The sequence below is a fragment of the Rhopalosiphum maidis genome, chromosome 3, assembly GCF_003676215.2.
Source record: "Rhopalosiphum maidis isolate BTI-1 chromosome 3, ASM367621v3, whole genome shotgun sequence".
Classification (NCBI taxonomy): domain Eukaryota; kingdom Metazoa; phylum Arthropoda; class Insecta; order Hemiptera; family Aphididae; genus Rhopalosiphum; species Rhopalosiphum maidis.
Genome location: NC_040879.1, coordinates 56,520,241 through 56,629,334, shown reverse-complemented (window position 1 = coordinate 56,629,334; position 109,094 = coordinate 56,520,241). Strand labels below are relative to the sequence as shown.

At 27.7% G+C, this 109,094-nt stretch overlaps 2 protein-coding genes across 3 annotated transcripts; both read left to right on the top strand.

Moving 5' to 3' along the window:
- Positions 1-32,695: 32,695 nt before the first annotated feature.
- On the top strand, positions 32,696-70,340 carry LOC113556710 (proton-coupled amino acid transporter-like protein pathetic). Of its 2 annotated transcripts, none has more exons than XM_026961822.2 (11): positions 32,696-33,213; positions 52,209-52,416; positions 52,523-52,854; positions 55,409-55,624; positions 56,117-56,267; positions 58,021-58,142; positions 64,674-64,758; positions 65,480-65,806; positions 66,285-66,466; positions 67,122-67,459; positions 68,968-70,340. In XM_026961822.2, exons 3-11 carry the CDS (start codon positions 52,559-52,561, stop codon positions 69,483-69,485), a joined length of 2,235 nt encoding a protein of 744 aa, XP_026817623.1. In that variant the 5' UTR covers positions 32,696-33,213; positions 52,209-52,416; positions 52,523-52,558; the 3' UTR covers positions 69,486-70,340. The 2 variants fall into 2 exon arrangements, with proteins under 2 accessions (XP_026817623.1, XP_026817622.1); XM_026961821.2 differs by having other exon boundaries at positions 52,517-52,854.
- A 13,121-nt stretch (positions 70,341-83,461) lies between these two features.
- LOC113556712 (proton-coupled amino acid transporter-like protein CG1139) lies at positions 83,462-97,921 on the top strand. The gene is made up of 8 exons (XM_026961824.1): positions 83,462-84,277; positions 84,796-84,946; positions 87,689-87,918; positions 88,763-88,847; positions 89,816-90,145; positions 93,206-93,387; positions 96,134-96,348; positions 97,144-97,921. Exons 1-8 carry the CDS (start codon positions 84,075-84,077, stop codon positions 97,473-97,475), a joined length of 1,728 nt encoding a protein of 575 aa, XP_026817625.1. The 5' UTR covers positions 83,462-84,074; the 3' UTR covers positions 97,476-97,921.
- The last annotated feature ends 11,173 nt before the right edge of the window (positions 97,922-109,094 follow it).

The window sequence follows — 109,094 nt, the reverse complement described above, 5'->3', positions numbered from 1 at the left end:
TTTTTTACTAAATCTATTTATTTTTCTAGTAAATTTTTTGCTCAATATTTATTATTAATAATAAAATATCGTTTAAAATTAAAATAGTAGCTAGCAAGTACTTATAAAGTATAATTATTTAAATGTATACTACACTGCTTTCACTATATTATGTGTTTCAAATTCATAAAGTAGGTATAAATACTATTAAAATGTATTCTCAAACATTAACTACCTAAATATTACATGTTATTTGTTTATTAAAATTTAGTTAGTAGGAAAGTCATAACTTTGTACACCATTGTACACTGTATTTATTTCACTGCTGTTAATTATAATTTATAAATAGGTTTCCTCTAAATACATTAATTAATTAAGCTATTGGCTACTGATTTTATAGGTAGATATCATTGTAACAAAAAATAGAATCAATTAAGTTGCAGTATTAATCCACTGACTTATAAAAATTATCCACTTCATTAACAATTAATAATTAACACATAACTCAATTTATTTTGAATATTACTGTTTTCGATAATTTATCGAATCCCTTTTTCCAATTCCAACCATTTTTAAGGAGTTACTATAGGCAATTCTCTAGTTAATGTGTAGAAATGTGTGCGTGGTAACTAGTAACCAATGCGTGATCATTCGAACCTTTTTAATGTTTATAAATAGCTTCAAAAAAGTTAAAATATATAAAAAAATCATGTAGATATAGAAAATATAAACATTAACATTTGATAACAATTTCCACGGGTTTTTGTTTATATTTGAATTACAACCAAATAACACAAGTCATTCGAGGAGAAATATAGTTGTAACTTATAATAATATTTATACAATACTATAATAGTATATATTTATATATAGTTATACGGGTTGAGACATTAGAATATCCAATTCAGTAGAGAGTGCGACCAAATGTATAAATATTGGCGTCAAATTTGTATGGTGCGTCGATAAATATGGTTTTTTTCTTTTCGTAAAGACAGTGGGGCCTTTTATTTTTCTGAATTGCTACAACAAAGTAATACATTTGAAAACATATAATAGTTGGAATATTTATATTACCGGAACATGAAGATGACATTGAGAAACTTACCGATCATTCTCGCAGGCCACAAAAAATATTATAAGTATCTTGCGCATACGATGAGGTAATAAATTATTATACAGTTGTTTCCTAGAACCGAAAACCACTCAAAATTCAACAACATTGTCGTCTTTTGAAGCACCTGTGTATGCTAAGTGATCATGGGTAATTCCTAAGCTGGAAACAATAAATTATAATATAATACTCGTATTATACTCTAAAACGGAACTGTAAATAAAGTCTAACTACGCAAATTGAATGTATGATCTTGAGTCATGACTCAAGATTGTACGGGATAATATATTGGGTAATCGGAAAAAAAAGTCCCGAAAAAAAAATATTATTTTTGTCGGTACTTGTACAGTTCAATAGTAAGTTGTGCTTTGTATTTTAGTATGTAAGTGTAATGAATAAAATGCTTGTACATATATTTGTCATCTGCCATAATAAGTTATAAATAATAGAAAAAAAAGTTTACTGGAAAATTTACCGAAATATTTATTCTTACACTGCAGTTATACAGTTGTACTTTGTACTTATTTTTGTGTGTAATGTATGGGTAGGTATAAAATATATTTGTTATCTACCATAATAACTATCATAAGCCATATATTTTATTAACGGATGTTTTTATCATTTGTGTCAATTGACATATATAAAAATTCAGAAACTTGGTTTGTCTGGGATTTATAAAGAAGATAATAATTTTCAAAAATATTGCGGTATGATTGATGGATTAGCTTTCCTACCACAGGATAAAGTACTGGACGGAATGACATGTCTAAAAGAAATAATGCCTCCAGGTGCAGAAAACCTTTTAACTTATTTTGATTTTTATTATGTAAATGGTACCTATAGGCGTGTAGGTTCAGCTTCTACCTTGCATTTTAGAAAAATTCCATCGATATTTTCACCTTCCTCGTGGGATATACATAATGCCACTTTAGTAGGGGGGCATCGAACAAACAATATGACTGAAGGATGGAATAACCGATTTTCAAAGCTATGTGGACATAAACATCCAACTATTTGCAAATTAATTAGGAAAATAAAACTATAACATATATAACTATATAATATTTTTAAAATATTTAGATTAATTTTAATATATTATACACAATATATCTTTCACGCCTATCTACTGCACTACTGCACAGTGTACATAGCCTCATAGGTATTGACTTTTAATTTAATAATAGCTAGTAATATTTTATATGCAATAATATTATAATAATATCTACAATCTATATATTATATAACATACTACAGTGGTTCCAAACCCATGGGGAGCGGACATACTATGTAAAATGCGAGTTGGTTTTAGAAAAAACGAAACCTCTTTCCCTATATTACTAATTGTAAAGTAAACTACCAATACAATTATAAATATTTAATAAATTATTCTTATAAATATAGGTAGACATTCAAATACAATAACACAACCATTATATGAAGTGATTTATACTCAATAACGAGGTACACTCGACACCAACAATAGTTACAACTATACCTACAGCAGAGTGTGTTCCCTGTTTTATTTTTAAAGCCAAAATAATAATTTTTAAATTTAATCAAATACATAACTAATAAGCCCCCCACTACTTACTTATCTGTTTTGATGGATTACCTCAAACTATACAGAGTTCAATCCGGAATAGATTGCTTTAAAATTTAGATTTTATTTTACTAATATTATATTTATAACAAACGCGTTAGAAAAACATTACCATATATCTATACTATTCTAATAGGTACTTTCGTGTACATAGTACGTCCATAATAATAGTAAGTGTATATAAATGATTGTTTAAGTATATTATTAATTATTTGTATTGATTATTTGAATATGCATAATATGAATTTATTATATATTATTATTTAGGAACAAAATTATTATGTAAATAAATATATAAAGACTTCATGAACACGTCATATGTGAAGTGTTAACTCTCGTACAAGTAATGCCTTCTATTTTGTTTATTGAACATTTATCATTTTATGTATATAGTTAAAATATAAATATAGGTACATATATTTTCGATTTATATGCTAATTTTAGCATATGTCTTGGTAGATATTATTTTTTACTTTCTTACGACTAATAAATACTGTATTATAATAATATAATACTAAATAAGTGACTTCGACAAGTTTGTATAAATGTACATTTTATTATTAATTGCAGCACAGTATATGCAATGTAAGTAGGTACGGTACATCACCTATTTACATATGCGTCTAAATGTATAGATACAAGTTTTCATTTCCATAAAATAACAAACACTTATTACTTATGCAGTAATGCATAATATCAATTATTCATGTGTACCCATTATTAATAACATTTAACTTATTGTAATAATAAATATTAAATAATTAATGATAGGTAATCTACGAACGACGGTCAACGATATAGCCTCGCTGCTGTCCGACTGTCATTGCATCTGCAGTTTTTTCGTCATTGTCTTCCCACCTTTGATTGATGATTGGTGGGGACAATATTGCATTATAATTTACCTAATAATATATTATATATGTGCAGGGGTAATGATTTCAACGCATCTATGATGTCGGGTAGAACTGCAAGAGTGACGAAGTGCAAGACGTACCACGTACGCCGTTTAAAATAAAAGGATTGCAAATTGCTCATATAATATCTAGTGCGTTATTTTATATCAGCAGTTGTAGCTGTTTGTCGTTTTAAAATAAAATAATAACAAATAAAAAAATCATATAATTATATTCATTTTATGATAGTGAAATCAATTGATCAGTGACGTTTCAACGATTCATAATATATAGAACGTAGAAACAATTATAGCTATGTTATAATATAGGTATAAAACTTGTAAAGAAGTCTCCGGTTTTCGGTGACTCGCGTAATCACGTAACCAAGATACTTTGAGCATGTTTTCAACCAGGTTTTTGGAACGCATAATAAATTATACTAAAATTTAGTTATTCGTATAAATAATAATATAGAGTAAATATTAATAATACATTATATTACACACTTTTTGCAGATTTTGGAATCAATTTTTTTTCATTGATATTAATATTATACGTTTATCTATTCAAAAATAACTTGGTACCATATAAGACAACACACTGAGTTATAAAAAAAAAGGATAACAAAGTAATAATTAAATAATATGTTTGGCAGTAAACGACGAAGCTTCCTGAGCTCAAATAATTCAAGTTGATGTTAAAATTTGTAAATATATAATAATTCTATACAATAAAGCATTATGAATTTTGTTGCATTTATATAGAAGTATCCTACTGTAGTCAATTTGCACCAAAATTTATCCTAAACATTCACAACATGTGTAATTTGCACCAAGCCACTAAAATCAAAATCGATTATTATAAGATAGGTATACCATCGAGGTTTCGATATTTGAGCATGATATATTAAATAATAAATTCTGAGTAGTTATTTTCTGGCTTATTAAGTATTTACACCGTTCTACGTCGGTGAACGTCACAGTGTTGACGTACAATCTATACCAAGACACTAAATTATTTCACATATTAGCATATTGGTAAGAAAATATAATTATATTTTTATCAGAATTATGTTTTGATAAAATAAATGGTTAACCTTTATGTATTTTAATATCTATAGCCAACAAAAATGTATGAACTTCATTCAGTGATATTGGATATTTTGGCAATATTTTTTTCTTACTATTATATATATTACGACGATTACGTTTTATATCAGAAATGTTTTTGATGGTGCAAACATTAGAAACTGTTAAGTTTTGTATTGCATTTCTTATAATTTTAGCTGGTTTTTTATATGGTGTTTCTTTGGCTTTTATTTTACATAATTGGTTCAATTTATAAATATATAAGTTTCTCTCATCGTGATTAATGTGTGAACTTTCATCACGGGTTTGTCGAGTTAAATTACTATTCAATATAGTATGGAGTATTCGATAGTATCCATTATTATACTAATAGATATTCATTTTGGTGCAAATTACAAAAACTATTTTCGGCTACCTGCTGTGGTGCAAATTACATATCTTTATTTTGTTGCAAATTATGAAATACGAACTTTCCCTGTACACTAAATCTACTATGAATACTGCCTCTGGTACAGTGATACATAACACACACACACACACACACACACACACACACACACACACACACACACACACACACACACACGGTTATTTAGTCACAGAACTAAAACTAGATCAGATGAGATTATAATATAATAAAATAATATACATTATACATATTATAATTTGTAATAAAGTTTTATTTTATTTTTAAATAATTAAATTAAATTTCTAGACGTAAAAATAAATTTTCTAATTTGTATCATTGTATCATAAAGCATGAAATTATAATATTATTTACATAATATCCTAATAGATTATAATGTTGTTAATAGAGTAATTTTTTTTTATATTCAGCTATCTTTGAAACATTAGAAAAATAAATTTAAATGTTAAAATAATAAAATTTTACTATATAACTAATCTATTTTGAAATTCTAACGGGTAGAAAAAGTGCGATGTCATGTTTTCGGTTTTCCATAAATAATCTATCAGTTAATAATACATCTAAAAAGGACAAAAAGTGTGATTATTTGGGTTTTTTATATATATTTTTAATAATAATAATAGATATACAGACCTACCTGTTTGTTATTTTATAATAAATAATTATATTTTTGAACATCACTCAATGCAGACTCGCAGTAACGCGACTGAAAATCACCAGCTTTACCAATACGATAGGTATATAATATATTATAGTAACAAATATCATTAAAACGGCGATAGTCGATACATCGATATTATAATATATCGTATTATCAATATTATTATATACACGACAGTTACGTGACGATATATTATGTATACGGCGATGTAATATTGTTATTTTTTATTTTTATAATAAATATACAATCTATACTACTTAGTATAATAAGTATTTGTAAACAGAGAAGAATAAGAAAAAAACAGAACACATGGTATGCGTGATTAAGAAGTCACCCACTAGTGACTCTTTACTTGAGGGGTGATTGTGGAAAGATGTAATAAGATATTAGGAGAGAGGAGAAACAAGGAGAGAGACGAGTTTGAGTGAATTTAATGCAACTGATCTCTGCGCCATCTCTTTTTCAGTCGACGGCAATGATTATTGGGGAGCGTTTAGGTATTTAAGTTATACTGATTACTGATTAGTGGGTTATTATTGTTTGCCAAGCGAGAGAAGAATCGATTATAAAATATTATAGATTCTTCTTCGATCGTTTTAACATGTAATTCATTGTGGTGTTAGATTATAAATGTATGGCGGAGCATTAGTAAGCTGACGTAGATTGATATTTTTGTTAAGATTCGATTTTTTTTACCGCACCCTACAATTGAATACCGGAAGTCCAGATGGGTTTTAAGAACGTTTTGTAGTTCAGTGGTTTATTTTTCAAACTTGTGCATTTGTTTTTTACTAACATAGTCTTTTGGATCGGATGTGTGGATCCAGGTTAATATTTTGTCTAGGGTGAGGCCCAAGTATATCTGTATCGGAAAAAGGTATAGCAATGTTATCCACTGAAACTGGTGGGCAGAGTCCGTGTTTTAAAGTAAAGGTGGTATGAATTGACACAATATTATAATATCATTGTAGACATTGTATAATAATGGCTATAGTACATAACGTAAACGGACAACGAGTGCAAAACTGCGAATATTGCATCGGCGGACTGCGGATGAGCGAGTTGCAGTTTTCCGCGAGCGCTGCATTAGACGCGCACCTATAATAATTATTATACATCATAACATCGCGTAATACCAAAATATACACAGGTAATAGGTTTATACTTTGTACAATTATTACTATCGCGATGTGCAATACAATATAATATAATATGCACAGACGACGATGTTTATAACGTGTAGTTTATTATTATTTTATGCTCAATGACACTATACGGCTACGAGTACAATAATTATTATATTGTATTATAGGCGATGCACCGGGGCGGCGGCCGACGTGCAATGATGCGAAATAATGTTATACTCGCAAACAATGACTCGCAGTATATAGTAATAATAACAACGGAGCCGTCCGCGTCGCGAGGCTGATATTTTGCAACTTTACGGCGCGTTGCGAGGCGTACATAATACGATAATATTATTATTATGTACATATAATAATATGTAAATGTGCGCGTAAGATATGTAACATAATATAATACCATTGGGTTTTTAGTGACGACGCGTTGACGCTGTAATTATAATAATTGTGTTGGCGGCGGAGGTCGGATGTTCCTGGCGCGCGCGCGCGCGACATAAACGCACCGCCCGCCGAAGACGCCCATAACGTGTCATACGATATATTATGAGCCGTGTTATATCGCGATGTCGTTAATCGTTTGCACTGGGACGTCTGTGTTATGATACACGCGGACGCCTCGTAGTTGTTATTGTTGTGCGTGTGTGTGTGTGACATAATATTAATTGATTACAATTTGCAACTAATCGGTGACGACGGCTGGTAGAGGAAGTGGTATACCTACAAAATAATACTTAAATATTTATATTACACTGGTTGCCAGTGTCGAGCAGTGATAACGTAACGAAAGTAACGTTATCACTATGTAACGTCTACGTTACTTTTTTTATTATTATTTTTAACGCAGCACTAGATATCGTCACTTTCGTTGGGATTGTTTTTCCAACGTGTACCTACATAATATAATATACGAAAATGTAATATACATTTTTATTTTGATTAATAATATAATAATACAGTAAATTTCATCGATACCGACTATAGGTACCTTATGGATAATTAATGTATATTTATATTTAATTTTAATTCGTCGCTATTCAGTTTCAACGTTTTGAATCACGCTAATTACAAAAAAAATATTTAAGTAAATTATATTTTTAATTTATTTTTTTCAAATACATATAACATTTTCTATATAAACATGTCGGGTTAACTGGTGTTATTATGTTAAAGTATATTTAACACAAACATACAAAAATGGTTAAAAATTAATAAATTTTAAATGTTTATAAATGTCTGAAAACATTATTTAATTATTGTAGATGTTTCTAATTACGTTACATAACAATTGTTAAAAGAAAATTGGAAAAATACATGTATACTGTTTTATTTCGTAACGTGGAAGTAACGTAATTACTTTTTAGGTTAAATTGAAAGTTAAGTAATTTCATTATAATATTTTAGTTAAGTAACGAGTTAATTAACTTCATTACTTTAACTTCAATGTAACTAGTAATAATGTATTATGTATTATAATTTAGAATAATATATTATCGTAACTTAATTACTTTTTAAAAGTAACTTACCCAGCACTGAATTGAATGATGATTCGATGGTCGGATGATGATCGGCTTATGATTGCCGTGCGTGTGTTATAGCAGAATTAACTAAAGTAATGTAAAACAGGTGGGGGAGGGGGTTATGAAGGGTGATTTATCCTCACGTGATCTTTTTTCAACATTTGTAATAATATTATATATTGTTGATAAGTTTATAAAAACAATAAACAAATAATGTGAATCGTAATAAAAAATTGTTTTTATTCTATAATCTGATAAAATGTGAATATCTTCTTGCAATTGTTGATATCAAAATTGTTTTTCCCAACAATGAAAACAATAAATATTAGTAGAACCAATGTTAAGCCTTTGTTAAGGTAAATACTATACTTATGTGCTTTAGGCTTAAAATAAATATTTGTATAAATTCAATAAATATTATTAGATTAACAGTTTAAACATAAAACATTTATATTATTAAGTATAAATTACAATATTTTTAGGTTTTTCTCATTTGTTTTAGTTCGATTAAAAATATATTTAAAATGTCAACCCTTTGATATTTTATAAGCTTTGTAATTATAATTTTACTCTAGATTTGGCTAGAAAAGCTGTTATCGTAGGATTATAAATGTTAACACTGCAAGTGAAATATTAGATAAACAGGTAAAAGTTGATTAAGTAATTAAAATACAATATTTTTAACTATTGATTAATATTTTAATTAATAATTGATCAACATTAATTATAAAGTTTTTAATAATTATTAAAGGTTATGTTAAAATATTAGTCACCTCATCCTTCCATATGATCCTCCATCACTGGATATACTTAGACTATTACACCTTCATGGCTATTGATAATATTATATTAAAATTTTTATTACGGTCACTATCTATGCGTTACAGTAACCACTGTGACTACGTCTATGAAACTTACTAGATACATTATTTTATTAAAACCAATTGTCTATAACATATAAATTAATAATAATATTATACATATCTGCATGAGTTTCTAAATTATATAACAATACTATCATTAAATAATAACAATATCATAATATTTAATAGGTTTAAAGCATACAGTACTCTATGGTTTAAAGCGTTTATGCCTATAGTTAATGTATAAGTTATTAATATTATACATGTTTTTAAATGGTTATAGCTCATTATTCGTGGATTTATATGTGCTAAAAGTCTTAAATATGCATAAAATAATATATGCAATAAAATTTTAAAAATATTAAAATATGCATAAAAATATTAGCAAAAATAAAATTTATTTTTTGAACGTTTAATAATTAACACCATGTATTTTAAAAAAAGGTGGGCAAGTGAGTATCGCTCTGCTGTATAGTAGAGATGGATAGTAGGTCATTATAATTATGGATGCGTTAAATTTGAATGCAATGACAGGTAATCATTGTATACGAAAAACGATTCTTAACAGCCGAGAGTTTGTCAGTCTAGGATAATTTGTAGGATATATTATACTATTACCTAATACCTATATTTAAATTGTAACATATAGTTATTTTACGCAATTTCGTAAAAAATTAAATTTCATACGCTAATAATTTTTTTTTATATTGATGCTAGAATTTTTTTTGTACAGTTATTTGAAGAAAAAGTTATGGAGATAACTGTATTGGGTTTTTTAACCTTACATATAAATCACAAAAATGTTATGAATTTTCAACTTTAAAGTTCCTTACAAATTTTCGGGATTTGAAGATTTGATTTTTTTTTACTACGATAAGTATAACTTATAATAGACCTTGTATTGTATTAAATTTTAAAGATCTTTTGGTGCTCCAAATTTTTTTATAGGTATTTCATAAAAAAAAACTTAAAAAAATCGAAAATTTCTATTGTTTATAAATAGTTTAAAAATATTTAAAAAAATTTAATCGTAAATAGATAACACAAATGTAAACATTTGGTAAACATTTCAAGTATTTAAATTTTACAATGATTCATTTTTTAGTTATAGAAAAATAAAAAAATCGATTTTGTCAAACACTGGTTATGCGTAAAAATGCTCGTTTCCGTTACTTTTTTAAGAGTTTTTCCTAACGCTTTTAAAAACTACTGACATTTTTTTACTTTTGACCCCTCAAAATACCAACTAGATGTCAAAAATTAAAGCACTATTACTACTCCAAAACGCGATGACAGACACAATAAAAAAACACATTATTGAAAAATCAATACATTTATCACTCCGTACAGAATCTAAAATTACGGAACCTTACTATAAATACTTATTTACTTTTCTTCATTTTCATCATCTGGTATACGTGTTTTATTTCCTTGATTATTTGGGAAAACCGTTTATACCTACAAGTATACCTATTAATTTATTTTGATATGAATCGAATCTATAAAAATATAATATCTTTTTCTTATATTATAATAGACAATATTATATATTTCAAAATTATCTAAAAAATAAAAAAAACATCGAAATATACTCTAAAAGATGAAATATGCAATTAAAATTGTAAAATAAGCCTTTAAAATAAAAAATGCTAAAAAATGTAATAAAAAAATTTCAATTTTTAAATCGTTATAGGTATCATGAAACAAATTTTTTGTTCACTAAGCATATCATATGATCAACTAGAATAAATATGCAAGTGCAACGAATCCACGCTCTATTCATTAAGTAACATAAGGAATTTATGCAACATAATTAAACTTTAATAATATGTAATAAAATTCGAAATTTTTCTTTTGTGAATATTTATTTTTATTAACTTGTTGCACGTTGATGGCTATTATAATTATATTTGTCATAGACACGCATACATAATATATATTACATTATTACATTTACATTTTTTTTATGATTAATGATATATTATACATTGTTGTAAAAATAATTTATACCTATAAATATTATGTGTCTTACACCAGAATGTAAAAATATGGCTTAAAACAATGTTTAAAAATCTATAGGTTAATTATATATTGTTATATGTTAGATATATTAAATGAAAATATTTTGATAATAAATATCTACAAAAACAGATTTTGATTAAAAAGTTTTAAATTTATTGTAGTTCTCTTTGAAACGTAAATAAATAGTTATAATTGTTATTGAACAAATTATGACTTATAAAGGCCATACAAAGATGTTAGTTAGATTGGTAAACGGATAAAAGTTATAATGACTTACAATTTTGTATAGTATATATTTTATTTATTTATTCGTATATCGTATGGCAATATTTTAAACTATATAATCTGTATTTTATACTTGTAAGTAACTTCAGCTGGCTTCAGTTTAGAGTATAGTTGTATGTATAGAATTATTATATTACATATAAATATATAATTATTTAAACAAAAACAAATTATTCAACGTTTACATTTGAATAATTAGCCAATATAAAGATAAAGTAAATACTTATAAAATATAGTAAGTACCTAAATATTTTAGTAATTGATTATTTTTTTTTTTTGAATTACATAGACATTTTAGATTCTTTACTTCAACTATTACCTCTCTATACTTCTTCGTTTGTTGCTATCTCTTTGACTCTTTATTACTAAGTATATACGTTCTACATAAGGTCTTTTGGACTCTATCCAATCATGCCTGTCTTAAGCGACTTATCGATTTTTGTCTGCCAGTATTTATTTGGTCTTGGTGACCTCTTCGATTATCTGTTCCCGGCCCCGAAATACATCTCTTACTCAGTTTATCCTTCTGCTTTTCATTGTTGACATTATATCTGAGTCGTTTAACATGCTTATTACTTCTTCAGTTCTTCATTATTTCTTTGTTCGTTATCTCTCGTGTTCTGATTTCTTTTGTAGTAAAAAATTAATCGTAACACTTTTCTTTCAAACTTTGCTAAGCTTTGATCATCAGTTTTTGTCGTAGCCTATGTTTCACATACATAACAGCGTTATTGAGCTTATCATTACTTTATATAAGGTTTATTTGGACATTAACATTAGTATGGATTTTAAAATTTTTTCAATGTATAAAAACACATTTAATCAATTTGTTTGCATAAAATTAAAAATAAATATTCATATTTTAGTAGTTAAATTAATTATTTATTAGAGTTTAAATAGTATTAGTAATATAAATTATTTTACCTAATATAGGTACCTAAATTTAGATTCAAATATGTATTTAAAAGTCAGTTAGGTATAAATGTTTAATATTCAAATTTATGAGTGATTGAAATTCAGATTTATACAACATTGCATATTCATCAGTAAAATAAATATTACTCATAAGATTTTTTTTATATTTTGTGATTCAAAAACAAATAACCAAAAATACTTGATATTTTCACAAAATGTGTATATATGATATATGTAATATGATTTATATTTACAAAATCTTTCAATTATTTTTAGTAATTTTTAACTATGAAAATGTTTTGCATTTTTTCTATGTAATTCGTTAATAAGACATTTTTTGATCAGTTAAAAAGCATGAAAGTTTAATACAAAATAACACATAAGTTGTTCTTATAACTATATAAAAATCTTTTAAATACGTACAATTCAATGTTAGCATTTAAATTCATAAATTAATAACATTTGTTGAAATTATGAAAATTTGAAAATTGATTTTGTAGTTGAAAGTTTATAAAATGTGCAGTATTTTAGCTAAGGCTTGAAAGTTTAATCCAAAGTTCCTCATAAGTATTTCACACTGAAACCAAAAAATCTAAATATATATATAAGTATTTGTTGAATTAAATAATAAATAATCGTATAGAGACTTGACATTTTCACCAAATAGTCATTGCTATTTATTATACTTGGTATAGTTGTCATGAGTTCATATTTAAACTTACATTGTTACAAATAAGGTTAAAAAAAATTGATAGAAGATTCTCGTTTGTTACGATGATTGTTTATGAAGGATTAAAGTTGAAATATTGAAGACCTTCAATTTTATATTTTTATGAATGTTTAGTGTAGTTATTTGTTTATGTAATTTGAGGAAATTTTAAATAACATTTTTTGATTATTATATTCCTTCTATAATGTAGTTATATTACAGTTTAATATACATAGTATAATAAACAATCTCTGAACAATAAGTCTAGGTAGGTCCAAATCCAGATAATCAAATAAACACCATAACATTTTTCAAAGCAACACAAATGCTGCAATTGTTATAAGATAACACCAACAACTATATGTATTTAATTAACAAATTATTTATTTATATTTGTTTTCTATAACGCTAATAGACTTAGTTGTCGAAGCAGAAATTTATAATAATTTTAAGACCAATAGAAAAATAAATAATTTAATATTTCAATAAGTACACAAATAAAAAATGGAATAAAATATATAATTAAATTATTATTATACTATCTAACCAAAAAGTAAAAATGTGTAATCGTATTATGGTAATTGAATAAATCACTGCATCTAATGTATGAGTCAAGCTTGTATTTAATAAAAATTATTGCATAATATGAATTACATTTCTGAGCCAGTTTGTTGATTAGTCCATATTACTAGGTATAATATTATAAAATTAATATTTAATTATTGTAATATTGTATAATATTTATTATATATATTTCATTTCATTATTATTGTAATTAACTTTTGGTAAATATGTACATCGACTTACCATAAAACAGTATGAATTATGAATATGCATGGTATAAATATAGCCTACAATTATTCTAAATGTTTTTAGAAATGTCATTTATCAATGTATATATATAAAATATAATATCAGTTAAAGTGTGAAACCCTTACGAAAAATATGTTTGATATTAAACGATACAATAACTACAATTGTTCTTCTCCGTTGAAATATCTAATTTCGTTCGTCCAAATTTTAACTTAAACTTAAAATGTTTATAAAAAAAAGCTGTCTATATATTTTTTAGAATTTTGATTACACTATGAACTACTTATGAGGAACCTTGTAATCAATTTTAAAAGCTTAACTATGAAAATTGAGCATTTTATAAATTTTTTACTACAAAATTCTTTTAAAATATTCGTGAATTTCAAGGATTTTGTCAAGATATAATTTTCAAATATGCCAAAATAAAAAATTGTGCGTATGTATTTCTAATATTTGTATATAAATATAATTCATACAACTATATTATAAGAAAAATATATGTGGGATTTTATATTACAATTTCAAGAATTTTTAGCCATGAATAATATTTTATATAAAAAAAAGTGGACAGGTACGTCTAGCTGTACATTAGAAGTCAAATGAGTCACCGTGGTGGATGTGAATCATGAATTCAATGATTTATCATTGGATCTAAAGAACGATTCTGAGTGGACATTGTCTATTAGTCCTTAATATTGATAAGTTCATTTTATGCTATATTTTAGATTCTGAAAGTAGCGATAAATATATTGATTTTACAATGATGTATGATTTTTATAGATGAATACATAATACGTTGTCTTTAAATTGCTTCGATTTTCAAAAACGATGGTGATTTTGGATTTGAAAGTGGATCTAGTCCTAGATTCTACTATGTAGAAGTAAAACTTAAAATTTCTTAATACTTATTTTCATAGTCGGGAAAATAAACAAAAAATTAAGGAAAAACCAGAATTTTTACACAAAACCAATTTTTGACAAATTCGATTTGGTTTTTTTGATGTAACTCAAAAACAAATGAGTGTACTTGACATCATTTTAACTTTAAATATTTACGACATTCGATATTCATCCATAAAATAATTATTTCACTTCAAACATTTATTTTATTATACTTAAAAAAATATATTATAATTTATATTAGATATTTAAAATTTTCACTAAATGTTAATATTATCTTTTCATTAATTCATTGTACAATAAAATTTCCAAAACTATGTAACTCATTTTGAGTTATTTTTAGGAATAAGAAGTTTTCAATTATTTTTTTTGTATTTTTCTATAAAAAACGATAAAAATCATTTTTTTGATCAAAGTTCTTAAAAATTTAGTACAAGATTCTATGAAATTTATCTGTTAAAAAATGTTAAAAATATTTAGTACAAGCACATTTTTTTATACGGATTTAAAGTTAGAATTTTTAGGAAATTCGTTAAAACCACAAAAAATTGCAAACTATTTCGTAGTTAAAAATTATAAAAAGTTTTTTTTTTGTAATTAATAATTTTGAAAATTGAATACAAAATTCTTCATAAGTAATTCATACCAAAATTGCAAAATCTAAAAAAGATTTAAAGACAATTTTTTTTTATAGATATTATAAAGTTCCAATTAGGACGAAATCACTTATTAAAACGATGAATAACGGTATTTTAATTATTTTCTTAGAATTTGAAAAAATATAGGTATTCATGAGAATTTAAGCTGTTATATATCTTGACGACTGTCTAAAATAGAATATATATATTGAAAAGCTAATAAGTAACTTAAGAAAATTTTTCTATGTCTATGTTTTATAGTTATTTCAAAAAAATATTAACACTTGGTGATGTAGGCCGATAGACCATTTCTGCTCAAAGTCGTTTTTCATATACAATGATATAAAATTGAATTCAAATTTAACAGACCATTAATAGTGATCCACTCGACACCAAACATACAGCTGCAGAGTGGTACCCGCACTTCTACCTTTTTTGATATTACTTCTATAAAGTAATTTATTTCATTATTCATAAAACAGTACTTATTAAATTAATTTTTTGTCAAAAATATTAAATTTGTAAATATTGTTCTGAATCTAAAATATAAAGATAGATGCAGTATGTAACATAACATGTAAAAGTTCTATGACTTTGTAACATTACTCATCTTTTTAAAGTATAACAAAATATAATGAATATTGTTATTTAGAATTTAAAATGTTTAAACATGCAATTTCGTCCAAATTTGAACATAAAATGTTTATGAAAAAAATAACTGACCCGAACTGGAGAACAACTTGAAAATGATTGATTTTTTTAAAAGCTACAGACCTGTATAATTAAATTTAAATTATGAAACATATAATTAGATAGCTCTTAAATATTTAGAATTATTAAAAAATTAATAATACTATTTCTTACTTTAATGTATTAGTAATATTGATTAAGTATAAGTATACTTTAATAATTATGGTGATTATAAACTATAATAAAATTTGTTTGTTGATTTAAAAAAAAAATATATATACATAATATATATACTTATTTATAAGTATTATGAAATTACCGTTAAAAATATAATTATATGATTGTCTTCGGTATCATCATGGCGCTATCTTTACGTGTGTTTATTTAATTGATTACTAGAAAAAAACGCTTGCCAAGTCAGAGATCGGCATGTAAACTTTCTTGATTTTCAATTTTTAGAAATTTATTAATCGTATAAACTACGTATGTATAATGTATTTTATTTTAATTTTAATTTAATAGATCCCTGAAGCTGGAGAGCAGATTTTGTTGTTTGGGGTCTTGTTAGATTCACATTGGCTAGAAGAAGTGCAGTGAAGATTTTCAGAACTTTTCTTTTATAGTTAATTTACTACAGAGCTTCAAAAAAAATTAAAACACATGTTATTGGGCGTTTTTTATGTTTTTCATCTTTATAGCTTTGTAATGAGTAAACGATTGAAGTTAAAGTTCTGAAAATTTTTACGGCATTTCTCCTAGCCAATGTGAATCTAATAAGACCCCAAGTAACAAAATCCATTCTCTAGTTTCGGTAATCTACCACGCTAAATGAAAATCTAACAAAAAATAACTATTTTTTTAACTGTGAAAAATTAAATAATTTTAAATCTCGCATTATTTATCTACTTGATAATCCCATTTTAATGAGCTATCAACCAACTTTTTAGCTATAATGGTTTTGGAGAAAAGTTAAAAAAATAGAAATTTTGGGACTGTTCACGCCAACGTTTTTGTAGATTCAAATTGTTATACCGCTTGGGTGTGATATCGGATCTATCTCATTAATATTTTATGTTAAGACTAGCTTAAATATCCACCTACTCATTACAATTGAGTTACATTTTTATCATTTTCCTATTTAACAAAAATTCTTGAAGTTTTAAAAATGCAGACTTTTTTCATTTCAATTACTATACTTACTTGATTAAAAATCAAGAAAGTAAAAAACGTTTTTTTGAATGAACAAAATAAAAAAATTATGTAATTTTATGGTACAGTCTTATATTATTTTCCTCTAATTTTTACTAATGTAGATAACGTTGACTTTTGTATGATAAATATAAATATATTAGTAATTTTTACATGGTTTTGAAAACTAATTCATTCGAGATGGGCAATCTACCTAGCCGTAGTGGATTTTATATAGCATTCGGTATATTTTTGAATGCGAATTAAACTATCTTGTAAATTTTTTTAGCATATTATCCAAGAACAATTTCTGAAAATTTCGTAAGCTTTGATAGAGTAAAAAACACTAGAAAAAGTCCACAAGACACAACATGATTATATTATATATTTTGTTATACATTTAAATAACAATCAAAGAATTAAAAATTATTTTATTTAATTAAAAAAAAAAAAAACCTAACAATCGGCTAGTTTATACAAATTTTTTTAAATTTTATTTCTGTAACCAATGGCAATTTTGTATGCACCTAAACTAAAAGTTATTTGATTTTTGTGAACCAAAATGAAAATCATGTATCAACACATAATCTTTTGAGCCTCAATCAATCTATTGATATGAGTTTTGTATAGAAATCTGGTCAATAAGTTTCTGAGATTGGTAATTTGTAAAATAATACATAATACATTCTATATTCATACATTATATATATTATATAATGTATGAATATTTCAAAAATATTTTTTTTATTTATATTCAAATAATTGAATAGCAAATTTTCATTATTGCGATTTCCTGAACCTACTTTACTAATAGCATTGTCTTAGGTTTCATAAATTGTACTTATTTAGAATATTTACGTCAAATATTGAAACATTATTTTATCGTGTTAATAAATTGTAAATATAATTTTTGAAGTTGGTGAAAAATTGAAAATATATACGTATTATATACGTGAAAATCCATAAATGGTGATTTGAAATAATTGTTTCAAATAAATATCAAACAAATCATATAATGTGTATTAACTATTAGTGCATTTTGTATAATTCGTGAAAATAGTGTTTTATGATAGCGTACCAGTAGTATTAAAACATATTGAGCTGGTTAGTGCGACAAGTGGACAGTGAGTGTATTTTAGAGATTAAGATCTCAATTATTGTGTAATCAGTCATCGGAATTTACGCAGTCTCGCATACCCCCCCTGGACACGTCATGGACCTTGTATACACCAGGTATATTGGAAAAATAAAGCTTAGTATGTGAGTTCTCACATCGGTGGCGGTCAAGGTAATCTTAAGGCCGTAGTGGCAAGGACTTAAGACCCATAAAATTTCGGACACGTGTACTAGATATTATATATACATATTAAATAAATTTAAACAACAATAATTTACAATCTGTGACTAGTTTTTTAAAATTTTGAAAACAGAAATTTCTTCTAATATTCAGTTGAACTAAATTGGCATTAACAAGTTTTTATACTTTGTTAATAAGAAGTAAAAAAAAGGGGAAGTCACTCTACTGTATATAAGGTTACCAATAGGTGTCGTGTGTTTATCTCGTCATTGTGTAGGTCACATGAAACATGATAAATTATTACATGCAAAAACAACCGTAGTGGAGCGGTCTGTGAACCTATATTATTAATCGAATATTTTATCATATATATAAATATTGCATAAGTATGCATAAGTATTATATTTTACTAATAGTAATATAGTAGGTGTTAAATTAATTTTCGCAAAAATCTACGAATTTACTATATTATTAAATATTTTAACATCATATCATATAATATTATTTGAATTAATTTATGATAGCTATATAAATCAATATCTACGTACTGTAGAATAAGTGAATAAGCTCGTGGTATAAATACCTTAAAATTAATCCTAATATTTTATATACCTATTTCACAGTGTACAATGTATGTTAAATAATAATATATATACTGACAAAATGTTTAAAGTTTTAACTGTTAATATTTTTTTTACTACATTGAAACACGAAAAAATTATTTAAATTCAATTAAATTTCATTTAATTTTAACTTTAAAAAGTGTTCATAAAAAATTAATTTTAATTGACCCTAGAATTTTTTTTAAACTAAATAAGACAATGTATGAAGAGTGCGCAGAAAACTTAGATACATATATTGAATAAAACATTAAACTTTTTACCGAGTATATATCTAACATTTTTTATTAACATTATAAATAAATAAATAAGTAGATAATTAAAAATGTTTATAAATAGTTCGAAAAGAGTAAAATATTTTAAAAACTATACCATGTCTAGAAACTTCTAATATTAAATAATATGTTATAAATATTTCAAGTACCAATACTTACGGTTATTTATGTTTTAAGTTTGAACTAAAGAAAATAACTAAAACTGTTAGAGGTACTATAACAACTATATATATAACTATATATTATTTAAAATCTATTAATGTAAATATTTTATTTTCCATAAACTATTTTGATGTACAAAATAACTATTTAAGAAATATATAGTTAGGTACAATATATAAATATTGTGCTATCTAATAATTTATAATTTTGTAGACACTGAAATATTTAACACATATTACATAGGTACTTTCAGTTGTAAACGAATAAGGCAATAAATATGTTAATATGTTACGTATTTATGATATTATATTATTTCAATATATTCATTCACAAGAAATTTTATAAATTAAATTAAAAATGCATTTCATGAATAATATTATGAAATATGGATACTTTATTAGTTTATTATAATGTGATATGTATATAAAATAAATATAAATAATTACAGTATATGTACATGTATACATATTACATACTCGTTTTCCCTTTTATACTTGTATTGTAGATTACAATGCTGAAGAAATTAATTATTGACACACAAATGCAGACGAACGTCGTATTAAATAATCTGAATGTATTATTGGATGAAGAATATCCGGAAAAAAATCGAAAATAAAATACAATACAAAATAATTAAATAAATATTATGTTATTTTTACCTAATATAGGTACATTTATATAATATGAATTATTAGAATAAAAAATATACGATGGAATATCTAAGTTGGTTTTTAGCTGAAACTTATACAAATAGGTTTCAATGAAATAATTACTAATAAATTTGTTCACACTGTATACAAATTAAAAGTTTATTTGAGTTCTACAATAAATAAGTTCTGACCATTGCGCAGTTACAATAATCAGTAGGTAATATCACAAAAACAATTTAAACCAAAAATAAAAATATAATGCGATTATATAACTAATAGGTATAATATAGATAGATAGAACAACATAAATTCATTCACATTTTTTACCGGAGCTATAAACTAAATTTAAGGTATAATATTAAAATAGTTTTTTTTATAGGTAAATACAATTTTAAATGTTGAGCTATATAAAGAATGTATTGATTTAATATTTGTTATTTTTGTGTGTGTCTATGTCTATATTACATGATAAATAGAAAAAAAATCCGATCTTTTACTATTAGTGCCTAATTTTGAAAGGTTAAAATTTCACTAAAGGTTTGTTAGCATTTTAAGCATGGTGCAATTTTCATAATATTTTAACGTTTTTGGAGTTATTACGGATATAAAATTGTCATCTCAATTTTTTTAAATTTTTTTCTGTTTATTTTTATGAAATTTGAATTTAAACTTCTTTATAAATGTTTATTATAATTACTTAAAAATATAATACGCCGGTAACCGATTTAGTTTTATAAGTACCTATTTGATAGTCAAATGTTGTCAAAATTAGTTAAAATCACGAACATTGTAAATTTGTAACATTTGTAAATTATTTTGTAGTTAAAATTTATAATGTGTTAAATTTTATAATTAAGACTTAAAAATTTAATGCGATTCCTCATAATTTACATATCTATTTATGAGTCATAAAGTAATGGAACCAAAAAAATTAATAAATTAAAAAACTTGATTTTTTTATAAAACTTTTGAATTTGTTTATAGATAATTCGATATTTAAACAATCAATAATGATTTTATTTATTTTATTGTAATTTAAAAATAATATTGGTGGGGATTTAAAACCTTTGCTTATTGTTTATTTATAGTTTATCCAATATTACTAAGCAAATAGTAAAATAAATTACTATGTTAACTTATAGCAATATGTCAATACATTTTTATGATAATAATAAATTAAACTCTAAATATAACTTACTGTACAACAAAATGGTTATCGACTTTTCTCTTTTTAATTTTTATACTCGTGCCTTATAAACAATTTAATAATTATTCCTAAAATACAATTTACTTGAAACTTTTTTTATTATAATTAGGTATTTAGAATTGTTTGATGCATAAATTATTCATGATACTTAAAAACATTATGCACGACCCGTTTTATTTTCCGTTATACTTGTAGAGTCATAAACTCATAACATTCCTAACTACTTGTATTTATATATTTGGGTAAGTTTTGATATTTTGATCAATTTCAACGACTTGCATGGTTTGTCGGTACATTTTTTAAAAATTGTTTAAAAATAATAGACTATGTGGGTGTAGTATTTATCCATTAGTTTGTGATTTATGGGTAATTGATTATTAATAACTCACATATTGATGTTTTAAGAAATACAATATACTAAATTAATAGCTTATAATCTTGCATGGGACATTAGGTATGCGCATTCACTCGTGCGAACTTAATTTCAAACGTAGGGCGGAAGGCTAAACGAATTATGTATGACAGGGATGGGTAACTCAATGCTAATAAAGGGTTAAGTTTTTTGAAAGTTAAAATCTAGCGGGCTAGTGAACATAGAAAGCAAAAAATAAAGGTCAATACATTTTACAATTGACATTTATATACATTTTTTTATAAATAATAGTTTATAAATTGTTCAAATGTATTTATTATTGTTCAATTGGGATCTAAGCCCGTTAATACATAAATTAAATAACAATAAAATAAAATACTGAAAAATCCTAAGATTTTATATTTTTATTTTTTATAAAATAATTATAATTATAATTATTATTATTATTAATTTAAAATGTAGCAAGGACTAGTTAAAAATGATACGCGGGCTGCCAGTTACCCATCCCTGGTGGATGGGATTCTTATGCTTTAGAATTAAATCAAGCGCATTACGGTTTAACTAAAAAAAATGGAAATGAACTATTAAGTATTATCCATATTTCAGACGCTGTTCTCCATACTAAATCAATATTCGTCCTTCATCTTAAAAAATTGGAATACAATAGTTAAGTAAATGTTTATTCTTTTGGTTCACGTGTAATAACACAATATCTATTATCTTATATAACCCGACTGGGACTTTGGTACATACATGGTAAATACCAAAATACATAGATAAATTATACATATAGTTGAAAAAAATTTTAGAATGTTTCAGCTAACTAAAATTATAAAATATTACGTAGAATTTTGTAACAGTATACAAAAAGAATACGGTAGTAGATGCCAAACTTCTAATCGCTCATATTTTTGATTTTCCTAAAAAAATATTATCAAATTAATAGACTTATAATATTTATAATTTATTTTGTCTTGCCATTATAAGAATAGTTATTTTCTCACACGCACATTTAGGGTACGGTTATATGGAGGTCGGAGGCAACATTCGACAAAAAGTAGTAAGTACACTCGTCAATTTATTAATACAAGTGTCAGCCAATATCAAATATTTCACAACTAAATTCAATTTTTAAAAATGTACCTACATAAATATACAAGGACAATGACGTCAGTGCATCACATCATAACTATATTTTTGTCCCTGGACAACGAAATTTTCTGGCGACGACCAACAATGCTGACGTAACGGAAATGCTAGTCGTAATTTATAAAACGTTTTCTATGAAAAGCCTTATCGTCATAAACTCATAACAGATCAGCTTTTCAATAATAAAAACTATATAATATCAAAATCAACGATTCCACTGCAACCTTATGAACTGTTCATTAGCTATCATAATTTACATAAAAAAACGTATGACAGTCAACATTAGTTAAACTGTTGATAAGACAAGTTACGACTTGCGAGTAACGGAGTATATTATATTGCATAACTTATACCTACATGGGATTATATCTTTGCCTTGGGTATTTATAATTAGATATATTTTGTTAAATATGGAGAAGACATTGTAGTTGAGATTTTTGCAGTTATTTATTGAACGTTTTGTAGGTAAATAATCGCTAAATACTGGATAGGTACAACAAAAAGCAGGAAACTAAATTTTCAAATAAATGAAATTTTGACGCTTTTTCGACAATAGTTTATCGTGATATTTCATTTGCTTAAAAAAAAAATACTGAAATAAACAAAACGCAGAAAGTTCATTCTTACAATAGTCATGTGTGCCATATAAAATTGAATTTTCTGACAGTGTTGACACTTAGTTTACCGTTCTGAAAATTGTAAAGTTGGTATTTAATATCTCTACACCACTGCATATTACCAGATACTAAATATCATCAGTTTGTATCGATTTATTTGATACCTATAAATAATCGTAAAGATTTAAATCCGAAACAAAGACTTCCAAAAAAATACTAAATTCGCGTGTTTATCATCGATAGAGAAATATTGAAATATTTATACTAAACTCTTTATTCATTTATTATTAAATAAAAATACGACGTTTAATAAGTGTACATATAATTATTTATTTATATTTTTATTTTTATTTTAATCAATTTATTTAAAATTTAAGTTTTGATCGATAATGATGTTATTAAATATCATTATTTATTATCAACCCTCGGTAAAAACTTCTCCCTTATTAACGCTCTTTCAGCTAATAATGTAAGTATCTATTATAATATTATACAAAAGAAATTTAGCAAATTATGTAATTCTAAGTTCCTTGAAAAGTTTTAATTTATACGACCTATTTTTTTTTATCTACATAAGTACCTACCTATTAATTGATAGTCATTAATTTTTAGTTATAATATGTTTGCTTTTATTTTTTTTTTTAGTTGAAACATATTAAGTTCGTATCGGGTACAATAAAAATATATAAATTACCTTTAAAAAAAATTAAAAATTATTACATTATTTTTCATTATTACATTTATTTAACTTATAATTTATTTTAATAGTAATGGGAGTACAATTTATTTATTTTATACTAATTAATATAAGCTTATATTAGTTCATAATTTATAAAATTATTACTCTGAAACTGTGAAAGTAAAGTATCTATTGGCTATTTTATAGATTTTGAATGGCGCCATGCTATACAATGATTTATGTTACTTTTATTAATTGTTTAAAACATTTTTGAGCAGTAAAAATTTAAAATACTTTAATAGTTCTGTAAGTCAATAGCTTGAATAATTTTTTTTTTTTTTGGACAATTTGTTTAAACATTTTTTATAATAAGCACAATAGATGGTTGAATATTTAGTATAACGTTTCTCATAATTTGTACCTAAATCAATTTAATAATATCAATAATATACTTATTATGGTCATAATTTTTTCAATAAGTACCATTTATCATAACTTTTAATATTATAAATTGTTGCTACTACTTGTATTATATTTGTTCTATCTTAGCTATAACTTATTACAGAGCTTGCGCTAAAGAAATATTAGAGCTACACAACCTGTTTGTTTTTCAGAAGTAAAAAAATTGATACACGCTTCACTCACGTATAATACATAACACATACTGACATACTATCATTAATATTATATAATATATTTTACATCATAATGTATAAATATTGTCAGTTTAAATAACAAAATTCCTTAAATTATATATTTTGATTAACAACAATTAATATTAATCTAATTTTAAAATGTTTTTTCTTTTTTATGACAACCTATTCATCAATAACACTATTTTCTATTTGGTGATGGTTATTAATTTGACCATAATCACAATATTTGGTGGAATAACGCAATGTTCATAACCACGATTTATCTTAAAGATCGTAGATTTAATCTCTTGATATTCATTGATAAATTATCAATGTTTCAATTATAATTTCTAATAAATTCGGAAAACAAAATAATGTCAAGTTATATCTATGTTATAAGCTCATAGACATATAGAATTAATTATTAAAAATTAAAAACATATTATTTTTAAATTTTAAATTGCAGCACAAAATTTAAATTAGAACTGAACATTTCAATTTAGAACTATGTACATTTTTCGCACAACTGCACGTTAGCGCAAGCTCTGACTTATTATTATTGAATTATTATCATATTTAAACTTATATAAGTTATTTAAATTTTAAATTGTTGTATAGGCCTTTACCCGTTTGTCCATTAATATAAATATATAAGTGTTTGAAGCTAGAATTAGACATAATTTAAAAACATTTTTTTTTTTTAATATAATATATAATAATTATTCATTTATATTGCCTACTTACTACAATTTCTATACCACAATAACATATTTAAAATATAAATTTTCTATATTATACTATCTATACGCTATTATCAAAGGAGCCGCTTCCGTAGTATAAACTAAAAATAAAATTGTAAACATTTTTTTTTATTATTATCATTATTCGTATGGGAGCCGTTTATTTGATTCCAAAATTAAAAGGAGCCGTGGACCCAAAAAGGTTGAAAACCACTGATCTATAGTTTAAACTATTTAAATCACAATCCTATTCCGTTAAAACTGTCTAAACCGTTCATACAAATTAATATACATTTACGACAATAACATATTATGACAATAATTGATAATCTAACTTTATTAATACTATGTTTTGGTAAAAAATATTCTTCACTCAGAATAATTGTTTCCCGGTAATTTGTAAGTCATAATAAATGTTCAAATGGCATTCATTTAGTATTTATGGAGTACACCTAATATTTATTGAATAAAAATATTTTTTCCTGTACAGTAAAACTCCCGTGAATTATTCATGATCATGAACGATAATAAATTCGTACGATGATGCGTCGGTATTTTGTGTGACAATCATATGTATAGTGACTGTTTTATGTAAGTAAGAGAACCTATATAGTATTTCAAAACATTATATTATATTATTGTGTATACCGTACATAAAAATCACAAAATCATACAATGTCGTGAAATCCAGGATAAAACAGTAGTCGTATCTATAACTACGTCTTGCGCCAGACTGAAATATCCGTACGATTGTATACAAGCGTAGTACTGCGTATACAATAATATAATAATTTATAATTGATAACTAACAACTAAGTAATACCTACGGACAGATTATTATTATTAATATTTACTTTTTTTTCCATTATCCATATACTTAACTGTCTCAATATAATCACATCGCAATTATTGTTAATTGCCCTAGTCGATTTGTACGCTCATTATAAGTATGTAGGTCACGTGACCGTCGTTTACCCCCTTGATCACCATCCACACTACACCGTTTACGCGGCGATGCCTGTGACGGGGGCGGCGGAGGCAATTTTAAAAATAATAATATTATATTGTATTATATAATAAATAATAATTGTCGATGACGACCGATTATTATTATATTGTACAGCTATATTATTTACTCAGCGTCGGCGGCGGTTTAATTGAATGCATTACACATATTATATAACAATATTATAATAATTATTAAAAAATAATCTGTATAGTGCTGCAATAATAATAATATATGTACCTAATGCATTATTATTGTAACGACGAAGATATGAACGGCACGGATTATGCGAGACGATAATTCAAACACTATATTAAACTATCTGCAAAAAACGTGGAATTTAATAAATCATCATAAAATATATATTATTTTTGCGTGACATTCACGAGTACTGCAGTCGTGCAGCAGCAGCGTCCTTGTCAAGGTGACTGGCGGCACATGCTAAACCCCTCGTACGAGTGAATAAACGAGAATATTATTATTGTTTATTTTACTGTACAATGTACGCCCGATTAATAAAATAATAAGAATATTATAATAACAGCCGATGAGCATTGTTTCTGGTAAATATATTATTTGTATAAAAATAATATCGCGTATTCCTGATACGGCCATTGGTTGTTAATTGTTGTATATAGGGCAGTATTTAGGAGAGGGCTGAATGAGCAGCCGCCGAAGGCTTCATAGTTTTGAATATATTTAATAATAGATAAGCATGAAAAAGTAATCAATTTAAATTGACAAAAATTAAAAAAATATATATAATATGGATTTCAAATTACTGAAATTAAGTTTTCGTAGAAAAAAAATAAGATTTATTTTTATATTTTACATATTATTATTGTATTAATGCATATAATATACTTATACGTATTCAAATGGTTTTAGAACAGTTTGTACAATCGTGTAAAAATGAACATTTCAGAATGTGGACACTGTACACTATTATATACTTATATATATATATAAATGTGTCTTATATAGTATACTTATTACATACCTATAAAGTAATACTAATACAAGCCATGATAAATTATATTAAAAATGTTATTAAGTACTATGAGATTTAAACATTGTTTGATATCTAATAATACACGCAGTTATGACAAATAATATTAAAAATATACAATTAAAAATGTTCAAAACATAAACATGATAAATAGTACAATGTGATCGATATATAATATAGTCAAAACTATTGTAGACAATACTACAATAGACATGTTTTAGTTTCGATTTAGTTGAAATCATAGAAACATTTTAGTATAATTTAAAGTTTATCATGACTCCAGATGTGTTTATATAATATAATATTCTTTTTACTATATTTTTTAATAGTACAAAGTGTCTGCATTTTGATATGTATATTTTTATCTAACCGTAAAAAGGATCAGTATGGGCCGTACATAAAGTGATCACTAATTATACCATTCAAACAAATGAGCAGCGATGTCTATAGTATCCAGATGAGAAAGGTTTTTTGTTTTTTTGTCTTAATTGAGTTGCGAAAATTGAATCAAAAAAACTTCCAGGCATTTCATTTTAATCATTACCTACCTAACTACTTAAAACTATTATTTCTATTATTTATTTAAGTCACAATATATTGTTTAGGAAATTTCTATTTTTTTAACGCAACTTTGTATCATTATGATATTACTTACCCGATTTGACGGTTCTTTCGATGAATTATCGTGAAAATTCAATAATAAGTTTACCATTGTAAAACGTTGAAAAAGTAGTGGAAAATATTAAGCATTATTTAATAGGTAATCAAAAAATGCATTGTCCTGTAGATATTTTATTTGGGGGCCCCATCAATATATTATTCCGCTCAAAGGCCATTATCACATATACCGAAATCCGGCCCTGGTCGTATTGAACCACACGCGTCTCCGCGATACAATAAATAACATAATCATATTATTATGCGAACGCAAAAACTGCAAAAATAACAACGGAGGCAGCGGCGGTGGCGACCGTGAAGTCGACGTGTTTCCGCCGCACAGGGTACGACGACCACGGCGCGACGGGGTCAATGCTAAACGTCGCCGCCGCGTCGTTTACCGCGAAAAAAAACGACCGGTGTGTGTGTGTGTGTGTGTGTGTAATTACAGCCACCGCCGCGGTAATTGGCGAATGTTGCGCGCGCGATTTTTTTTCTCTATTTATTATTACTATACACCGGTGCTCGTTATACTTGCACTGGGCGGGCGGGCGGGCGGACGAGCGAACGGACGGGCGGAAATAAATAACGAATTTTTTTTTATTACTATTATTATATGACGGAGATAAAAACGTCCCGCGACCGGCCGAAATGCGATCGGATCGCGGACAGCGTGCAAAAATACGACTCGCGGGGCCGCCCGCCGCACCCACATGTAGTCACCGCGATTTTTTAACGATATCGCACGTACACGTTATATGTATAGCTATTATTATTATATATATATATAACACGTTCATAATTTACTCTCCGCGGAGTGACCGCGCGTAGATCAGGGACGCTTCGTCGGCGTGCGGTGGCGAAAGTACCCGCGGCCGGCGAACGATCGTTGCACTGTTTTGACGGTCATCGCGAGCGGCCACTGTGATGGCCAGGCACTGCGTGTCCGGTAGACTTTCGGCCGCCCGCCGGCCTGCGGTCACCACACCCGCGATGTCTACAACCTGCAGCCGGCGCGCGAACGAATTTTACACGCCACCGCAAGTGTTGTGTGACTGTAATGCTATGCGGATTTGCTGCAAGAGACGTATTAATATTATGTGACTCACAAATCGCAATAATTCTATACAGTATATTGTATTAGATAAGGTGATATGCCAAACACATGCTCACTCCTTTTATATTTCTTCTTATTCGATTTAATGCAGTTGTTCAAAATCTGTTTTTGGAATTTTTAAATAATATACAAATATACTTAAAGACCATATTTTAAAACTCTTGAGATATATTTTTATTTCATAAGGAGTGATTATTAGTAATAACAGTAAAATAGTCAACCTAATATTATATACATTATTTGACTTTGTCATTGTAATACGAAACAAATTTGTTTCTACAACCGGCCTTTTTTTACGATTGTCCAAAACAAGTATACAACTACTATAGAAGTCCTCTGTCTTATAGGGTTATCGGAATATAGTCTAATGGATCCAGAATCACTGTAGTCATGATAAAATGATTTCTGCTATAAATTATAGATACCTTACATAATATATAATAAACTTTACGAGATTTACCTGCTTATATACAATTTGGTGTTCAAAGTTGTTCCGGAGCTTAATATATCGATATAACGCATATTGCATAAGGCATGATATTATATGTAATAAAATAACAATAATAATACACGCAAGGTGATTTATCAAGCATGATCATCCCAATTTTTCCAACACTACACATTTTAAAATATTCAGATCTTTTGAACTAGTTAAGAAATGTCCTATTTTTCAAATAAGAGTTCCCTCTCCTTTTATACTATAAGCTTTTTAGTGGATAATTTTTTTGAAAATCTGTATGAATTAAAATTAAAATTCGAATGATTAGTTTTTGAGTTATATAACTTTGTGTACTAAGGATAATAGATCCATGATAATAATGGTTTGAAGTATACATGGATCAAAGGTGGTTTTAAATTTTAATAAACATTTATAATTTTTTTAAACTGTTCAAGTTTAACAAATATACTAACAAATACTAAATCTGACTTACATCTATTTTTTATTTTAAAACCAAGTAATATTATTCTTATAGCATGAATATTTATAGCTGAAAAACTAATCGATTAAATTTTGAATTAGGTTCCATTAAGCTAATCAGATATACATAAATATACACAACATAAATATTTTCAAAAAAATATCTACTAAATAATTAATAACAAAAATAAAGAGTTCTCATTTGAAAATAGAAGACAAGTATGTATCGTCACAAGACTATAATAAAATCTCGAAAATTAAAAAAAAATGGTTTTAAATAGTTATATTTAAAAGCTCTAAAAATCAAAATTTGAATAAATTTATTATAAAATTAAAAATTTTAATTAAATTTTTTTTTTTTAAGGACGAAACTAGTAGTGTTGCTATATCTGACAATGGGCAGAGAAACGTCTTAACATTTACATATTTGGTTTGCTGCGCAATCGCTTCGTAAAAAAAGGCCAGCTATATATAAATAATTTATTTCGTACTTCGACAAATGAAAATAATATTATGTTTACTATTTTTTGTTTTGTATAATTAGGCATTTTTTAGTTTTTTAGTTTTTAGTTCATTTATTGTTTTTTTTTTTTTTTGGACTATTTTTGAGTATTTTTTATAGTGTTTATTAAAACGATACTATTTGTTTACTTGAAAGCTTTCACGCACTACCGAAGTGACTGCGGGTTGATCGAGTAGGTATTTGAGTGTACACTCATACATCGACTTAAGTATTGTCTATGTGATATATTTATAACGTAATCATTCTTATTTTAGATGCTATTTATTTATCAAAATAATTTTTAATGTATATTTAAATAATATATTTTAAGACTTTTATAAGTGTTTATATTTTGCGACTATCTTGACTATATAATATGTCATTTGCACTATATAAACACGAGACTCATTTCAGTTGCTATATATATAATTTACGATGTTATCATTTTAATATTATTGTGGCTAGCTGACCTTTTTAAAGACTATACTGTTACCGATAAACTTCACTGTTAGCCGCGAGACACAGTAATACAATTGTCATTATGTCATTATAATGTCTTTTTACATTTTAGAAGTCGTCGTCGTATATGTACTTTGTTTTTTGTTTTACCTGCATCGGATTATTCTGAGATTTGCATAATAATGTTGTTATATAATACCTTAAAGTATACATATCGAACTATTCAAACGACTGTATGACGATATAAACCGTATAATGTAGATTTAAACTGGCGGCAAATCAAAGCGGCTCCGTTGTTATCACTTTCTGGTTTCTCTATTCTATTATACATGCGTGTACGGCAATTCGCGCAGTACAGATACCATGCGATAATTGAATACAATAAGACACTGGGTCAATTGGTACAGGTTTATCGCACGTGCTAATTCATTTTAATGTAATAATGTGCCATTTCTTATCGTCGTCGATGGTAGGTGTACAATAATATGCAGTGTTTAGTACCACGCGCGCGCTCACACAATGATCACGTACGTGTGTACACACTATACATTACATTATAGCCTATATGCGTGTGTACATGGACACGAGTAATGATAGTATGCGAGTACTTACGTATGTGCGCAACGTACCTATATATAGGTGGCCCTCACTCGATCAATTAATATTGATCGATATTACCGCCACCGTCGTGCCTAAGTATAATTGGGCAATATATTTAGTCAAAGTTGTTATAATAATAATAATATTATACAAAGATCGTTATAGGTCGAGTGTGCTGTCGATTATAATACGTTGGTAACTTTAATAATGATTTGCGCGGGCGTTAGCTCTACATTATATCGTATATTTTAGTTCTCGTAATCGCGTAGGTATAATAACACAGTGATACCTGCAGTGTGTGCCTATATGCAATATACCTAGCTATTGTGTATATATGGTGACTAAATATATATATATATTATATATACATGTTGTTATTATATATATACATGTGATATTAAATTATTATATAGTGACCGGCCGCCACCACGGTCATCGGCGACCGCCACCTCCACCGCCGCCACCTGCACCACCTCCATCGCATCCACAACAGTAGTCGCCGCTGACGAAAGTCCTTCCGACTCGCCGATTCGCCGCCGTCACCGCTCGTACACGTATAGATCATATCTAGCTCTATATTATATTCTGTTTTCGTCGATCATTCATTTATCCGGTCCCGCACACTATATAGTAGCAATCGCATTGCAGTCGCAGCAGTCATCGCGCCAACATCATCAATACTTCCAGCACCACATATGCAGCTGTCCAGCGCGAAATTCTCGATCTCCGCCGCTGCATCTCGACGCTATAGTATCAGCACGCATCTCGTCTTGCACGCATTTCATATACCCGACCGTTGTAGCATTAGATGCACTCCGATCTACCATCATAATATTATATTATTGCACTGACTACAAAGAATGATCAATAGCGCTGCGCACGACTAGTTTTAGCGTAACGGAAGACGACGACGACGGTGCGTTTACGCATTGCGGAAGCAGCAGCAGCAGCCGCTGTACAGATATACCATACGAGCGGTACACGGCGTGCTCGTAGCGAAAGCATCAGGCGCCCGAGACGAGAGCACCAACTGCACAGTGACGATTGAGGCGAATAGTCGTGGAACCCGGCGCAAAATCGCCTGCACCATCAGCTCAAGGTATCTATTACGCATTTTGTGTTTTAATTTTATCTTATTATTATTATTATTATTATGCAGCTTCTGTGCGAATTGTCATCATTATCGATATATATTATTATTTAATGTGTCATGTGTATAAGCTATCATTTATCGTTCTAACGGTTTCGTTTCGGTACGGTTGACAAAAAAAAATGTTGGTTTGGATTTTACGGGTTCTCAAAAACATGCAATTTAATTTTTAATGCTTTCAGTTACTTTCAGTTACTTTATTTTATATTATTTTTTAAATCGAGTAGGTATTTCATTTATTAAAGAAAATTGACTTCTTAATTAACTTGAATTAATGACTGCTATTTTAGTCTACTGTCTTTCAGATGTTAGGTTAGGTATCAATGGTATAATATTAATAATACTACTATCTCTTAAATTAAAAATAATATTGTTCTATCTATTACACACAGATGTGAACATTTATTTTATAGTAGTCTCGTTATGCTATTCGATTCGAAATTTAAGAATTTTAAATACAATTGCCACTTGGATAACCCTCATTTAATGTTGAAATATTAAGATTTTGGTAATAATATATTATATGTTATAACTATATACATTACTCATTATTGCTACTGGATACTAGCACATAACAGATGACGACTCTAATACTACATAACCTACGAATTGTTTTTACTTTTGGAAATAATAAATTATTATAGGTATACTATAATTTTTTCCATCTCCGATGAGTATCTGCAATCTATAATATCTATTTTAATCCAATAATATAATATCGGATTTATTATCGATTCATTTTAATTTATATTTATCATTACAAATCTGTAGGACACATAATAATACGATACTATTGATATTCAATAATAATATTTTCATTATTTAAATTTTAGACTTTTACTATATTTTAGTTATTACTATTATTCAGTGTAAATAGATCGAAGAATATCTATTGAAATTTGAAACCTAAAGAACTGCACATATATATTTCAATTTCAGTTCATAAAAGAAATTATGATGGACTCTGGTCTGCTTTCAGTCTAAAACCGATTCTTTCAGTTCTTTTCGTGTTAGGTTTAAAGGGAAAAATACATTGAAAATACCATCTTTTATAGTTGTACTGATGATTTTGAACCAATGATAAGATAAAATATTATTTTTTAATTGAATATGTGAACAACTACGGAATAGAACTTCTAATAAAGGAGACCTTACATTGGGTTGAAATTATTTTTCATGTAGTTACACAATAATTGTAACAAGAGGTATCTAATTATTGTATTTATACAGAGTTATAACAATTATAACATAATTTTCATTTTATTTAAAATCTTTACTTTACCATAATATTATTATTTTTTAAATAAAGTATCTAGTTTTTTTTTTATGGATTATTTAGCGAACATTAAAAAAGTTTGCAGGCCCGTTATACAGTCGCGCATTTTCTTCCGCACGTGTGTTTCGATCGTCAAGTGTCACGTATGAACTTAAACAATGTTTTGCGTACGTATATAAAGATACACGTATGATACGCGTGACTATTAAATGAACCTAAATAAATAATAATACATAATATCAATAAAATAAAATTACTTTTAAAACATAAATAATTATACTAAGATGTTTTATTAAAATATACTTAAATAAATAAATACGGGAGCATATAATCTGTTATAATTCTTTAAGTTGAATTAAAGAAACTTGAAGAACTTTCTAATAAAAATTCCTGAATAAAGTTATTAATCTGATAACTTGTTTAAAACAAATTTTTATACGTGGCCTAAATAAATTTTTGTTTGAATTAAAGTTGTATTAAATACAATTTATTTTTAATATTTAGTATGTATTTATATTCGAGTTAATATAGTTATTGATTTAGCTATTTTATTATAATTATTTTAATATGATTAAGACACTAAATAAAATAGTGAAATTATTAATTAAGGTTAGGTTTGATTAGATAAAACAATATCTAATACAAATTATAAGATTTAATACATCTTATTTTTATCTCATTAGTAAAACTATTATATTTGTGTGGTGTGTATATTGATTTTTGAATCATTTTAGAATCATAAAATAAGATATTACATGGAATTATAGTGAAAATAATTACATATTTCGAGCTCTGTGAGGACAATTTTATTCAGTTGGAATTTATTGAGTTTGAGTCATCGCAGTTTCACTGACCAATAACCGCGATCTCACGTCCCCTCGGAAATGTAATATAATATTTAATTCCGGCCCTGATTCCAGTTGGATTTTGAATATCAACGATTTCGCGAGAGGATTTGCGGAAAAAACCATGGTCTTGCTATTTACAAGAAGTTGTATAGAATCGTGAAATGTTTTGATTAGCACGTGCGAGCATATAATTGTGTGCTTCTATGCGTGCGTTTTGAAAGATAATAACGTGGGCATTATATTAGATGAAAGTAAATTATGCGACGGAACACAATAAGCGGGCCGGTAATAATATACTTACATTATTCGTGACATTTCGTATTTAAATAATATCTTGTCGACATAATTTGCATAGGTATATAATATAATATTATACATACTGGTACCTACTATATACATAATAGATACTGTACATGAGTTGTACAATTTGAGAAGACTTAAAAATATTATGAAAATTAGGTATAATGGCGCGGTAAAGGCCAAATAACCAATAGTGGATGATTTTACGCCCGTAGTCATCATCATCATCGTCAATCATCATTATGTTTAATGGTGATGTTTGTGCGACATATTGTATTGTTCATTAAAATTGTTATTATTATTCGTGTATAGATTTCGTATCGAATAGTCTTTATACTCGCATGCGTATGATGTAAATTAATTGTCCGTTTTCGTTGGAAATTGTGTGTTGTTGTCCGGTCACCACCATAATCATACATAGTACATTATCATTATTATGTGCGTGTGATGTAAATTGATAGGCAGTTTTCGTCAAAGTTGTTGTTTCATACGTGTTTGTCGTATATTCATCACGCGGCTGTGTGTGATGTAAATAGTAAATACTAGGCCATTTTCGACGTTCTTCGACCTGTATTTTTTTTTAATTTTTTTATTATCGTATTTTTTAATACCAACAATAAATTATAGGCGCGCACACGTTATTAAAATATTATAATAGTACGCACTACGCCTATATAAAGTCGTGCATTGTGCAACTTTTGTAAACATTTCGTACCTACTATCGTTGTAACGGGTAGGCGCGTGTTGGTGTGACGCTCATACTTTTTTTTTTTTGAATTTCATAATAGCTTTACCGCTATATGAAATCAAGAAATACCACTATTCGAAATCCGGAATCGTTATATGAGTGTCCGATTGATACATTATAGCGGCGTCTGTATAATCTCATAAATGCATTTGAATATTTAAATTTGACAATAAACTATATATGCCTACTGCAGCGTTTTTGCTGTTTCATAGTCGCCATCACTTGCCACTTGGACAAGCCATAGCTCGTTTTAATGTCTACCCATGTAATAATGATGGCGACAAAGATATAGCAGTCATAATACGGAGAAAACTACTATTAAATTGAGGCTGTACTGGCTGTAGTGATTGTGTCTTGTATGCACACACTGAATATTGATGACCTGTCCATATGCAACATAATATATTATAGTATTTTCGACGGTCAAAATTTCGAAAATTTCGAAATACATTATAATCTTACATATTAATATTCCTTGAAAAAAAAAAACTATAATATATTTATATTATTTGTATATTATTATTATCTTGGTTCAAATATACTGCGCATAACAATAACTCAACAAAAAATACGTATAGAGTATAGAATATAGATAATTTTTTTTTATACACAAGTAGATAATATAATATTATCAAATAATTTTAATATTTTATAATTTTCTCAATATAATGACAGTTTTTAAATCTTAAGCCATCGAACTCATATTTTTACAACATCGAAATCAATATATTCCTGATGTATATTATACTTTTACTACAGGCTGCAGCATACCTGTTGCACACGAACGCAACCCAATACTCACATGTGCCATGGGTTATGGTTACTTATAACATGTTATTACAACTTCATCATATTAAACTCTTGTATATTATTAATTATCGTTATTGTGAGTGAATTTGTAATTTCGTAGATATATACACCTATCATTAAATGAAAAAATAGATCACCGACCAAATTTGTTGTCAATCGCGCGCCTATATGTGAAATATATTATACAAAATAGTAATGCGTTCGCGAACCAGTTTCTTGCCGTCAATTATTTTCGACACACGACTATATTTGAGTTAGGCATACGAGAGATTATTACTATACACATAATATATTACATAGATATAACTTATGGGCTTATGCACTTATGGCCTATAAGATATTAAATTTCCCTATGAGCTACTATTTTACTCTCTCACATACACACACATACACACGTCATGTACCTTCACCCTATTACTCCTTATTATGTACGAGAGTATATAATGTAGACAGTAATGATAATAATTATATTAAGGTATGGAAAGGTAAGGAAAGAAAACCGCGGCTGATAAGTGTGCATACGCGCGAAAGTATGAAAAATACTATTCACACGACTATATTATATAGGCGCGCCCAATATCGACGTTACATGATATTATTATTATTGTTATTATATCTACACCACCTACTACCGAGTTCCAATCATTATGAATTATTACGATTATCGTCGTAATTATTGTTCAGATTTCGCGGTTTTTCATCAGCCGCGATCGAAGGGCGACTATCGTCGTTGTCGCCGCCGCCGATAACGAGAATATAATAATAATAGTAATAATAATCGTCGTCGTAATGGTTTTAATCGTAATAATAATAACAAGTATAATAATAATATAATGGTCGCGTAATAGGTAGGTATACGCACAACTATAATGTAATAAAATTGTAACTATAATATAATGTATCTACACACACACACAGACATTACGACCTATACGTGTGGCATATAATATTAAATAATAATAATAATAATATAATGATGTATATATTAAATTATTATTATATTTTTTATTTTTATTATTATTATTTTTATTATTATTATTATTATTATTATTATGCGACGGTGTACGATTTCTTGGCCGTGGCTGCTGTTGGCGGTGGCGATGGCGGTGTCGGCGGGGACCGGCTGCGGTGTCCTCGCCGACGGGCCAAGGTGAAACCGAATCGAGTATATAGGTAACACTCCGGCGTTGGCAAGACGTGGTCGCGATCGCATGTACGCCGATATTATAACGACGCACCGCCGTTGCGGTCGAGCGATCGCGATCGCGAGCTGCAGCGCTCGTGCCCTCGCTCGCGCCCAAACAAGTGATTGTTGCTGCCGCCGCCGCCGCCGAGTTTATTATAATAATAATAATAATAATAGTAATAATAAAAAAAAAAAACGAATTTTAAAAGTAAAACGTAAATAATAATGGTAAATACAAAAAAATAAAAGCATCATCGTGTATTGAGTGGTTTTCTGCGTGTAAACAAAAACAACGACCGACCATATAACCTACCTAATAATATGATAATATAAACAACAAATAAACGCACCGTAGCGAGGGCGAACCACAATGGCACACAATGTGCGGACGTTTATTATTATGAAAAATATAACGATATAATATAAGCGGCAATTGCTTATTATTTAACAATTTGTCTTATGTACATAATATATATATATATATATATATAATAGGTACAATAATGAACTATGTAAAACATACGTTATTATTTTTTGAAATATTATAATAAAGTTGTGACGCGATTGTATTATTATAATAATATCAGAAACACAATAATAGGAAATATATACGCGTGATATGAGGAGAAGAGAAGAATATTGTTTATATACAGCATGAAATCGGTTTTTTTAACCACAAAATATCATGTCTAAATTATGATGGTTTTCCATCTCGATAGGACGATAGCGATGTTTTTGTTCTCAGTAGGAAAATCAATTTCATTCAATTCCGATTTCTATGGATATTCAGGACTCATTCAATATCGTTTCTCAATATTAATTATTTTACCTGTTGCTATATGTCTCATCATATGATACATTGTTACTATAGTGATTTATACACTTACATGTTTCACAGTAAGCAACTAACTGTAACTTACGTATTAGACCGGATCGGGTTACACCGGATCACGAATATACACAAAAGGTTGCTCACGAAATGAACATACTTCTGTTTACTAACTCTTTGATGTAGACGTGGAACCCTAAAGTCGTCGCCAGGTAACAATAATGAAGTTTGGAAGCACCGGCGGCGGCACGTCTGCGGGAAGCCAATTTGACAAATTTCTCCGTATGCGTGCGCACATGAAAAATACACGCAAAAACTTGCATCTATCACGGCTTAAAAACATTTATAATAATAATAATATGATATTATATCCGATTGTAACAATAATTATTTTGATTGTTGGTATCCGAATGCCGTTTGATGATCAGCGCCGCTGCATTGTGTATTTGTGTATTTTATACGTGATTATCGTTTTGGTGAAACGCTACAGGCGTATTATATTTTTATATACCTAGTACAATGTTCATAAAATATAGGTGGATAGTTTCGTTTTCTCTTCTATTTGTTCGTATCGTTTTCACTTAACCTAACCTAACCTATAGACTAAAATTATACTGTTATATTATAGACTCGTGCACCCAGTCAGCATGCAATATAAAAATACGAACAAACGTTTTTATTTTTAATCCTCAAAGAATTTAATTAGAAATTAAATACTAACTTTTATATTGTATAACATTAAACAAGAGTTTATTTTTTTTAAATATTTTCTTCTATTTATTTTCAAATGTTTTTTTTTATTATTATTTTAATTTCAAAGGTGTAGAACATTTCCTATGTAGAAAGTGCAAATGGGGTACTTACTACACATGACTACAGTTGAAATAGTGATAGGTACTCTTACATGGATATTCCTGTTTGATAATATAATAAAAATAATAAATTGTAAGTTTATACATCTAAGTTTAGTTCAGTAATCATTATATAAATAATGCTTATAAAAGTTATATTATTTAACACACATTAACTTATCAGTGTACAACTATAATAAACTGTGTATAAAGAATATAATATATAATAAAAATATACTAAAAAATAATTATTTTAATTATATTACATAAATAAATATATATATCCAATGAGTTCAGATTTAATATTTTAAAAATCAGTTTTTTGTAAATATTTATTTGACTTAACAAGCTTTTATTTTATGCACTATTTTCATATATAAAATTAAAATCACTATAGTAAGCCACAAAGGTTTGGTGCAGATTAGGTTAGGTTAGTGCTACGATGTTGACGAATATGTTAGAGCACTTATATGCTTAATGTTAAGCTGTGTCATTACATTTATTAGTTTTGAAACAAATTAAGGTTAATTAAAAAAATATTGTGTTAAAATTGTAAAATAAAAGAAAATCTTCAATATTTACAGTGTAAAAATTACCATGACGTGGTAAATGCGGAAAAATATTTTTGTTCAGTCTTACTATAATTTTATTTAAATCAATTAAAAAAAATTTTTACTAAGAAATTAAATAAAAAAATCAATTTTAAATTTTTTTAATGTAATTAATTTAATATTTACTCAATAGAATTATGATATCATTACATCTTTATTTTTCTAAAAAATACAGTAAACTTTCATATATATTATGCGCCGAAATTAAATTAAGTATATAGATTATAGTTGAAAAATCAGCTTAAATTGTAAATAAGTAATGTTATTGGTATTTAATTTTGCAGTAAAATAATAAAAATATTGAAAAATGCATAAATTTCCGTTTTTAAAAAACATATTATTAGAAAACAATGAGCAGGTTCTCAGAAATAAATGCAATTTACATTGAAATATAAGTCCTATACACATAATTGGTATGAACAATATTATGGTATAATAAACTGAATAAAAAGCAATTGTTATTGGCGGCCGTGGAGTATAACAATATGCAAATTTTATCAGGCGACAACATTATATGAGTTGCACGGATTTTATTTAGCCGTCAATGTATTACCTAGAGCATCTGCATCCGCATTCATTACACCTTATAAAGACCATGAATACACGGGCCCCACATCATGTAATTATAAATTATATTTTAAAATTCGATAAAAATAATTTAACATTATAGATTTAAAAAAATATATCAATGAATATTAATGAAACACCTGTTTATGTTACTTGATGTTTATTTACTTAATTATTATTACTATTTCTTTTTATAGAGGCACTTTTGATAAACTTTTGATATTAATAAATTCCTCATAATTTCTAATGTGATAAATTGTATTTATATATTTATATCATTATTATGTTGTATACCTATATTGTTAAAAAAAAAAATTGTACATTAATTTCTGTTAAATTGTTTAACGCATTAACGAAAAAAAATAAAGTTAATAATTCCAAAAACAAATTATAAATTACTAAATTTTAGCTTTTTCTTTCTAAAAAATACTGAAAGCACACCAACCGTTTAAACGAAAAATACAATTTACGTTTTGATTCTGGATGGTTGTATAGACCTAAATGTGGCGTGATAAATAATTTATACTTAAAAAATTGTTATCATAGTTTTTATGCACAATATTAAATAAACTATGAAGCTGTCATAATTATTTAGATTAGATTTTTTTCTATTATTTCCATGATTTGTAATGACCTAGCTAATACCTGCTAAATTTTAAATTGAGAATATAATAAAATTACACATTTTTAATATTAAGCTAGTAATTATGGGCGTGTACAGTTTGTAGAGGTTCAAGGTGTAGCATGATGTAATATGGTTCATTTTCTATTTTTTTTTTTTTTTTTTATAAAAGCCAGTCTAAAATAAAACCACTCTTTTACTTGATTTCAGTTTCACAATGAAATCTTATTCTTACACAATATAAATAATTATCTCTTAAAAAATAAGCAACTTTAAATTGGTTTAATGTATGCATTTAATCTTTTATTAACTAAAAATAATAAATAAATGAAAATACACAATATTTATAAAAATGAATATATATATATATATATATTTATATCATACATTACATTATATATTGTAATTATTCAATTACAATTTACAGTACAATAATAATAAATTATTTTTCTGTTGATAAATTAATTAAATATTCTTATTTTTCTATTTTTTTAATACAATGTCATTAACTCGTGCAATAAGTAAATCCATTATTTGTGAAAACGTATTAAGGAGGTGACAGTAGTTATAACTTTACTTATACGTTATAAGGGTCTTTAATATTACCTACTATCACGGACCATCAAAAAAAATGTTTTAGTGCAGCAATTCCTGCCTATATTGCCCCTGTGCGCACATATTTATGCTTACTGTTGAATTAAAAAAAATGTAATTAAATATCTACTATTATACGTAATAATGTAATATAATATACGATATTAGGTATAATTATTTATATTACATATAATATATTAAATCAATAATATATAATAAATATTATTGATTTAATATGATGAATAGTTAACATTAAGCTATAAATATATATTAATAACTGTACCTAGTATAAGTATCGTCAATATTGAGGACGATTTCTGGTAATAATTGTCAATTGGATCTATAGTTGGTGTACCAAAAAAAAAGTTTAGTTTTTTGTTTTAAAAGTTATAAGGGATTATAAGTGGGAAATTCCCAATAAGATTGTATTATTTTTAAAAATATTTAAAACAAATAAAAAATATTTACATAAAAAAACGAGAATTTTTATGCAATACCAGTTTTGGATAATATCGGTTTTGTTTAATTTGTTAAATTGAAAAAACTTAAAATAATTGTCTTTATTCCTACTATAGAATGTTTAAAATATTTAAACCAATTTTAAACCATTTATACCATGAACCTAATTGCACTGTTCCAAGGTATATCGGTAATGATTTATTAATATAAACAATATTATTATATATATAATATCAATATAATTATTATATAATTGGTACATCCGATATGATTAGAAATAATTAGTATAACTTACCATATTACTAATAGAAAAATAAATTACCATAGTAATATAAATAAATTATAAAATACAATTAGAATAGAGGCTGACACATCGTCTCCGCTCAGAATTAATTTTCATATGCAATGATTTATTATTGAATTCAAATTCAACACATCCATTACAATGACCTACTCATCAATGTCGATAGGTACACTCGAAACCTATTATATTGCGAAGACTGTCTTCTTCGGTTTTTATTATATTCGTATGTACATATGTCATTTTAATAATAGAAATGATTATTTCGTTGAGATTATCAATTGATTTTAAATCTGTTTAAATCTATGATTAACCTATTTCAATACGTATAATTTAGGTATATCATTAAATTATTGTTTGTAATTTTACTTTCCGTGCATAATTTTTTGTGGGGTTATGAGATATGTTTATGTAGGTATGAAGGGCAACTAACAAACGGGGATTAAAGCTCCCACGCATCTGTTATTCGCTGTAGATATTATATCATCATAGCCAATAGAATTTATTCATGACTAGATGATAAAGCCACATTTTGGTTGGCGGAGTCATCTTTGTCGCCGTCGTTGATTGTTTTTTCACGACGAAGACAATAGTTGAGGACAATAAGCCGATTTATTTTGAACAATATTATTATTGTTGTAATAACTATAATAACAGAATAATGACGATAATGGTCGTAAAAGCCGTGTCACTTCACGCCCGCGTATATATATAATTTTCCAATTACCACAGTTGTCGTCGTTACATCGTTTATTATTTCTTCAGTTATTAGTTATTACCTACATAATATTATAGAATACATAATACTTATATTTACAATTAAGGCAAAGCACCTTATAAATTAACACGGAAACGTACCTATCTAAACGGTGACTGTAAATTTATAAAAATATACAATATAGACACACACACCACATAATTATATGCAATATGAATATCAAGTTTAAAATGAACAAATTATGTGAGACAGTAAATCCTGTTGGACAGTATTACTTACTTATCTACCTATAAGTAAATTAATTAATTTAACGATTTATCAATAGTATATATTAACTACTAATATCAGAATAATGCACGAAATAGCCGATAATGGTCATCATAGTTGAAATGCGAGTATAATAGATTATTATAATAATATTACCTATAATATAAACAATAAATTGCCGCGACGGCATATAATCACTATAAAGGTTTAAGTACAGTATACGTTTACCCGTCATAATATTATATACAATAGCATCTACGATACGTCTTATATAATTCGTTGTGCGGTGTAACGTATATAAGTAGTTCCGGTGCAGCAGGTCTAGTTATAATAATATATATATAATATAATAATAGCGAGTATATACTGTATGTACCTCTACCCGTTTAGGTATATTGAGTATTATTATTATTAATTATTAATGAGACGCCGCCGTAGTTAAGTAGCCGCGGTATATAATAGGTGTATATTAATACGTGTGTATAATGCGCGCGTCGTTAAACAACGTCTATAACTTCATAAATACTTCTATATCGTGCCCGTCGTCGTGCGGTCGTCAAACAACCGGCGCGAAATCGTATGTATGTGTGTTAAGGTCACGTCAATGCCGCCGTTAATATTCAATAAGCACCGCCGCCGTTAAATCAATAAGCCGCAAGTACGATACGTATAATGACGATACGATATTTACGTACAATAATGTGGAGTAGGAATATCCTAGGTATAATGAGTTATAGTAATAATAATAATAATAATAATAATAATATATTATATAATATTTTATTATACTTAATACGAGATACTATGCGGCGGCGGAACAATACGATAATACTACTGTTGTAAGTTTTTTTTATAAGGGTCACTAGCGCACAAGCCATAGAATGAGAATTTCCGATTTCGTTGAATTTCCTACAAAATCACTGTTGGCCAAAATTTATATCAGATTTGCAAAATCGTTCTAAACACGCGTTTTATATGATTATTATTATTATTTAGGTATTACATAGTATAATAATGTATTAATAATATATATATATATATATATATACAATACAACATCATCGTTATGCATAATATTATTTCAATCATCATCACGGGTGTATATTGTATCGACGCGACGTTATGTATTTAATTACTAATAAATAATAATGTAATATGATTACGGTGATGATGAATACCCCACAACTACGTATCCGATACATAACGCATTTATATGTCGACGGATGTGCGTGCGTCGTGCAATAAGAAATTAAAGATAATTCATCAGCGCGTGGGTTGTACATAGTACATATTAAGAACCGATACGCCACAGCGCGTCTTGACGAGTGGTCAGGCGGACGTCGACGAACTTGCGCGACCAGTCGTCTGTGTCAAAGGGTGGTTATTATTGTACGGTATATACATTTATTGGCGCGTATTACACACAGGTACCTATATAAGTACCTAGATCTGTGTGTGTATGTGTGTGTGTGTGTATATATATAGCTTCCGAGTTATATATCTACGTCTGGTCGCCTGCACTGTCCTATTTGAGGTGAACAATTAAATATAGATTACTAACATATACACTTAAGCGTGCACACACCTTATGATAATTATACACTCAGATTGTACCAATAGTTTATGTATATTATACCGACACAGGCCTGTGCACATATCAGTTGATGTTTTTTCCCTGTCACCCTGCAGCTGACCAGCTATACATACAATCGACAAGCATGTGGACACGCTAAGGTGTGATTATACGATTATTTTCCACGAGTGAGGTATCAACATTTTTTTTAAGTCAATATTACCTACTTGAAAAGTGTTGTAATATCCAATAGACATTTGAATTTTATCTTGGAGAAACCAATATTTGATTCGGAACTATAATATGTATATTTATATAGAAAGTAACAGTCTTTGGTAACTAGTATAAAAAAAAAATCGAACACTACTATCAATAAGCTAGGTACATCCGCACACCCATCTTGACCGCGTGCTCGACCATAATATGGTGATTATGATGATGATAATAATAATTTGTTAAGTAAATAATGATGACTTTCGTATTAACAATAACATGAATATATGCAATTTAAAGTTGGATCGTTAAACCTCAAGTTTGGTTCCGTGTATATAATACATATTTACCTACCTATATAGTATATATATTATGTAGCGATCATCTCGTATACTCAAGTGATGTAATTCCTGGTTAAATTTCAGTTTTCAACTGACCGCAGACCGCGTTTTATGATATGCAAATATTACATAGCATTATAAGTATTATGTATTCAATCCTTCCGACTTTAATATTATAGCCTATAGCTATAATACTTCCCTAATCCACACCACTAAATTGCAGTTGAAGGTTTTTGATGGTTTTTTTTTTCGCTATTCGAGAAAATATTATTAACCACTAACCAGTATATAAATTCATAACTGATACTTGCTATTAATAAGTTTTTGACGAATTATAATTAATTAATTAACATGTTAACTGAAAACCCGATTTATATGAACATTTTTTATTTTGAAAGTCATTGAAAATTCTAGGTTAAACTAAAATGTATTTTTCATGGTCTCGATAATTTATATTATATACCGTCATACCGACTGCAATTTAAATTACGTCATATTATTTATGCATATTGTGACCTGTTCCACCACTCTTATTAATTTGTTATACTTTTATTCGTTTATATATGCCAACGTTCAATCAAAGTTTGTCAATAAAACGTATACTTATCGGAAAAAGAACGTATAGATTTGAATAGCGTGAGTGATTATTTAAAAACTTAAAAATATACTATTAACTACTTTAATAATTATACCATTGAGTATATGACGATTGTAATCATAAAAGTGTATGCATGATAGTGCAGTAAATTGAATAATTGTAAATTAAAATCGCCTATAAGTTTAAATATCCCTGGATAATAATATATAATTAAAATCATTGTTTGGTAACCATAGTTGCCAAAAAATGGACATTTCCTGCTTCGATTTGTTTTTTAAGTACTATGATATGAATTAAGTTTTTAAGTTAATGGCATGATTAGGTACAAATATAATCAGGGTACAATTAAAATTATAATATATATAGGTTGTTAGAATAGACTTATCTTTAATAGAACGTAATATTAAAATTAATTTTGATTAAAAACTGAAAATTGTTAAGTATAATACAATATTAGTTTAGTTTAGTAGACATCTATTATATCTTATATTTTATTTCATATGCATTAAATGTGATTATTATTTAAAATTTTAAACATTACAATGATTACATCAGTGTAGTATACAATAATCTAATGTTTCACTTATCAATATTATCTATCATATTATAGAATGTTAAAAAACACTGATACAGTAGGCATATATAGTATATAAAATAAACACGCCCGATTTCAATATTAAATTATAGCTGTAGAATATATTATAAAACCTAGAAAATTATCAAATTGTTATAAAATATTTTTTTATTAATCGTAGTTTAATCAAGCAATAAACTATATCAAATGACTTCACCTTTTTATTCAATTATTATTGCATCTCAATTCTACATATTAATAATATTCCACTAGAAAAAAAATATGAATAGATGCATAGTTAAAAATTTACTTTATTATTGTTAGTATAAAAATATTTACATGTATACTTTGTACTTATAATTTAATTAATAGGTAAGTTATAGGCTTTCATTTAGAAGAGTGATAATGGATAGTACGTTTTGGTGTTGCAAATCGATTTTCATATTTAAACAAAAATAATTGAATTTTGGTTTTAAACTTGAATAGGTAAATTACTAGTAATCCTGTACTACTTATTATAAGTTATAAATTTATAAATTAAGTGTGTAATATATTTATGATTTTTTTTTAACACATGATCTGTTGTAATGAATCTTATAACTCATTGTAAAATCCATTGAAATATCATAAATATCTAAAGTATCTTATATATATATATATTTACAAGTAGTCATATACTATCTAGGTTTATTTGTTCTGTGATAAATAGTAAGAATAAAATAATAATAAAATGTGATTTAATCGTCATAAATGATATAAAAGCTGAATGAGTCTAATGTTATGTGTACTGTGTAAATATTACATTTAATATCATGTTCTATAGATACAAATACAGTGTATATAAGCAGTTAACGATTTGTTTATAACTATTTTGATTCTTTTTCATTTCAGTTCCAGTTTTTATACAATATTATAGTAGTAAACCATGACACTTTTGTTAATACGCTTCAGGCTGTATGTATACTATACATTTATGTAATATATCACCTATACAAATTTGAACTGTGTGTGAACTGAGGTCTGAGGTTAGAGATTTTACTGCATTATAGATATAATATGGTTAGATATCTACTAACCAGTAACCATACACAGTCATTTTTGCCTATAATATGTTTCACGTATGTATTTTATTGTATAGAATGGAATATATTTACAATATGGTAAGTATGTATAATATACGCTTTAAGTACACAAATACTCACCATAATATAATGACATTATGTACGGTTCACAAGGGTCATATATCTGTCGGAAATCGGAATCGTATTAATAGTTTGCGAGTCGGCCACCACAGTGGGGTTGCTCAATGAAACGGTGACCCTCTATATTGTTAAGCGAAACACACGTTGTTATTTAACTGAATAGAAATTTTAACATCGCACATCCAAGGAAGAAAATCGAGTGTCTTAAATGTATAATATATAGCGACGGTAGATGCGGTGCTCTTTTTAAAAAACTATAAGAGGTACATAGATACCTACAGAATGGGAATATAAACTAATACTTGATGTATAATAATTTAATGGATTGTGGGAGGTGAAATCATATTTCAAGCTATATCGAAATAAAAATTTTAAAATCCTATGTATAATATAATAGGAATGACCAATTATAAGGACTAATAATTAAGAAACACCATCACCTATGTCCTATATGTTAAGTATCGTATTGTTAAAACGGAGAATTTAATGCACTTTGTACACAATTTTAATATTTGATGTGTAATGTTCATTTTTTAGATTCAAATAACAATAAAACATCTCAATAGAAATTAATTTTGGAAGAGAAGACCACTACAAAAATACTATTATATAAAAATAGATTTTTGATTTAAAAGAAGACTTTCAAAAATTGTAATAAGACATATTTCTCTTATTATGAATAAAAAAAATAATTTATAATAAACTACTCTAAACATGCATGATATACTCGTATTTTAAGTATTGATATAGGTATGTGTTTAGGTAGTATTAATAAGTAATAAGTAATACATGTAATATACGAATAGATTATAATAAACTAAGCAATAAATAATTATAATAAATAATAATTGAAATTATAATATATCATAGATAGTACATAACTTAACATTTTTTAAAAATATTTAAAATTTATGCATTTCTAGATATCTACATTTGATATAATTAATTATATCACATGTTGCTCTTATTTTAACAAATATTTCACTATTTTATTACTAAGCCACAAAGCTAATGAAGTAATTTAAATAATTTATTTTCTGCTTATTTGTTATTGAAAGATTATGATGTAGCTATAGATTATTGATAATAATGTGGTACCTAAATAGTAAATATAGGTCTATAATAGCTATTCGTTACGTAATAGTCTACGTTTTGGTGTAAACCACAAATAAGTCCCTTTGGGTCTAAAATCTGATATTATATAAAAAAAATATTAAATCCAAGTGTAACAAATTAATAGATTATTTATTTGAACGAACTAAATTATAGTATTGAGTACATAAGGATTTTTATATTTTGTTCGATAAGGAGAAGAGTTGTCTAATAGTTTTGTGCTTGAAACTTGTGGCCAATACTAATTTTTTAGATAGATATAACATCCAAATAGCTTGATCTTATCATATTTCAAATTTATTTTATTCTTTATAAGTATTGTTGTCTTATCATATATCTACTCTTATTTACATAATATCTAAATATTATATTAAAAAAAAATTATACATGTAAAAACTCTTTCTTCAAAAATATTATTTATTAAAAATATCCAATGTTTTTTTACGTAATATATATAGAGATACTAGTAGTCAGTACATATTGCAATTACTTATTTTGATCATTAATCATTTTTAAATTACGTTTTATTTTTAATTAGGTTTATCAATTTATGTAACGGTTTTTATATAAGGCTAGGGCTGTTATAAATTATATTTGTCTTGAAATTAACATCAATAATATTAAAGTTTTTGATTTTGATTTTTTTTTTTAATGATTTTAGTTTACTGATAAAATAATATTTAATAGGAATAATATGATCCACTATACAAATTTTATTTAATGTTTCCGGTACCTACTGATATGTTTTTTATTTCTAATTAAAACCGTACCTTACACGATAATATTGATGAAGTCTTATCTTATCTCATTAGAAACCAATTATTTTTATTTAAATTGTATGTTACTATGTTAGTGTTACGTAAAAAACTCGATAAACATATAAGATTGAAACGTGTATAAATGTTCGGCATAATTAAGTTTAAAAGCATAACAATGTGAGTAAATTGTTATTGTGGGTCATAATAGCTGTTATCTTTTAGGCAATTATTTTTCATCCATATGGCAATTGTTTAAATTATAAAAAAACGGCAGTCTATAAATATATTGTAACGAACCCTCTTATTGGCTTATAATTCTCATTTCGTTCAGTTGACATCGCTAATAATTACGCAGATTACGTACGATTACAATGTACGTATATAATTAATATTTAAACAATAATATAAACGCGTTGAATGAAAAATTGTTATTGTGTTTTCTTGACTGCACAAATCCGTTACTCGTATTCTATATAATATATAAAATATATTATAGTACAGTAAATCTTGTTCGATTCAACTATTCATACAAAATAACTATATTTCTATATAACTGTATAGTGAAGTTGTAAGTATAGACTATATGGTATACTTACTGTTAGAAGTTTAGCAGTGGAAAGTATAAATTAACATTTATTAATTGTATATAATATAATCGCTCTAGTCTATAGCTGCTATAACAACGTTAAAAGTAAAATATTTTTTTCGGATTTAAACATGAAAAATAGAGACGTAGGTATTTAAGAAACTGTCAGTAAGTTTTATTATATAGGTATTATAGGTAAATGGCTAGTTATAATTTTTTTTTAATAGTATTGTTTGTCGTAAATTCTTACGCCGCTCTTTTAAGTCAGTGTGTTTAAAAGTGTTCTTAACTGCCAAAGACGTCCGGCAATTTTTGTATTGTATTGTATTGTATAGTATAGTATAGTATACTACGTTAACGGTCGAATTCCATTCCTAATTATTTGGTCACTCAATTTCCTCTCAAAACGATTAGCTGAGTAACTGCGTGGTGGTCGAGGACTTACAAATACAATTGTATTTACAATGTATTCTCTGGAATATGTGTAGATATAGCATACTAAAATGCGCATGTAAATGTATTATTCTCTTACAATTTGGCGTGCTCTCTATAGAAGGATATTATATGTACTTGGATTTGTAAAACGTCGATAGAACTCAGCAATATAAATTCAATGTATCCGGTCCGATCCGCACCGCACCCACTGACGCGTAAAATCGTTGCTTTAGTCCCTACATTTATCACGTGTTTCACCATTGAATAAGTATCGGGAGGCGCCATTGTCGTGCATTTCGAAAATGCCTAACCAAACGACAACATCGCCTTTTGTACTGTTTGAAATAGCGTATTGTAGTGTTGAAATCGCGTTTTGTACCATTGATTCCGTATACGAATGTATCTGTTTAAAATCAACCACTTCTAGTGAATCTCCGATTTGGATCCTACTACAGTTGTAAATTCCGCGCCACCTGTAATTTTACAAATCTATCTTAACTTAGTTAAAATATTTTACTGTGTAAAGAGTGTGAATACGATAAATTAAGAAATCAATTGTTTCAGCGTATCTAGAGAACTATACCAAACGACAAAGGCGACAACAATTACGTGCTGACTGCAGTTACCTGCAAGTTCATTACGGTGTCACCGAATTTATCCCATCATTTATCATCAACCATAAACAACACTAACACCAAACAGCGGGCCTAGTCACGTTCGCCACAAGCAGATATTACCCCCGCAATTTCAACTGTGATCATTGATTCAACAGGTATTATTGTTGAAAATAATCAACAAACAAAACAACATCCTTATCTTTTTGACTAAAAGTATTTGTAGAGCTGTCACTATAGCGAATTCTGATATTAAAGGTACAGTTCGTCACCAGAACATCTAGCCACGGTATCATCAAAATGGATAACCCGGCAGCAGTGTTAACGGATGACGTAGAGGATTGGAGTCCACGGGCGCCATCGATAGGCAGCAATCAGCCACAGACAAATGCTAGGTTAAGCGGTGGTTCTGGCGGCAGTTTACCTAATAATTCATCACAGACACAATCAACAACACCCCAACATAAACAACCAACACCCCAACAACATTACAAGCGCAACGCGTCCACTTATTCAATAGACATTCCAGCAACCCTAGGATTGATGGTGACGAGCGGCAACCCCGCTGCCAACGAAGGATCAACTACATCGTCTACGTGAGTACCTATACTTTTCATATTTGTCAATTATAACAATATTATAGCTGTATTCTAGTAATTAGAATAATTTTAGCATATATGTTTATTAATTACATAATATATACTATATCGTATAATATAGCCGGTTTTCGATAACGTTTTCCACCAATCGATATCATCGTTCGGAAATTTTTTTCAACGGCAACTGAAGCCGCGTAAACTGTCTAATGTTATAACGTTGGTTATTGTGTGCGTATACTGCGTAGTACGTTTTTACTTTATCACATCAGCAATCATAATATTATACAACTATATATTTCATCCCAACAATATGTATTTCACGTGCATATAATATACATTGTAGTGTATATTATGTATGTTTTCTGTTGATCGCTTGAAGTCAATCCGATTCATTTTTCAATTTTTATCGTAGCTTCATCCCCATGTGGTGAAGGTTACCCGTGGCTGTCGTTTTTATTGTAAAAGTGATTTCCTGGTGCGGTCTGTCGCGCTGGGTGGTATGAGGGATACATTCTTCCAACTACCCACCACACACGGCCACGACCCGTTCCACCCGTCCACCTTTTTCGGGTACTGCGTCGTACTTTTTTTGATGCGTTTCAATTTATTATATCGTAACTGATATTGTTAAACATGGTACACTTAGATACGTGTTGTTAATAACATATCACTAAATAATAGTCTTAAAACTCGTCCCGCAAGTCGCAATACGTTATTATGTTCGAATTCGAACGCGATTAAATGAAATTATCAAAATTCCGATGAACACGTCCGAAATAAAATATAATTAAAAACATGTGTAGGTTTGATCTCACGATTCGTCAATCAGCCGGCCACTGCGGTGCCAACGGCGCCATCGGTGTCGGTGCATTTTGCGCGTATTCCGAATTATTCAAAAAATGCATATACACATACACACCAGAGTTTTATACCTAATCATCGAAATTTCTTTGGGAAATCATCACGTGAATCACTTGACAATGCGACGAAATTAATCGCTAATGAATTCTCTCGCGTACTTTCTATTACTTTTAATTATAATCTCTTCTCATATCGTACATAATATTATATTGTACGCATACACGCGTACTATCATCATTTTACTGATAATGATATACGAACAACGGAATTAATTTGTTAATGTAACGTGCGTGCGCCAGTGTGAGAGTAGTGTGTATGTGCGTTATAATCTCGTAAACACATTATAATTATAACATGTATAAATTGTGCATAATAACAATATTATTACGATATACACATTAGAATCGCACAATTTACGGACTGGCACCGGTTATACGTGTGTAGGTATGTGTTATATACCATTAAATGCATGTAAACATTATAGCGATTTCAATAATGTTAATTATTACCCGTTTTAGGTTCGGCGAGAACTAAATAGTGCATCGGTGCGCGGAAAACGTCGCATGTTTCTCCGAGACACGTGACATTCTTTTGCTCCCGCGTCCGCGCGTTTTTAACACAACTCGCTAATGCATTCGCATATTATGTCGATGTGTATTGTGTATGCACCATAATGTACTTAACTATCGTTACAAAACTATTCGCGTGCCTATGCCCATAACTATTTATCCCCTACCTACTCGTATACTATATATTGTGCGTATGGTACGCTTGTCGAAAATAGTTTGCTGGTAATAGTCTGGTTATGATTTTCGTTCTGCGCTGAATCCAACCCTTCTTGCTCGACGCGATTGCAACGTACATCCGTGTTTATTACAATACGTATGTCCTATTCCCATACAAAATTGTCCGTGCTCAAAACGTAGGTTAGGTACCTAACCTAACCTACCTGTGATATTGCATCACCTACCTACACGATTTTCGAAAGAACTGCAGAGCTTTCCAATATACTGCCTCGGTTGTCGTGCGGGCGAAACATATTCTGACGGCCAGCCGTCCGTCCAGGCGTCAAACGGAAACGTTTGCAGATTTTTTTATACGTCGTATAAACACCGATAACCGTATACGACACGACACGTAGGTAAACATCACATGGGAGGTTATAGGTACCCGTACTCCGTAGCCCGTAGGTAGGTACTCGCGATAATAATTACCATCGACGTACAGTACCTGTCATTATATTATGCATTTTAATATATACAATTATATCCATTCGGTTAATATATATTATTAGCGCATTAGACTACGACAACGAATTTGCGGATGATGTGATGTATGCGTATGCCGCGTGAGGGCGTACGTGATGAAATAATAATAATAATAATATTACCTACATTATTGTAATCGAATTGGGTTTTTTTTTTCACGTTCTCCGGGGCCACATCCATCTCTCTCTGTGCGACGCTAATCGTCGTCAAAACTGCCATCGTCTTTGTGCGGCGTACGGTCATTCATTGTTCGCCCGTCGTTCATTGTGCTTACACGTATCGAATAAAAACTACGTGTCCCGTCTTCGTGTGTGCCAATGCGTATCGTCGCGTTGTATCGCCGTCACCGCTGCAAACAACAACAAAAACGACATCAACACCATCGAAAACGACCACAATATGACTGCTGATTACGATTGCAGTATGAAGCTGACCGAGTATTCGAGCAGCGGCAGCAACAGCAGCAACAGCGGAAGCGTCGGCGACGGGACCGCGACTGCAACGTCGTACATCATATCGGGCGGAAACGGCACAAAATCCGATGGCAACGGAACGGTTAGCGGACGCCGTCGCAAAGGCGGCAAGAAGCTGCCGCGTTACGACCCGTTCCAGATGCGGGACAAGGCCAAAGCGACCACGTACGTATGATATAATATTTTAAGAAAACGTTTGCGTACATTAAATAGTTGTGCGTTTTCATGTTTTACCGCGGTACTTACGATACCTACAGAAATGATTTGAAATTATACAATATTATTATAAACCCCGAAAGGCCGCGCGCAGGATCTATTGTTTGCGAGCAAAGGCGTTTATGTAGTACACTTATAAGTGCACTTGTATACGCTATTATTCAATGTATAGTATAATACATATATATGCCGCATACCATGAATAGGTGTAGCGGTGGTCTCTTGCAAAAGCCTCGCAGATCTATCCATTTTCACATCTAAACGGTTTATAATAGTACCTGTATAATTAAATATATATTATATAAAAGATCTCCCCGTGCACCATATCGTATTTTAATTTTCCTGTAATCAATATTTTATAATACATTTTTTTGTTTTTGTTTGTTTCACCCTTTCCTGACCACCATCGAACATTAAATTATCTACATAATAAACATTTAGTGACAGCGGTGCCTTATTACATCTTATTAAGAGCAGTCTTGGCAGTGGAATCCTCGCCATGCCGAACGCATTCAAAAATGGTGGACTCATTTTCGGACTTGTCGGTACGGCAGCCATCGGAGCGCTTTGCACGCATTGCATCTACCTTCTGGTGAGTCGTGTGAAAAAATTATTTTGTTTTATTATCATATTGTTATTACATATTTTTTCAAAACCATCATGTTGCCCTGACTTTAATTAAACCGTATTTTTATATAAACGCCACCGTTCGTGTCTTCGGAAAAATGAAGTCACTCGAGTCACCATTTTCCGTATAGTCTTATTATATAGTATCAATATAAATTAATCGAGTCACTATATTATACGTGTTTTCTTCAAATCATGGTTCTAATGTATTTTTTCTAAACCTAATTAATAATTTTATACAATATATTATATTATATTGATATTTGAGAAAATGGCAATTATAAATTGTTGAATATACAAACAATTATTCTGAACGAAGGCGTGTGTTAGTATATAGGTACTTATAGTTTTAATGATGCTATTTAATAATTTATTTATATTTAATACCTATCTTATATCTATATTAGAAATGTATTCTATTATATAAGTTATGTACGGTAGATTGTCAAGTTGAAGTAATTTTTACCAAAAATATAACATTTATTTATATAATATTATATATTATTGTTGTCCAATACCTTGCGAAGAAAGATGTGATTTGGTTCATAACAAAATTGCAATATTGCAGATAGATTATTTTTTTATTTTTTTAAAGTAATAGTAGAATGTTTCAATGTTCTATTGTTAATTTTTATTGAATTACAACAATGAACTACTAACTAATTAGGTAATAAATGATCGTGATGATTTTAACGAATTTTATCAAAATTTGAACTCATAAAACATTTATAACAAATTATATGATATGACTAAATATTTTCAATTTTTTTTTAATTTTTGTAAACTAAACTTATCAAGAAATTTGTAATAAAATTTAAGATTATTGATTAATTATTTTTTTTGACTAAAATGTTTTATCTTATTAATATATTTTTAAAAAAAAAGTTGAACGTTTCAAATATCAATAAATAGCTCGAAATATCAACAAATTTTATAATATTATGCTTAAAAAATTCTAATTTAAATATTTTGTGAAAATGTCAAGTATTTTTAAATTATCAAAAAAAATAATTAATACAATAATAATACAAAATACGTATGATGATTTTCAATATTTACGTTCTGCCAATACAGCAATTTTTTTATTTTTGATATTAGAATAAATTTGACTTGTATCATATTATTTAAATTTGATTTGAAATCACGAAAAAAGTAATTTTTAAATTATTATATTTTATCTACTTGAAATTCGTTTAAAAAACTGACATATACGGATGATAATGTTATCATCTTTAAGTTTGGTAATATGTAAATTTGCTCTACTATGAAAGTTAATAATTGTATTATGTCTGTATTAGAAATGCGGAACGTAAATATAATATATTATAATGTATGTGCGTGTGAGACGTAAATTTGTGAGTATATTATTATGAATATTATGTTCTCTTAAAATACATAGAATATAAATGGAAATAGTAATAGATTAAAAAAAAAAAATAATCCGGAAATATTTTGTAAAAAGTTTTGTAAAAAAATCATAAACTCGAGGCCGTTTGTCCGATATTACATTTATAATGATATATCTGGTAATTGTTTCCACTATATTATAATTATAATTATATGACAATATTATTTTATGTATATTATACTAGCTAAATATATATTATATATATATATATATATATATGTATGGTTCTTTTGCGGTTTTGTCTTAGTTACGATTATTACTTTTACGTCTCGCAATCACATACTTAACTAAACTAACAACTGTTTTTCAGGTGTTGTGTTCGCAAGCGCTAGCCCGCCGCACCCGCCGTCCGGCCCTCGGGTTTGCCGAAACCGCCGCAGCCGCGTTCAGTACTGGCCCGCGCCGATTCCGTGCCTGGGCCCCATTCGCCAGGTACGCTATATGTTCATTTAATTCAGTGGTTTCCGACTTAATTATTTTATTATTATTATCATTATTAAATATACAATTTTTTTTTTGTGACCCTCGATTTCGGATTTTTACTTATTGATAAACATATTATTATAATAATTTATAGTTCTCCGTTTGGTTATTATTATGGTCACGGTTTACGAGGTTAGGATCTATAAACCTCTTCACATGCTCTTATTGGCGGGTGTTAGACAACATTTAATATCTTTATAAATCTATAATATCTATAAATAGTGACTGATCACTGCAGTCGCCGCGTCACAACGATACTATAATATTATTACTCGCGATGTCAGTTGTATTTTACATTGTGGTAGTGAACTATGTTTTGTATTACAGTTTAACTTAAATAATTTACTTATATAGCGGTAATAAAATAGTTTCTTTTATTTATTTTTTTGGAAATATAACTTATATTTATAATAAAATAAAATTATATACTATACCTATATAGATACTTCCTAAAAAAAATTGCACTTTGTTTTCATATCGTCAATAAACATCATAATTAATAACAATATTGAAGAACTTTGACGTTATAGATTTTTATTTCTTTATTTATGTTATATTATATACTATAACTGTATTGTTGCGTATCGTTTTATTTTTTCGTTGTACGTTCAATTTGTTTATCAACATCTAAAATTCTTATATTATAACTATATTATATTGGTTTTAATAATATTGTCATTTATCAGTTTCTAAAATATTAATTATCCGTTTATAATAATATATCATATAATAATTAAAAACAAACAAATTAAAACTGATTGAATATCCAGAATATCTTAGTCATATTTTATCTGTTTTTAATGTTTTTATTGAAGCATAATATTTTAATACTTAGGCACATCCAAATTATATCATTAGTGTTTAGGTTTTGAAATTCAATTTAAAAATACAATTACTGTATGGCTTCTGGTGTTTAGATTCAACTAATTATAATCTATTCATCTTATAATGTGAATGAAAAATAAAACGATAAGCAAAATTGTAGAATAAAAAAAGTTAAAATGAACAATAGCGATACGTTAACGACTTCCGGACCATAGCGTGTTATCGTGGTATGGTTTCGGATTATTTTCCAGGCATATTCTGGATGTTTTGTGTGTGAAATGTGAAGGTTGTTTCTGGTTTGGTTGATAGAGGCTGATGATTGTACTTTCAACGGTTATAATATGACTAGAGAAAAATTTAATAACATAGATTTTGGTAATTAAAAATGTTATTACATTTTTCTCAGCGTGTGTATTGTAGTTGTTAATTTGGGTAAATGTGATTGTCTGATTTGGTAGATCAGAATTATTGATCTCAATGACTCAGTACTTTAATATATACGATCACAGATAACTGACAAAAAGCACGTACAATATGAGCTGGTAAGTTTTGTTACATGCCACACTCTTGTTTTAACAGTATTACATAAATTATATAAGTTTGATAAAATCTATCGTTGTCCTTCAGTCTTTACAAAATACCAAAAACATATTATTATGTATAAATGTATAATTATGTCTTATACTCTTATCCAAACATTATATAATAGTGAGTAATGAATCATGATCACTAATGTCTAATGATAAATATGTATACTTGTTTGCAACTAAATCGATAGATATACAAATGTTTTGAACATGTTAAATTATATAGGTAATGGGTATTGTTTCTTATCAAAAAATGTATACATTTCTTATCCTTATAATAGATTATATTACCATAGAAATATAGCTATTCTTGAAGATTGCGAGATCCAGGACAAAAATAATTATAAAATCTAACATACATTTCAATTTACTATATATGTCTTTAAAAAGTTTAAAATATCAACTTTCTTTTTGTTCATATTAATTGATTTAAAACTAATGAACCTTACAAAAATGTTTGATTTTTGGCAAGATTTTAGTTTTTAAAATACTCCGAAAGAGTCATAGTAGTTGATATGAACAATACCATATATCTTAAAAAAAAAATAAATAAATTTGGCTTTAATTTAAGCGCAAGGATCAATAGAAACTGAACGTTTACTGAAAGTATTATTGTATCCCTTTGTTTTGTAAAACTATATTTGATCCATTGCTACATATTATGCATTTATGCTTGATCACGAAAGTTATTTACTAATTACATATTAATAAATTTATCGCCACTTAATTTCTAAGAAATTACTTTGCTATATGTATATGAAGAATACAATTTTTAATGTTATAAAATAATATAAATACATTTTCCTATTTTTTTTTCGAATGATAGGCCTCAAATCTAAATAAATAACGTGAGGCCTTGCACCTCTCTCCTAGGACGGCCCTATATAGAAATATAACAGTATTACTATACATACTGTAATATACGATACTATAAATAAATACATAATTTATATTAAACACCTATATGTTACTGTACGTTAAACATTTTACGAATATTAGCGATTAACGTACCTAATTATAATGACCTACATTTAATTTAAAATTAAGTAAATTAAAATAATACCTACATTTTAAACAATTATTTTTAAAGAATATAAAGATGAAAAATTACGGAGAAAGTCATTATAGTAGATATTTTTCCATTTGTATTTTTTCATTTGTATTTTAATATCTGTATAATTTATGTTGTTTCTAAAATATTTTACTCTAGATTTACAATAGATTTTATTGAAGATCGTTTATTTTTACGAGTTCTGAAAGCTATTTGTGTTCAATTATTTTATAATTTAGTTTCTTTTTAAATTTAACAGTAAAATATATAAAAATTATATACCTGCATTCAAGATATTCATTCTTATTTGGCTGTTGAATGTTATGGTATTAGATTTGTCTATACTTATTTTTAAATTAGGTACATTAGTTTTAATTTTTAATTTGTAAAACACTCAAAGTACGTTGCCTACGATAAACGCTTGATTATAGTTTAATAATATATAATGTAAGAATATTAAACCTCCGGAAATTAAGGGCTAAAGATATTCTAACTTTAGTAAATCTATAAATACATTTAAAAAAAAATAGAATATTTACCTCGCTGCTGCATATATTCATCCACGTTAAAAATAACTGAAGTAATAAAAATTATATTAAACTACAGCATCATAATTATAAGAACAATTTTTAAAAATAGGTTAAAGTGAAGTCAAATTTTAAATTTCATTACACAATATAGGTACCTATACTCTTACAAGTGCATTATAATTATTATTATGTAATTTATAAATTATTTATATATTGAAATAAATTATTAGAATAGTCAACAACTTTAGTATTTGTTTATTCTATTATACATAGGTAAAGAATTATAATAAATTATCATCAGATAATTAGTAATTCTATTAATTTCCATTATTAATTGTCATTGCATAATAAAATATTTATACACTCGATACACCTACTTACATAAATAAATATACGATATGATATATACACAAAACCAAATATAGATAATTACATTACATATACTTATGTAATAACATACATAGTTTATTCAAATTATAACTTAATCTTATGATAAAAATTAATTTATTACTGGTATTTTACACTTTATTCTGTAATTAAAAGCTAACATGTTAGTATATGTAAAATGCATATACATAATATTAATTTATTAAAATCGAAGACATCATTGAAATTATTACAATACATTTTGATTTGTTTATTAATACTAGTTATCGACAAGCTTAATAGGCATACCGCATGCGGCATTGTGCTTGGCTATCTTATAGAAACTATAGTAAGGATCAGATTTATAAGCAAACATGTTATAAATATCAATAATATTCAGTATCAAACACTTAATTAAAAAAATAATTGTTCATATTTATGGTAATGAAATAATTATTTATTAAATCAGTATTATGAGTTGTTCAATGTCTCGCTCAGAATCTATATAAATTACATACTTATCTTACATTATTAGGTGTGTGTTTTTCGTATAGTTCTGGTTATAATTTTATAAATATACATATTTAAAAATTTACAAATTAGTAAAAACTTCTCCTGAAAGTAGTATTATCAATACATTTTAAATTTAATACAATACATGATTTTTTAGAGATAATTTTTGAAATTTTAAATACGTATATTCATAATTTTATAAAAATTTACATAAAAACTACGAACAACTTTGTAAAATTCATGTCACATTTATTATTCAAACGATAATAATCTTAGTGATTTAATTCATTTATAGAATAATATTTCATTATGAAAATAATAATATAGAAACGACATTATCAGACATTTTAACGATTTTTAAGTTTAATACAAACATTTTAAAAATGATTCTTTTTCTAAGTAATTATGTTATCAAGTTTTCCATTTTAATATTAATATTTAATATGCTATAGCTAGTACTTATAATTTTTTAATAAAGTAATAAAGCTACAGTTATTAGGTAGTGTTAAATTTTTCTTATTATAATTAAATCACCTAAAATATTGGTAGGTATGTTAATTCAATCTGAATATTTTCGAAAAACGTGAAAGCTATATAAGTTTTAAATATGGTTTATAAGCATTGAAAGGTCAGGTTTTGACTAAATTAAGAATATTTTTTGTTTATTATATTCTTTCATATAGGAAATAATAATTTATATAGAGGTCAAATACAAATTATAATAGGCAAACGTACCAATTCCTACTAAAGAGTTCAATTTATATTGAGTATGCTAATATGATAATATTATATTTTCTTATTAGTGTTTTGTTCTCTCATAATATGCGTCTGTACGACCAACATAATAATAGTTAAATATAATATTCAGTAATAATTGTAACGGCATAATATTATTATAGATTGTTGATTGTTTGCACATACTATTTGGTAATCATAACAATATAAATCAATAACAAAATGTCATAACACTCATAACCTTTTATGAAGAAATACTATACCCAAAATATTTTGAGACATGACCTTTTACAAACGATCAAATATAAAATAATCTCCCATAATATGTACTACAATGGTATCGATGACGTTAAACAATGTACATAAATTTAACGCAGATTTTGTATTTGTGTATATTCTTTAATAGGACAAAAGGTATAGTAATAGTATAATAAAGTATATTTCCTCTTGCCGGATACAATAATAATATCGTCATTAGTAAATCTGGTTTTGGTAGAGGTGCAAACCTTGATAAACCACAGAGGAATAAATTAGTATTAAAAGAAAGTTGAGCTCGATAAAATGTCTATACCATAATAAAATATAAAAAGTCATATTATAGGTAAATATTCAAATATATAAAATACATTCTTATATTAAACAACAGTTTATATTTTATAAAAAAGTCTATTAACTATGATATGGACTGAAATTGGAATAAATGTATACAAGCAACCATCAATCGTAGTAAATTTAAACATTTTTTATAATGGGTAATATTTATGTAGTCACAAATAACTATAAACACTGTTTTATTGTAATATAGATATACACCACACACTCACGAAATTTACTTGTAAGAATGTAAAATGCAGATGTATTAACTATTTATGAATTCATATATTTGTCCAAACTTACAGGATTGATACAACATCGATTTAATAACATTTTAAAATATTCGTGGGTACATTATGTTTATATTTATTATAATTAAAACAAAACACTCTTAATTTATTATGTAGAGAGAAAGCGATTATTTACAGAAAATTAAACGTGTTAGATTCTAATAATGTTGTTGAACGCGTTTTTGTCATTATAAGTAAAAATGCTTTTTAGAAATTTGTTGAAATTGATAATAATTATAAAGGTAGTTTTTGTTTTTACCAAAATGCAGGCGTCATTCAAAACTGCAAACTTACCAGTCATAACCACACATTTTAGATCGTTCAATACCGCATAATTTTTTTCTATTGTTAAAAGAGGAAATTTGGAAGGTCAATAATTCAAAACCACACAGAATTAATTGATAATTAAAAATTAAACATTTATTGTTATTAAACAAATCGTCGTAAAAATAATTCAATACATGAGATTTAACAATTTCAATATTAATTAAAAATAATTTAATACATTATACGATGAAATAAAGTATGAATTTATAGCTGATTAAATACGATAACTATTGTGTACGGTTCTAATCAATAATATCATTTTAGATAAATTTGTACGTTATTGATACATAATAGTGTGCGTGGTATCGAATGTTTCGAATGGTTTGATTTTGGGAAAACTGCGCGAAATCGATGTATAAAAGCGTACGGATTTGAATGCCAAATTTTTTTTTGAAAGTGTATACTGTTATGACGTCCGCCAATAAATCCGATTACAGCACAATACGTATCGTATATAGGGTAACGCAGAGAAATATTTAAATATAATACCAGTTTTCAATATTATGGAGGTATAATGAAATGCCATTCTGTAGGTAGGCACAGACACCTCCTAATAAAACTAATTTACTAATATATTTTTTATTTTTTTGTTTATATTTCCACGCGCTCCTTACAATGACGAATTGGGACCGTCTTTGAACTGAATTTACCACCATATGCAGAGAATTTGTCAACGCTGCCCTGTTCTGCACGTATTATTTTGGTAACACCGTATACGTGGTGCTCGTTGCTGCATCGTTCAAACAGGTAATATACACGGCGACAATCATGAGTAACACACATACACACACACACACACATACAATAGGTCATAGGTGGATCTTAAGAACAAATATTTTTGGGAGTGTTCAATGACTTGCCGAATCACTCGGGCCAAAGCCATCGCCTAAATCCCCAACGTGATTATTTCTAACCGTCACTTGTCATATTTTGTCAGACTATAATATAGGATATCGGATATTTTTACTGAATAATTCAAAAAGCAAATAAATAATATCATGGCAAACGTCATATATCAATATGTATTTTACCCTATTTTCCCGTACTCTGTTGTTGACTTATTAACTGTACAATATCAATATATCGGCCATAATTATTTATAATTTTTCCATTAGATATTTTATTCGTTCTGTAATATTTACCAAAAAACGCATAGCCGGTATATCCTATTATGGATCATTTTGAAACTTTTAAAAGAATGATTTATACTTTAAAAATTTGAGGACCTTCCTCCCAGAATCCTGCTTCACACGGTATCTTATATCTACTACACTATATATATATATATTATACACATTCGCGCGCGAGTATAGTATCATACACAGTCTCGACACAGCACACGTCATATACGCGTTTGCAGATCTATCTGAGTTCGATACCATTCGCTCAGTATACACATGTGCACAACTGCACAGTGTTATGTTATATTGTTATGTTTATTTCGTGGTTTATTTTCCACCGCACACAGGTTGCCGACACGCACACTGCGCCGGAATGGCACATGCCCGTCCGGGCCTGGATCCTCAGCATGGCCATTCCGCTGGTGCCGCTTGGTATCGTCCGTTCGCTCCGACTGTTGGTCCCGTTCTCGGCCATAGCCACTGCATTCATACTGGTTGGTTTGGGATGTACCATGTCGTGGGTGGTGACTGGCGTCAGCCTGTTCGCTGACGAGAGTGCCCTGACGGCTGCCGTACCGCTGCCCGACATCGGGTCCCGTCCGTGGATCGCTCCCGTAGGCCACATGCCCTTGTTCTTCGCCACAGTCCTGTTCGCCATGGAGGGCATCGGCACCGTGAGTACATCAATCCCGGTTCGAGTGCATGACCTAACTATCCACTTATAATATAGCTAGTCGAAAATAATACTATTTATTATTATGACTATACCTATATATTATATATAGTGTCATAATTTGTATGTAAATCAGTTTCATCACGAAATTCTAATGCATTTCATCAGCAGAATTCCTTATATATATCTACTACAAGCCGAATTCAAATTTTATACTTCTTAACTCCGAGTTTGTATAGAACACATAGGTACCTACTTATAAATACTGTACGGTATAACCGCGATGATAAATCAAATATATATATAATTTCGATTAGAAACTTTAACTACGTATAGTTTATATGTGTACGTCTAAAAAATATAAATAAAAACGTACCTATTATACGGTTGAATGCACTTTTTTATCGAATAAAACCATAACCGCGGTTAAACTTATAATAATATAATCTAAACACGAGTACACAACACGAATTTTGCAGGTACTCCCGATCGAGAACTCGATGCGCCATCCACAGCGGTTCCTCACGGCTCGTCCTTGCGGAGTTCTGAACGCCGCCATGACGCTGGTCGTGTGTCTGTATTCGGTCGCCGGATTCCTTGGCTATTTGCGTTTCGGTGACGCCACTGACGGATCGATCACTCTCAATCTGCCCAACGATCTGTACGTATAACTGCAATCGCAGCGCTATTCAATGCATTAAAATACCATGAGATATGCGTGCACTTATGTGCACAAATAAATAAGGAAATATGTAGTAAAACGTTCAAAATATGTGAATGCATAATGACGTTAAATTAAATATGTACATTTAAATCTGTATCTATACAGCTTGAAAGGTTATGCTGAAAAGTAATAAAAAGTAATATAAAGTAGGTATGCGTAAAATATCAAAACTGTTAATGAACACGTACCTATTATGGAAAACTTGTATTTCTGTAGAAACTATGCTGCTAACTAACTTTTATATTAAAACATTATCATACTATTGTACGTTAAACTCATTATTTTTTCTTCAAATATATAATGAAAATACAAAAAAATTATAAAGTATTATACAAATATATTATTTATATACTAGCGTTTAAAATATGCAAACTATACTTGCGTAGTATATGTATATTTGTTTAAAAATGTATTTTATCCATTTAAAATGTATTCATTGACACCCACCTACCGCGCACAAAATCTCTAAGGCAATCATCTCTCGATTATCCCTTCACCACGCCACTATAAGCACAGTGGTATAGCGTGAACAACCTAAACCATGCTCGACCAGGATATTCTCTATGTATTTATTAAATTAATTATGATGCAGGTTCGCCGAGTCGGTGAAAATCATGGTAGCACTGTCCATTCTGTTCTCGTACGGTCTGCAGTTCTGTGTGCCTAGCGAGATAGTGTGGACTCGGCTGGAGCCATGGCTGCGCAAGCGTCGACAAAACAACATGTATTCCGCGGACAACAAAATTACAACTTGCGGCGCGGCTGTGACCACCATCGCCGGCAGCACCATGTCTACGGCTACCGCAGTCACCACGACCAGTGCCACGTCTATGGACGAGAAAAAGAAACTCGAAATCGAATCCAACCAGCAGGACAAACCCATGGACGGAGCGTACTATGTAATGAGGGCCTCCATGATCCTGGGAACCGGTAAAATACTACCTATATTATTAATATAATTTCGGACGCACACGTCGTGATGATGTGTGTTTGGACGATTAGACCAATTTTGAGACGATTATTCGAACGACTGATTGTTAAACGCTCCACAAGCACAATCTGATGTACTGCAATAAATAAAATTACTGTATTGTATAATCGTATTGTAATATTATTATACAGTCATGTCGTTCGACACATCGATTAGTATATTATGTTTATTGTAAATGGGTATTATGTTATCGTCACAAACCACATAAAGTAGTATAAATTATAATTGTTAATAATTAATATGACGAGATATAATTATTAATTAAATGTCACTTATATAGTTTATGTATTATGTTTTAATAATAAAAATTTATAAGAAAAAAAAATAATGTATGAAGGCAGGCGTACTTATACATTTTTAAATTCGTATACTCGTAATAATAAATATTAATTGACATTTCTTGTTCTTTAAAATAATTCATGATTCCAAATGGCTAATGGCACTTTATATATGTTATAAAATATAGTTTTTAGCGTTTTTACATCATAATGGGTAAAATGTAAAATTTTGTACTTAAGGGTTTATTATTTTATAATAATACGGGGAAAAACGTATTATTAATTTTTTCATCACAAATTTTAGAAAAACCTTATATTTTTAAAACGGGCCTCTTGCTAACACAAACTGGGGCTTAACTTTTAGAAATATAAATAAAAATGCCAAAAGGTGCCTTCCCCTCTACTCGTGTATGAGATGTGTAAGATATGTGAATTAAATATGTATGTATTTATTGTCCAACATTAAAAATAAAAACATATAAATAATATAATATTACACCTATAAGTGATGAGAAAACATGGTTTCATAAGAAAATATCAGATTGTCTTTCATAATTATTGTATTTAAAAATATTTTAATTCACTGTATATATACGTGTTATAGTAGTCAACTTATTTTTATTTAGTATGATGGTCGACAGGTGTGATAAAATCCAATTTCAACAAGAAAACATAGTTATATCTAAAATCATCAAAAACTATTTTATTTCATAACATGTAAATCAATCATATTATATTTTATGAACTCTACGATAATTAAATAATAATTATAAATCGACAAAATTAAGAAATTAAACATTCATTAACGTTTTTATTTTGTACTTGCCAAAAAATCATATTTCTGATTCGTGCTTGCGCTAAGGGCGAAGAAAGGCATGTTCGTGATATATTTAATGTACTAGTATAATTTGACGCTATTTAGATGTTTACCGATGAATAGGTATGTTTATTATAAACGCCTAAAAGAAATATCACGAAATGAAATACATCACGGGCGTACCCTATACTATTATAATATACATTGACGAATTATAATGACATACATAATGTGCAGCAGCAGTACACTGTAACTGCAGTTATAATACTTGTGATTAACGATATATTTTTCTAACACGTACCTAAAAAATATTATCGTTGTTAATAATGTCACAACAATAATGCGTTCGCAGTGCTCATCGCCGCCCTGGTGCCCGACCTGGCGCCGTTCATATCGCTCATCGGCGCGGTGTTCTTCTCCATACTGGGACTGATGTGCCCGGCCGTCATCCATCTGGCCACGTTCTGGAACCACGGTAACGAGGACGGCGAGGACACGGACGACGCGACCGACTCGGACGACGACTTGGACTTTGACGGCGACTACTACGCGGTGGACGACGACACGGACCTGGAGGCGGTGCAGCGGCAGCCGCAGCGGAGGAGGAGCAGCGGCCGGTCGACGCGTCGCCGCAAGGGCATGAGCAGCTGGACCGTGGCCAAAGACGTGGCCATCGTTTTGATCGCACTCATCGCCCTGGTGTCCGGCACGTACGCGTCACTGGTGGACATCGTGGCGTTCTACGGGTCCGGCGGCGAGGGCGGCCATCGCGCGGCCAACGGCAACGGCACCGCCGCGGCTCACGGCACCACCACCATCGGACCTGGCCCGGAATCGGCGTTCCTGGTAGCGGCGAACGGCGGACATTAGACCGGACATACCGGACGCGAGGACAGAACAACAACAACAATATACAATATACATTAAATAATATACACCGCCGCGTCAACGACTGCTCATCCAGCCGTCGTCGTCATAACATCGACAGCCGCCCCAGCCCGTCCGCGGCAGCCTGCCCGGCATGGCTATAGAACAGAGTTACCCGTACCACAACCGTCACTATAACTAATCACTGTTGGCCCAAACGCCTTTATCGCCCTAACCTAAATTAAAATGAAATTTATTTTCGAAAAAATTCCCCGACGATGTATACCAGCTATCTGTACTTTTTATTTTCGACGTCCCGTGAAGTTTTCGGCATATCGAACCGTCGACTGCCCAATGTATATTATTTGATTATTGCTATATTGATTTTTGTTTTTTCAGTATTTTTTTTTTCTATTTATTAACTACTATCGTTTGTATGATAATATATATTATATTATATATATTTATAATTTTAATATAGTATTAGGTAATAAGGTATTATAGTGCGTAGTTTTGCGAACGCAAACATTTTTTTCCCTATTATTTTTCGCCTTTAAGTTTCTCGCTGTATCGTATTATATTATATCATAAATTATATAATATAATATCAATTTTATTATGATTTATTTTTAGTTTTAATTTTTTCTTAACGTTGTTGGGCTTAATATTACATACGAGTGCGAGTTCACGACAAAATATTTTGTAATTATATACATTAGTATACATTAATATTATTTGTAATGTTAAAATTCGAAACATTACTACTTTTGCTTTTCACCCATTATAATAATTTATTATTTATTCCACTGTTGATTCAGCAGAAAAATCATAAACGACATTTTGTAAATGTTACTCATACTCTACGAATTATTATATTATAACTAATAATTAAAAAAAAATAAAAATTTGATTGTATTATTATATAATTTATTATTACAATGATCGTTGCGTATTTTTTTTCTTATTCTAATTATTATCATTATTCACTACACTACCGCAATCTTACCATTATTATACAATTATACGAATACTATTATGATGTGCTGTCAACGGCGTTGCGCGGTTATTATATACATAGTTGTGCGATTAGATGTACATCCACATGATATAATAATAATAATGTATATAAAAAATAAAATATAAATATAATATTATGTAATATAATAATAATATATAGTACATCGGCTCGTCAGTCGTCCTCGCGCCGTTACGGTCATCGCGTCCAGACATCGCACGACGCAGTAAATCATAATAAATATGCCCATTTGTAGCCATTTTATTATAAGGTATATCAAATAAATATTATAAATTATTGTTGTAAAAATAATAGTTCTAAAACAGTAATAATAATGCGCTGTCACATTATCTTGCGTATAGACGCGTTTTATGTTCTCCAACGTGACGACGACTGGTAGTGATCTTATTCCTATATTAGGTATATAGGCATGCGCGAAATACGTACGCATATTGCACAATTACATTTTTTTTTTTTTTTTTACTCATAACACACATTCGAAAAAGTCGCAGGTCATCGTGTCTGCTGCAGTAATACAGTTTAACGCATTTTTCTTATTTATATTTTAATATATTATTATTAGGTAGGTATGCATACGATAAAGTTATAATTACGAGGAATAGTAATATTACAATAGCAACAGACGTTTCTGCAATAAATATTATTATAGTTATGACATATATTTGTTGCAACTCGTAATACGTCTTGCGTGTTGCACAAACACGCGGCATAGTGACATAGTGTAATGGTAGTATAATAAATAATAATTATAATATTATTGTGTATAGATACATTGTCGCTGCTCTCGTGAATACGCGGAAACGTCGCCGCCCAAGCTTATCCTTATCGCGCCAATACAATACATCATATAATTATAAAACATGCATAATTAATAGTCCCTCGGATTCTGTAGCAAATAATTATATCCTCTTTTGGCAGACACGTGGTGTAGAAAGATAATTATTATATACAAAGGCGTTTCATGTCATTCCGATCATAACTAAGTAAACTTAATTTTGTTTTTTTCCCTTTATTTCTTTCCTTTATCGTAATAATATTTACGACAGTCACTTATTAAATTATAGACGGGGAGAAAACAAATAAACAAACTCATAATGGCTCTACTACAAATAATAGAGCACTTATATTTCAAAACGGGTCACGATCCGAGTACATAATATAATATTTACAAATAAAATCCATAAAATTAAAAAAAAAAAAAAAAAAATGGGCAAATGGGTACCGCTCTGCTGTACAGTAGGTATTGAGTGAGTTACTGTAATTATGAGTTATGAAAGTGTTAGATTTGAATTTATTAATGATATATAATTGTATATACAGTCGAACTTGAAGAGACCGGGAAAAAAGTTCAAGTTATCCAAATTTAATTTATTTTCTATTGCTATGTATTTATTATAAATAAAGTTGTGTAATTAAAAATATTTACTATGTATTTACTTATGAATTATGTATATGTATTTATATATGTATAAACAAAAATGAAGTTAGAAAATTATTTAAAAAAAGTTTTAAAAACCTTATATTATAGATAAATGAGGGAAATATTACAATTTTATAATATTAATAAAACTCAAAACTTCGAGTTATCCACGAAAATATTCGAGATAAACAAGATTTTTTTACATTGTTTAAATAGGAAATTCTAGGGACCGAAGTAAAAGTTAGAGGTATCGACGATTTCGAGTTAAAGAAGTTCGAGATAACGAAGTTTGACTGTACCAAAAAAAATTCTTAGCGGGGACGACAGTCTATCAACCTATTTGACCAAGACATTATACTTTATGTCATTATGTTTTTCGATATTATTATAAAATTAGTTTATCTTATTATTCGTTACACAGTATAGGTTGAGTTAATTTTTGCCGGAAACGTCGAATTTAAAAATAATATTGTATATTATAATTGTAATATTATAGTTGTAAGTCCCCGGCAATATTTTTGAATTATATCATTTATAATAAAATAATCCTTTTTATCATGAATAGAAATTAAAAATGCTAATATAAACGTTTTGTGAAATTATAAATACCTACGGTTTTTATTTTCGAGTTATCATGCAGAAAAAAAAAATCTAATTTTCCATACAAATTATTCCCGTTTCCCTTTTGTTTGTTTGTTTTCCCGATTATTTTGAAAAATGTCGGGAATTTATTTTGACCTCTCTCCAAAGTACAAACTAAAACTTATTTGCGATCATTGCGTGCCCTCGAAATCCTCAACGCAAAAACAGCCATCAGACAACAAATACATAATAATATTACACTATTACGACGTAAGAAGCTGGCCGTGTCATTACTGTACCTTTATGTTTGTCGAACTTGGCCTTAAGTCTGTCAACAACAAAAGCGAATGTCGATTTAATCTCACGTCGAAACGTTGCGCCGTAGCGATACACGCACCGCAAAACCTAAGACACAAGCTTTATAAACGTTTAGATAATCAATGTGTATGTACTACACATTATACCGTTGTCGGAATGATCTACAGCGCCGTGTCCACAGTTTTTCGGCAATTTCCGCTAAGAAACGCAAACGCGCACAATAATCGTATATTGTACCCACCTGCGACTTTATTCGACAGATCGGTGTAATCGAAAAGTCCGAGGTGGGCGTGTGTACGACATGTACGACGTGACGTATTTCCGATTTCGGCATACGGTCGTTTTAAAATGTTTACCTACCTCACTGTGTTATTAAACTTACCCGTACGGCTTATTTTCGTACATACATATGCATATAGACAGTGACCCATATACCAGCCGTCCGATCGGTCGTATTATAGTATATATTGTCTGTTACAGTTGACAGTTGTTCGATTGTCGATGTACGCATTACTGCATGTCGGCAATCAGCTACGCCTTTATACGTATTGAAAGTTTTTAAAAAGTATTTTGAATATTTTATTTCTTTTTTATAACTCACAAGTTTACAACAAACTAACTAAAATTGTTATTTTTGTTATAATATCCATTTTTTTTTTCAAAATTTTAACTTCAAACGTCTATTTACGAAACTGCGAATGTTTCGAAAAATGAGAATATTTTGTCACTGTTGACATTTCTATTTATAAAATATTCTTATTTTGTCTATTAATAACTTTTTATTTCGTCAAACAACCATAGGTATACGCTTCTATTTTGTCAGTGAAATATAAACAGAGTTATTTAATTTGTTATACATACATATTGTTTTGAAAATTTCAATGAAATATTCTTTCAGATGACAATCGCTGTTCTGTGATCCAAAAAAAAAATCGCATGACTACTTTCAGTGTTTCATTTTATTTTTACAATGGGTACGTGCGGTTATACTTATTGTTGTAGGTACAATTAATATATATACTGTATAAATACTTAAAAACATACATGCATATTATAAGTATATAAAAGACTTAAAGAAGATTACGTGGACTCAAGACAGGTCATTTATACTATAGTATTGTGATTTGTGTTATGTAAATTTTAATCTTAAGAAGATGTTAGCGCACAATTTGTTTACTCGCTGGGACCCACGCGTGGGTGCGTGGCATACCAATTTGCGTTAACGCCGTTAACCTATTGTGTTTTTAGCTTTAGTATCAAGTGGATTTAACCAACTTCAAGTTAAGAACATTGTTTGTAGGTACGTTAGTTTTTTTATGACATTTAAATTTGTATGCAAGTTAATACTTTATAAAATATTACAAATAAAAATGCATATATTACATCTCATTTTAAAATTTAATATTGTAAAAAATCCAACGTGCAATGCACAAACTCAGTATATTTTCTTAACTTTGAGTTTGATAGTTGTCCATTTCACTCCAATACGAAAACGAATAAGTAAATTTTATTCTGCTGAATCAAAATTTGCTACATTGGATGTGGATAGTAAACACATATTTTGAAGACATTCTCTAAAGATTACGCGAGAGAAAAAAAACAAATATAAATTATCAACCGAGAAGAAAATTGTAAATTGAGCCCAATACATTACATGTTTACATTTCTATGAAATGAATTCTGCCCAATGTATTTTGAGGTATCCATTTTTGTGTAGTAAATTGTACCCATATATTATATGTAATTTTATTTTTTTGATAACTAGTTACTAGAATTTAGCATTTCTTGGAGGATACACCACTTTTTACCAATCAAAAAATGATTGTTTTTTGTTTTAGTTAAAACTAGAAATGTAATAAAAAAAAATAGTTTAATAGTATTTTAAGTAAAATATAATAATTAAAAAATGTATATATTATAATTATATTTATTAACTCATTTTAATTAATGAAAATAAATTTAAAAAAGGTAGGTATACTGAATTTAAATAGAGATGAGAGTATGAGGCTATCTATATTTTGCATCCTGTATAACTGTTATCGCCGAGAATGAATCATAATTCATAATATATGATATAATATAATTTATATTCTTCGTATACCGCAATTAATTAGTTATGCTAAGTATCGATTCACAAATTGTAACTCGTCAGTTGTAAATTATGTCGAATCTATTAATAATATGTACAGTATAGCTAAAGTTCGGTCGAGTTTGATTATTATTACATTGATTATATGACAAATAATTATACCGTATAGGATATATGCTCAAACGGTACATACTATATGTATGGACAAAGTATTTCAAATTGTAAACGACTAATGAGTACCTACGAAGTAGGCAGGCTAGCCTCTTAATAACGGATTGTTCATATTTCATAATTTGTAGTAATTTTACTGTATTAAGATCAGAAAATATTAGAACACCCTTAGTTAAAACTATATTACACAATAAACTGTGAATATAAAATGTTGGGGCCATTAAGTAGGCTGATAATATTATGCGATGTGGGCCAATAAACTGATAACTATAAAAAATAATTTAGTATTTCTCCATCAATAAATGGCATCAGCAGCGCACTAGACATATGACATAATATTTTTTTATAATAGTTGTTTAAATGTTTTAAACTAAATAGTAATATCGCAAAGGCTTAATTTTTTTATTTGAGCCATTTACCGACATTTTAGCTTATGACAATTACATATTTGAAGTAATCACATACATTTACTCATATTCATATACAACAATATTGTATATCAAATAACAATATAACAATATAACAATTAACAATAATAGTCAATGAAAGAGAAATTAAGTATTAGCAAATTGACAACATATATTTGATATTTTTGTGCATTTAGACAAAGTTATTTTGGTTTTGATAATTTTAATTGAATTTAAAAATTATATAGACTAAATAAATACAGTTCTTAAAATGGTATCTGCATAGATTGTTTAGGTATGTTAATGAGTAATGGCTATATGAATAATGTATCAATTATATTAGTTTAAATAATTACAGTTATAGCCACAATTTTTAATTTTATAATCATTTATTTAATTAATTAGTTCAATAAAACCATTATAATATTTTGAATTCGATAAAGTTTTATTAATGCTATGTATAACTATATAAGATACCTACGTCTGTTTAGTTATTGTAATGCTATTTATTAAAACGAATATAATATTGGAATTATTAAGAATAAAAAACATTATAGTCTCTAATTATTAACTGGTAACATAAACTATATACTATAAATAATATATACTATGTTATGATACATGTAAGTAATAAGTATATTGATATTTGTTAAGAAAGTTATATAATATTATGTTTTTCCGTTAAATAAATATAGATAATAAGATAATGTTAAAATAATATAATAAAAGCCGATAAGATATTTGCTTTCAAAAATTATTTACTATAGACATACGAAAAAAAAAATAGTATTTTATAAAGAAGAAAAAAACATAAACTATGACGTAAGTACCTACATAGTCAAAAGCCGTTCGTGTAATAAACACAGTTTAAGCTTTCTGCGTTACGATAATTTTAACGCTAACCACTCACAGCAGTATATTTTAAGCTAACTATATAAAGTCTACACCTTTCCGCAGAATGCATTTTACAAATATACAAATATATATATATATATATCAGTTTGAGGTGTTTAGAATTCATTGAAATAACAAATAAAATTAAATAATACACACTGAAAAATATGTGACAAGATAATAAATAATTGACAAAATTAATATGAGTAATAACTATAATATTATATTTAGATATAATTATAATATATGTAATTATTAATAAACATTACGTATTACATGTCTTAAATGCGCTTATATAAAATCGTAAGAGTACAATTATACCTCTCTCTGGTATTTGATGTTATAATTGATAGGTATTAAGTAATAATATACATTGATAACTTATTAAAATAAGAAAATTAAACATACATAACTCTATTGAGTTACATAAAAATCTAAAATGGAAACATTTCTTTGATAATTGATGTTCTTCAGTTAAGTTTTTTTTTTTATGAAATGTAGCACTTTTGAATATTCATATAGGTACTATATAAGTTACTCATCAGTCACAATTTATTATTAACCATATTAAATATTAAATTCAAATATATAAATAAATAAATAAATACAATTTGTGACTTAAATTTTCAGATACGAAATTAATGACAAGTCAACAAATAAACTATGTCAAATAAATAAAAAGAAAATAATTTATTAATTATATTTCTAGTAAAAATAATTATCTCTGCCATCCTTGAATTATATTATAATCGTGTATTATATCGCATTATTATTATTTGACCCAAATAAAAAAAAATAGTATGTCAATTCCCAAATTCAAAGATAACATGATATTAGTCAATGATTTTATAGGTATATAGGTATTGGAACATACTTGAAAATTGGCTTTATTTGCCTAACTTCACTAGTAAATAAACTTGATTTATTTTTAACCAACGCTTATAACAAACATTATATAATATAGTTTATGTAAATATAATGTTTTAATTATTAAATTAAAAACTTAAAACTTTATATTATGCTTTTACAAATTAATTTTTACTGATGTAATCGAACTATTTAATTTATTTAGCACAAATTATTCAAAACAAAAAATTTTCGTCAATAAATTACAGTACAATAAAATGAACTAAAAATAATCATAATATATAATAATATTAAAATATTATTGAAAGGTAAATTTAAGTAATTTTTATTTTTTTGTTATTTCTGAAAATAACCAAGGAATCACTCTAATTTTGATTAAATTTTATTAATACAATGATTATCTATGAGTATACTTTTACTTAACACAATTTACCATGTTAAAAAATTTGAGTAGTGTAAATGTACTCATTTAAATTATGAATTTAATACTGATGACCTTAGAAAAAAAAAATAAAGGTCATAATAATATGGGTATATTTTTCAATATTAATATAATAATATAGTATTAAAATGAGATTATTTTCTAATTAAACTTTATTCCTTATATTATTTAAGATTACATTATTAAATTAATTGATGGATATAAATTTATAATAGTATACAGGTTGATTTACTTAGCACGTTTGCCTCCATTTTTAAATTTAATAATGATTTATTAAAATTATGATTATTGATATTTTTAAGTATACACGAGTATTATATTTTTAAATATGTATTAACATATTTTTATACCATTTTAAGCACATTTAAGGAGTACCTTGGACAAACCAATTTCTTTGTTTAATGGATAATTATTTACACTAAAAAAAGATTGATTTTTATTTGAATAAAAGAAATTGGTATTACTACATAAGAAACTTTATAAACGATATAAGAATTTAGTATTTAAAAATAAATCCTTATTATGTACACTTAAAAATTTCAAAAATCAGAATTTGAAAAAATTCATTTTTAAAAAAAGAGATTAGCATGTTTGATAAATCACCTTGTATACTATTACATGTACCTTGGTTAACTAATTAGGTAGGTACTATGTTGCTTTGTTATATCATCCAATACCTATCATATTAATGAATATCATAATGTAAAATCATAAAAAATTGACTTATTTATTGTAAATAAAAGTTTATTTAATGTTTTTATTAATTATAATTTCTCGTAATACGTTAAATATAATTTTTTTTTTAAATAAATATTGAATTTCTAACAATGTATTTATTTTAATCTATATAAATAAAACACAATTTTGTATGTATGTATGTGTGTGTGTGTGTGTGTGCGTGTGTGTGTTCATGTGTGTTGCGCTCGTCTATGTAAGTAATCTACTACACTCGTGGTTCTGAAATTTGGCACATATAAATCTATGGGTTTATATCTGACATTGTGGCCTTTTTTTTAGTACCTAATTAAAATATTATAGCATATTATGTACGTCAGCAATATTATTGTTTTATATTATTTTATATTTGTATTTAACACTTAAACACTTAGATGATGTCTATGTGAAATAACTATAACAATATAATATATTATATTATATTTTTATAATTATGCAGGACGGTACATCACATTTATAATTCTATTTTAAAAGACATCATAATATGAAAACTTTTTAATAGGTTTTACTTAGTAATATTAAAAGGGGTTTAGCCTAAAATAAGTTTAAAATTAAAAATAAAATAATTATAAGTGTAAATACGACATAATACACATTTGTTTCTATCACGGCAGTACCACTATTGGTTTTTGTATAATTTAAAATTATGAATGATAAGTTATGCATAAACCTGTAACTGCACTATCATTCGGTTGTACAAACGGATATACTATATTCACAATGATCCAAAGTTTTATAGGAGATAAATAATTGATTGTGATGAAGTGTTTTTATTCTTTTGATAACTTAATTCAATAATTAACTATAGAATTAAACTAATTACTATAGGTACTTAAAAACCTACAAATATTTACAGTTTAATTCTAAAATCTATATACGATATTATCATGGCAGGTAGAGTATTTGGTAATTTCATTATAAAATGTACCGTGTTGGTTCGAGCGCGTTGGGGCTTACAGAATATCGACTAAATACGATCTATATAATCTAATATATTGTATATAAATGACATTTTTTCTTATTCATCAGCTATAGCGGCGAGTTGTGTTGATACAATACGGGCTAACAATACTTAATCGCATAGGTATTACCTATAATTATCGATTGGTATGTATGATGACAAAAAATATTATTAAAATTATTTAATTTAAATGTCTACCATTAAATAATAATTCACGTTTTATTGAATATGCATATGTTTTTAATCCATCTGATTCGAGAATTACCTTTATCGGTAGTTTCAACGACCGTGACAATTTACCCCCCCCCCCTCTCCCTCTTCCTTACCGAAAAACAATACACGCGAAAAACGTCGACGATTAAACGATATAACATAATTTAGTTACAAATCATTATAATATTTCAATAGATCATAACAACAACACGAGAATAATAATGATAAACTATAATTGTACGTGAACGCAGCGTCTGCCCACACTGCTGGCCATGGTCGCCGTCGAACTAGAATCTCGAGGTAAAGGTCGGCGGTGGTCATCACTGTGCACGTCGACAATAATGCTTCCACGGGCGTTATTATTATGCTTTAATCGTCACCATCACGTGAACTTTTAAGCGTTTATATTTAGTACTCGCGGTGTGGCCGTTCGCCCGGGATACTTTATTATAAAGAAACTGCAGCCTCTATAATTGTCCTGTACAATCAGTACAACCGATTTTGCTTAACTTAGGATTCGACTTATCGGAGCAGTGCGATAGTCAGCGAAATTTCGTGTGAGGTTATAACCGGCCGTACCCGATGGTTTTGAACATTATAGCTAATTGCTTTGCTGTTTCAAAATATATTGTATATTGTATCAATATGGTCAGTATTCGAAAATATTGCCGCGTGGTTTTCATAGCTATTGTAATGTGTTAGTAGCTTACATTTATTATGTGATTTTAACGTAGATAATGTAAATATTAACCGTTTGTCCTTATTTTTCCATACGATTGTTCGAAAATAAGATTATTAAGATGGCGTAATATATTAACAGTTTTTTTTTTTTTAACAATCAAGCTTCGAGATTGTGTTTGCAAAATGTTTACGAAATACTAAGATAAATAAAAAAAAAAAAAAAAAATAAGAAGTTAAATACATTTGTATAAAAACTAACAAGTGGCTCAATTTTATTTAATACCAGTATATTATATATTATACACATTAACTACCTACTTATGATTGTCACATTATCACGAAATGTGTTTAAAAACATGTTTTCCAATTTATATCAAAACATTTTTACTTAATACTTTATCTGTGTTTTTAGGAAATAAAAGCTATTCATTTTTCAATTGAAAATAAAATCAAATGCACATACAAGTAATCCTTTGGGCTTTGACAAAACAGAGATTAAGTTTACCTATTTTAGATGTACGAAAAAAAAACAATATTGTGTATTGTGTACTAAACAATCTTTGATCGACAGCTATTGAAATACGGTAAATAATTTCATCAGACTTACGTAGCAACTATTGATAAGTATTTTGCGAAATTCCTTTTTTATATTACATATTTGTATAATATATTTAAATGTTAAAAGAATTAATCTATCGGCATGGAAGAACCAACCCGATTCCTAACCAATACATACAATAGTACTAAGAATATTATATAGGGTAGATATTCGAATATTTTGAGATAAATCCATAAGTGCATTCATAAAATATTTAATATACTATACAAAAAACTGAAAAAATCTTGGGAACTGTTGATTAATATTTTTTCTTTGTATAGAACTTTAGATAATTAGACAAAAGGATAATGCCACTGCGCTCGAATGTGTTGTCTTCGTTTTTCAAACGTACAGCATAGCAAATTCGCTTTCAAAAAAACTAATTTTCTGCTGTTACCTAGATTAATATTAATATTAGAGTGAATTTATCAAACTTAAAATACAAGAACATTGTCCATGTTCTTAATCTTGTTTTTACGATATTTCAATTTTTAATCGAGTTAAGAGTATGTAAAATATTATAGTAATATTAAAATAATCGTGACTCGTTCAAAAATTAAAATATTGTGAAAAACTAATTAAATAAATGCATTAGGTATGATATTAAAGTTAATAACACAAAATTAATTCTGCTGAACGCATATATTTACAATATTGTATGTTTGTAGAAAGCGATGATAATATGTTTCATCAAAATAATTTAATATCAATTTAAATATTTATAAAAAAAAAAAAACTAAATTTAGTATAGTCAATTAGTAATAAACTATAAAACCGATTTACTCAACTTACCTTTATTATTTTTGTAGTCGATTACTCAAAAATTATAAAATCGTTTTTACGTGAATGTTTTGATTTATGTTACATAAAGGTCTAAGAGAAAAAACAAATATTGCGTTGAAATTACCATAATAATAGTATTTATTATATATAAAATAATATATAATTGTTATATTATAGAATGTTTATATAAGCATTATTACTTATTAGTAACTCACACGCCGGTAAGTTTCAGTGTAAGAGAATCCGTTTTTTTTTTCCAATAATCTTAGTTGAAATAACACCTAGATACCACAGGTATATTATTACGAGACATTCAATTTTTAAAAATTTTATCAAAGCATTAACAAAAGTATATTTTTTTTTCAAGAAATAAAATACTTTATAAAAATTATTTTTTAAGTATAACCAATACAGTTGTTTACACTTGAACCGGTTGTTTTTCGTTAAAATCCAAAAACCGACGTTTTATGCATATTATAGTTAAGTACACGGATTTTGATATCGCTATTATTATTACAGCAAGGAAAACGATTTACAAATATTTTGAAGGCACATGCACTCGACGGTTACTGCAGCTGTCATCGCGCGCCGCCGTCGTCTGTAGAGGTACTTAAACATTGTAAAAAACACGGTTTGCGTGTTAAGTATCTATTATATTATTATCTTTATTATTATTACTATGATGAATAACATAATTCCAATCATCTATAGATTACGTGGTAGAATTCCGGGAGAGAATTTTCGGGGTTTAAGTTCAAAAAAGGCGCAGCCGTGATTATCGATTATCCGGTATTGGTGGGTGATGTCTGTGACTTGCAGCTATAATAGTATAATAAGTACGAAGAGATTGTCATCAGAACGATGCTTGCGTCGGCTTACCGCCGACCATCATTATAGAATACGTAAAAATAATATCATCGAATAAGACGTATAATAAGCTAAGTATGATAAGCCGGGGTGATCAAATGGTCAGTCTCGGATGATTTCAATATTGATCCCACTTTATTTGAAATTATTATTTAAATCAACTAAAAGCAGTTACATAAATATTTTGGAAATAATAAATTTTTTTTAAATGGCATGAAAGTTGTAAAATCTGATACAGAACTCTAACTTTCTGATGTTAATTTAGAGCAGCCCCATCGTTTAGTAGTGATTAACTCACTATTTCCCAAATTAAATTATAATCAACTGATCGACGATATGCAATGACACTTTCCACCGTTAACAGTATAATTTAAATTTATTTTGAAATTAATTAGAATATTTAAAACATTAATTTTTATATACTTTTACTTATTCATTACATAAGTACATTTATTATTTTAATATTAGTAGCAAGACTTAAAAATAAAAATAAAATTTTTTTTTCTTACGTCTGTCGATCACCAAAGGAAAAATATATTCTCAGTAGATCAACTGTATCAAAAAAAACTTTAGCTACCCCTGGTATAGAGCGTATACCTGTATCGTGATGCGTGTTTTATGTATATCATTGCAGCATTGCAATAAATCATGTTTGCTGTCACTTTAGGATTATTATTTATCGTACACTCAGTGGTTAACAGTGGCGACGTTTGATACTATATTATTGTTAATCTCTGAGATAAAACGATTAACCAGTAAGTCTCTTGGATATTATTCGTAGGTTTTTTTTTCTAATCTCCCCGCTCCTAACTCCACCGACAACGTTGCTGTAAATCCTTTCACCGCGATAAACAAACAAACAATCGAACAAACAAATAATAAAAAAAAAAGCTCCTTATACCACTCGTGTATCTATTTTGTAATAAAACCTCCGGTGTAATAAGCCTGTCGATCGGGATTTTTGGCGATAACTGTCGGATCAGCGATTATACGCACACTGTCCTGATATGCGACGGCTCTTCTCACATCGCATTCAATCCGCCGCGGTCTCTTCCCGACCAAATTATCGTTATAATTATTATTGATTTTCATCGAAATAACATTTATCGATGGTGTCGTTTTCTCGTGGCGTTCATACGGTGTGTACATTTAAAATCATGTATAGAACACATTGTTAGTACCTGCCGGTAACCATAATTGTACCAACGGAATAAGAACGATATAATAATATTATACAGGTATAGTTAGGTATTAATACAATAACGTTGCGCGACATTTTCGAGATATTTCCGTCGTCGATCGCGAGTATTGCGCAGCTCTCTGTCGACCGGACGGACGGGCTCGTCATCATCATCGCCTACACTGCCTGCAAAAGTATAAATTATTATTATTATTATATACGGTGACGACACCAGTTCCTGACAGCGCACCAAAAGATTTGTGACCTGAGTCTCGTCGACTTAGCGGGAGCGACCGGTGTACAAAGGTACGTGCGCTGCAGATCGCGACGGCGTTAAACCATTGCGCCATGGTGGAAGTACAGTCGCAGACCACGAGCCCCAAGCCCGTGGTCATCAAAAGATCCACAGAAATGCCGATGGCTGCCGGGTCACCGACGGCATCGGAGATGAAGCGTCGCCGGCGCCGACACTCGCGTCTCATGTCTAACGCCTCGTCGGTGGTGTCGGCCGCAGCCGCCGGCATCCCGGCTTCCGAAAAGCACAAGATATCGTGAGTATATTATATTATTATTATGATTATGCGATCTACGGTGCGTATTTGCGTGTGTGTATGTTAAGGAGAGCATTAGTAAATTTATGATTTTAAAATACTCATGAATTGTTTCAAAATTAAAAGATAACAATAAAAGCCCAAGCGACTGTGAATTGTCTCCTTCGAATTTGATAATAGGTCAATTATCTATAGATATCGATAATTCTAGAGTAAAACGAATTCTGAACTCAGAATTTGCTGTGTTGCGTGTTGGTAAAATGTTATTTTTAAACAATTTGCGTATCTGTGGGCGATCGAGCACAGATTTCCACGCACATTGAAAGAAACATGGTGCCAAGCAGAGATTTCATTCCAAAGACTACGGTACGCAACGCACCACAACGGTTTCGGTTCAATGTCGCGCGAAAAAAGAAATGAAAATAAAAAAAATATGACAATACCAAATATTTATGATACATAAATCTAATCTCGTTGCTTTTTTTCTTTCCGGCGGACGTACTAAAATCGCCGTACAGGAACAGCGAAGCACTGATGCACATGGTAAAGGCTACTATCGGAGGAGGGTTCCTGGCCATGCCCGAGGCCTTTCATAACATTGGCATAGTGATGGGCGTCGTGGGCACGGCAATACTGGGCTTTTCCGTGTTGAACATGATGGCATGCATAGTGAGTATACGTGCGAAGCCTTCCGATAAACGTAAACCAGAATGAATATAAATGCTCGATTTTTCATTTAAGGAGCCTTTGTCCCCCACAGGCTAGAAAATATGTCTATCGATTTCCAACAGTATATTCAATTTCGTGTGTTACATTTGTTACATTTTATATATAAATATTATATATGATAATATATTGATACACCAACTTGACTACCACAACAATATACACACCTGGACATTTTTTGTCTCTATCAATATTAATATTAATAATTGTTTTAGATATATAAATTAGACGAGTCTTTTTTTTATTGATATAATAATCTCTTGCACTAGTTTTCAAACTCCAGCTACGAAAAACTTATTCATAAGAAATAGAAATCCTTCTATGGTTAACTATAATATCGTAATAAGGTACTCCCGACCATGTTACATATTTCGTGGAGGCACCGGATAAAATGAAAATAAACGAAATTTATTAAGAAAATTATTGATAAGATATCAATATATCAGTATATCTTAAATCGCTTTTTTTTCAATTTTATTTTTATTAATTTATAAACTACTTTATAGAATGTAAAATGAAACAATGAAATACTAAATATTATTGTGACTTGAATTTAATTTTCAAAAATCTTAAAAGAAGGTAACATAGAATATAGATAATGTCATTAAATTTTTAAATTGTACCTTTTAAAAAATTTATAGTAAATCATTTTTTTTTAATCGTTTTGATGGAACTCTCGAAAGTCTCTGTTGTGCATACAGTTTAATTTAAGGGGTTTATATAGGCAATTTCGCTGTGAATTATAGAAGTGATAAGTTGCGTGACAAACATTATCTAAATGATTTCCCCTCAATAACCGTTGGGACATTGGCCGCAAAAGACAGTATGCAAAACATATTGTTATTTGTTTAATATGCACGGTGTATGTTAAAATAATCAATGTCTACAGAGGAGACAGGGTTCTTATAACAAGTTATTAACTCTCGAGTGGTCTAGATTCCGGAAATAATATTATGAATACAATATTTGGTAAAAGTAGTAAGCACCAACAAGGAACGGTAGGGGAGGACAACTGCACCCTTATTTTGTTAAATTAATATTCAAGAAAACTAGGGAATTCGCTCCCTAGTGATTTTGTTTATAGGTATATATAATATTATATATTGAGTAGGATATTAAAACCATGGATGTATTAATTTTGAAGTGAATGACAAATCAATTGATCATTATGTGCAAAAACATTTCAGTGCGAATATTTTCTATTATTAAGCATATTTAAGAGTAAATTCATAATAACTTATGAAGAACGTTGTATTAAATTCTCATACTTTTTGATTCAAATTTTTACGAAACTGCTATATATATATATGATATTTCATCGAAGAAAAAACGATTTTCTATATTTTGTTTTCATTTAAAAATAGTTTACTGAACTTTTACATACATATTATATATATAATATAAATATTTTTATATTATTCTATAAATAATGACATTTTCAAAATCTTTTGACTAATTAATAATTTTAAGCTATTTCTTATTTATACCATAATTACATTAATATAAATATAATTAAATTTATTCTCACTGTTTTACAGTAAGTCGGTAGTTAAGAGGCTCACGCGACTGATATAATGACGTCCTCATTTTTTTTTTAATAACTTTTATAAAATTTTAAGAGCATTATATTTTCAAATTTTATAAGGTATATGTTAATATTTTTAAATAAGATTCAGTCAATTTTTGTTATGATTTTAGGTTTTACAATACCATTTGCACCGAACATACTTTCAGTCGGTGCAAATTATTAACTAATTAACTTGGTATTTTGACTGATAATCATTTATTAATGCTTATATTTAATGGTCAAATCGTAAAATTTAAAATAAAACTTTAAACAATTCAAATTAAGTTAAGTATTTTTACATTAGTCTGGAATGTGCAGACAAAATTGCCACATCCAAAAAAATACCTTGTCATTGAGTCACATTGGTACATTGATTAATGTTGAATTCAAATAATGAAGCATTGCATACGAAGAAATAAGCTAAGACAGATCATCAGCCTATACTTCTAAAGAATATTTTGAAATTAATGTATTTATTACTATTAGTAATTAATATTTCTATTTATAACACAGCAGGTAAAAATTATTTTTGCCAAATAAAAAAAAATATATAATTACATATGTATATTACATTATTACTAAGATATTATTAATTTACAAACTAATACTGTAATACCGACATAAAGTAAAATAGTGTTAATATAGGTTCCTGTCATGTATATTTAGAAAATGTCATTGTCTTCAATTAATAATAATTAATAATATATGTAGTGGTGAAATATTTTAGTCATCTGTACGAAAATTATTTTTAGAGTTACAACTAAATAGCTAACATTGTTATTTTTTGTTTGAATATTCAACTTGTATTTACTTTGAACATCTATTATATGTATTTATATAGCATATAATGAGTTATCCGGATTCATTTTTAATAAGTCATACTGACAGTCGAATATAATAATATTATTAAACTATTTGTTTATCATCTATACTAAAAAATTAACTTATAATTCTAAGTAATTATTTTGTCGTTTTGACATTTTAAAAACGATAGGATTTTGTGAAAAAAATCACAATTTAAATTTTTAGTTTTCAGGAATAGTATTAAATAAGTATTTAGACAAATATTTGACACCAATATAAGTGTATTTTAGACTTAACGTGTGTTTATGGTATAGGTCAGATGCTCGCAGACATTGCGGTCCGGTAAATATGTCGACATCATCTTGGCTGAACAGAACGGCAATAACACTGTGGCCAAAAGAGAAGATGATGAAAACGTCGATAGAAAACACCAGCAAGAAAACAACGAATTGCTACTACCTCCAATGGACTATCCGGATACCGTAGCCGCCGTATTTAAGTATCGCGCCCGTGGCCGGTTCGCTTGGCTCGCGCCATTTGCCAGGTACGTGTATTTTTCGATAACGAATAAACCATCAACTCCACCATCGCCCAATTGTGTGATAAGAAATTAGTAGTGAGGGACTATAATATATCCTATCTCCGTCGACATCCCATGTTGACATCTCGGTCTAACATCTTCATGGTTACTATAGAGTATTTTAGTTTTTAGATAAGTGCTAACAGATTTGACATCGAGTGAAAATGTTTAGTGATCCTTTAACATATAACTTCAAAAATTAATTAGAATACAGCCAGTACCTATCTAAAGTCTAAACTAATATAAAGTATGTTTATTTTAAATAAAAAATAAATATACAACTGCCCTGTCAGTGATGTATAGGCTGTAATAGGATATAATATAAAAACCTATGTAAGGGTATGGATATTGATAGATACAAATAAATAATAAAAAATAAATTACATATAATATCATAATAACAAATTCAGTGATAAATATATTTTATTTAATTTAATACGGGGTGTGTCTAATTATTAGGTAAATAAATAAAAAGTTATAAATAAATATAAAAAGTAATAAAAATATGTATAAAATAAATAAAAATGAAAATACTTTTTTTTTATTATAAATAGTGGTAAGATAGATTGGAGTTTTGATAAGGTTTATTATTTGATATCATAAAATTCAAATTTTTTTCGTCTATCTATTCATTGTGACAGCGTAGTAAAATAAACCTATATAGTACAACTAGTGAATAGTGTTTTTTTTAAATTAATATTATATTTTAATAAATACACTTGTATCTATATTAATTGTCTCATATTTTTTTTTGTATTTCTTTGATTTCAATCTTGATGCTACCGAAAAATGACATCTTTAAAAACAGAAACTTTACTAGTACCGCGCTGGTGGCTACCTATTATGGGGTGAATATTATCTACGTGTGCATTGTGGCCGGTACGTGTAAGCAGGTAGGTATTATATGACCTTATTACAGTTATCGGATATAAACATGTTAATTAATAGAAAATGTTGAACCTTAATTCAAGGAAAAAAGAGAATATTTTAATGTCGTATTATTTGATATAATATAACGCTACAATAATAGCTACTATTTTATCATGATTTATAGGCAATTTTAAAATTATAATAAGTTAAAAATATTAATGACACTTATCTGGCCAGAGTATAATTAATATTTATATTTGTTTTATTATTTAGGTAAACTATAATCCAAATATTACATTTTTAAACGTTTTCTCGTATACCTAATACTTAGTTTGATTAGACCATAATGCAGTTTAAATGTAGTAAATTAATGCAAGTTATAACTTTTGGGTATAATAGAAATACTTAATGGCTGTTTAAAAAAAATCCTAAATGAAAATATAAAACATCAACAGTGGCGGCGTAAAGGAGGTGAGCGTAGCTTCTATGCTTCCTATAAACACTTTTGATCGTACACTTAAGCTAAATTCAATTATTGTGGTTAATATAAGTACGCGCCTTCAAGATAAGTATATAAATTAACTGTGTTTTTATTGAAATTTTGCTAGATTTTTAATAAATAAAATGTAAATGACTATATTTTTCAAATCGTGATTTGATTTTGTTCATTCAAAATAAACCAACATTTTATAATTTACCAATAAATAACTATATAAAATGAATATTTTCAAATTTCAAAAATAAAAAAATAAGAATTTAATCGGTTTTTGAATAGGTAATTATTTGCAAATCGTATTAAAATGAGTCTTTGATTATATGAAAAATCCGTTTTGTAAAATATTCACTAAAATATTGAATTAGGGTTACAGCCGTTAATAACTTTTCAATCAATTAACATACTGTATTTACATGTACAACAACAACGTGAAATTTAGTATTAGTGTTAAAACACAATTTACGACGTTACATTCTACGCTCGGTTTCGTTTCAGCTCATCGATCAGCACACCGCCAATGCAGCTGAGGACTCGTGGAGCTATTTGGTTCACGGACTGTCTATCCGTTGGTATCCGATCTTAGCTGCGGTACTTATCGTCCCCGTGGGTATGGTCCGTTTGATCAAATATCTGGTTCCGTTCTCAGTGGCCGCCAACGCCTGCATGCTGGCCGGGACTGTGGCCGTGTTCTACTTTATTTTCTTTGGTGACGATAGACAAAACTCACTAGCTCCCGAGGAACAAGCCAAGCTAATTGTTTGGCCGGCTACCCGGTGGTCGTTGTTCACCGGCAGTGCCCTGTGCTCGTTGGAAGGCGTTGGAATGGTAACAGTCATAGTTAACATATTACATTACACGAACATGATCAAACAATTTATAAAGCTAATAATTTTTAATAAATTTAGTTTCAATGTTTTTATAACTAAGTGATAAAAATATATGAGGTAGTAGGTACACTCACTAATCATTGGCAGGGCGTATTTAGAAATAATGCGAGAGGGAGTACAATAAAAACTAATTCGTATCATTGTTAAAAAATGTACATTTTGTTAAATAACATATATGCTTTTAAGAGTAACATAATACCTATGTTTAAAAAATATAGACTAAATAATTCAATACCATTTGATAAAATATTAAAATCAATATAATACATTCATAGGTACGATGTATAACTATCGTGGAGATATATGGAATTGATTTCTTTGTTTGTGCCTATAAAGTTGTATTAATGTTATATAATAATTTTAGTTTGTCTAGTACCTATAAAAAATTAAAAAGTAATAATATTATATTATAGATTGACTTATTCAATTATAGATTCCCATTAAATTGTTGTAATATTTTCAAAAATTGAATAGACATCAACAAATTATACATTATTCAATATCAAAAATTATTAAAAATACTAAGTTTGATTTTAAATTTTAAATCTATAGTTGACGTCGTCGTTATATCACTAATTTGTTCAATATCGACCTTCAATATTTTAAAAATATGTTTTACGACCCTATAGTAGACTTCTTGAAGATTAATTAACACGTAGTAGTATTATCAATAAGCATAGAATATCACGATGCCGTTAAAATATTAAATGCTGATATTCAAGAGGTAAATAGAGTTTTTTTTTGTGAAATATACAAATTGAATAATTTTTTATGTCTACATAAAAATCTTAACAATAAATCTAACTCACAGTAATAGGTAATATATTATAGTATTTAATCTCTATTTAAATACTTTTTGAACTAGGCCATAAATGTGATTGAATGATACTATAAACATGATATATACAACCATAAAATATATTTAGTACCTACTTATATTACAGATGTATCGACTTTTTCACGCATAATAAAGTTAGTTTGAGTATGTGCAATAAAAACATAATTTAAATTATAACAGCGGATTATCGAATTATGAATTGGTCCCTATTGAAGGGGCGGAGCCTTTTAGTGTAGGTTAAATGTTGAATTTAACAAATTTAAAAAGGTTACCTATAGTTATACAATTGATGATATTATGTTTTCTATCGTAACAATTTGTTCATTTTTCTGATTCAGGACTATGATTGGCTTATTGTTCATAGTATAATGACGTATAAAATATATTTTTTTATATTACGACAGTTATTTATTGATTTATAATTTTTAGATCTGGAGCCACATTGAATATATTGGAATACGGCTTTAATAAATTACAATAATTTATACGTATGTAACGTATGCAAATGCCAACGTATAAATACTAACTAATGTATAAAATACCTTACTAGGTATAAATACTTATGAATAGATAATAAAAAACAAATGAAAATAACATAATTCACCGGCAATTATTATAAATAAATAATATATAATGTAGATTTTCAATTTTTTCGGTTAATTATGGCTTTTATCAAACAAACTGTTAAATGTTGAGTACTTAAGTACTTTGTGAATTTTTGTTTATACATACAAATTAAGGGACTTTATTTCTTTTTGACTATTAGGTGAAAATATATAAAGAAATACTTACCTATATAATTATTATAGGTACTTAAGTTTTTATCTTTTACTGCTCTGAATAACGTGGTTTGGTTTTACCCTATTTAAATATAGAATTGGGATGTACAATAATTTGATTTTCCAATTTTTGACTGCAAAGTGCGGATTGCTAATGCTGAACAATCTCTCTCTCTCTTTCTCTCTTATAATATTATTGTGTAAATATTATCCTATTTGTGTTTGCTAATTTTTCAAAACTATGTCTATAATTCTATATTATGTAAATTGTGTCATCAATATGCAATTATTGGACTACCATTCCATACTTTTAACAAATATAATAAATATTATGTTACATTATAATAATTATACTTCGCTGGACATTAATAAATTAAATAGTTGAAGTTAAATTTAAAATCCTATATTATTTTAATTTTCTAACTTTAGTAACTAGTTACTTTTAGGTTTGCGTAAATTTAACTATCTACTTAAGATTTTTATTTCTTACTAACGTGAAACAGAGTTGGGCATCGTTCGAATAAAATTGTATTTAGATAATATTTTATTCGAATTAAATTTATTCAAGTAATTCAAAAACAATATTATTCGAATAATTTTCACTAATTGTCTTGGTTAACATATGGTTAATATATTGAAAATTAAAACATTTACGTATTAAAAAATAATAGTTAGCATTGTATTTTAAGTTAACGATCTAAAATCTTCTTTTATTTGAAATATATAAAAAAAATACTAAAATGAAACTAATATAGAACTATCTAAAGAAGAAACTAGAGAGTAAAGAATTTGAATCTATTTGTATTTTGTATTAGCATTATATTTGAAAATTATTCAATTACATTTTTTTTCGAACAAGTATTTATTCGAATAATTGTAGATAATATTTTGTCTAACTCTGACTTGAAATCAATTAATTACATTTTTTATCCGAGTTAATTAATTTTGTTTTATTACTTTTTAATTGATTTTGTTTTCATGTAAAATAATATTTTAGGTTTTATTCAATAAATATTTTTGACGAATAATTTAAATTAAGCTTAAATACAAATGCTGTACAACCATATTATATATAGTTTTGTGTTGATAAAAAAATAAAGTAGAATAGTGTTAGAACTTGATAAGAAGTTGACAAAAATGTCTACCAAATTCAAACTTTTTCCCACAGGTACCATAAATCAACTAATACTATTAATGATTGAGTTAAAAATAATAACTTGACCTTGTAATAATAGTATGGAACATCATATTGAATCGTGTATTATTTTATTATACATGATGCGTTTACTAAGCCTATAATAATATTGCGTAACCTGTTGTGTCTCGTTGCATGTGCCGGTCCGCCCGTGTCATCGTCCGGTCCTAATAAACACTATAAAAGCTGCTGCATATCGAGAATGCGATGAGCAGGCCACTGGAACTTGCCGGACCGCCCGCGTATACGCTGCACCGGGCCATGGTGGTCATAGTCACGATGAACAGCGCGCTGGGGCTGTTCGGCTACATGCGGTACGGCGACCGGTGCGCGGGCAGCGTATCGCTTAACCTGCCACAGGATAACCGGTTAGTACCTATATTCGTACATGCATTTTACTGTTTTAGGCATATTTTAATTTATGACGACGTGTCGTATGCTATTCAAGTAATATAAAAATAAAACTGTAGATCCGAGACATAAATACAAAATAATAATAATAATAATATGGTCCGATAAAAAATGCGTTTCTCTACGAAATTTCTTTTAAAAAAAATAATAATAATAATAACTTTCCAAATGTATACATGAAACCGTTTCCTGTGCGGTTGCCCACGTGTTACAAGAATGTTAAAATACTGTCGTATAATATTCCCCGTATAAAACTACCAGTTGCTCAAGAACTTAGGTATCTACGCAATTAGAGTAGGTTAGGTAGATTATACAGTGTAATATATTTATATGGCCAAACTTATTTTCCCAGTCAATGTTTGTAAATTATTGTTTTTTAATTAAAAAACATTAGGCTAATGAAAATAAAAAAAAAAAAACAATTTTTTTCACTACTTTTTCAAAAAGTAGAAATATATTTATTTAATGTTCAATTGCGATTATCCATACTTTACATTGAAATTTCTAGAAAAATATTTTGTTTAAAAAAAACTCAAATGTTAATAAATGGTATAAATATAGATTTATACTTATTAAAAAAATGCAAGGTTTGGCAAGCTAATGCAATTTTTTAACACAGTTTTAATTACCTAATGTTACCTATTTTTTCTATTAAGTTAACAAATACTATCTACTAAACTTAAGTTCAATTCATCGATAAAAAAATTGTATTCAGCATCAAAATAATTATTAATCGCTTAAAAGTAATTTAATATAGGTACTTGTTTGTTATTATATAGATGTAATATATATAAAAATATATTATGTATGTTTTTAAAACCTGTAGCATTTATATAACTGTCCATTTCAGACTGAAAGATTGTTTAAATTGAGTGTAAACTATTATATTCTTTAAAATTTAGAATTTAGAAAATGGATAATTCAAATATAATAAATAAAATCATTAAAAAAATGTCTATATTTATGACTTATAAGCGATTAAGCATTTTGCAAATGAAGAACTCAATGTATCTTTTACAGTTAATTTAATACTATCATATTATTTGAATTTATTTACATACATATTATAATATCTCAGGGAAATTTTGAAACAACTACTGTTATTCAAAATAATTAAGCGGTAATTAGTAGTCTAATCAAACAAAATAAGTACTAAGTAGTGAATACTAAATAATACTGTAGACGTGTAATGAGTGGAAAATAAAAAACTATAAAAATGTATAATATACTATTATAAGAGGTACCTTTATGATAAGTATAAATTGAAACGGTCACAATCCATGATAATCGTATTAATACTAATAATTATTATTAATAAATGTTATGAATACAAACCGCTGTTAGGTTAGGTGGCACATGGTTATTAATGTTGTTTTACGGTCAGCTTATGTTTCCCCATTATTAATTTGTAACAAAGAAAATTAAATAGTATTAAACACGAAATTCTTCGTAAATAGTTACATAAAACCATTTTTTCTTTAATAAAATTTTCTATATTTTACAAACTTATAACTTCCTACTGTTTAATTTTTTTTTCAAAACAAATAAAAATGAGCTGAGAATTTAAATTAGCCAATATAGTATGAACCACCTTATTGTATACTATGCATCGAACAAAGGCATGATTTTTTCGGTTTTGTTGTGATGTGTTTAGTGGTATAATTTATTTATATTATAATATAGGTTATCCTTTTATCCTAGTTAATTTAAATAATCGACTGTCATTCATACATTTCTGGTTCTATCACTAGAATTATATACTGATTATAGAATTTCTATGTTTTACTGTCTTCGACGATACAACGACAATGTTCTGAAATACTGTCTCCACAACCTGAACGTAATGTTAATATAAGTATAGGTACTAAAAACCCGTGATCCTTGAACTCAGTTGAATACGATTTACATAATTTTGATTTTGGTTTTTAATATTTTCATTATATATATATACCTATATTAGATACTTCGTACGACATCAGAACCGCTGTGCACTCACGTCCCCCACCAACTGTTTATTGATTTATGACACCTTTTCTGACGTCCGTTTTAAAAATTATTCAACATAATCACAAATAAATAATATTACCATTTAAAATCGTTGTATAATTTAAATTATAGTTACGTATCAATGTACCAAACATGCTCAATACGCTTATTTTAATCTATTGTCCATCATACACGAAAACAATTGATTTTGTTTTTTAATCGACTAATATGATTTTACCATCATCGTTGTTATTAGAATTAATTTATTTTAATGAATTTTAGTGCTAGTAGTTTAAATAATGTACTGACAATAATTAAGTTGATATATACATGATATGAAGGCATAAAAAAGTTAACAATCAAATATGTAAAACATACTGAATAACTTGTCACCCAAATCGAGAAATTAAAGAAATTATATTGTTTTGAACATATACAGAACCACAAAATAACCCAGCACCCTTAAAAAGATATGTATTAAATTTATAAGTATGTAATTTATATTGTGCATAACTTGGTAAGGCTAAAAATCTTAAAAACACCCATCCTCTCGTCCCTTTGTGTTGTTTCAACCTATAATCTGCTACTATTCTAACTATATATTAATAACTGCTGATCGTAATAATTATGAAATTCAGATGAAGTTCGTCATTGTAGATATAAATTAATGATAACAACTTAACGCGTATTAAAATATTTTAATTATTTTTATATCAGTCTGTCGGAAGTTATCAAAATCATGATCGCCTTGGGTATCCTGTTAACGTACGGACTCCAGCTGACCGTCACCACAGATCTGGCGTGGCAAGGACTTCGTAGCAAGCTCGTTGGGTTTAAGGGTGGAGATGCTGACAGCGGGGATGACGAGGAATCTTCACCAAGGCTAACAACGTACTATTACTGCATGAGGTTCATCCTAATATTCGGCACCAGTAAGCATAAATACACATAGTATATACGCAATATCTATAATATTATGATGACTGGGCTAAAAAATAATTTGTCTTGAACACTTGACGTTAACTGTACAAATTGTACAATTTCTTTTAGCTTTCGGCAAAATCCAACCTACTTTTTATTTTGATGTTTTGTACAAAAAAAAAAAAACAATAATTTGGTAGATTTTTGAAGTTTTCACTGGTGTGTTTAGATTTAAAAATTACAATTTTATTGTTAACGAATTCGTGACACAGAGTACAGGCTTTTAAGTTCATGTAATATTTACTTAGAAATGTATACGTGGTGTTCCTAAAAATTTGTATGAGACTGTAGTCTACTGCCCATGCTGAGTATTTCAATGTTCAATGTTTCAATTTTTGAATTCAAGCTATTCCTTAAATGTAGCTAAAAATACGCATATATTTTTAATTCGTTAAGTTAATATTGAAATATTTAAATTTATTTAAGTTTAAAGTTGCAAGTTGAATGAAAAAAAAAATGTTACTTAACTTGTTTGAGAATCAATTTTAACTATTTAAGACATAATAAATTATTTTTATAAGAGTGTAATAAAGGTTTACAACTATAAAAATATGTATAATCAAGACAATATAATATTATGTTATACAAGCGAGACGCGAGTATCCAATATTATCCGGCAAAGTTACAAAAAGTAAGACTACCAGTCCAATAAAAGACCATTATTAAAATGATTTATTAATTATTTAGATACGTTTTCGATTCACGTGTGTCTCGTTTTTTTCTGAATTTTATTATATTTATTACAGTAATGGTGGCCGTGGCCGTGCCGGACATCGGACCGCTCGTATCGCTCGTGGGTTCCGTCGGGTTCTCGTTGCTGGGCCTGGTCGTGCCCGTGGCCATGGAAACCGTTTGGTACTGGTCCGACGAAGACGACGGCTGTGACGGTGGAACGGCCACAACAGCGGCCAGATGTGAACCGCCGGCCCGCGGCAACCTCTGTCGCCGAATCGTGCGGCATGTCAAAAATGTGGTACTGCTTGTGTTCGCTTCGTTGGCGTTGGTCGGCGGCGCATTTTACAACATCCGTGACATCGTGGCCAGAGCCTCCGGAGACTTAGCGGCGCCTCCCGTCTGACGGAGGATCGTCTTCCGCGCGGACGATTTAATATTGTATTTTATTTTATTTTTTTTTTTTTTTGACTTGGTTTTGTGTATAAATAAACGCGATAACGTTAAATAATTGACGTAACCACAGATATACAGATATAATTGCTAACACAATAAAACGGTTGAACTACAATGCCGTCATATTGTATAGGTATTACGTGCAAAGAGTAAGAGACAATGGGTAACGCAAATGTTTTCAGTGATGAATTTGAAGTAGGTTCGTTAACGGTTATTATTATCGATATGGAATATTATAATCCGGCTTTACGCCGATAATAATCTCGAAAGGATTTGCTTACCGAATTTTCCTCTTTACACGTTTTACCGATAACAGGAATAACAGTACTGTCTAGTATTAGTATACAATTATTGTATAAATCTGTTTACATAAAAATATAATACTATATAATTAAATTTTTTGTTACGACTGTTTGTATCTTTTATTCCAATTGTAAATGATTTAAATGGAGACGAAAAAAACACGTTATGATGGTCTCTTGTGTGTCATTTTTCGTGGGTGATGCATGCAGTTTTCGTATAAATACCTTCTACAACAGTACGTACAAGTACTTACCAAGGTCATTAAAAGTACCAAAAATCAGTATTTGAATAAATTAATTACTAAACTGAATAACTCGGGAAGCTCACAGTGTTGTATATAAGTGTTGGACCAAATTTACCTCAAGTACTCCATTTAATAACTATAGTGTTGTTAATTTCAATGAGAATACTGGCGTACAGCCAACCGGCGTAAATTATTCGTATAGATTAGTAGCATAAATATTTCATAATTAATCTAAATATTGCAAAGTATATTATAATTTATAGGTAAAATAGTGAACATTTTCATAAATATTTTTAGAATAACAATAAAATAGGTACCTAACATTGATTAAAATATCGATAGTTTTGTTGAGTCATAACTTCGGGAACTGGTTGAACGTAAATGATAAATGATAAATTATAAATTTAGAAAGTTGGCACTTATTGCTCGTGGATGACTTTATTTGCTCCAGAAAGCCATCATTTGAGATGTAAAATTGTATTTGCAAATGGTTTGAAAAAAGGGACTTTTAATCGAATAAATTTCCGGGAAACAATGATAACAGTGATTCAAGCGACAGATTCAAAACCTCTAACATTAAATTTAACGTTTGCGCGTACTACGTCTTTAACTTTAGCACATTACAATGTTTACATATAGTACATACGTTATTTAATATTCCAATTAATACACTGTTATCGTAATTGACATCATACTGAAATGTGCAAATCTCTAAATAAACATAGACTATTCGTCGAAATTGAGCAACTCGTGAATAAAAAGTTTAGACTTTTGCTGCGTGCTATTCTTGTAATTCCGATTTTTGTAATCAAGCAACTTGTAAACGATCTTCTTCGTTGCTTTTTTGTCGTTTTTCACTTGTTTTAGAAGTTTGTAATCTTTTATTATCCTTGCTTTTTTAAAGAGCAAAACAATCTATTACTAAAAAATTATTTTAAAGTACCAATATTACGAATTAAATATAATATATTTACAAAACGTATACAACATTATTAAAACGCAAAAAAAAATTAATTTAATAACATGATGTGTAAAATATATTTATTGATGAACACTACTAAAAATATCAAAAAAATACCTAAGCGGATCTAAAAATCAAAAACGTCAAAATAATTAAAAATCAGTTTCAATTAAATTATTTTGTAGCTAATTCAAATTTTGAATTAAGAAAACTATATTATACAGTAAACTAAACAAAATGCATTTTCCTTTAAATCACTGGTCTTTAAACATGATTAATTATATTTACAAAACAATATATCAAACATACAAGCTAAACTATAATATTCAACAATATCATAATATTATCACCATTACAGTTTTCTGTACTTAAACACAATATTATTTGAATTCTATATTTTTAATTGAAAAGGTTATCAAAAGATAAGGTAACTTTTAATAACTGAGTTATTAAGATCTCGATTTGTTTAAAGTAAACATTTATTAAGAGAGGAGGTGTTGACTTTGCCAAATTACCCTGTTTCAAATCTGTCACTCATCATGGCATTCAAAATAATGATTCTACGTGGAATTTATTAAAATATTTTATTATCCGCACACCACCTAAACCTAAAAACACGACTTATAAATATTTGTAATTGTGTACACTATGTATAAAAGTTTTTAGTATATACATTACTACATTAGGATCATTAAGTATACATTGATATGGATTTTAGAATTGAATTAGTTATATAAACATTATTGCCAAGTGTATACTACACTACAAATATAATATTTTATTTTATTATCTTAAAACCTAGTTTGCTAGGGAGAACTGTAATTAAATTAATGATCTCATAATAACACTGTTACTAAAAATCTAATCTTTATAGTTCATAGTTTATACTAATAATTTGATTATTTTTACTATGTTCTTTGTAAGAAGAATTTATAGTGAATAGATTCACAAGAAACGATGAAAGCCCCAGCGGAAATATAAGTCATGTAGATTACTATCACCTTTCTGTAGAAAATGATAATTCATAGCCATTAAAAAAAAGTTTGATGAACCGAATATATTTTTTTTTAATTTTTAATTTAACCGGTTTTATCATTAACATATACAACTACATTATAAAGCACTTAGCTAGAATATTTTTATTAGAAGGATTATAAGTATATGCCTTACCACTCTACCTATTATGCCTATATTTTATGATATACGATTAAAACACACAAATAACAGTAAGTTTCAAAATTTTGATGGTAGTATGAACAATTTTTGATATTAATATTTTAAAAATGATAAAACTATTCATCAAAAGTAATTTTAGAATACGAACTTTTACCAAATATGATCATTGAAAATCACTGCTATAGAGTATAATTATACATCGAAATGCAAAACCAAGTGATAAAAATTATATTAAATATGTGCTTGTTAATGAAAAGTATTATTATTAAATTGATAAAAAAATTTTTAGTTTCAAAATTTGATTTAGAAATCTTGAATTTTCCTAAAAATAATATAAAATAACTAATTAATTGTGTTTTTTTTAAATTTTAGATCACTATGTTTTATTTCTATCATAAAATAAGTTAATATACTAATTAATTTAGACATTTTACACTTTATTATCATATTCAAAAACAATACTTCATATTAAAATGTATTTACAGTACCTACTACATAATTGTTTAGGGACAGTGGGACTTTCTAAATTATAATTAATAATTATTCACACGTATAATACCTAATGCTTCCATATAAAAAAGCAAACAAATTTAAAAATCTTTAATTGGATAAACTAGAATTAGGTTAGATTTAACGAAATAAATTGTGTTTATTGTGTGTAAGTTAGATACTCATACTTAGAATAAATAGAAAAATTTTAAAGCTTTTTGATTATATTTAAAACAAATTGTATAGTTATATTTATACAACTATAAAGTTAAAATTAAATTAAATCACTAAAATTGAATTTTATGTTTATCTGAAAAAATTAACAGGTAATAATAATTCAATTCAAAATAAGATAATTTGAACGAATAAAATTGTATGCAAATATAAATTTATTATAAAATAAATTGTATTGCCCGATAATGTTTGGTTAGGCAAAATATTCTCACTAGTTTCTATTTTCTTTTTGCGTAATAATAATATTTCACCTTATTGATGCAATATGAAATATTGGTAAATCTATTTAAGATTTTTTACTTTTTATGTTATTTATATGAAACTTCAATATATTTTTTATTTCTGAAAGTTCTAAAGATTACCAGTCGGCAGGCATCTCTACAAAAACATCTTTATATTAAAATAATATTTTAGAAAATATCATAGACATTGATACGTCGTGTCTCGTGATCCAAAGGTTGATACAGAAATTCATTATTATTAATGTAAACACTAAGCACGAATTCAATAAACCATAAAAGAAAAAAAAGCAAATAAGGGGAGTATAGAATAAATAGAATAAAATATAATTGGATTGTTTGTATAAACTCAATACCGGAAATTTAACAACATGATAAAAATATTGTAATTTAGCTATCATTATTTTAATAGAGCATGAATGAATAAAAGTAATAAATATTAACTAGTGCACGATCAAAAATCTTTATAAAATAAAATGTAAGTTATTAAAAAAAATAATTTAATGTTTTTTAGTATTGCGAGAATGAAAATGATATATTTTATGAATTCATGATATCGCAGTTGCTGTTGTTTTATACTGATTAGGCACTCATTCAATTAAAAAAAAATATATTTTATGATTAATCAAAAAATAATAATTTTTCTTATCGAAAACGATAAATACATGTAAATAATCCTTATAATCAAGAGTTAATATTATAAAATGACTGTTTTTAGCTATACTTTAAGTTTGATTTTAAAGTTTCATTTGTTGATATAATTAATGTTATTTTTTTTAAATTTAATGATACATCACATCTTTACACATCTATTACAATGATCTTTTCAATTGCGAGGTTCTTACATTCAATACTATCAAAACCTACTATAGGTATTATTAGCTGAGTTTAATTATTTTAAAAATAAAATATACATACAATATTTGTATTTTCCGTTCAAAACATTTGCCTGTAAACGTTGGCTTATTATTACCTTTAATAGATACCATACTTATAATTTATTATTTATTAAGTACATAATTCAAGTGCACTATGAAAACTATGATTAAGCTCTAAGTAGGATTTATTATCCTCTTTACATTCACCCTACAGATTTAATATTAAATACTTACCTATATCTAAGTGAGATGTGATTGGTCTAATATATGATATTTTATTAACATTTTCGAAACAATATTCTATTCTTGAGTATCAAATTACATATAGCTTTTGATTGAATTAATTATTTTTGGAAAAACTCTATAAAATTATTTTTTCACCTGTATAAATCTCATACCGATAAACTATCCTTTTATACACTCGGAGAGTTCAGGGATAGAGAGCGCTTCCGATCTCGGATAGAACTATTATTATAATATTGAAAAGTATCTAAATTATCAATGCCTGTTTACAATACTGTCAATACTTTATATGAGTAGATATTTTATAATATATTATACTATTATTATATTACTATGTATATTTTATTTTATTAACGGATATTTGCTAGCTGTATATTTGTCGTCACTTCTATAACTACGCAATAATAGATAGGACTGGTATGTTAGTATTAAGTCTGAGTAATATAATGAAATATTTGAATACAAACAATACAAATATTTAATAAGTATTTAAAATTAAATAAGAACGATTTATTTTTCATTAAGATTCAAATTAACTATTATTTCAGTAAAAATATTTTTTTTTCATATAGATTTTACAATTTTATAAGACATTTAAAAATCAAAATATTAATTATTTAAAATTAAAGGTTAAATATGATCAAATTTATTTCACTTGTCTTTGCTACGGGTAAAATGGTCTAAAAAATAATTTTAAAATATAATACTAACTACTAGAAAATAAAAATTTGAATCAATTTTTATTCTTTTTAGCATTCTGAAAATGAACTTGATTTTTGTTATATATTGGAGTCTAAAATTTTCTGCACCTACTAGAAGTACATTTGTTTTTAAATTTGATAAAAACAAAACCAGATTTAAAAGTTCATCTAGAATGCTAAAATTTATAATCATTATTCAACATATCGAGTCATTTTAATATAATATATCTACTTTATACCTACTGTATACCTACTTTAAAAATATTGTTTCATAGAATTCTCATCATAATATAATTTGACTATAAAATTCTATTACATGAGTAATCATGCTCCAAATAAGTGTTATTTCTATAAACATATTATCTTGTTTAGAGTTGATGCCTGGAAAAATAATAAAAATAGTAATTATAATTTTTCGTTGTATTGAACAAGGCCTAAGTTATGAAAGTTTCGCTGAAATCATTAGGTTATTATATTTTACGATTTCGTAATAATATTTAATAAATTATTATTCACTGATAAACATAGGCACAACAACTATTAGGTTTAAACGTGATTGGTCGAACCATAACAGAATTTTTTATCCGATATATCAGCATATAGGTTATCATGAAAATGGGATGTACACAAAATAGTGTATACGTATATACAATGTGTTAGTTGTTTTTTATCATTTAAAGTTAAGGCAAAATGTTTTCTGTATTTCGCTGGTTTATCTTATGAAAAAAAAAGAAAACATTAAATTCTTTTGAAGAGATTAATTAGACATATTGAACCGGATGTGTAGAATTGATAAAAAGTCAATGCCCGATGCAATTATAATACAAATATTGTTATTAGTTCTTAATCGAAAAACAAAACTCAAAGAAAACACAATTCTCACAGAGCCACGGCTATATGTATTATACATATTACTATCGTACAGTAATAGTTTAATCAAAGCTTAAATAAATTATCGCATTATTACTAAATACTAATATAAATTATTTTAATTTAATTGGGGTTTCGTATTATTTTAATTTAATTAATATCTAATCATACGATTAATGATTATCTTATCAAAATATTAAACTTATTTTATCAATTTAATTAGTTTAATAAATATACATCATGTTAAAATATATATAAGTACCACCCGTACGTCAATAACTGCAATAAATACTATACAATATAATATTTCTACTTTTATTTTGAATTTAAATTAAAAATAAAGAGCTATTATTATTAAATATTGTCAAAAAAAAATATATATATAATATGATATGATGTTATTATTATTACATTAAAGTAAAATGTTTAAAAATGTATAAAAATACGTATTTGAAACTAATATTGAAAATAAATTCAATTTCTTTTTTCAGAATTCATAGTTATATATACCTAAAAAATAAAAGTATTGAGCTTTTTTATTAATATAATTCAAATTAAAAAAAGAAAGAGAAGACCTAGAAGCTGTATGCATGTATGCTAGACCATTAGCAATTTCACTTCTACCACTTTTTAGTGATTTTTTTATTATTATTATTCTGAAGGTGAAAGAATAAAATATATTTAAAGAAATTGATTTCTAGTGACTAGTTTATACTATGAATAATATTTTGTTCAAAACGACATGGCTATATTTTTAAGAAAATTTGTGTAGGTACTGTCTTAGTGTTACAAACAGTGGCATACTTAGTCCTACATTTATGAGGAGGGAGATAATAATCTATAAACTAACTGACTAAAAATAAAGCAAAAATACAATTTCTCCCGAAATTGTTTGTCCCCTAAATTTAGTACACCACACTGGTACAAACATTTATACAAAAGAAAATTTTTGCTTTGCAGAACTAATTTTGTATTAACTTTATAATATTAGAGTAATAATTTAATGTATTATTGAAATTTAAAAGAAGATTGTGTATGTGAATTATTTGTCAATAATATTTATTTTTTACTTAGTGTGAACATATTTCAATAATAATTCATTTTATATTCGTGCGAAATTAAAATTTAAAAGTCGTAAGGAGACTGTAAACCACATTAATGTTTTTACTTATAGTTTTATAATAGATTAATTAACTCTGACATTTTAACATTCATTCTGTTAAACGCAAACTTCTTATGATGTGAGTTTAGATTTTTTGTTGTTTTAAGATTTTTAGAGAGAATTATTTTAGTATTTAATATTACAAGTGCAAAATTAAATACATTAAAAAATATTAGCTCAATAATTTTTGTTAAAGTTTAATAATTAATATAATATCATTTATGATTTATAGCTTTATAAGAATATAGTAAATAAAAAAAAATTCTTAAAAGATGCGGTACGCAATAAAAACCATTGCACATTGAAACTTTTCAAATTTTTCGATAAGATTTTTTAATTTTCTTAAAATTAAAATCGAAATATTAAATTGATTTTATGTATAAAAAAAATTTGGTTATTTTTAATGACATTTATTTGGTCGAAGGACATTTTTTGATATTTTTATTCAGTTGATCGTTATTTTCTAACATTATTTTATGGTATCTGTATAGAAAAATAAATACAGGTGGTTTTAAGGTATACATTATAATATATTTATACCTACGTATAAATTGAATTCGTTTTAATTTATTGCGCAGTATAACTGTTACTATTGACTAAATAAAATAATTTATTTACATTAGATTAAATAGTATTTATAATTGTTTCCTTTGTTGTCTGTTTTAAAATAAACATTGGAAGTTCAATAATTTTGGAATGAAAAAATATTTTAATTTATAGATTAAAAGACTTGTAAACATTTATAATATGCACTTGATTTGTTATAGATTTATAATGCTTAATTTGTTTTATGTATCAACATTTTCTTAAACAAATTCTATTATAAATGTGAAACATGTGTTCTATTAAATTTTTAAAGACAAACGTATTTATTTGAAGAGTGCTGTATAATGATGTGACTATTTTATTTTTTTGGTTAGTTGTACAGCGATTGCTTTTGATAATTTATTAATAATTTTTAATGCAACAAGTTAATACAAAATAAAAAAATATTTAGAATTTTGATTTTATGCATATTTGTCATAAAATCACTCGTACGTGGATATTTTAAAACACAAAAAAACCGCTTATTGGTTATATAAAATCATAGTAAATGACAATAATTAATGTCACTTCACCTACTGTTTTCAGGTAATACGTTTGCATTTCAAACTTTTAGTAATCTAATTTTATAAGATCTTCTATATAATAGAAACACAACATACCATACAATGAATTGCTATTGTAGTTTGGACTTTTTAACAAATAAGAAGAGTTAATTAATCTTTACAGTATGTATAAGAAATGATGATAAAAATTCGATCATTATTATAGGCTTGAAGAAACAAATAATACTGTTAAAATAATATAGTTATAATATCTAGTAATAATTGATATGTATTTTATCATAAGCGTGTTAGTTTGTTAAAACAAAATAATTTTTTTTTTTTTTTGTATTTCGATTTACGTGTAACGCCTATAAATGTTTTAATTTATTATTATTTTTAATGAGACGGAGGGCGTTGCACTATAATAAGTTGTTTGTATCTGTACCTATACACGTGCCTCGTCCACACACTATAAAATCAGGTTTTCGTGTTTGGATTATTGTAGGTCATCAGTTAGTTTTTACTTTTTAGATGCCATATGTACAAACATTAACGAGAAACTAATATTTAATTTTTAATCGCGGGTAAATATTTGAAATATTTCAATCACCAAATGGTATGTACGTATACCCCGTTATAAACAATAAAATGTAACGTATCGAAAAAACACACGCGTTATTAAGGAGTACTAATGTCTCAAAGAAAAACTAATCAATTAATTAGTCATCATTAAAATATTAATGACGACGCTAAATCGACAAGTCTGACGGTGATAATAAAACGAATAGCCCAGAACTGACGTTAATAAAGAATACATATTTTAAATTTTTATAATATTCTCGGCGTCTAGTATTAAGGCGCTCTCATCAGTCGCGGCGATCGAAACTGTAATTTTTTTTTTCCGCGCGCGTTTAACATAATAACTGATTTGACATGTATTATTGTTGGGTATAGAATATTATACTATTAATTTACACAGATCGTTATAATATGTACATAAATGTTCTCGTTTATTAGAAATGATGTTAAATCATTATCACGAATTCTCGAAACAATATTCTCCGCTCATGACGACGATCCCATTACAATACGAAAATATTATGTTTTCGTTCTCGTTATAATATCATTATTATTTTTACTCGTCACAAATAATGAAAATAACAATAATAGTAATGTAACGTTAACAGATACGTTTCTTATTGTTCACTGCGGTATTTAGTATCAATAATATTAAACGTCGCTGCAACACGTATGTATGCGTTACATAATAATAATGATACTGTTACCTATGCATTTATATAGCTATATAATACAATAATGCATTTCGTATAATACGCGACATCAGCGGCCGTAGCTTCACGAAACACCTGTGTTGCTGTGACTATAATAGTGGTCGCATCCTAACCCCCCCCCCCTACACCACCATACACACACAATTGGTAACTACGCACAACGTTTTTAGGCCGGTTCATATGCGATACAAGAATGTTGTATCTATCACCTGGCGATGCGTTTTGTATACAATACGAGTACAAGATTATATTATTATTATTATTATATATATATATACAGGGCGATGCACCAAGTATGTTCGACTATTTTTTTCATTTTCGATGACGCAATGCAGTAATTCAAAATCTGATTTTTTTTTTTGTATTTTCAAATACACATAAAATAATGGTATATTTTAAAATGCATAAAACTTTTTTTATTACTTAAAGGGCATACTGTACCGAACCGATACGAACTACTGTTTTCAATTAACAACAGCTCTTTTCCACTGTAAGGAGAGTTAGTGGATAATTTTTCTGAAAACGTTGAGTATCAGGATCCGTAATAATACATTTTGGAGATGTGAGAGCTATGGTAATTTCAAATTTGTTAATTTTTTGTAATTGATATTTATCTATCAACGTTTAAGATTTATAAAAATGGTTAAAGACACAATCAGTGGTATATTTTGGAGGAGTGAACTCCATATCTAAACACTTGACTTAAAAAAATGATTAAATGCATTAGTATTATAATTATTCATGCCCATAAAAATAGTTATATCAAAAATTCAAAAGTGAAATTAATTATATTAAATCCGAAGATACGTTTTAAAGAACATTTTAAACTTATTTTATCGGGAATACTCAAGAAATATTTGAATTTCACCATATCACTAATACAACAAAAATGCTTATAGCTAAAAATTAAAACATCGTTAACTAATGGAATATAATATAATATATTTATAAAACTAGTTAATTGTTTATCAGCTAAAAGAATTACCCATTATTAATGATACAATTATTTTATCATTTATTTTCGGTCGACCGTCAGGACGATCGTACTAGGTTCAGGTATCTACTAGTCTACTAAATAAAGCATATATTTGTTCAAATAATTAATATTTATTAAGCGTATTTAATAACTAAGTTTAAAGAAGGGTCGCTACTATAAATTTAGGTAAGTCTAAATACTGAGTTTACAATGATGTTAATTATTAGAAGTTAATTTTTTTAAATTAAACATTAGTATTCGGTGTTAAGTAATGACCTTCAACTTGTCTATCACCATACACCAAAGTTTTTATTTGCTGATGAAGTAAATTGAAAAAAGTAAGTTCAATGTATTTTTATAAATAATTCCAAAACTAAAAACAGGTTTGCGAGTTTCTAAAATGTTGTCACACTGTATAATAAATACTAAATCCTATATGCTACATATATACTACATTTTTTTTATAACTAAAAACTTCTAATTCAAATTGTTATTTGGAATAGGTAGGTACATAAAAATGTTTAAGTAAAATAGAGCCGATGTCGTTGTAACGCCACAGTACGAGGACACTGCTAAATAATAATAAGCGGTGCGAAAAAAATGTCAAAAAATCGAAAAAAGAGAATTCTAATAGATTTATTGTCAAAAGTAAAAACGTGACTGAACGTACTACCGCGTGAACCGCTCTGTATATACAAAACGAATGCGAGTAT

What these genes read in the sequence shown, in the direction of transcription:
- LOC113556710 (XM_026961822.2), top strand. Translation starts at nt 52,559, where the DNA reads ATGGATAACCCGGCAGCAGTGTTAACGGATGACGTAGAGGATTGGAGT. An exon ending in GCCTGGGCCCCATTCGCCAG is followed by an intron (nt 58,143 to 64,673) that starts GTACGCTATATG and finishes CACCATATGCAG; the next exon opens with AGAATTTGTCAACGCTGCCC. An exon ending in CTCCATGATCCTGGGAACCG is followed by an intron (nt 67,460 to 68,967) that starts GTAAAATACTAC and finishes ATGCGTTCGCAG; the next exon opens with TGCTCATCGCCGCCCTGGTG.
- LOC113556712 (XM_026961824.1), top strand. Translation starts at nt 84,075, where the DNA reads ATGGTGGAAGTACAGTCGCAGACCACGAGCCCCAAGCCCGTGGTCATC. An exon ending in TGAACATGATGGCATGCATA is followed by an intron (nt 84,947 to 87,688) that starts GTGAGTATACGT and finishes TTTATGGTATAG; the next exon opens with GTCAGATGCTCGCAGACATT. An exon ending in CGTTGGAAGGCGTTGGAATG is followed by an intron (nt 90,146 to 93,205) that starts GTAACAGTCATA and finishes ACACTATAAAAG; the next exon opens with CTGCTGCATATCGAGAATGC.